The 143,858-nt window shown below is 30.8% G+C and overlaps 10 protein-coding genes, 2 long non-coding RNA genes and 5 other non-coding genes across 26 annotated transcripts; 11 read left to right on the forward strand and 6 right to left on the reverse strand.

Moving 5' to 3' along the window:
• The first annotated feature begins 893 nt into the window (after positions 1 to 893).
• Positions 894 to 8,345, forward strand: LOC129909301 (actin-5C). 2 transcript variants are annotated; one of them, XM_055986382.1, is made up of 3 exons: positions 894 to 1,046; positions 4,685 to 4,882; positions 7,021 to 8,345. In XM_055986382.1, the coding sequence occupies exons 2-3, from the start codon at positions 4,693 to 4,695 to the stop codon at positions 7,959 to 7,961; spliced, it is 1,131 nt and encodes a 376-aa protein (XP_055842357.1). In that variant the 5' UTR covers positions 894 to 1,046; positions 4,685 to 4,692; the 3' UTR covers positions 7,962 to 8,345. The 2 variants fall into 2 exon arrangements, with proteins under 2 accessions (XP_055842357.1, XP_055842358.1); XM_055986383.1 differs by lacking the exon at positions 894 to 1,046 and adding an exon at positions 4,061 to 4,294.
• A 5,494-nt stretch (positions 8,346 to 13,839) lies between these two features.
• On the reverse strand, positions 13,840 to 19,569 carry LOC129909308 (uncharacterized). Its single transcript, XM_055986392.1, has 5 exons — positions 19,411 to 19,569; positions 19,180 to 19,356; positions 18,946 to 19,122; positions 14,391 to 14,672; positions 13,840 to 14,330 (listed from the first exon to the last, which is right to left on the reverse strand). Exons 1-5 carry the CDS (start codon positions 19,567 to 19,569, stop codon positions 14,256 to 14,258), a joined length of 870 nt encoding a protein of 289 aa, XP_055842367.1. The 3' UTR covers positions 13,840 to 14,255.
• On the forward strand, positions 19,004 to 19,726 carry LOC129909313 (uncharacterized). Its single transcript, XR_008771438.1, has 2 exons — positions 19,004 to 19,118; positions 19,173 to 19,726. It is a non-coding gene; the product is annotated as an uncharacterized LOC129909313 (long non-coding RNA).
• Positions 19,727 to 25,830: 6,104 nt separating this feature from the next.
• LOC129909298 (fatty acyl-CoA reductase 1-like) lies at positions 25,831 to 32,033 on the forward strand. Of its 2 annotated transcripts, none has more exons than XM_055986379.1 (11): positions 25,831 to 25,927; positions 29,244 to 29,666; positions 29,747 to 29,897; positions 30,064 to 30,149; positions 30,209 to 30,318; positions 30,877 to 30,960; positions 31,026 to 31,140; positions 31,215 to 31,383; positions 31,448 to 31,518; positions 31,579 to 31,704; positions 31,774 to 32,033. In XM_055986379.1, exons 2-11 carry the CDS (start codon positions 29,314 to 29,316, stop codon positions 32,012 to 32,014), a joined length of 1,506 nt encoding a protein of 501 aa, XP_055842354.1. In that variant the 5' UTR covers positions 25,831 to 25,927; positions 29,244 to 29,313; the 3' UTR covers positions 32,015 to 32,033. The 2 variants fall into 2 exon arrangements, with proteins under 2 accessions (XP_055842354.1, XP_055842355.1); XM_055986380.1 differs by lacking the exon at positions 25,831 to 25,927 and adding an exon at positions 28,367 to 28,499.
• Positions 32,034 to 37,134: 5,101 nt separating this feature from the next.
• On the forward strand, positions 37,135 to 48,863 carry LOC129909296 (nudC domain-containing protein 1). The gene is made up of 3 exons (XM_055986375.1): positions 37,135 to 38,213; positions 38,272 to 38,473; positions 48,346 to 48,863. The coding sequence occupies exons 1-3, from the start codon at positions 37,230 to 37,232 to the stop codon at positions 48,828 to 48,830; spliced, it is 1,671 nt and encodes a 556-aa protein (XP_055842350.1). The 5' UTR covers positions 37,135 to 37,229; the 3' UTR covers positions 48,831 to 48,863.
• Positions 48,864 to 52,342: 3,479 nt separating this feature from the next.
• Positions 52,343 to 71,540, forward strand: LOC129909294 (glutamate--cysteine ligase). 3 transcript variants are annotated; one of them, XM_055986370.1, is made up of 7 exons: positions 52,343 to 52,647; positions 66,288 to 66,445; positions 67,185 to 67,659; positions 67,726 to 68,107; positions 68,177 to 68,717; positions 68,783 to 68,964; positions 70,937 to 71,540. In XM_055986370.1, exons 2-7 carry the CDS (start codon positions 66,296 to 66,298, stop codon positions 71,112 to 71,114), a joined length of 1,908 nt encoding a protein of 635 aa, XP_055842345.1. In that variant the 5' UTR covers positions 52,343 to 52,647; positions 66,288 to 66,295; the 3' UTR covers positions 71,115 to 71,540. The 3 variants fall into 3 exon arrangements, with proteins under 3 accessions (XP_055842345.1, XP_055842346.1, XP_055842347.1); XM_055986371.1 differs by lacking the exon at positions 52,343 to 52,647 and adding an exon at positions 65,240 to 65,373; XM_055986372.1 differs by lacking the exon at positions 52,343 to 52,647 and adding an exon at positions 66,036 to 66,145.
• On the forward strand, positions 61,644 to 63,298 carry LOC129909300 (FAD-dependent oxidoreductase domain-containing protein 1). Its single transcript, XM_055986381.1, has one exon. The coding sequence runs from the start codon at positions 61,871 to 61,873 to the stop codon at positions 63,254 to 63,256; it is 1,386 nt and encodes a 461-aa protein (XP_055842356.1). The 5' UTR covers positions 61,644 to 61,870; the 3' UTR covers positions 63,257 to 63,298.
• A 2,620-nt stretch (positions 71,541 to 74,160) lies between the features above and the next one.
• LOC129909306 (epimerase family protein SDR39U1) lies at positions 74,161 to 85,808 on the reverse strand. Its single transcript, XM_055986391.1, has 5 exons — positions 85,722 to 85,808; positions 85,452 to 85,656; positions 85,142 to 85,376; positions 74,520 to 74,753; positions 74,161 to 74,450 (listed from the first exon to the last, which is right to left on the reverse strand). The coding sequence occupies exons 1-5, from the start codon at positions 85,744 to 85,746 to the stop codon at positions 74,253 to 74,255; spliced, it is 897 nt and encodes a 298-aa protein (XP_055842366.1). The 5' UTR covers positions 85,747 to 85,808; the 3' UTR covers positions 74,161 to 74,252.
• On the reverse strand, positions 77,447 to 78,749 carry LOC129909312 (uncharacterized). 5 transcript variants are annotated; one of them, XR_008771434.1, is made up of 4 exons: positions 78,426 to 78,749; positions 78,318 to 78,351; positions 77,874 to 78,225; positions 77,447 to 77,813 (listed from the first exon to the last, which is right to left on the reverse strand). It is a non-coding gene; the product is annotated as an uncharacterized LOC129909312 (long non-coding RNA). The 5 variants fall into 5 exon arrangements; XR_008771435.1 differs by lacking the exon at positions 78,318 to 78,351; XR_008771433.1 differs by lacking the exon at positions 78,318 to 78,351 and having other exon boundaries at positions 78,402 to 78,749.
• A 2,926-nt stretch (positions 85,809 to 88,734) lies between the features above and the next one.
• On the reverse strand, positions 88,735 to 92,693 carry LOC129909302 (tumor protein p63-regulated gene 1-like protein). Of its 2 annotated transcripts, none has more exons than XM_055986386.1 (6): positions 92,202 to 92,693; positions 91,943 to 92,138; positions 91,708 to 91,884; positions 91,470 to 91,628; positions 89,237 to 89,370; positions 88,735 to 89,172 (listed from the first exon to the last, which is right to left on the reverse strand). In XM_055986386.1, the coding sequence occupies exons 1-6, from the start codon at positions 92,413 to 92,415 to the stop codon at positions 88,928 to 88,930; spliced, it is 1,125 nt and encodes a 374-aa protein (XP_055842361.1). In that variant the 5' UTR covers positions 92,416 to 92,693; the 3' UTR covers positions 88,735 to 88,927. The 2 variants fall into 2 exon arrangements, with proteins under 2 accessions (XP_055842361.1, XP_055842360.1); XM_055986385.1 differs by having other exon boundaries at positions 92,199 to 92,689.
• Positions 92,694 to 97,111: 4,418 nt separating this feature from the next.
• LOC129909311 (uncharacterized) lies at positions 97,112 to 98,273 on the forward strand. Its single transcript, XM_055986397.1, has 4 exons — positions 97,112 to 97,264; positions 97,360 to 97,519; positions 97,675 to 97,729; positions 97,867 to 98,273. The coding sequence occupies exons 2-4, from the start codon at positions 97,469 to 97,471 to the stop codon at positions 98,094 to 98,096; spliced, it is 336 nt and encodes a 111-aa protein (XP_055842372.1). The 5' UTR covers positions 97,112 to 97,264; positions 97,360 to 97,468; the 3' UTR covers positions 98,097 to 98,273.
• Trnam-cau (transfer RNA methionine (anticodon CAU)) lies at positions 98,120 to 98,192 on the forward strand. Its single transcript has one exon. It is a non-coding gene; the product is annotated as a tRNA-Met (tRNA).
• Positions 98,274 to 103,298: 5,025 nt separating the features above from the next.
• On the forward strand, positions 103,299 to 103,371 carry Trnam-cau (transfer RNA methionine (anticodon CAU)). Its single transcript has one exon. It is a non-coding gene; the product is annotated as a tRNA-Met (tRNA).
• Positions 103,372 to 104,431: 1,060 nt separating this feature from the next.
• Trnam-cau (transfer RNA methionine (anticodon CAU)) lies at positions 104,432 to 104,504 on the reverse strand. The gene has a single exon. It is a non-coding gene; the product is annotated as a tRNA-Met (tRNA).
• A 794-nt stretch (positions 104,505 to 105,298) lies between these two features.
• LOC129909303 (protein trapped in endoderm-1) lies at positions 105,299 to 111,884 on the reverse strand. The gene is made up of 7 exons (XM_055986387.1): positions 111,752 to 111,884; positions 111,508 to 111,653; positions 111,255 to 111,355; positions 106,531 to 106,633; positions 106,273 to 106,475; positions 105,960 to 106,208; positions 105,299 to 105,897 (listed from the first exon to the last, which is right to left on the reverse strand). Exons 1-7 carry the CDS (start codon positions 111,834 to 111,836, stop codon positions 105,705 to 105,707), a joined length of 1,080 nt encoding a protein of 359 aa, XP_055842362.1. The 5' UTR covers positions 111,837 to 111,884; the 3' UTR covers positions 105,299 to 105,704.
• On the forward strand, positions 110,808 to 110,880 carry Trnam-cau (transfer RNA methionine (anticodon CAU)). The gene has a single exon. It is a non-coding gene; the product is annotated as a tRNA-Met (tRNA).
• Positions 111,885 to 118,446: 6,562 nt separating the features above from the next.
• Positions 118,447 to 118,520, forward strand: Trnae-cuc (transfer RNA glutamic acid (anticodon CUC)). Its single transcript has one exon. It is a non-coding gene; the product is annotated as a tRNA-Glu (tRNA).
• Positions 118,521 to 143,858: the final 25,338 nt, after the last annotated feature.

Consider the following 143,858-nt stretch of genomic DNA (forward strand, 5'->3'; position numbering starts at 1 on the left):
TAAACCATTGACAGTGACAGCCGGTTTGTTTTTTCAAATTATGTACCTGAAAGGAAAAACTTCTTTTTTTGTCCAATATAAAATACAAAAAAAAAACAACAACTTAAAACAACATTATTTCAAAGCCAGACTTTTCTATATTTTTCATGCTAGACTTTTTTAACTAAAGACTTTAAGGAATATAATTATTGTATGTGTTAGCCACACACACACACATACCAATATATAATTTTATTTATTATAAAAATAAAATTCGAGAAAAAATGTTTCCAAAAACTTTTGCAAACTGACATTCCACACCATTTTAGTCACATGTGTATCTTTAAAATTGTGTGCGTATAAGATAGATTCACCATAATCAGCAATGACTCATTCACACAGTTATCCACCAAAAAAAGCATGGATACTGTGATACTGATACTGTGCATGTGTCAATAAACATAAACCAAAACCCCAGTCAACTCAACATCAACACTCACTTCTGTACAAAAGATTACCAGGCAAAAAAAAAAACCTTAAACCTTTCCCCCGTTTTCTACAAAAGTAGGTATGTCTTTTGTATGTATTAGAGAGTTGAGTTGAATTGCTAGCTTGAAATAAACAACTCAACGAAAAACCCAAAGTGGCAGACGATGAAAAAAGACGATAAAGAAAAACATACAAAATAGAAAATAAAGCAAAAAATCTCTACATACACACACACACACAGTTAAAAATGTAGTGTATTAAGGCAACGGTTACTTTTATTCACAATCCCAACAAGGGGAAACGAACGACGAAATTTTTTGTCGAAGGCAAATGCGGCAACATGGCTGATTGTGCATCCATTCCCATATATGGTAAAATGTCAGAAATGGAAACCAAATTATTTGATAAGAGGGGATGCCTTTATAAACACCATCAACGACCAGTTTCAAATCATAACATTTCACGTTGTTGTGCTGTGAGGAACGACATCTCACGTATATACATAAAAGTCAATCAAATCCTTAAATTAGGATTAAAAAATTTTAGTAATTTATTTAATTTAATAAAACAAACCAAATGTAAGTAACATTTATAATTGGTTATTATGAAAAAAATTCAAATCTCAACGGTTTTTTTCGGGGCATATGTACACCGGATATTACTATAGCTCAAAGTGAACCAAAAAATGGATTAAATTTGAAAAATGAAAAAAATTGAAGAAAAAAAAATGGATAACAAATCATGGGACTAATTAAAAACCAAAAGTGTTATAAAATGATAAGTGATAAGTGAAAAAAATGAGGTCTTCTGATAGTGACAGTTATTATACCTATATCGCCTTAGAAACAGTACAAAAGTACTCATAAAAATTAATTACCTCATTTAAGAGGTATCTATAAATAGAAAAAAGACGGAAAAACCTTGCTAATTATTGCCCCGGCTTTTACTGACATTCAATTTATTTTTGTATTTTCGATTATGTAATAATAGATGACGTGTGCATAAAATATTTTTAAATTCTATATACCACCCAACACAACCACCACCCAAAATATACATATTTGCCACTTGTATCAACATAAAACACTTAACAAAAAAAAATGAATAACTAAATAGGTTTACGTGGAAGTCTTACTTAAATTTTAATCTCTTTTCTGTGCGTGAAGAGATTTTTGCCTATGTGAAAGTGCAAAATTTCTAAAAAAATTCACTTCTCTAATTGAGAGTTGATTGATCTGTTATACTTTCGAAGTTATACCAAAAGTGTTATATAAAATTCAAATCTTGTTATCTATCGACATAGATGAGTTTCATTGGGCCTTGTAACGTACCTAACACATTTTCAATAATTTTGACTGCATTCAACGATTTTTGAAGTTGTTGAATGCAGTCAGTAGGCCTATTTCTTAATTTCAAGTTCAATGTCTTCTTGAAATTTAAATTTTCTCTAAAAAGTGACAGACATAACTGAAACCACATTTTCGTACTTTGCTTTAATTTGCAAATGAAAAATTTCTACAAACAGACTGACCTAGTCTATCACTTTATTGTTAAGTCGATTAACCTATTAATTTCGGTACTAATTTACTTGCATATTCGAAAAAAAAAGTAAAGTTAATTAATTTTTCGAACATACTTTTCTATAAAAGAAAAAAATTTTTATTCACATAGTTTCCCATGAAAAGCAATGAATTATTATAATTTCAAGGTTTTTATAAATTTGTATAGTTGTACGGCCTTGTTTAGTTCAAGGTCACAGACAGCAAAAACTGTTCATCAACAAGTTTTCAATGTGATCTGTCAGATTTTCGAACTCGAAAATTTTTTTCGAACATGGCATCTACTTTCGTGTCAAAAAAAAATAACAGTCTTTAATTTTTACAAAAAGGTTGTTGTTTTAATGGTTTTTTTTTTTTTTTTTTTTGTTAATATTTTTTATGAAACATAAAACAAGTTTCATTGAGTATAAACTAAGCACATGTAAATGTTTAGTTAAAGCATTTAAATATTCCTTGTAGTCAAAACAAATAATTTGAACTTTAGTTTAGATTTTAAAAGGCTGTCATTTGTCTGCTGTCATAAAAATAAAGATGGCTTCTAACTTTTTTATGACAGCTGATCAATCAGAGAGCATTTTAAATAAATTCTGACAAGTTCAGATGTTTGTTTTGAACCTCGGGCATTGACATATCTGGTCAACAAGGAAATGAATTTACCAAGAGAACTGTCATCTTGACAGTTTTCATATATCTGTTCTCAGCTGTTTTGACTCAAAAAACAAAGTTCCGAACAATTTTGGATCAGAAAAAAAAAAACATGAAGTTGCATTTTTCTGATTCAAACAGTTCAAAGCAACGACATTGAAATTTTGACCTCGACTGAAACATGTTTTTTTTTCTGACAACCTTGTCAACAACTGTTCTCTAATAAATTGCAAATCTTCTAATTTTAACTGTTTTTTTTACACACGCATCTGTCTGTCATCTTTGAAAGCATCCAATAACCTTTCCCAGTTGGAATCTATACCAACTAAATGATATGCATTTAGCTCATCAAAAGTACCGGTTACTATCCCATATCGCTATCTATACGGTATCTAAAATCTGCTAAAGAAAACACAGATGGCACTAATTAATCCAACTGGTCTTTCTCTATTTATTTTTTTTTTTTTTTCTTTTTCATTCAACTTTCCACTTGAGAAGAGAAAATCCAACAAAAAAAATACCTACAACATAGTTGGATTATACCGCTTCAAAATTTCTTCTAGAAAGTTGATTTTTCTAGTAAATGCCCATTTTAAGCCGGCAAAGTAAATTTAATAGATACACAACCCCTCTCTGCCCACCCTCTTCATTCACACATATTCATAAATTAAAGTGCCTACAATCGCACAAACAAAACGAACGAAGGAAATGGCACGTGAACTTGACTTAATTTTTTTTTCTTTTTTGCCTTTTTTCTCATTTTATTTTCTTTCGTATTTTTTATTATTTTCAAACCAAGTTCGGTTTTTGGGTGTATTGTATTTTATAAAGCCAACAACAACGATCAAGATGACGACGGGAAGTCATCATTTTTAAGGGGAAATTTTGTTTCCAAACAGCACAAAACATTACCATATATGGTCAGAGAAACGTTCGATTCACGATTTTGACTGAGTCTCAGTTTGAATTCCCCTACACATTTACCGGCCGGGTGTTAATAAACACAAACACATACATCCACACGCAGATAACTTTTAACTTTATTTGTACAACAACGAAACAATACAAAAAAAAAAAAGTTATCGGCTTTTTTAACTCTTGGGTGTGGTTGTGTGTTGGGTTTTTATCTCATATCTACTCTGCGCAATGTGGCATTGGAGAAATTGCGCGATTTTATTTCTCTCTCCTCTCTCTACCCCGCAAATGACGCACCCACTTGCCGTTGCCACTTCATATATGATGAGATTGTATTAGTTAACGATGACTAAACACGGTTAGATTATACACAAACAGGGGTAACACAGCCTGGGGTAAATAAAATAGCAGTTGAGAAAAGCGGAGGATTTTTGAATTTTTTTAACTGTAGCGTCACTTGTCATTTAATTGTCGAAGTGGTTGCGTCGCACTTTGAGCTCTCCTCTTCTGTGTGTAAAAAATACATAATATATAAAAAAAATCCTACTTTGCTAAGCTCTCCTTCAGCAAAAAGATTTTTGCTTTTTTGTATAAAAAAATTTTTTGTGAAATTCGAAATTTTTGATTTTCAAGTCAAAAATTTTGTTGAGAAAATAAAGAAATTTTCATTGAAATTTTGTGCAGTTTTTAAATAAAACAAAAAAAAGGTAATTTTTCTTTGAAATCACTTTTAAAAATCCTCTTACCACCGGGAACCGGGTTTTTTTTTATAAATTTGTGTGGGTTCATGAGTTGGTGGTTGTTTTTTTTTTTTTGTGTTCGTTTGAAAATGCAAAGAAAGAAAATCAACCACCTTCCTACTTGGTATAGTGGGTCTTTTTAGCTGTGTGCTATACCAAGGGCGTTGCCCTTTTGCAAAGTGTCCTTTTTCAAGTTTTTCTTTTTTTTTTTTCATTTTTGATTCACAAAGAAAGTCTCTTTATGGTTCACTTTGAAAAGAGTACATATTCGTCTCGAGATTTGAAAAAAAATTAATGTTGAAAGTTTTTTTGAATCTTAATTAACTTTTTTCGTCTTGTTTTTTCTTATTCATATAGAAATCAACATGTGCGACGAAGAAGTAGCTGCATTGGTTGTCGATAATGGATCCGGTATGTGCAAAGCCGGTTTCGCTGGAGATGATGCTCCACGAGCTGTATTCCCATCCATTGTTGGACGTCCAAGACATCAAGGTGTCATGGTCGGTATGGGACAAAAGGATTCCTATGTTGGTGATGAAGCTCAAAGCAAAAGAGGTAAGTTATATCTTATATTAAATTTTCTTTTTTTTGTTTAAATTTTTAAATTCCTCAGAAAATTTGAAAAAATCTAAAAAAAAAATTAGGGTGTGTCCTACTAAAGTGCCTTTTTTGTGCCTTAAATAGACTTAAGGAGTGTCTTGTACACCCTACCTACATAACTTGTTCAAATATTAATTAAATAATTTTCAATTTAAAAAAAAATTTGACCAAATTTGTTAAAAGTAGTCATAATTTTCCAATAAGATTAACTTTATTGACGTCATTTAGTTGTTATTAAATGTTTTTATAATTTGATTATGTAGGTATTCTTCACAAAGTTGCTACTAAGTAGGTATGTACCTACTTTAAAGTATAATATGCATACCTACAAGAATGGTCGTATGCCTTTGTCTTGTGTTTGTCTTGATTTGTGTATACATACATATCTATAATAACTTGAATACCTACTTATATTCATATTTTGTACCTATTGCCAATGAATCTGGAATATTGTTAATTTGAATGTTTGTTTAAACTAAATAAGGTAGCTAAACTACTGCCTACATTATTGTTTGCTTTTAAAGATACCTTTTTTGAATAGAAAAATGGTAATGGCAAATAAATTAATTCCAAATTCTATAACGAAGCCAAATTGGGAAGGTAGCTCCTAATAGAGCTGTGAAATTTGCCATATTTTACCATATTTGTAATTTTTGATAATTTAATTTGCGAATTATAGAGATCGGAAGTAAAAACAAAAAATATAGACTTAAATATTGGTAATCTAAGGGCCTAATTTATAGTCGTCACCCAAAATAAAGATTTTCCTCACTTGAACCTTTGTGTGCAAGGGTGACGCACGTTACTTGTTACAATCGAACATTGATATTACCTTATTTGTAGTTGTTGACTGTATTCATTAAATACCATTTTATTAAATCAATTTATATGCTACCAATATTCGATTGTATCAAGTTACGTGCTGGGGCCTCAGGCCCAAGATGAGAAAATTCTGAAGTGAATTTTTGACCATTCACTCCCAAAATTCTGAGAGGACTATGAATTACACTCTAAACCCCTTAATATACCTAGTTTTCTTCAAGGACAGGACAGAACAATTTTGTGAGCAACGCCAGGAAATAAAACAACAACAAAAATTTCACAGTTCTCACGAATCTGTTCTTACATATTCTGTTTAAAAAGCAAGAACAGAAAATTATGTTCGAAACTGTTCCACACAGCGTCAATAAATGGCAAACTAGAACAGTGCAGACCAGAAAAACCTAAATAAACGGCAAAAAGCTGTATTTTTTTGTTCGGAACAGTTCAGAACAACCTCATTTAACACCTATTACAATGGTCTTGCTTTAGCTTGTAGCACAAGTTGAAGATCTGTCAACTTTAACTTTTACTTAAGCTACAAGCTACATTTCTAGCTCTTTTGTTGTGCTCTCGCAGTACTCTATTCTATTCAACCAGTAAGGACAGAATTCTAAGTCTTCGCTCAACTGAATGTTGGAGCAAGTTTTTGTCTGGACATTCACTCACAAACTAAATTACACCCTAAATGATTCCATTCTAACAGAGTACAAAAGTCTTACATTTTTTGTTCAACAAACAAAAGTTCAACCCCCAAAATTGTTTCCTTGGGAAATATTTTGGTACAATTTGACAAAATATCGAACATGGAAACACTGCATCTGTATCATGTCACCGATCCTTCGGCTATTCTAAGCTTAACGTTTGTTTTCAAAACTTTGAATTAACTAATCACTTTCACTAGTCCAATGAACTTGTTTCAATTCACGTGGTTCGGCGCCAAAATAGTCAAACTAGCAATAATTTCGAACTAGCACTTAAATGTTGGCACTATGCAGTAGGTTTTGCATCTGTCTTGCATCACTTGGTTTTAAAACTTTTAAACAGTCCGAAGAACTCCATTACATAATGCTTCCAATTTAAAACAAATATAGTCGAAGTCAAAATTCGACATTCAAATTTCGAACAAGGTGAATATTTTCCACGAACTTTGTATTCGTCATAACTTCAAATTTTACTGAGGAATGATCACAAATTTACAACTAATAATATTTTTCATAAAAAATGAAACAACATTACTAACTAAACATTCTTTCTTCTTTTTATCATTTTAGGTATCCTTACCTTGAAATACCCAATTGAGCACGGTATTGTCACAAACTGGGATGATATGGAAAAAATCTGGCATCACACTTTCTACAATGAATTGCGTGTCGCACCCGAGGAACACCCTGTCCTCTTGACTGAAGCCCCATTAAATCCAAAGGCCAATCGCGAGAAAATGACTCAAATTATGTTTGAGACATTCAACACACCCGCTATGTATGTTGCCATCCAGGCTGTATTATCACTCTATGCCTCTGGTCGTACCACCGGTATTGTGTTAGATTCTGGTGATGGTGTCTCACACACTGTACCAATCTATGAAGGTTATGCCCTGCCCCATGCCATTCTCCGTTTGGATTTGGCTGGTCGTGATTTAACAGATTATCTGATGAAAATCTTGACTGAACGTGGTTATTCATTCACCACAACAGCTGAGCGTGAAATCGTACGTGACATCAAGGAGAAGCTCTGCTATGTTGCTCTCGATTTTGAGCAAGAAATGGCAACAGCTGCATCATCTAGCTCCTTGGAAAAGAGCTACGAATTGCCCGATGGACAAGTTATTACCATTGGTAATGAACGTTTCCGTTGCCCAGAAGCCCTATTCCAACCATCATTCTTGGGTATGGAAGCATGCGGTATTCATGAAACCACATACAATTCCATCATGAAGTGCGATGTCGATATCCGTAAGGACTTGTATGCCAACACAGTATTGTCTGGTGGTACTACCATGTATCCAGGTATTGCTGATCGTATGCAAAAGGAAATTACCGCATTGGCTCCATCCACAATGAAAATTAAGATCATTGCCCCACCAGAGAGGAAATACTCCGTATGGATCGGTGGATCTATTTTGGCATCACTTTCCACTTTCCAACAGATGTGGATCTCGAAACAGGAATACGACGAGTCTGGCCCATCAATTGTCCACAGGAAGTGCTTCTAAGCGTAGTAGTAGTTCTCGCAAAACACAACCGTATTATGTATTGCTAATTTTTATTTTTTAATTATTATTATTATATAATTATTATATGAAAAACAAAGAAAGCGAGAGAAAAGAAAATTGAAGAGAGAGGGAGAGGAGTGTGAGAAGATATATAAACAGAATTTAACACCTTTTCTGTAATTTTTTTTTAAATACAACACATTTCTCTCCCCCATCCAACAACAGCAACAACAACAGCCAGCAAAGAGCGACAGAACAACATCAAAAGCCGCCAAATTTATAAACAAATTAAATTTAAAAAAAGAAATGAAAATGAAGAGAAATTTTGCATAAACAAAGAAAAAAACATGTTCTTTTTTTTATTAAACTAGAAATACAAAGGCATTTCCTCTTCTTAGTTATTATTTAAAAAAAAATACTACCATTCACACTATAAAAAACAAAAAACAACACCATTACGCGACACAAAACAAAAAATACATTCTTTTTTCATTATTTATAGTCTTATATTATAATTAATAATAATAATTATTTTACAATTTAATAATTATGAAGATGATTTGCATTCCTTTTTTTATGTATGTACTGTACAATTGTTTATCATTTTTCTTTTTAATTTTTTGTTTTTCAAAAAACCTAAAAAATACTTAAAAAAACCCCATATAAATGAAAAGACTTACACGTTCAGAATGAAAACAAAAAAAAGACATTTTTTGATGAGAAAATTGTAATAAAAAAAAACAGAAAAGAAAACATTTTTTGATTTATTATTTTCTAATATACAACATTTTTTTCGTTCCACTACTAAAATAACAAACATTCCAAAAAACAAACAACAGAAAGTAGGTGGTGAGAAGAAGTTGGTCCACTCCTTTGAATGATGGCATTTTTTTATATTCTATTTGAATGGAATTTATTTAACAATGCATATTATTGAAGTGTTTCTTCTTTATAATTTTCATTGTTTTCTTTTCTAGTTTTTTTTTTTCAATTTGAATTTTTTGTTTTGCATTCATTTTTTTTGCTAAGCTTGAATGGATGGATGGTGTTTGTGTTTCTTTCTTAAAATCAGAAAGGAAATTAGTTTATTAATTTTGTTTTTTTAAAGAGAAAGGAAATGCTTTATTTTGATCTACATGCATCTTTAAAGAAGAAGAAAACAAAAAAATAATAGAAAGCGAACTCTGCTGCATAATCCATATGTGTGTGGAAGATAAAAAGTTGAAAGTTAAGAAATGATAGATAAATCACACTATATAGATACCTAAACTTCTTGACCGTTGGCTTTTTGTTTCCACAAAATTTTTTTACCACTTAAAAAAAACTAAAAGAAATACAAAAAATATGTAAAATTGAATAAATGTTTGGTGGTTTATTCATTTTGGATGAGGAATGTAGTATATGGATGGATTTGCAGTTGAATTTTTGTTACAATCATGTGATTCTGCGCTGGGGATTTTGTAACGATAGATATTGGAGAAATGGAGTTGAACCAAAAAATATTTTTAAATCTTGTGGTTGATTATTAGGCTAGGGAATTGAGGTTACAAACATACTTAAGTGACCAGCGCATTAGGGCGGCTGCTCTACAATCCATTGTGGATTTGGGCCTCATTCAAGAAGCTTCTTCAGCCACCTCTATCCTTTATCCTTAGCTACCTGCTTCAAGTTTTGCACGGCTAGTTGATTGAGGTCCCTTCCCACTTGGTTGCGCCACCTCAGACGAGGTCTTCCTCTACTGTACCGTCCCTCTGGGTTAGAGTCGAAAACTTTTCGGGCCGGTGATTGTTTTTCCATGCGCTCCACTAGAATTGGGGGTAGTGGGAGTTTTTTTTTTAGATGCAGCCCTATCGAGTTATAGTTCAAAGACTAGAAATTAAAGAATTTAGAAATTAAAGAGGTTTTGGTAGGTCCTTCAATAAGTTGAAAAATGATGCCGGATAATTATACGTAACCCTCTGTTGCTAAAAAACTTGATATACTGTATCGTTTCATATTAAAATAAATTCCCAATACTATCCCTTCTCTGAACGATATCCTGCATTAGTTTCAAAAGACGCTGTTGTTTCTTTTTTTTTTTTTCTTGGCGTCTAGCAAGCAATTTGATGATTTTGGAATTTATCTAATTTGGTTAAATCAAATACATTCAATATATAAGATTTTAAGTTATGCTTTTCGCGGGTATCAATCATTTTAAGTTTAATTAAATTTTACGAAACTCACCGCGTATTTATAAGAAATATTTAATTTTATTTCTTCGCCCCAACGTTTCGAAGAACTTTCAAACTTCGTGGTCACGGGATTACAATGGGTTTGATGGATGTTGTTAATTGTTGTTGTTTGTTCTCGATCGCACACGCAAGTTGTACCTGTGCGTAGTTGTTGGTGCATTTTCTATTGCAGTGGGTGATGACGGGTTTGGTTCTTCTTGGATTGAACTTGTGTAGTCTTGTGTACACACAACGCTCACGACGTCAGCTACTTCTGTGTTCATTCTTGTTGGTTTAAGCTTGCTTATCAGTGGGTCCCATGTTGTTGATAGTTTGAAGCTAGAATCGCGGTTGAAATTCTTGTGTTTTTTTATTTCTATAGCTTCTCTTACTATCCTGGGTACATGAAACCTTTCTGCGGCAATCGATTTAGCTTTATCAAACCTAATAAAATGTTCATCGTTATAAGCAATGTGTTCACATATTGCAGATTTTGTGACAGCATTATTTTGAATTGATTTTAATGTTCATTTAATCTTGTTTTGATCGCTCTTTTTGTTTCTCCGACATATGCTGAACTACAGCTACAAGAAACCAAATAAACTCCTGGATTTTGGAGGGGAATTGTGTCCTTTGGTGTTCTTAAGAACTGTCGAACTTTGGCTGGTGGTTTAAATATGGTTTTCCATAAAGACCAATCGATTGAACTAAATAGTAAATAGTGATTAAATTTATTTATTTAGATACAAAATATTTTTATTTTTTTACCGACTTCCAACTATTCCACTATTCAATTCGTCGGTATTTTTTTTTTTTTTTTATGTTTGTTACCACATAACTTTGGACTGAGTGAACCAATTTTTGCAGGCTGGGCCTGCAGTGTGGTCCCATTTCAATTTCGTTCAGTTTTGGCTATATAAACTATGAGAAAAACCATAAAACTCAGTTTTGATCAATGGAAGTCGGTTTTGTTTTTTGTTAAAAATGATTATTTTATTTATTAACACGCACTTAAAAGTGTTGTGTTAGACATTAATCTATTATGTCTCACACTAACCATAACCCTCCACAATAATTTAATTCATTAATTCAAGGGCACCAAGAGTAATTCGCTTTGTAAACAAAACAAACGAATTACTCAAATTAATTGGGCCAATAATAATTGTAAACACCTGGCCAATGATTCAACTTCAATAATAAGTTGAAGCGACGGCAGGTCGACGATCCGGTGACAAAACATACTGGATCGTCACAATTAAAATAAACAAAAGAAAACTGCTGATGGGTCATATTGGAAATTGAGTGTTGATGGCTCAAATTGCGTCACCAAGAAATTGAGGATGACGCAAAGTAAGGTAAAAGAAATTAAGTAGGTATAATTTAAATATAGGTTAATAAACAATAAGGTTAATAAATAATTAGCAACAAAATAAAGTATTACCCAAGATTGCAATGTAAGCAATCTTAGTTTTGTAATTGGGTAATACTTTATATCGTAAACTTTGGTCTTGTTAGTATTAGTGTTTGGTAGTGGAATTGAATTGTATAAATAGTTTAAGAATTACTAAGAAAAGCGAGAGTAGTAAGAATTACACTGAGGAGTAAGAATTACATCTGAGCTGAGGATTATACGCTAGGAGAATTACTTAACGGATAAATATAACGAATAAATGTAAGAACAACAACAAAAACAAAGTAACTAATCTTTTATTTTCTCTCTTTCAGGAAGTGGGCCTTAGTTGCCTCTACCATAACTGGCCCCCAGTGTGCCTAACAACTGGACCATAGGGAAATTAGGGAAATTGCTTTAAAAGGGGGAAGAACCCACTTGTCGGGTTCACATCCCCTGCCTTTACGGCCAACCCTTTTTATTAATATTCGTTACGTATGAAAGATTACGTAACAAAAGTAACCAGCTAATACATAGTGTAAAGAGCCTATTAGCTCTGTGTTTTACAATTAATTCAAATTTTAATATTTAGGTTTGATATGAGATCGTTTATAATTTCAATATTTGTATGATTTGGAGTTGTAAGCAGATCATATACATTATTGTTTTTAAAAAACTTGTTCGATGTTATGCAATTTTTTAATACATGATCTAAATTTAAAGTTACGTTGCAGGTGGTGCATTTGGGCGGGTTTTGTTTGGTGAGAAGGTTTTCGTGTTCGTGTGTGACGGCTGTGTGTCCAAATATAGTCGAATATAATTTCTGATTTTATATTTTGGTAGATCCGGGTATTGAGGATATGTTTTGTCGCGGTTAATTTCCTTGTAGTAGTGATGGTATTGGCTCCAATCATTCAGCTGCTTCTTTCTTAGAGATTTTTGTATGAAGTTGTTCATATCTTTTTTTTGTAAAAATGTTGAAGGAGTAAACGGGTGCTTCTTTCGTCGAACTGGCAGTTCGATCTGCTTCTTCGTTTCCACATATGCCAGTATGGCCGGAAACCCACATAAGTTTGATTTTATTTTGCAGTTTGAAAAGCTGATTTCGTATTTCGGTTACTAGTTCTACATTGTTGTTTGGGTTTATAGTAGCTTTTAACACAGTTATACTGTCAGAGCAGATTATAGTTCTACTACGATGTTTAGCTACTGTGTTAATTGTTTGTAAAATATCAAAAGCTTCAGCTGTGAAAATGGATGTGAAACCCGGCAAAATGCCAATGTTCATTATTTGACCATTCTCTTGTGTTACTGCGTATGATGTGTTGTCTGGGATCTTAGAACCATCGCTGAAGAGGAAATTCCATCCTTTGGTACGAAGTTCCGATGCGATGCTTGAAAAAAAGAGCTCGGTAAATGATGTGACTGGTGTCATTTTTAATATATTGAGCTAGGTCCATGATAAGTAATTCGGGATTGATCTGCCAAGAAGGAACTTACGGCTTGAAGTTGTACCCTAGTTTCATCGGAAGTTGAAACTGGTTAGCTTTGACTAAGGCTAGATTTAGAGTTGATGGGATTCTCTTCATAGACTTTTGGTTCATTGCAAAATATTATATTCTTAACCTATTAACAATTTTTCATTCAATTAAATTTTTCAACAATATTTTTAGATTGTCTGAATTATTATTAAAATTTAGGTAGGTTTCATAAACGGTTGTACTTAACTGGATTTCACAGATATTCGTTGGTTTTTATGACAAGGACTAAGGAATACTTTAAAAATATATTTCAAATGGATGTTGGAGGATCAAATATACATATTTTTGTATTCGATGTAAGTAGTTCGTTCTACCTCAAAAAACAAGTACAAACCTATTCTCGAATTTAAAATGTTTGACACATTTACACTCATCAAAAACATATTTTAATGTTATTTTTGTTTCTTTTTTTTTTAATGAGCAATTTGACTTTAGTTTTCATCGTCCCTCATATTTGGTTTACAAAATTTTCCAATTTCAATTTTTAATATAACTTGTATTTTATTTTTGAACTAAATTTAAACAATAGCATTTTTCAACTGTATTTAAAGTACACAGAGTCTTAATAGGTTCATGTTTACAATTAAAAAACACTTTGAATTTGTTTTGTCTCCTTTTTCAATGTTTGATTTCAAAAGGAAAGAGTTTTGGTATATTATTTTTCCCAAAAATGTAATAAGAAAATATATATAATTATGGACAATTCCATTAGAGATTTCTATAGAAGTAATTGAAATTGAATCGTTAAGAGTATATTTTCAATTTCCTTCTAAAATAAACTAAATAGAGGATTCTGCAGAGTTGAATACTTAAAGTAATTTTTTTTAATCACAACATTGGATCATATGCAAAAAGACTTTTTCTTGGGATCTATCTTAGAAAAATGAGATAGATCTCATGAAAATGTACTGAAAAGATTAGAGCTTAAGGACCCATTAAGACAACCAATTTGTAAGTGTTTTTAAAATTTGACTCGAATGGCGGTTTGTACTTTTCATCTACTTTTCGGCTTAATTACAATACAAGAAAGTGCGAAGATTATAAAAATTAGTTTATAACAGTAGTTTCAACAAGACAAATTTAATTGAATTAACACAAAAACATAATAATGGAAATACTTAGTATGTATATTAATTTTGTGGAATGAATTGGTTCAATGACCCCCATCAATTGTTTTTAACTTATCATCGAGCAGTGCAACAATGTTATACGTAATAGTTTCTTTAATCTGAAAATATAAAACACATATTAAATTGAATATTTCTAGGTGTTTAAGGACATAACTCACCATCATAATAAGATCATAATTTGTATTCGTTGCATTAAAAGACAAAATAATATTTTGATTGATTTTCTGAGCCCAATCTCTAAGTGAATGAATATCACTCAAGTCGTATTTAAAATATTCAGCATATCCTGCTTTTTTAAGTTCTTCATTCGATCTAGAAATTATACTACTAACTAGAATCGACATCAATTGGAAAAGAAAATAAGCTTTGGCAGATGTTTCCTTTCTATTTAACATCTGATTGATATCAGCATCGGCAACAAGTTCTTGGATATAAGACAACTTAGAAAGAGATATTATTATATATTATTATTCAATCAAAAAAAAGGGGTGAATCTCAGAATGAATACTAATAGAATATTTTTTTTTTTGCTCAATATCTTCGTTTTGGCATTCTATAACTTATCAAGTCAAGATTTTCTAGGTCAAATCGCAAAATTTAGATTTTCGAAATAAGGAATACCTAATAGACAATGATATTATATTCATATAATGATACATGATTTCAAGGTATTTTTTAATTCTGATTCCAAAAAAAATTAATTTCAAGGCAAACTGACGTCTCTGAAAAAAGTTATACCTCTTTTTCATCTGTAAACCCATTTTAACAGTTGCAAACTTACTACCGAAAAAACCTTTAAAAGTTATAGTATATGAACCAAATTTTGCATGAAGGTTTTCATATTCATTATCATTAAGAATCAAAACAATGCAATGGAAACAACATCTATGAAAAAATTATATTTTTTGAAAAAAGGGGAATTTTAGAATATTCACTAAAGACACCCTTTTACAGTCTTGGAATTTTTTGGAATCAGCATTAAAAAATTCCTTGAAATCATTTATCATTTATATGAATATAATACCATGTTATGGTAGAGTTGCCTAATTCTGGCCGTCTCCAGTAGCCGTCTGAAAAATCGTTATAACTAGATTTATTCCAAATTTTTGCTTTTTGCTTTTAAATGTCTCCTAATGTTACAATATATTTTTACTTGCGATATAGGTACTATAGGGAAAGTTTAGGATTCGTAAAAAAAATCGAACTCGAGATAACAATTTTACATGACATTACGATGATGGAGAATGCCAAAAAAGTGGGTCCGGCAATTCTGTCTGTCTGTCTGCCTGTGTGTCTGTCTCTATCTGGAGCTGCAGCCTAAACAAGTGAAGTGATTTTCTTCAAACTTGGTAGTTAGCAGTTTTTGGTGATTCCCTAGAGGGGAAATTGAAATTTTTTTTTTATGACCAAAACTAACGGTACTTGCCATATAACGGAAATAGAAAAGTTAATTTTTTTCAAAAACGGCTCTAACGATTTTGATTTAAATTTTTGTGTGTAGTACTACACATAAGAGCCAACTTTTAAAATAAAAAAAATATTTTTTGTACCGTTATTAATGGTACCTGTCATAGAACGGTTTTTTTCGTTTCTGAATATCTCGTACAACATTAACCCGATTTAAATGAAAATTTTTATACAAACGTGTGTAAGTAAAGATAATATTAAGAATTTAGAAAATTTTCAAAAAACGCATTTTTGGATTTTTAAAAAATATTTCAAAATTTTTTTTTGAAAAATCAATTTTTTGAAAACGGATCAATGAAAAATTTTGAAATTTAGTTTTTATGTGTAAATTAATTATTTCTTCAAAATGGCATACCAACTTTTTTTTTGAAAAATGTTAAAAAATTTTTATACATAAAAAATAATTTTTTTAAAAAACGGCTCCTACAATTTTCGAGATTTTTTTTCTAAAGATACCTTCTTATACAAGAAATAAAATGGCATATTTGTTTTTTTTTTTTTAAGATAATTTAAAATGGAGTTTAATTAATTATAAAAACAGATTTAATTTTTTTATACTACTTATGAAATTTCTTCAAAATATCAAATTTTAAATTTCTTGAATAAAAAGCTTTAACATTATAGTTACTTTAAGCATAAGAGCAAGTACGTGCGACCCCAGTCGTGCAATTTATTTATTCTTGTTAGTCAGTCTTCTTCAAAAAAAATAACTTTTTGTGACGTGATCCAATCGGGTAAGGTTGTTTTATAATTTTAGTGACGAAACCTACCATCGTAATTATAAGTGTTTTGTGTAAACAATTTCCGAATTAATGTTTTGAAATGTTGTTTTTCTTATTAAATATATATTAATCTTTATTTAAAATAGGTTTTTAAATAGAAAAAATATGTAAATTTGGTTTATTTTGAGGGGGCCGGAGATAGAAACCAAGGAAAAAGCTTTGAAATTCAAGGGTTTCCTGTATTCGGCCCACTTTTATTGATAAAAGTTTAAAAAATGTAAAAAAAAAATAAATACATTTTTGAATTATTTGATGTTATTACTTATTAATATTCAAAATTGTTTCTAAACTCTTAAATAACAAACATTTAAATAAAAACTTTACAATTTATTTAAGCTTGACCTCATAAGGTTAGTGGCCGGAGATGGGACACTAGATAGCCGAACAAAGGCCGGATTTAGGAGAATCGGACTTTTTTACAAAAACTTAAATAAATTATTTTTGGGAACAATTATTTACTTTTTTTTTATTTCACCGAAAAAGAAATAAATAAAGTACATTTTACTTCAAGAAACATTCGAAAATGTTGATATTTGACGTTTTTGTGCTTTATTTTATGAGAAAAAATCCTTAAGAGGCCGGCTACTATGGTCGTTTCAAATCAAAAGTCCCATGGAAAATTGAGCAAAAATAAAAAAAACTCATTCGCTTACTGGAAGGAAGCATTTATGAGGCAGCTGAACTTTTTCTAAAATTACTATAAAATAATGAAGAACAGTTCTTGATATCCCTATTTTAATTAATTAATCCGTCTGTGAGATTCACTGGGTTAGCCTCAGAAAGCGGAGGAAAGTCTACCCCGGCTTGCATCACTCCATATCCGCGGACAATACAAAAAACATAAAATTATTTTATTATTTATCATTTGAAGGCAGTTGGGATAACTTTGCCGAAGATATTGTTATAGGACTAGGTGAAGATGGACCAGAAATGTGCAGTTTATATGATAGCAATTCATAACTTAAAATTCTATTCACATCTTTTTATTTGTATAATTGGGCAGTAAATATCTTATTTTTATTTTTCAGTTATTTTGGAGTCGTCACCATAGAAATCATTAATAAACAAATTCAGATTTTTCATTTGCTTATTTTTTTCTCTAGCATTTCTTTCATTTAAACAAGCATGATTTGTTGTTATTTTTGAGTTGATTTGTCGCAAAGAGCCAATAAAATTGAGTTTTTTGTTTATTTGTTCTCAATTTTATTGGAAGGGAGAAAATAAACTCTGAGTCAGGACAGAAATGAAAGAAATGCCAGAGAAAAAAATCAACAAACGAAAAATCTGAATTTGTTTATTAATGATTTCTATGGTGACGACTCCAAAATAATTGAAAAATAAAAATAAGATATTTACTGCCCAATTATACAAATGAAAAGATGTGAATAGAATTTTATGTTATGAATTGCTATCATACAAACTGGACATTTCTGGTCCATCTTCACCTAGTCCTATACTAATATCTTCGGCAATGTTATTCCAACTGCCTTCAAATGATAAATAATTAAATAATTGTATGTTTTTTTGTATTGTCCGCGGATATCGAGTGATGCAAGCCCGGGAGACTTGCCTCCGCTTTCTGAGGCTAACCCACTGAATCTCACAGACGGATCTATTAATTAAAATAGGGATATCAAGAACTGTTCTTCATTATTTTATCGTAATTTTAGAAAAAGTTCAGCTGCCTCATAAATGTTTTCTTCCAGTAAGCGAATGAGTTTTTTTTATTTTTGCTCAATTTTCCATGGGACTTTTGATTTGAAACGACCTATAGCAACTCTACCCTATTGCTTATTTCTTAAATCTAATGTCGTTTTCGATTGGTTTCACTCGAGGATTCACTCGTTCTGAAATCCAATAAAACGGTTTGAAACGCTTCCACTCAATTCTGTTTTATTGCGTTTGTGTAAAATTTTAAATGTCAAAAATTTTAATTAATTTTTTTTTTCTGGCAAACTAATGACATGGTATTAAAGTTGTAAAACTATAATTATGAGGACGACGACGAAGGAGATGATGGTAATAAATTATTCCAACGCTTTAATGCATTCATTTCTATTTTTTAATGAATTTCAATTTCAGAAAATAATTAATTCTTGAATTAAAAAAAAAACACACTGATTGAGTTTTTTTTTTGCATTTGAATATTTATGTATTAGTACTTTTTGAGTGGATTCTGATTTGAAATCGAGAAGAGAATTTCTCTTTTCAGAATCGTTCTAGCTGTCATTTTTATGCCAATAAAATGGTTTCAGAAGGCTTCTGAATGCTTCCGGACGCTACTGGACGTCCAATCGAAAACGACATAAATTTCGTGGTTCGACCTTGAAAATCCCGACCTAAGGACATGAGATTTTTGGTAAGTTGTAGGATGCCAAAACGAAAATATTGAACAAAAATTATTTCTATTACCATTCATTCGAGGGTTAAACCCTTATTTGTCAGGGTTATATAACATTCTTACCGGATGGAAGCAATACATTTCGATTTCTTTGTCAAGGGTTTCCAAGAACATGGCCCAAACAAGACACATTGAAATCGCATTTCCTGTGTCACTCGTGAAGCAAATATTTTTACAAAGAAACAAGAGATTGGACTTGGAGTTAATGTTCGAGTGCAAACTTTTAGCTGCAATATGTAACTGAAAGGAATTTGTTTATTTAAGTAAATTCTAATTAAATCTTTTTAAAGAACTCACATGGAGTGGATCCAAGCTATTTGAATAGCGAAATGTTTTATGTAGAAGCTCAGTACGACTTTCAAAGTCTTGGAAACTTCTAGACAATAAATACGTAATGCTACTAGCTACAAAAAGCCCAGTTAATTGATCATAAGTTAGATCTTCCAAAAGTAATTTTTCAAGACTCTGGCAAATCTATAAAATTTGTTTCAATTATTTGAATAGATTAAAATAATGATAACTACAAACATGAGTTATTTCCTTAGATGTGAGCTCTTCTGTAGTAGGATTATTTAGGTCTAATTTGTACATATTTGTAAGAGGTGAATCTTGGAGGTAGTTGATTAAATTTGATAGTTTGAGGGTCGATTCCTCAACTATTTCAAAACCATCAGCAGGAGCGATCATTTTGAGAATTTGATTTGTACTTTATTGAGTATTTTTTTCTTAATACTATATTTTTTCGGGTTAAATCTTTGAATAAAAAAGTTTTGATTCAAAGGGTTTTGTGTTTTGTTTGTTGTGCATAAAAATTCAAAATTACGACCAAAACAAAACAAGTAAATGACAGTTGGTTGTTAGGGAAAGTGGATGTGTTCAGAAATACAACTTGAATCATTTTTTCAGATATGGGTTTACATTTGAAAGTCTGTATTTAATGGAGTGTTTTTTGCAAAATCTAAGGCTGCGTCCACATTATGTTGATCTATTGATCATTGCTATTGCGCCACTCAACTTTTGTAGACCCGAACGCAACCCGATTGAAATCGGTAAAATCAAAGAATGTTGCCGATTTTCTAGCTTGTTGACAGTGAAAGTGCAGTTGAATTCAAAAATGACGTTTCACTGACATTTAACATGAAAAATAATGTCGTTTTCTATTGACTTTTGAGATTTTTGTGTAAAAATCTCAGATTTTCCACTGAAAATAGAATATGAAATCTAGTTTTGTTATTGTGTACGAAATAAAATATAAAAAAATAAAACAACAACAAATGTTCAGACAAATGTCAAACAGAGGCATGGTATAAAAAGACAAGGTATGATCATTAGAGCCGCCATCTTACAAAATGGGGTAATAAGGTTTTGACGTTTGGCATTTGGCAAAGTCAAAAGCAACAACAATTTCCAAGACAAATTTGTTTACAACAACAATTTCAATGGGCTGGGCTGTCAACCTTAAGGGCCAGTTGTACAAATATTTAATCCGTGGTTCAGTAACTTTTATCTTCTGAATTCGGTGGTAAAATTGATTTTTAGCAGTGGTTCTAGGTTCATATAGGTTGAAATAGCTAAATCCATCCTTGAACCAAAGTTGATCCACTGCTAATCCACCGAAATCGGCGAGTTAAATTTCTGATCCGAGGCTGAACCACGTTTGTACAACTGGCCCTAAAGTAGCCATAAGTTTTGACAGTTCTCGATACTGAGTTTTTTCTAATGAAATGATCATACCTTCTCTTTTTATACCATGAAACAGAGGAGTGTGTGTGAAAGTGCGTGTGTTTGCATGCGTGAATCTCGATAAAAATCCAGATTCAGATTTCTGATTCTCAGATTCATTTTTTTGTCATTTTTTTGAATCTCAAGACGCAAATAGATCATGAAATCTGAGATTTTTCCACTATTTCCCCTCTTCACCCCCCCCTTTCAGCTGTCAGAATCACAAATCTCATTCTGAGATTCGTCAATAGATTACGACATAACACGTCCACACTTAACTGATGGTGTTTAACTGATCGTGTTTTCTGTCAAAAAACTGTTGTTGCGACTACTTCATTGTAGTTGAACAGATTAAAAATTGTTTTTTTTTTTTTTTGACAGATTTAGATCAAAAAATAAATTAATTTTTTTACCAAACGAAAACGCCATTAGAGTGTGGACGAGTAGCATGCTGGTCAACAATTTAAAAATCAGTGTTGATCGACATAATATGGATGCAGCTTAAAATGAGGGGTGTTATTGAAAGTTTCAGTAAGTTTTAGGTTTTTCAAAAAAATTACGCGACTTTAAGGGCCAGTTGTACAAATATTTAATCCGAGAATCAGCAACTTTTATCTTCTGAAATCGGTAGCAGGGCTGAAGTTTAGCTCTGGTTCAAGGTTCCTATATGTAGAAATAGCCACATCCATGCTTGAACCGAAGTTGACACGCAGATCCGCCGAAATCGGAGGGTTAAATTCGTGAACCAAGGCTGATCCACCTTTGTACAACTGGCACTAATACCTTCAAAATGTTAAGGCACAATTCTAGATTTGATTTTAATGACAAAATACACATCAAGTTATGCAAATTATATGCAAAATAAAAAAATATTTATAATTGCTGCGATTTTTAAAGGTTTGGATCTATAAATTTTTTTTTATAAAAATATACTTCAGTATACACAGGGTGCCCCCAAAGTAATAAAGTAATGGTCGAAACAAAATATGCTCAAAAACCAACTAATGCGCTCTTATAATTTTTTAACTTGTATCCCGAATTCTTACGGTTCTCGGTCAAATTCAGTCCTGGTTAAAGCCTAGTACGCTGCTAAAGCGAAAAGAAATTTTGCATAAAAAATTTCGCTAACGAAATCCTGAACGGAAAATTTCGTTTTGCTTTTCGTTTTTCAGTACGCAGCTCTAGCGAAAAATTGGAGAGTTTTCACTCATTTGTCACTTAAGCCTAGTACGCAGATCGGGAAAAATTTTATTTCTGATACAAATTTTTTCTCGGGACAAATTTTGTCTTGAATAATTATCAATTTCAATTCAATTTAGTTTATTGAACTTGTTATTTACAATTGACTTAAAATTAACTTATTTCTAAGATACATTGGTTGATATAAAATTTTGTTGGCACAGAAGGGGCCTAACCTTATACAATGACTAAGTTATAAAATATAAATAAATATTATACATGGATAAACTTAATTTAAAAAGTCTGCTGACTAGGTTGTCCTCGGGGTGTTCAGACCCGGATGTCCAGTTGTGGGGTTGGTTGAGTTGGGTTGGTTTGATTGGCGTTTAGCCACGATAGTATGCCGACTGGGTGTCGGCGTAAAAGTTAACTGCTTCTTCGTTGTCCATTGAAATTATGTGCTCATCCAGTATATCCAAAGCGCAAAGGTACCTAGGTTCCGGATGTCGTTGTTGGGCTATCATTCTTCTCATCAGCTGATTGGGGTGGTTGGCGATATTTCCTACAAGTATCTTCGCCGATCGCAGTAGATACTTGTCCAGTGGTATGATTTTTGCTTCCTCGTAGAGTCGCTTGTTGCTGTAGTATTTTTGTCGCTGTCGATCGAAGTAAAGTCCGGTGCACATCCTCAGTATTTTTCTCTCGAACATTTGTAGTTCCTTCATGGCTGTCTTGGAGATGGTATACCATACCGGAAAGCTGTAGGCAATGACAGGTCGCAGAAGCTGCTTGTAGATCAAGAGTTTCGTTGGTTGACTTAATCCTGTTCTTTTTTTCATCAGAGGGTGAAGGCGATGGAAGGCAAAGTTGGCTTTTTTGAGGACCAAACGGGAGTGATTGTTGAATCTGAGGAGCTCGTTAAAGTTGATTCCTAAGTACTTGGCGCTGCGTTTGGCTGGCAATCTAGTTCCATCTGGAAGTGTCAATGTGATGCTTCTGCAGCTTCCAGCCGATCGACTGCCTCTTCCTCCTGATCGGCTAAGGCACAATAATTCCGACTTGGATGAGTTGATCCGGATACCCCATTTACTGTAGAACTCATACAGTTTCCGAATGTGAGCTTCGACTTTCCTGGCAGCTATGTTTGGCGAGATGGACTTGCAGTATGTGAGTGAATCGTCCGCGTAAAGCAGGTTCTCGCACTCACTTGCAGGCGGTTGGTCTGATGTCAGGATGCTGTATAGAAAGGGGCCAAGTTTGGATCCTTGAGCAACTCCAGCTCGAATGACTTTCATTGGTGATTTCCGATCCTCCACTTGCACAAAAAAGTTTCTGGAAGAGAGAAAAGAAAAAATAATTTTAATTAGTGCCAAAGGAAAGCTTAGTAAATGAAGTTTATGGATAAGGGCATCGATCCATACGCTGTCAAATGCTTTCTCGACATCCAGAAAGCATGCGACGGTAACTTGATTTTTGTTTAAAGCTGAGGTGATGTCTTGGTGGAACTTCATGAGCGGATGCAGTGTGGAGTGCTTCTCCCGAAAACCGAACTGCATGTCTGGGATGATGTTGTTATCGCTGCAAAACTTCTTCAGCTTCCTGAGTGTCAGCTCTTCCAAGAGCTTACTAAGATTGTTGAGAAGAGAGATTGGTCTGTAATTGGAGATGATGTTCCTAGCACCTTTCTTAGGAATCGCCACAATTCTTGCAGTTTTCCATTTCTGTGGGAAGTAGCAGTTGTTTATGCAGTTGTTGAGGATGATAGCCAAGAAGATTATCACTATTTGCGGGAGCCTCTTTATGATGAAGTTGGAGATGCCATCCGGTCCAGCAGATTTTTTCGGTTTGGATAGGTTAATTATTTCGGCAATCTCTTCTGGGGTAGTCAGGTTTGGGATGTCAGTAGGATCACTTGCAGGATTTGTGTCGCTGAATATCACTTTATCCGGGTTAGGTAGCAGAGTCCTTTGGATGGATGCCTCGACTTCCTCTATAAAGTCTGTGTCTTGAATAATTATCCAAGCAGTACGCAGTTCACGCGGAAAATTTAAATATTTGGAACCGCTGTAAAGAAAAAGTCTCCACTTAGTTTTGCGCGGACAAATAATGTTCGAAACAATATTCTGCCGCCAAAAATTGTGACAAGGAAAAAAAAATAAAACAAAATTGAAAAAATTCAAACAAAATTAAGGCAGACTCTTTAATAGCTGCGTTCCTTTGGGAATATTTATCTACTGCTTAGTACTTAAAACTTTGAACTACTTTTGCTATATTGAAAAAGTATTTCAAAGCAGCATTAAGTACTAAGCAGTAGATAAATATTTTCAAAGGAACGCAGCTAATAAAATACATGGAAAGTGAAGACGAAGCAAATACAACTCAGAATCAAATCAAAAACAAAAAAAATTAATTTAATTTGAAAGAAGAAAAAAAGTATTGATAGTCAGCTATTAAATGAAGCCTCAAGAGGCGCGCCTCTTTTCAAAACTAATGAATGCAAAAGAGAAAGAAGATAAAACAAAAAATTATCCGACCGGAGAGTCGTGGGCCAAAATTCTGAGACTCTTTTTTGACGTTTCTTTTTCCACTCTTTCTTTTTTCAACATTCAATTTCATTTCTTTTTGCTTCTTGGTGGAATACAACAACAAAAATACTTAAATCAAAAGAGAAATGTCAAATTTGAGTCTTTGACTCAAGAGGCATCGTGTAATAGTACGCGCCTCACAGAATGATTATCAATAGAAAATTCGAAAAAAGAGTCAAGCCTCTTGAGGCTTCATGTAATAGCTGACATAGAAATTACTTAGGGTAAACTGCCCTTTTGTTGCCACTCCCCATGTGATTGGCACCTTGAGTTTAAAAACCATTTACAGCTTCTATTTTTATTTTTTGTTTAAAAATTCACTTTTCTCGCCTTTTTTGGCATATTCTTAGCAAACGAGATATTGATAATTACAAAAAAAAGTATTAATAGTAGTTTTATGTTATACGGAAAAAACTGCGAACTAAAGTTGGTGCGACATTCGCTTAAGGTGCCAATGATTGGGCAGTTTACCCTAGGTAATTTCTCCAACTTCAAAATTTTGCGCAGGATTATAAAATGTTTTGTAGAGATTAAAATTGTAGAGATAAAATTTGATTTTTTTCCCGATCTGCGTACTAGGCTTTACTTTTTACTGTCCCGTACATTTTTCTTGACTCGAAGAGCAGTGTTGACGGTTTTTTCACTTTTAATTCATTTACCTACTTCTTGCTTTAAAAATTATTTTCTGTTGATTTTTCTTGATTTTAAATTAATTTTGAATTTTTTTCATTTTGATGTTGACAGAATAGCTATTCGATGATATTTTTTCGTTAGCATTTTCGTTGTCGACTTTGGAGGCTTTTACATTTTTCGTTTCACTTCAGCTGCGTGCTAGGCTTTAAATAGCGCTAAGCAACCAAAATCGATTGATAGTAACCAATCGATGATTAACGATGATACAAAAAAAGAATAGTTTACAAAAACATTCAAAGATTTAAAATTTAGGATAATCATAGCTTAAAGATGACCAGCAGCTGTAAAAAAAACCACCCCTTAACCTAAAACTTGACTATGAATATGAAAATTTGCAAGTTTTAGGTAAAATAAAACTTATTTAACTTCCAAAACCTAACCTATATTTTGTTTTTACTAATAAGAGAATCAGTATTAGAATTGACCTAAAGATAGCCAAAACGAATAATATTTTTTCTAGGTTAATTAAACAAAAAAAAAAACAACTTTGGTTTAAGTTCGTCTTGGTTAAATGTTTAAGTAAAAGCTTATTGCACCAAAATAAAACAACTAATAAAATTCATATTATATTTAAATATCTTTAAAATCTAATACCAAAAAAGTATCACAAATTTAAAGAATAATGTGTATTTACATATAAGCATTATGGAGCGCGCATGCAGCTTTTTACAATTACCTATGCACATAATTTAAAAAAGTTGAAGGAACTCTAATATATTCAACAAATCAATTGACTTTAAATTGTTGAAGCTCTAAAATTTTGTTTGACTAAAGTTAATTTGGTGCAAATCAAATTTTAGTTATAATTCTAATACTGAACAAGACGGATTGCGTGCAATAAAATTTCTTAGTGAAACCTTGAAAAAGTAATATCACAATTTTTTAATTCAACTTTTAAGAATTGAATAATATTTTTTGAACGTGCATGGTTTGGTTGCGTTTTAAAGCCTATTGCAACAACTATAATTTACATTTTTACACCAGAAATTTTTACTCATTTTTATAATTTTGTGAACAAGTGCTTGTAAACTGTAACTTACATATAAGCTGGTGGAACAGGCTACTAACTGATGAAATATTTCTTTAAATGACTTTTTAATTAGTAACATGCAGAAAAATTGAGTGCATATATCAATCATTTTTAATTTGTCAACGAATATTTTGAATTGTTTTTAAACCATTCAAAACAATTCAATTTAACCCCTTAGGCGGCTAAATCTCATTAAACTCGAACTGAGAATAATTATTCAAAGGAATTTTTTTTCTATTTACGTCAGTGATTTTTTTTAGTTTCATGTCTGATACGACAATGCAAGTTGCATGACAAATAATCGGGTTTCAAAATTCTGTTTTTCACAATTCTGCTTTTCATAATTCTGCTTTTCAAAATCTGTAAAATCATCTTTTTGAAAAATTATCTGCTTATTTGATTACTTACCTACATAATTTGTCATTTTTTAAATGCGAATTAATTTTTGTTTTATAAATGAATAAATTTGAAAATATTAAAAAAAGGTTTTTAATATTAAACATTTCCGAAAATAACTAAAAATTTATTAATTTATCAAATAAAGATGAATATTCAAAAATTTGAATAAGAAAAGCAATATAAAACATCGGTTCCAATTAGTATACATATTTTATTTGAAAGAAAGTCGGTATATGCATTTCAAAAAATATTTGCGACACTTAAATAAAAAAAATTAGGAAAGTACCAATGTTGAATTACATTAATGAGGTGTATTTTTTTTTAGCCAGCGCATATGCTATAAAAAAAAAACAGAATTAGCAGAATTTTTTTGTTCAAATATAATGCTGGCAGAATTTTGAAAAGCAGAATTTTAAAAAGCAGAATTTTGAAAAACAGAATAGAAAAAAAGCAGAATTTTGAAAAACAGAATTTTCGCTGAAAAAGCAGAATTTTGAAAAGCAGAATTTTGAAGCCAGAATTTTGACCCGATCCCCAAATAATCAAATCATAGAAAATACTGACTTGATGACCAAAGTCAAGTCATTGACTAGTTTACATTTTAAGAATTCAGGGAAGAGATTCTGTATGATGAATGAGAAGAAAAATGTATTCGTTTATGCAAAAGGCTTGCATCTCTCTTTGTCGAAGATTTTCTTTCGTTTTTGAAAAGAAAATGATAGTTTTCCTTTTTTTTAATAGAATCTTGCATCAGGATAACCACTTAAACTTCCCAAGAGTTCTTTACTATCGATTTTCAATGAAACGCATTCTCAACGGAATCAATGCAGTAGAACACGATCCTATAGTAAATATGTTAGATCACCTACTTATCAGTAGTTTACTCCAATTACTAAATTTTAGCTCCCATACAAAATTCTCTTTGCACCAGACGTCTAGGGTTTGAATCCTTTTTTAAATCATTTTGTTTATCTAAAGCACATAACCTGTATTCTTATGACGTTATCAAGTACAATTAAAGTCCGTAAACTAACTTCACGGAAAACGAAATTGAATTCTTATTCGTTTAGTGTCCTTTCTTGTTAACTCCAGTCGTTTGGAGGTAGTAGACTACTCATGAGTTGAAATCTTTTACAACCTGAGTAGTTTCCCACCACCAAAGGAACACATATATTGTAGACCACAGTGAAATTATAAAAAAAAAAACTTTGGTCCTTTAAGGTGGTAAACTAGGCGTAGTAATTTCATCTGCATATACTCTTCTCTGCCTGAGTAGATGGGAATATGCAGCTCGTAGTACTAGATTATCTGCAAATGAGTAATCTTCCACCTCCAAAGGAACGCGACTGGTGATGTGGCTTATTATTGCTTTTGAATTTAAATACCTGATATTGAAAACTTATATTTCATAATACAAATTTGTAGCACAATACATCTCAACTATTCTTGAGTGCGTCTTATTAATTTGGAACACGGCTAAGTAACGATGCACTTTTTCATGACAATATGATAATCTTGGAATGTTTGTCTATTCCTGCCAAGAGGCTCTAACTCGGAAAAAAAAAAAATGTCTTAGGTTGTGTACGCTGGGATACGAATAAGGGCTCTGGCGTTATAGTCCTTCGCACTTAACATCACTTATTTATTTCACTTTACATATAAATATTTGCACAACATTTTGTTGTGTTGATAATGATAGTGACCCTAATTCAAAGTGTTCAAATTTTTTAAGATAACTTGAAGAAATTCCAGCACAGTGTTATATAAATTTACATACTTATATTAATCTTTATATACCTTTACCTACTTCCTATACAAAAAAATTAAAGCAGAAAGTGAATGTCGTATATGCAAATAAGGACCAAACGAAAAGAAAAGTAAACTTTCTTTTAAAATTGAATTAAGATATGCAAATATGTTTCATGACACAGCGCATGGGTTTTAACCTTGAATAAATCAATTTGGTTGTGTCAATTATGGTTGCAATTGTTAGCTGTTCAAAAGAATACGTAAGTTTTATTTTTTAAAATTCAAATTACTTTGTATTTTGTGAACTTTGGCATAATGTCATTTGCATTTATATTTACCACTTTTCTGTGGGCTTTTTGTCAATTTTCTGTGGATGCTATCTGTCAATAAATTGGACTTAATTTTTTTTTAATGCTAAATTTTCCAGATACTCTCTGCTTCAATGTCATCCTTTTTTCTATACGATAGTATTAGCGTTATCTGTCAATAAATTGCAATTAAATTTTCCAGATACCTACTCTCTGTTTCAATTTCAGTCTTTTTTCCTTACATACTTTATTTATGTTGATTGGATCTTTATTAAAGCTTAAAGCTTTTGTTTCAAGCTTTACAATGGTACCATTAACATTCATGTAATGTCAATTACTTCCTGATCAATTTAATCGTTTTTACACAACGCAAAGTTTAATTCCATTTTTTGCTTCTAAGTGTATAACGCTGAAAAGTCCACAAGGACTTCTTATATACAATTTTAACTGACCGCAATATAATGTCATTGGTTAGAATATTATCCACAAAAGTCAACTCGTTCCATTATAAGTTCACACAAACAAAATGTCATAACGAACAAAAAAAAAAAAGTTACGCATACACCATAGTGTAGTTTTAAAAATTTAAACCAATTAGATTTTGTTGAATGTATGAGTTGTATTATAATATTCAAAATATTAAATCTTAATTTTTTTTTTGTTTTATTAAATTGAAAAATACAATTCTATTTTCAGTTATTTGTTGCGCCTCTATTAATATGCAGTAAATTGAAAAAATAAAAACAAGCAAACATAACAAGTAAAAATGAATGACAGAACTTCAATACCAGAATTTTTCACTGGCCGTGATATATTCATAACAGGAGGTTCAGGATTTTTAGGAAAAGCTTTAATTGAAAAACTTTTGCGTTCTTGTTCGAATCTAAACAGAATTTATGTTTTAATTCGTGGGAAAAAAGGAAAAACAGCCGAAGCACGTTTAAAGGAAATGTTCAATTCAGAGTTTTTTAACAAGGTTCGAGAAAAGAATGATTTGTTAATAAACAAAGTCACAGCAATCGATGGTGATGTTATGCTTCCGGGCTTAGGAATAAGTGCTTCAAATGTACAAATGTTAAAGAATGTATCGATTGTTATTCATTCAGCTGCTAGTGTAAAGTAAGTTTGTCTTCTGTTCAAAAATTTGTTTTTGTAAGGTCTTTTGTTAATCTAAATTTTTGAACTTTATTTTCTTATAGGTTTGATGATCCGTTAAAGGAGGCAATTTTAATGAATGCTCGAGGCACATTGGAAACTCTTAAATTAGCTGAAGGTTTTCCAAATATAAAAGCATTTGTCCATATATCCACAACTTACTCAAATCCAGACAAACACGTAGTAGAAGAAGAGGTGGGTTGAACTTTAATGCAATTTTGTTGGTTTTGACTTCTTTTTTGAACAATGAAATTTTTAAACAATTCATTATAGAAAAAGATTGTTTCAGAGAAAAAAATATGTCTCTGGAAATATAAAGAGTTTTTTTTTGTAAAGAACATTATGTTTCTTTTGATTTCAGCTCTATCCAGCAAAAGTAGATTGGAGAACGGCAATTAAGCTAGCTGAAAACTACAGCACAGAAATGCTTAATATATTTAACCTAAAGTCAGTTTTTTTTTCAAGATTAATATGGGACTCAGTATTTAATTTATCTCTTTCTATAGGTACAGCGAATTTCAGCCTAATACCTATACTTTTACAAAAGGTTTAGCGGAGCAAATAGCTAACGATTACAAACAAAAATTACCTGTTTTCATTTATAGACCGTCTATTGGTGAGTTTCATTTCAAAATTCAAATACATGACTAATTTTCTTTATCAAGCAAAACTCTGATTCTTATTTGTTCTCCCGAAATTCACTTTATGACTGCCATCTTGCATATTAGTTTTTGTCAAATGTCTCGGGTATTTAATTTTGTATTACTTCATAAGATTAGGGGTTAAAATTTAGTGTCAAATGAAAGAATAGTTTATACTGAAAATAAAAAAATAGGGTTTCCACTTTTAAAATGGGAAACTCTATGCATGCGAACCCTATTTCAAAGAAAAGATTGTCAGAAATAACAGTCAACCTTTATTATCAATTGGTTTCTCTCTGGGAGTTACCCACATTACTTTAAATAGGTTTCGGTTAAGGTTCGAGATTTATTTTTTTTTTTATAATTTTTTTTTAAATAAAGGTTATTTTATGACCTTTATTGGAAATAGCAGCAAATAAGAGTTAATAAAGAACCTTTCAAACGGTTGAGTTTTATTTCTGATCTCTGATTCTACTTACATTAATAAATGTTTTATGGAACCCAAAAATGTAATTATTTCTTCCTTTTTGCAGTGGTCTCATCAATAGAAGAACCAGTGCCAGGATGGATAGATAACTTTAACGGCCCAGTTGGAATGTTTGTCGCCAGTGGCATTGGTAAAGTTTTTCATCAACAAAAATTATTTTATTGAAAATAAATTGACAATAGATTTATTTTAAAGGAATTCTCCGTACAGCACATGGAGATCCGGATGTTTGCCTCGACTACATGCCAGTTGATATTGCTGTTAAAGGATTAATAGTAGCCGTTTATAAGAAATGCCTTGAAAATCATAGGTAAAGAAAAACAAATATTTTAGAATGAAATAAAACAAATATTAATTATTTTGAACAAATTTATTAATTTAAAGTCCAGAGGAATTGATTGTCTACAATTGCTCAACAGCAACAGTCCGTCCAGTTTCTACTGGTGACGTCATAGAAATGGCTAAAGTTTTAATCAAAGATAATCCAATGGAGCAAACATTTTGGGTGCCTGGAGGAGGCATAACAAGATATAAATATTGGTACTATTTGCGGGTAAAAATAATATTGTAAAATATTTTGATGCACACAAAATTAATTTTTATTTTTTACTTTTTAGTTTATGACTTTGCATGTTCTTTTCGCAATTTTGGCAGACACAATACTTCGCATCTCAAATAATAAGCCATTGTGAGTTATTATTTCTTAAACTTTTTTCCAAAGTAGTTACTTATTGAATCAATCTTTTAGTTTTCTTAAACTTCAACGGAAAATATATGCTGCCAATAATGCACTGCACTATTTTAATATAACGCAATGGTCCTTCCAAAATGATAAGTTTTATGAAATGGATAAATTCATAATGCCTTGTGATAAGTAAGCAGTTGCTAAATCATGAATGTTTTGAGTTATTTGTAATTTTATTTTTCTCTTTATTTTTTTTAGAAAAGAGTTTGCATTTGAGCACTATACAAATATTGATATACATGAATTTTTCAAAAATGCTCTTGTTGGAGCTAAGTATTGGCTGCTAAAAATGCCTTTAAAATCTTCAAAATGGGCAAAAATAAAATTCCGTATTCTTACCGTTGTGAATTTTTCAATTCAACTAACAATTGGAATAATTATTTTAAGAATGGGAGTTTTATATGTTTATCGCAATTATTTTACAACAAATTCCACCTAGAATAAATCTTTTATAAAAAAATGGTTTTTAATTACTTTCAGAAAATTATTACAGTCAAAACATTTACATAGAACTAGCTTTGCAAATGTGGTTCAGCCTTGTTTGCAGTTTTAAACACATTAGGGGCATATTCTTTAGTCGTTTTTAGACTGGGGTTTATTCAATGTTATTTGAATAAACTCCAGTTTTTCTTCATAGACACAGTCTAATGAATATGGCCCATTGATTTTGTTGGATTGGCTATATTTAAACACTGGTTAGAAACGTGTTGGTCTGGAAGGACTTTAATACTATAGCTGTGTTGTAGTGAGACTTCAAAATTCAGTCAGAAGAAATCCAACAAGCCGTCAAACAACAAAAACTTACTGGGAATTACTTTAACTTTTTTTTGCAGTAAAAAAAAAAAAATAAAATGAGGCGTACTATGTAAGAAAGTTCAAAAGAAAAAATATTTTTTTCTCACAAGCGCAGTTTGTTTGTAAAAATTAAATGGCAAATTATTTTTGAAACCAAAAATTAAGCTTTCTACATCACCTCTTTAAGTTTTCCAGCCTGAAAAACTATCAAAAAGAAAGTTTGAAAATTTTTACTTTTGTATTTTTGTCACATTTTGAGCCAATGTAGTTAAGGTTACAATTTTGATGATGAATGCGGGCTTCATGTCAAAATGAAAGAAGTATTAATTGTTAATTAGGTTTCGTCCATGTCTATGGACATTATCAGATGAATGATTTTTATACGTAATAAACCTTAACTACATTTTGGCCACTTTTTGCAAAAGTACAAAAGTGAAAATTTTTTTTTCTTGCCAGCGGAAATTGTTAGAAAAAATTAGTGTACAATTTATATTTTTGACTAAAAAGAAAGCTTTCAGAGAAACTTTACAAAAATGCGTTTGAAAATTTTCGATTTTGTACTTTTTCACTTTGAGCCAATGTAGTTAAGGCTTTAGCCTTAACTACAATGACCTAATAATCATTTTTAGCAAAAAAAACAAAACCGACTTCAATAGATCAAAACTGGGTTTTATGGTTTTTAAAATAGTTCCTATGGCTAAAAGTGAACTTAATTGAAATGGGACCACACTGCAGCCACCAGCTTTCCAATACAAAAAGAATTATCAAAATTGGTTCACTCAGTCCAAAGTTATGCGGTAACAAACATAAAAAAAAAAAATACAGTCGAATTGAATACCTCCTCCTTTTTGGAAGTCGGTAAAAAGTGAAAAAGCGGGACATTTACAAAAGTAAAAATTTTGTATTTCTTTCTTGCGCTATTTATTTTTGGAAAAAACTACAAAAATTACAATGAGGCGTACTATTTAAGAAAGTTCCAAAGGAAAAATATTTTTTTCTCACAAGCGCAGTTTGTTTGTAAAAAAGAGGTGGCAAATTATTTTTGAAACCAAAAATTAAGCTTTCTACATCACCTCTTTAAGTTTTCCAGCCTGAAAAACTATCAAAAAGAAAGTTTGAAAATTTTTACTTTTGTATTTTTGTCACATTTTGAGCCAATGTAGTTAAGGTTACAATTTTGATGATGAATGCGGGCTTCATGTCAAAATGAAAGAAGTATTAATTGTTAATTAGGTTTCGTCCATGTCTATGGACATTATTAGATGAATGATTTTTATACGTAATAAACCTTAACTACATTTTGGCCACTTTTTGCAAAAGTACAAAAGTGAAAATTTTTTTTCTTGCCAGCGGAAATTGTTAGAAAAAATTAGTGTACAATTTATATTTTTGACTAAAAAGAAAGCTTTCAGAGAAACTTTACAAAAATGCGTTTGAAAATTTTCGATTTTGTACTTTTTCACTTTGAGCCAATGTAGTTAAGGCTTTAGCCTTAACTACAATGACCTAATAATCATTTTTAGCAAAAAAACAAAACCGACTTCAATAGATCAAAACTGGGTTTTATGGTTTTTAAAATAGTTCCTATGGCTAAAAGTGAACTTAATTGAAATGGGACCACACTGCAGCCACCAGCTTTCCAATACAAAAAGAATTATCAAAATTGGTTCACTCAGTCCAAAGTTATGCGGTAACAAACATAAAAAAAAAAAAAAATACAGTCGAATTGAATACCTCCTCTTTTTTGGAAGTCGGTAAAAAGTGAAAAAGCGGGACATTTACAAAAGTAAAAATTTTGTATTTCTTTCTTGCGCTATTTATTTTTGGAAAAAACTACAAAAATTGTTTTTTTTTTCTTAAATCAAAAAATAAGCTTACTGCATAATTGTTTCTAATTTTGTTGTCGGAAAAAAAATGAGTTTTAAGAATTTTAGCTTTTGGAGTATCCTACTCCATTAATTACTATATCATTCTGTCACTCAATATAGCTTTTTTAACAGCTATTGGCCCTTATTTATAACTATAAGGTTTTCTGCAACTTTTCTTGAGAAGCTCCAGAAGTGCCATGGCATTGTTGTTGTAATTTTTTTATCAAGCGACGTACATCCTCCTATGACCTTTCTGCCACACGATCGGTGAGCGGTAGAGATGAGCAAAAAATCACGACCTGTGATTTTTAACCTGTGATTGACAAATCACAATCACTACCTGTGAACAGTCTTCAAATAACCTGTGATTACCTTAACCGTGAATTGGAAATTCACATTTTACTTTACAGTTAGCACTTAGCACAAATAGAGCATTTTCTCTGGATGTCATTTTCGACAAGTTTGTTTAGGTTATAGCGTGATTTCTCTCACATAGATCAATCATAAAAAGATCTCTTTGTTTGAACTTTACACTAGAAGTGAGGCAAAATTTTTTGTCAAAAGTAAATTAAAGTGCATTTGCGGGTTCAGGTAAAAAGTTATTTTTTTCAAAATCACAGGTCAAGTCATTTTCAATGCGTTTTCGTGAATTCCGCGTAAAATAATTCACGTTACACAAGTGCATTAGAAATTCAAATTATAACCTGCTATTTTTCAAAACAGCTTTTGCAACAGTTCTTTATTAAACGTGAATTGCCACGCAATTGCTTTGGAATTTTTTTAACCCGTGATTTTTCCCAAAACAACTTTTTAACAGTTCTTGTTTAAACGTTTATTGGTTTGACTGCAATTCACGCAAATGCTTTTGAATTTTTTAACCTGTTATTTTTCACAACTTTTGCAACAGTTCTTTTGTAAACGTGAATTGTACTGACGGAATTTACGCAAATGCCTTGGATTTTTTTTTGACCTGTGATTTTTCCCAAAACAACTTTTTAACAGTTCTTTATTAAACGTGATTTGACTGGAACTCACTCATTTGCTTTCCAATTTTTTTTAACCTGTGATTTTTCCCAAAACAACTTTTGCAATAATTCTTTTGTAAACGTGAATTGTTTTGACCGGGATTCACGCAAATGTTAAGGATTTTTTTTAAACCCGTGATTTTGTTCAAAATAACTTTGCACCAATTCTTATGGAAACGTAAATTTAAAGCTAAATTCATTAAAATGCATTGAAAATTACTTTTGACCTTGGAAATAAATAGCTTTTGCAACAGTTCCTGTGTAAACGTGAATTGTTTTTATCGGAATTTACACAAGTGCAATGGAAATTATAAGCTGTGATTTTTCCCAAAACAACTTTTCAACAGTTCTTGTGTAAATGTGAATTGTTTTTACCGGAATTCACGCACGTTCGGTAAAATTAATGTTTTGTTTACCCCTTACAATCACATATGGCTCCAGAAGAATCACGGTTTGCCCGCGAATATTTGCTGTGAAATCGCAGGTTGCCCTGATTAAAATAAGGGTTTTCAACGTTACTTTTCCCGTGAAATTATAAATTTCTCCCGTAAAATCAAGAGTCGCTTAGACAAAATAATGTTTTCCCCAGTATAATCACGGATGGCTTTGGTAAATCGCGGATTTGTTTGCTTAAAATAGGAGTTTTCCTCGTAAAATCAGCTCCATTGTTTCAAATACAATCTTGTTAGAGCTTCTTTAGTACTTCCTACGTGAAAAATAGTAAAGAAATGTGTATATTGGAAAATACAAACGTTAATAATGCTACGCGTAATTTTTTTTGTTTTTTTTGGGATTTTCATAAAAAAAAATTGAAATCACGATTAAAAATCACAGGTTACAATCACTGTGAATTCAAAATCACAGTCACAGGTATACCTGTGATTGAAAAATCACGACTTAGCTCATCTCTAGTGAGCGGTGAGGCGGTGACAGATTGAAACTCATTCAACAAGGTAGTATTAAAAACATTCACAATACATAAGAGTTACCATTGGAAAACTTCCTGCATAAAATACTCCCTTTTTCTATTGTTTTTGTGAAAGAGCTTAAAGGATTAATGCTTTTTTTTAAGCTTTTAAAACGTAAAAAAGACGTAAGTGTTGTCGTGTGGTTGGTGGCTATCTGTTTTTCGTTTGTTTGGAAAACAATTAATGTTAACATTTGAACATGCGCCGCAATGGACTTTCATGGAAAATCTTTAGGCGGACGTGTTGCGTCGGAATGTTTCTTGAATAAGTAAATTGTAAAAAGTTACTTTATTACATGGTTTAAAAAGAGAAGGTATGATCATTAGAAAAAAAAGTCTGTATCGAGAACTGTCAAAACTTAAGAATGGCTTCTTAAGTTTTTGACAGCTGCCTATTGAAATTGTTGTTGTAAACAAATTTGTCTTGGGAATTATTGTTGCTTTTGACTTTGGTAAATTAAACGTAAAAACCTTATTACTCCATTTTGTAAAATTGCGACTCTAATGATCATACCTTTTGTCTTCTTATACCATGACTTTATTACACCTTGGTGGTGTGGAAAATGAATTCTACCAACAAAGGGGTAACGCTGGTACTTTTTCGATCAAACTTGAAACATTTTTATGCAAAGTGCGGCATCGCTGTGAAACATGATGCAGAGTGAGATGCAAACGTCCTATCGTACCTGTACTGACAATTTTTGTTGGACAGAGTATTGTAAACTACTAGTAGTACTCTGCCACCTCCCGAAGGAACAAAGCAAACATAACGGTTTATTAAAATTTTGCCGATGTAAACGTATCATTACTTTTTGTATAAAACATATTACAAAGCACTGGATGCATTCACTATTATACAAAAAAAATATAACAAAAAACGTCAAAACTTCAAACGTCATGTTTTGTTGACAATTTGACTTTGGCAACTCACAAAACACCGCTTCTTCCACAAAACACCAAACGTTTCTCAAAAAAATTTTTTTAAATATATCAAAAACCATGCCAAAATTAGTAGATTTACGACAAGATCGCAATTTAATTCGCAATAATTTCGATGGCTATAAACTATCCCTCGATAGTATTCCAATTATACGTCAAGATTTAATAGTTCCTCCTCTGCGAGCAACTCCCTCCGATGATCAATATTCGTATCTTCATGCCGAATTGTTTTCCTTGCAAAATCTTCTAATTTCTGATCCATGGGATCGTGTATCTTCTTATTATGTTAACCATCATCATGAAATTATTAAATGTTCATATGATGAAAATAATGGTAGACCAAAATCATTGGTACCAGTTTTTCGTATTCCAATTGTTCATCAACGTGTTGGTGGAGATTACAATTGTTCTATTAAACTTATATCAGAAAAATTCGCTGTATTATGCGATGGTGTACAGGAATTGTATATAATTGACACTGGCGATCGCCAAAAATCAGCTGAATGGAAGAAAATAGCTTCCTTCACTATTTCTAGTGGGGAACGAAACTTTGCTCTCTTTGATAGTCGATTGGATATGGTCAATGGGAAGAAAGTCATCAGTTGTGCCTTGGTACGCATTGCTAAAGATGAATTTTCCCATTGTTTGAATATGCACTGGGCTACTCTCGAGCAGCACGAAAAAGATCCGTGGACTTTTGAGATCCACGATATTGTAGAAGGCAAAGGGTCACTTTACTATTGTGCTTTTGAGCCAAAAGCCGAGTGTATAGTCATGTCATCTAATAGACCTTTGAAATTCAAATCAGAAACTGGGTCTGTTGTCGATGTGGAGTCGAGTCCTAAAGAACAAAACGGGGATTGTACTTACACTTGGACTCAAACCGATGATGACATTACAGTCAATTTTAGGTCTGAAAGTGAAGACCCAGATTATAAAATAAAATCGTCAAAAAATAGTCTGAAAGTCGAATGCAATGGAAATTGTTTGCTGGACCAAACTTTGTTTTCCATGGTTGATGAGTCTCTTACAACTTGGACAACGGTAAATGCAAACACTTTGCCATTCGTATTCCAATTTTTAATTTGCCTTATTTTTCTAGAAAGATAAAATTCTCCAAATCACTTTAGTTAAAGAAGATTCGTCTACAGTTTGGCCTTATTTGGTTGAAGGAGGACCACCAGAAGCCTTGGAAAGCAATGAAACAAACATTCCTTTAGAAAACCAACCAATTCCAAATCTAGAAGCACCAATTGAGGATTGTGATTTTCCAATGGGAACACAGGACAATGAAATTAAAATTGGTAATTTTTTTGATTTGATTCTTTATTTAGCTTTATAGGCCAGTCATTATATACATTTGGAAATGCAAAATGAGCGAGGAAGCTAAATTTTGGATATGTTGTAGAGGATGCTTAAAAAAGCTTAACTTGAAGTTTTCGACCAAGATTTCCTATGAGCTTTTTCCGCCATTTTGAAAAAAAGGATAAAATTGGTTTTTTGACAATAACTCGGCTATCTGACGAGATGCGAAAATTTTACAAGGAGCTTTTTTGTAGCTTTTAACGAGTTCTACAATTCATGCATACACATTTTTTGTCTATCATGAACCGTTTTCGAGATATCGATTAAAAAAGTCAAAAATTTAGGACATGCCATTTGTTTTTTGACATTATCTATTTTTTGGTGGTGAATATCGAAAAAATTATTAACATAAAATTTGTAGACCTTATTCAGACCTACAATTTCGTGCTTTTATTTTTTTTTTTGGACAAAAATTACGAACTCCAGCGGGAATTTATTAAATGAATTTTTTTTTTTTTACTCAAGAAAACGAAGGGTGGACGTTTTTTCATTTTTTTTGTCGCTTTGATGGTCCCGGTTGAAGATCTTTGTTGTCCGTACACTCCTCAACTTGTGAAATAGGTTGAATCATTGGAAATGATGCTGATATGTACGAAGCATAGTCATCATCATCTCTGTCATCGTCGTCATCAAACGAAATGTCGACTCTGGTGACGTTATTGCATGATTGCCCACTACAATGCAGACAAATAACTGAGCAACTAATTCCTGCTTTCCTACACCCACAAGAAGCCCCACAATTCCCTTTGCATTTGCACGAAATAAGTTTTAAAAGTTCAGGAGGTGCGGGTTCGGCTGTGCTGGTAATTGGTTCAAGTCCGTGATTAGTTTGTCGCCAACCCCATTCCTGAGGATCTTTAAAAAACCCGAGCCAGGTTTGCACCTGCAGATATGTTCGGAATATGTGCTGGCGGACAGCGCTGCTCGTTGGTGGGAGTAGTGTTAGGTGATTCGTTTTATTTATATGCATTGATTTTGCGAAACGATGGAATCGCAAAATATTTATTGATTTTTCTTGCTTATCACCGCCATATAGGGCAATTAGGAATTGCTCTCCTGCGCAAGTTAAGGCATCCGGATCGACCTTTTTTTGTTTGAATAGTTCTATCGATGACCTTAGTTCCGGATGCTTCTCGAGAGTGTTAATAAATTTAAGTTTTCCCATGTTGTAAAACGACGATGTCGTATCGCAACCGCTAAAAGCGTGAATAAAAAGAATATTCTCAAGAACTGACTTACCGTGCTTGAAACTGCTCTGGGAGTACAGCTTTGATGGCGTATTTCCTTTTGCTGGTTTGCGGAAAAATATATTTTTTTTATCCTGTGCAAGTCCAGTAAGTAAAACCAGAAGATCGATATCTTCGCCAACTATTTCCACTGAGTCATGATTTGACGCTTTTTCAATTGCCGTGGTCACAATGATTGTATCTGCGTCTTCAAAAGCTTGCTCTACTTTTATTCCGGTATTCGTAAAATAACGGGAAAGCATTTGTATCAATTTGTTTTTGTTTTGATCCCTTGCAAGAAACTTCTCCTGGCTAACTTTTGGAGTAGTTGATTCATCAAATATGAACTCTGGCGATTGGTTTTTTCTAGAACGTCGCATTCTTTCCGAAGTTTTGGTTCCGGAGAGTCTCATATCAGTCGGATAACCGTCAAATATAATCGTTACATTTTCTCCGAAGTTCTGTTGTACATATCTGACGTATTTTTTGCATATGAGGTCAAATGTTTCGATTCGACCCCAAACGACTTTATGGAGAAGGAATCCACCGTCGATTATGTGGTGATGTCTATCACCAAGTTGTACTATTTCTGTCAAAGGTTCGAAAGCATTGTATAGTATTGACTTTGTTCCTTTCCTCATTCCTTCTTCGGTGAACAACGATAACGGGAACGGAGCAAGCTCGTATGCCAGAAAATGTTTAAGGTCAGTCTCGGAATTTTTCGCGATGCACATTCTTTGAAAAAGTAATAGTGGATTGATCGGAACTGGAGATTCGTCGATTTGAATGCTTGTAGTTACTGCCGATATAGGAATCACTTTATCCTTCCTCTTAAATGATAACGACGCGTAATCTACTCCTATAATTTTAGTTATCATGTCACAACCAACTTCATATGCAAGATGGCAATTAATGTCTTTGTTTGCAATAACCCCTGTCCCAATTGACATCAATTCTTTTTTTTGAGGAAAAGGGTTGTGACCTGCCAGCCACATGTCCAGTTTCTCAGTGTCAGAATTGTCTCGAGAAATCCGCGAAGGTCTCATGTCTATGTGCTGTTCAACTGTGGAACAAGATACTCCGGAAAAGTTTTCAATTTGCTCACAAATGTTTTGAAGCTGAACCATGCCCAAAGTCCAAGATGCTATTGTGCTGTCCGTAATTCCCCGTCCTTGAGTTAGTCCACCTGTTGTTTTCATGGATCGCATAAGCGTCTGCTCTATCGTCATGTCTGACATAATTCCAGACCAAAATTTGTCCGTGCGACGAATCGTAAAGTATCCACGTCTAGTGAACTTTAAGTAATCTTGTTTGGGTATTTTTTCATGCAATGCTCGCATGTCCTGCAAGTATAAATGAGAAGACTTCGCATACAAGAAGTGACCGCTTGCGTGAAAAAACGGAAGCATTTTTTGTATGGTTACGAGATGAAGTTCCCAATTACCGGATCTTTCTGCCTCCAGGAAGTTTTTCATCAGAGAAACCATTCGGTGGTACTGTACCCAAAGCTTTGCTGTCGGACCTTGGTTTTCAATGTCAATCAATGCTTTTTTAAATTTTTCGTATACGTTTTTCACTTCGTTGTTTTCTGCGGCAGTCATGACAGTCGGCCGATTGAAAACATCTTCGCAGTAGTTATCGAGTTCATCACGTTCCCTTTCGTCGAATTCCAACGAATCCAGCACAATTTTTGACAAAGCTGCGTGAGCCAAAATGTGCGCGCGGACAGCTCGTGCATATGCATGACCGGAAAGTATTTTTTCGACACAATTTTCGGCATAGATCAACTTGAGAAGCTCTTCGATCCCACTTCCCGCCATGATCGCACCAATCGTTCCCATAAACGACATCAATAGATGAAATCCACCGAGTCTTACTACGACGTTTCTTAATTCCGATGTTGGACTAGCAGCCCCCACGATATCGCGAGCTTTCCAGTATAAGGGCTGATCAAATGTGACGAAGGTGGTTTTTTGTTTACAGCGTTTACTGTTTTGGATAGCTTCGAGAAGCGATGTGAAGATCGTATCGTAATCCGATGGCGGCGCGTTTATAAATGGAAGGCATATAACTTTTGAGCGATCGTATTGCATATTTGCTGTAACACTTTCCATAAATCCATTCCATCCTGGAATTCTAGGGGAGCAACTCCATTTTCCGTACAGCCAAATTAAATCTGGTAACGTTGGTAAAATGTCGATCAAAAGTTGGCGGAGGTCTTCCGTGACAGTTACAGACTGTAAGCCTGCCAATTTGTGTTTACTGTAACATAGTACAGGAATCATGCCCAATTGTGAAACTTCTGAGGCAGATTTAATCTCAACAATACGCGGAATTTCTTTCTCACGTTGAATAGCCGTGAAGGGAGTCACGCAATGTATTCCTCCCATTGCATGAAACGTTCCATGGCCGTCAAGGGTGTTAATATTGAAATCTGCATTGTCAAATACAAATTGACTAAACGAATTCTCCAGAATTTGGCATTCAGCTCGATGAATACACGAATTTTCAAAAATCGTTATTTCTCGATATGATGCACAGAACCCCATTGCCGATAATATGTTGATGAGACTCTTGGAACCGAATTTCTTATACAGAAAAGTTCCAACACCGATCAGCAGCGGAGAGAAAAAAGATCGAGGACGCACAGCCGAAATTATTGCGTGAGCTATCGATGTGCATTTTTTATTCCACGATTCCAGTACACCACGTTTATCTTTCGTTATTATTGTTGATAGAAAAACCTTTAAAGATTCCGGAACAGCGGCTTCTACATTTCTTACAAACGCATCCGAGGGAGGGTAATTGTTTTTATCGTAAACGACACCTCTTATGTCCTCTCGGACTATCGCAGCGGCTTCGCGAATAACTCGGAGTCTTTCATCGCGAGAGTCCTTCTTTTTTTCCTCGTACCATTTCTCTGAAAGAATTTTGAATCCGGTGTTTCGGAAACAAACGACACAATCTCGCCCTTGTTTTTCGTTAATCAGAATTTCTTCTCCATATTTAGCAAGTAAATGTGTTTTAACTGTTCTGATGTCCGGAACAAAATTTCCGCTTATTTGACTCATTAATTCATTCATAGAAAACTGACATTCGTCCGAATTTTCTTTCAGGAACGAGTAAATCCCCTTCATTGCCTCTTCTACTTTGTTACCTTTTTTAGCCTCATCCTCAGGTAGCGAGTGGTACACAGAAAAAATGCATTCTTGATGGTAGCGAGCTCCCTCTGCTACTAGATCAGGTACTGAGCAAACACGCTCGACAATTAAAGCGGCAAATTTATCATCACGCCTATTCAGATATTGTAGAACTTTATCTTTCATAGATTTTTCTCGAACCGCATGAATTGTTTTCCGTCTATTCAGCGGTTTTTTTTTTTGATCGGAAATCGCTACTCCACAAAACAAGCATTTACTTTTAAAATCAAAACGATTTTCGATATGCTGTTGTTGTTCGGGTTCGGGGATAGATTCAGATTGAGGTTCTTGCGAAATTGATTTGCTTCGACGAGAAGCAAACGACGCGAGTCTTTCGTTAGCATATTTCTTATAACACGCACTATGTACACTCACAGAATCAACAGTTTGTAGCATGAGCTTATGGTCCAAACACCCTCTTTTCTCACTCAACGCTAAAAGAGTTCGAACAGCTTTTTTTTTAGCTACATAAACATCGTCAATTAACAGTTTCGTACAAATAAAGCAACTTTGATTTTCGGAAAATGTCTCAAACTCTATTTGTAAAGGCGTGATACTAAATAGATACTTTTCGTTTGTACATAAAGATGTCTTAATCGCTTTAACAAGATTTTGAATACTTTGAAACCTACAAAGAATAGCTACACCATTTTGAACTAAGTTAAGATTATCATCTCTACTGTGAGGATCAAACAACCAAAATACATTGTCTTTCCTACCAATTGCAACCGATAAATTAGAAACTGTCAAAACACCAAACACCTCAACGGAAAAAAAGCGATCTAATTCATTATAAAACCAGTCTGTTTCATCAATATACCCATGAAAAGGATCCAATTTATATTCGACGTGAAATTTTGTATTTTCCACAGAAAAATGCTGAAGGACTTCATCTGCCGCTAAATAAAAAGATGATGGTGGCTCATTGCCAAAACGTTCGGAGAAAGTGGAAACAGATTGAATATGCAGATTGTGCCCATTTCTAAGAACTTTATTTATAATATCAGTGTTCCAGGCCGTTACGGATATAAGCTTAGACATACATAATGCCATTACAGAGTTACTCGTGCATTGTGTATTCTTATAAATTCCTTTAAAAATATCACTGTTTTGACAAAAAGCTCCTACAATGCAACTACTACTGATATCAACTTTTCTTTTAAAACCTTCTTCATTTCGAGCCCTGTTAAAATCTTCATCAAGCTGACTAGATACATTCTTCCTTCCCTTGCCTTTATTTTGAGTTTTTGAAAAATTGCTATCCATTTCAAGTTATATTCAAGATTTTTATCTTAATATTAATAATAATCAAAATATATAACTAAAGAAAAAAATATTGTAAGAAATATATTTGTAAAAATTATTTATTTAAAAACAAATAACTTACCAAACAGACACAGTAAAAAAATTATCCAGTTCTGCTTTTGATGATGAGTTTTTATTCACAACATGCACATTCACAACAAATAAATTCTTAAAATAGCTTTTTTTAATTCTTAAAATCACTTTATTTTATCCTTAAAATCACTTTTTTTTATTTTTGAAATCACTTTTTTTATTCTTAAAATCACTTTATTTTATTCTTAAAATCACTTTTTTTTGTTATGAAATCACTTTATTCTTAAAATCACTTTTTTTTTATTCTTAAAATCACTTTATTTTATTTTTAAAATCACTCTTTTTTATTTATCATCACTTTTTTTATTCTAAATCACTTTTTTTAATTCTCAAAATCACTTTATTTTATTCTTAAAATCACTTTTTTTTTATTCTAAAAATCACTTTTTTTATTCTTAAAATCACAGTCCATATATTTTTCTGAAAATTTCGCTCCTTAAGTGTAACACAGCACTATTTTTTTCGTAAGTTCAACTTTCTTACAAAACTCACTTTCTCAATATTTTGCATTAAAAAATGCAGTTGTCACAATATTTGTATATTTATTTTTAAAAACTTTTTATAAAATTACTCTTTTTTTTCAACTGTACACTTCTTTCCACTATCGGCCACAAACTATTATTGATGAAGACATTGATTTTTCAAAACAAAAAAACCTAAGTTTTCTTATAAAAATAGCTTAAAATTTAGCTTCAACTCCATTCAGAAAACCACAGGTATAAGTACATACTTTATATATTTAAATTTTTATTGCGGGGAGGTACGATTACATGCTAATCTGACCTGCACAATTTTTATGATATTCCCAAAAAATGGTGATAAGAAAGGGTTGAGTAATTTCAAAAATTAAAAACGCATGAATGAAACAATAAGACAATCATTAAGTAGCATGGGATTTTCCCACAGCTAATTGATACCTGCTTCTAAAACAATGCTCCTTAATAGAGCAATAAAATTCTGTATATCTTTCTAATCACCCACCCCTAATAAAGAGGCATCTTCTTCACATACCTAAATGCTCATACATACAAATCTTGGATATGTAAAGTTATGATTTTTTTCAAAAAAGTTTAATGAGTTGCGGTTTGCAATTTTGATAAATAAAATAATATAGAGATTGAAGCAAATTGCAAACACAAAGAGCCGGTATACTGTATTTACAAAATTTGGGTTAATAAAACTGGGGTTAAAAAAACCATTACCATTTTCTTCTCATTATGTATTTACTAAATAAATACATACATTTATGTATGTATGTATGTGTTACTGATATAATAATATAAACATTTAAAAAAAAAATGAATAATTTTTTTTTTACAACCGAACGAGCGGTTTGCTTGGCGACTTTGCGGCCAGCTGGAGGTCGTAATTTTTGTCCAAAAAAAAAAATAAAAGTACGAAATTGTAGGTCTGAATAAGGTCTACAAATTTTATGTTAATAATTTTTTCGATATTCATCACCAAAAAATAGATAATGTCAAAAAACAAATGGCATGTCCTAAATTTTTGACTTTTTTAATCGATATCTCGAAAACGGTTTATGATAGACAAAAAATGTGTATGCATGAATTGTAGAACTCGTTAAAAGCTACAAAAAAGCTCCTTGTAAAATTTTCGCATCTCGTCAGATAGCCGAGTTATTGTCAAAAAACCAATTTTATCCTTTTTTCAAAATGGCGGAAAAAGCTCATAGGAAATCTTGGTTAAGCTTTTTTAAGCATCCTCTACAACATATCCAAAATTTAGCTTCCTCGCTCATTTTGCATTTCTAAGCCGTTTTTTCCGACATAATGACTGGCCTATTAGCTATTATTTACAATATTTTATTTAAAAAAACTTATGTAAGGAAAAAACTTAAAGACTAATAACACTGGTCGGCAACGAAAATGGAGCTTGAACCAAACCATACTTTTCTATAGGACTTTTGTATGCTGATTCCGAATCTGAAGTCAAAATTTCACTGGCACGTCAAGTTTTCGAAATATTTAAATATTAACAGGTCAAAAACGCGTTTTTGTGGTACTTTTGGCGTTGAATTTCATCACCGTTAAATTTTTTTTTGCAGATTTGAAGTAAATTTCTGTTTTCGACTATATATAATAATATATATAATAATATTTTTAGATCAAATGTCAAATGTCACATTTCATTTAAAATTAGTTTTTGGGACTTTATAGCTAAAATTGTGATGAGCATGGCTCGAAAACTAGACGTGATGAAAAAAAATCTGTAAACTGTTTTGAATTCAGCACACTCAAGTTTATTAAAATCACCTTACAGAGTTCTTGCTCCCGACTTTTTTTGTTTTTTTGCCGACCAGTGTAATTAACTATGATTAGATTTTAATAATCTCCTACGTGGGCTTGAGGTTAATTTTGTTACTTATATATCTTAAGCTTTCCTCGACGTTTCGGTTGTGATTACAACCTTCTTCAGGACTAATGTTTGAGCGTAAAAAATTTTAGGAGGTTTCTTAAGAATTTAATTGCAGATTGATGTTCTTTTTATTTTTATAATATTTAAAAATTCAATTATTGAAGTCTTAAAAAAGACGTTTCAATCGAACATTAGTCCTGAAGAAGGTTGTAATCACAACCGAAACGTCGACTAAAGCTTAAGATACATAAGTAACAAAATTGACCTCAAGCCCACGTAGGAGATTTTAAATTTATAACAAAAAAGGTCACGAAGAAAGAAATCATTTATAATTAGATTTTACATATGCGATTAATGTCGGATTCCTTATAACCACTTGCACTCGCTACTAAAATCGCTACTAAAGTCGATAATTTTTGGCTGTTTAGGAAATTAAAAAAAGGTAGCGATCTCTTTTTATGATTGTATTTGTGTCCAAGTGACCAATAAAAAACAAAACAATATATGCAAAACTTCATATTAAGAACAAAACAAGGTAAAATTTGTATATTTTGTTCACTAAAATTGATTTACATATATTTCACAAATATGCAAAAATTGGCTCAGGTTCTTCATTTCTTTACAAAATTTTAGTTTTGTTTGAAGTTTTTCATTTGGCAAAATTGTAGTGTGTGTAAATATCTGTGTAAATCCGTTTCAAAAAAGAGATTTAAAAATTATCGATTCTTCGGAAAAAAGTAGCGAATTTTTTTCATTGGAATTCATTTAAGGAAAAAGTTACGACTGCAAGTCGACTGCAGGTTGAATTTTTGGTTCATTGGAATTCGACATAAATTTTTTTTTTTAAATATTGGCTGTGTTTTATTTTCCTCGTGATCACTATAAATTTGTATTGTACAACTTGGCCATAATCTATTTCTAATTCTTTGGATCATTGATGTAAATGATGAAAAGAAGCGTTCCCAGAACTGCACCTTGAGGTACTCCCAGTCTCACTTCTATACTTTCAGAAATTTCGTTCGCTACTTTTCTATTTTGAGTTCTTTTTGATAGGTAACTCCTAAACCATTCGAGTTCTACTCCTGCAATACCATATCTTCTCAGTTTCTGAAATAGTATGTCTCGGTCAATGGTCTCGAATACTCTTTGAAGGTCCAAATAAACCGCAACTACATAAAATTCATATACTTCGGTTTCCAACTGTGTCCCAACCAGATTTAAAAGCGACTCGCAGCTGTGTTGTTTTTGAAATCCTCACTGGTAGTCACTCAAGCAGTTGTTGGATTCCAAAAAGCTTTATGATGGTTTATGAAAAATTGTTTCCAACATTTTACTTTCTGTCTTAAGCATGTTTACCGGGCGAAATTCTGCTGGATTTACCGTATTCTTCACATTTCCTATCGGCACAACTGTATACTTCTTCCAAGGCCCCACAATGTCCATAGCACTCAATAACATCCTAGTTGACAAACTGTTGTAGTATTTTTTACTGTTTATATTTTTCATAATATATTTTTTAACTTACTCATATTTATTAATTTGAATTTAAATAAGCAACACAGATCTCTTAAAATCCCGTTAAAATCAATTCTTTGTTCCATTTCTTTCCAGAACGTCTTCATCTAGGATCAAAAACTGCAACACATCAAATTCTCCTCGACAACAGCCCACCGCTATTCTCAACCAACCTTAGACCTGGTTTTCCATTAGCTTTAGCTACTCGGCAAGATGTAGACACTTGCTTGTGGTTGCAGCAATACAATCCCAATAAAACCTCCGAATGGGGTTTCAGGCATGAAGGTAATTTACATGCTTTTGGCTATGTCCAAGCATCAAAGCAACAAAAAAAATTCATGGATTGTGCTCCGGATTTGAGTTATGCAGTTATTTGTGAATCACATCGTCATGTTTTTCTATACAAATCAAATAATGATACTGCTGATGGTCTGAGAAATCGTTGTGGTTCACAAGTGAGTTTGGGAAAACAACATTTGATAACGTTGGAGGATACTGGTGAGGTTTTGGGTATTTCGACGCATAGTTGTGTTATTACATTATTGACAGAGAAATGTGTTCTATTTTTGCAAATAAACTGAAGCCTTGTTTGTTTGGTTTTGTTAACAATCGAAGCATACATTTTACTTTAATAGAAACTAGTCCAGTAACCTTGTCGATTTTGTGAAAAAAAATTTAAAAGATATGGAAATTTTGGTCTTTTCAATGTTGGAACAAGCTAAGAGACTAGTCAGTATTTGTAAAATAAATAAACCTCCTCGATTTCATAAAAACAAAACTGCAGCAGTACTACAAAATAAAACTTCCATTTATTGAGCCAAGTATAGTTACTTAAAAATCTTTAGCGCAAAATTTTAAACGATTTAGTAATTTATGCCAAAACATTTTTAGTAATTTACTAAGCCAAAAGCAAACTGATTTTTGGCTAAGCAGACTGATATTTACTAAAATGGCTTTAGCATTTTACTAAATTGTTATCGAGGTGTTAGCTCCCGTTTTTCTCCACGAAACGAGCCGCAGGTAAAATATAATGAAGTAAACGATAGTCACGACAAAGAGCGAATATGCAAAACGAGAAAGTCGTTTGGCCAAACTAAACCGAAAATAATATTTTTTTGAGGCTCACATGCATTCTAACGGCAGACGCAACAATATTATTAAACCTAAACGAAAACAAAATTCAAACGATTCAAATGATAGTCGTAAAGATTAACGAAAATCGTTGAAACAAAACGTTTATCGCAGCGTTTGAACGATAACGAAGTAGTTTAAAGGATAACCGTTTTATAAAATAGGGCCACTGTAGACCGGTTAACTGTAGAAACATATAAAGTTCTACATGTCTGAATTTTTTGATACTGATACTATAACGGTCATACTCAATAGATGCATCTTACTTCAAATTTTCTAGTTAAGGGTTTTTAGTGACTCCCTAGAGGAAAATTGGAAATTTTGTTTAGGAACAAAATTAACGATACATATGTAGGTACTTGCCATAAGACAAAAATGGAAAAAGTTTTTTTTTTTTTTTATCGGATCTAACGATTTTGATTTAAAATATACATGACTGTGACAAAAAAGTTCCACCCAGGAACGTTTACGTGTCAGTTTTTTTCATAAAATTACACGAACCGCTAGCGCATACCTTTCCAGGTGGTCTTGCTTTTAGATATTTGAATTTAACGAAATTCTATTAGCCCTGGGGTCGAACTACAGCATACAATTGCGATCATTCGTCAACGTTTTTACTATTTGTGTCTCTATTTAATTAGTAGACAAAGATAGGGACACATACCAACCTTACGTTAACGAACGTATGCCGTAATTCGACCCCTGATTTTTCAATCGCCAGTTATGGGGTTTTCGTTTGGTAAAAAAATCAATTCATTTTTTGATTTAGATCTGCCAAAAAACTGATTTTGATTATTTTTGCTTTCGTTTGGCCAAACAAAATTGATTTATTTTTTAATCTTAGATCAATTTTATAGATCTGGATTTTTCGGCAGATTTACCCCTCTCTTACTAACACCACTATGCATCATAATTGAATCATTTATTTTCAAAACATGATAAGTCCATGATTTTAAATTTTACAGGAGAAGAAAAAAACGCTCTATTTTCTTTTGATGTTGGTAGCAAAATTTATAAAAAATATATTCTGTAGAACTTTTGCCTAGGTATAAATTACCGTTCCGTTTTTAATTTTTGGAGCGATAGTTCAAAAGATAAAAAATAAAAACGCTTTTGGACTTATCATACTTTGAAAATAAACGGATGTGAAATTAGTTTTAAAATGGGTACAGAACTTTGCTTTCATCCCCAGTCTATCACAAAATTGTATTTGAGATTAAAATATAATGTCCGGAGTGCTTCTTTAACTTTAAAGACGCTTCAAACATAAGATTTTCAGCCAGTAGCTTAATATAGCATTAACACATAAAAAAGCCGTTGTTTATTTTCAAAAGATGATAAGTCCGGGACTTATCCTGTTTTTGATACTAAAAAAATATTTCGTTTAGCTGTAAAATTGGATATAGATGGAGTAGATACTTCATTATTTTGAAGATAGACGTGGTTATCTCTAGAGTAACAATTTAGTCAAAAAAACGAATTTTGAAAAAAGTGGACTTATCATGTTTTGAAAATAAATGATTCAATTGGCATCCATATCCATCGGTTTGACAAGTTTTTGTTTGATAATATATGCTTCGGTTTTTAAACAGAATTAAAATATTCTTGAATTCAAATGGATGCAGTTTTCAGATTGATTTTTATTTGTATTATATAGTATTAGTGTGTATGTGAACCAAGCAGCGATCGCAGTTGTCAAATATTGATTCGACCGTTGATTTTTTTTATCAAAAAGATGAGCTGGACGAATAAATTAATTCACTTCCATTTGAATTCGAAACGATTTTAATTCTTTCTTGAAACCAAAACAAATTATTATCAAATAAAAACTTTTCAAACTCATGTCAAATAATGATGTATATAGTGGTGTTAGTAAGAGGGATAAATCTGCCGAAAAATCCAGAACCAGAAAATTGATCTTAGATTAGGGTTTCCAGAACATCTCTTTTAAAGAGAACATATGTTCTCTTTTTCAACTCAGATCTTTTTTACACTCTCTTTTTTCATAAAATTCTTTTTTTGTTCTCTATTTTTCAAATGTCCTCTTTTAAGTATCTTTTTTTATTTTAGTCTATATTTTTTTTAAGATTGTTACGATTATCTGTCTCCTACCTTAACAATTTGTTTCAACTCTGCCCACTCTCAGTTAAAGTGTTCATCGCATTGAAATTTAAAAAAGATGTTCTGTTTTTCGTTTTCACATATTTTATAATTCGTTTTTCTACACGGATCTCAGTTTGTTCTTATTGTCTTTAAGCTCGATTTTTTTTATTTCAATTTCTTTATCTAGGTACTTTTCATTTTCAACAATTTAAATAAATTGTGGCTCGTTTAAAAGCTGATAGACAACTTTGAATATATTTATGCAAATACATACTAATTACTCACGACTAGATATTGCGTGGATGCGAGGTTTGGGTTTATGTTAGGTAAGTTTTTTTTTTGTTAACCAAATATTCCAAAAAAAATAAATTGATTTTTGTACCAAACGAAAACATTAATCGGTATTATCACGAATTCCATTCGTATCAGAAATTTTCTACGATTCCCGAAAGAAACAATCACAAAATCCGATCGTAGTTAGTGACGATTTGTATGTAATTTTTTCACTACGAACGGATTCCGTGATTATTTTGTCGGGAATAGTAGCAAATTTCCGATACTAATTGAGTTCGTGATATATGCCAATTACCTTATTTTTCATATTATTTTTTATACCTCTATTTGAAGAGAATAAATTTAATTTTCCATAAATTGACCGTTACTTCTGTAGTTTACAGTTAAAACGCATTCAAAACTAATGAAAACATTTGTATCTAGCTCTGAATAGTTTCATTTTATTGTTCCTTATTTCACCACTAGACAGCGCTTCCATTCCACGACACAAAACTATCACTCTATTTCTCTCATGCAACATCCTACCTCAACTGTCATTAAATTATTTTTTTTCCACCAATTTTTCTGAATAAAAACTCTCGTTTACTTGCTGCAAAGCGGTTGTGTGACTCGCGATACCGCCTTTTCTGTGTGCTTGAAAACTGAAAAAAATTTATCTATCTTATTTTTTTCTAATTTCCTATCCCATAAATAAAAATTCTTTGCAATTTCTCATTTTTTTTGGAGAATCATAAAGAGTGGAAGAATTCTAATTCGAATTCAATTTATCGGCATTCGACTTGGCAGTGTGCAAAACACAACAAAAAAGTATAGTGAACAAGTGCAAAAAATCTAAATCCAATAAGAAAAACAACAAAAACAAGAAAAAAGGTATGAGAATAAATTAAAATTGATTACTTTTTTTTAAAGTTGTTTCTCCTATCTTTTATTTGTTTAGAAAAAAAAATATGATAATTTAGTGTGAATTATCTTTTATCGAGATTTTTCCAAAGTGCTTGAATGATTTTGCACTTTTTTAAGTTTTTTTTTACATTTCCTTTGCTTTGCTATTGCTTTGAATGGCATTATGATGAAATACCCATTTTTATAGTGGCATTAGATTGTACTTACAAAGTGTACATAGTTTTTTTTTCTTGCTCTTGCCCTGCTTTTTTCGCTAGAATTCAGTCCAGTTCTTTATGGTCAATGCTTTTGTGGATGACTAAGAACCATTTATGCATGTGAAAACATGTTCACAAGCCTCAAGAGGCTTGAGGAAACAACTCCACTTTGTTTAAGGTGAAGTTGAAGATGAACAAACTTATGTAAGAGATGTTTTCTTTATTTTGTCTGATTGGGATAATAAGCATCCAATCGGAGTCTGTCTTCCTTTCTTGCTCTATTGACTTCAAACGTACTTATCAAATAGCTTGACAGTTTTAAATTACGATTCCCAGCAGATTCAAGGGCAGTAACAAATAAATGGCACAACTGTGTGTCGCACGTACTTGCTCTTAGAATTCAAATTATGCTAAAATTGTTTAGACTTTTTGTTTATACAAATTTGGTAAATGTATATCAAGATCACGACTGTTCTGATTTCCATTCGAATTCTATTTTCTATCGTTTTCGAATCTAAGCTAAACACATTTTGGGCGTTCATAGGTGTTTTGAAAAAAGATCGGATCCATAATCTGAAATTATTTTTGCTGTTTTCAATCCGGATAGCAATTTGCTTCCGGAAAACAATATTCTCCAACAAAAAAGTCTAATAGAAATCAGAACAACAGTTTTCAATCCGTACGGATTCAATTTTCGTGTTCGTTTTCATAAAATTTGTTATTCAAATGAAAAAAGAGAAAACAACATCTAAAATCAAATTGAACTCAAAAAAAGTATGCAATTTAATTTCTTTTCTTACAGAGGTAAATTTTTAGTAAAAAAATTTTCAAAATCGTTAGAGCCGTTTTTTTAGAAAAAAATATTTTTTATAAATAATTTTTTGAAAAAAGTTAAAATAAAATTGGTAGATGCAATTTTTTGAAAATTTATAAAACCAAAATTTCAAAAAAAATTCAATGTCCCGTTTTCGAAAATTCGATTTATATTTTTAAAAATAGTAAAAATTTTCGCTAAAAATAAGCAAACAGGGGGTCAATTCCCAATCTGTGAAAATGTGAAGTGATAAGTTTTATCACGTTTTCATAATAAATTCGATTCTTGATTGGTGAAAGAAATAAAACAAATGTCTAAGAGCGGAATTCAGAGTCGTTACTCAAGTAAAAATTTTACTCAAGTGAGCATTTGGTCTTGCGTTTGGTCCACTTCAGCTACTAATTACGTTAAGAAAACCTAGGGGTGTCTTTACTTTAGCTAATGAATTCCAACAGCTATTTTTCTCAAAAATGAAAGTTTTTTTTCATTTAGTACTTTTTAGTACACATTGAGTTTGAGAATCGCATGAAGGGTTTTTTCCCACAAAGTCCTTTTTTCGGAAAAAAACTATAAACAACATTTTTAAAGCCAAGATCTAAGATTTCTGTATCATAAAAAGAGTTTAAAAATTTTCACTTTTAGAATTTTTGCAAAACGCAGCCTATGATTTTTTATTAATACTATTTTATAAAATAAACTCAAAATGATTTGTTTTATTCGTAAAAATCGTAAGAGCTGTTTTTGGGAAAATTAAACTTTTCAAAAATTGGTACATGACAGGTACCGTTATCTTTGGTCCAAAAAAATTAATTTCGAAAACTGATACATACCAAATTGAATTCTGCCCATCCGTTAAGGCTGTAGCTACTTATACAGTACAGACGGACAGACATCCTGACTGAATGACAGGCAGACGGGCGTTCGAGACCCACTTTTTTCGCATTCTCTATCATCGTAATGTCATGTTTGATTGTTATCTCAACTTTTTTTTTACGAATGCATAACTTGATCGTAAGTAATAATTACTGAGCATGATGAATCATTTCCATAAATACGATTTGTTGAGCATGACTTGTGTTCAGAACACTTTATGGTCTGGAATTGAATTAGAAAAAACGAAGAAGGAAGAAAGAAAAAAAAAAATAAATATAAAATTTAAATTCATCATATCCCAATGAGATAGATAATGGATATATACAAAAAAACCCCAAGATTTTGTCTTGGAATTTTTGCATGCGGCAACGGCAACAGTTGTTGTGTGTTTTCATCATCACTCATAGCAACGTTGTGGTCGGTCGGTAGGTCGTCGCCGGCTGTCGGTCGTGTGTAGGACGTAAATGTAGATAAAAGGGTAGGTATATTCATTTGACTGCATAATTATCTTCCTGTTTCCCATCGTATCTACAATGTAGACTGTCTACTTTGTCTACTTGCAAATGAAAAAACAATTTGGACTCTTTTGATGAATGTGCGCAGCTAATTATTATTTCTTAAGTTTTTGCCTCCAATAATTGTTCAATTTTCTCATGAAATTTCGATGTTTATTTTGAGTTTTTGAGGCTATTAATAAAAATAGTTTATGTTCAAATAAAGATGTTTTTTTGTTTTCGAGGGAATTTGTTGATTTTTTTGGCGCGGATATAGAAAACAATGTCATTACATGGCAATTGTTTAGAACCAATTGAATCAAACATTTTTTTTTTTTTCTTCCTAATTTAAATGTTTGGGTAGATATGTAATATTGACTGTGTTCTTATTGATTTTTCTTCAGAGAAATTAGCCAGTTGTTGATTGGTGCCAAGAAAAAGATGGATTAACTCTTTACTTTGTAGAAATTTGAGGGTGCCTGTTTACTTGCCAAATTTTACCTATATTTTGTAAAAAAGGAAACCCATTTTTTTATGTTATACAACAGTCGGAAAAAGTATTTTGACAAAATAAACATCTTTCTAACTGATGAGAATAATCTGTAACGGTTAAACATAAAATAAGGAAGTTGACGGTTATTTATTAAGTATATTATGGTGAATCTCATGATGGTCAATGTCAGTTGGTATTATGCTTCTAGGCTGCATTTTTTGTATAAAAAGTATTAATTTTTGAGGGAAAAAAGTATTTTGACAAACGTTCTTTTTCAACGTTGGTAAGGTAAGGTAATGCATTTTACGTGTTTTAAGCACGTATACAACTGACAGACTTGTTACGGCCCCAATTTGTAAAAAATTGTGCAAAACGGCGGAACTTAATATTGAAATCAGTGCATCTTCTGTTGCAAGTCATAATTTCTGTGTGTCTGTTAAAAAATCTGTCTAGAACTGAATTTATCGCAGGAAACTAAAAATTACCAAATATACAAACACAAAAATATAATTATACTATTCAAAATTTACCACAAACGGACAAAAAATGAAAAAAATGCACTTACAAAAATTGAAGCATTTTGAAGAATTCACTTTATCGCGGATTGAATCCAAAAAGTCTGAATTTGGAAATGCCATTCTTTCATCAAAAACTTTGTTAGCAAAAGTACCCTTTGCATTGAGCTCAAAGAAGACAATTTTACCATGTTTATGGGAAGATAATACAGTATTTATCTCATAAAACAAAAATCGAAAAAAAATTGAATTCTCAAAGGGACATGTTGTTGTGCTTTTCACTTCTGGAATAAACTTGACCAAATTTTTACGGAGCTTCAACAGTTCCTTTTCGTTTCCCGGATCATTGAGATAGAAATTTGTGAGAATGTGGTCCATAAAACTTTGTTTTTTGAATGAAAGAAGTATACCAATATGTTCCTTTGAGAATTCAGTTTTTTTCAATTCTTGTTTTATGACCAAAATGACCAAAATAAATTAAAATAAACAACTAGGTCATGTTCTAGCTCCAATAGTTAAAGTTGGGTAAAGATTTCATTTACATAATGTATGTACAATGTACATTGTACATGTAAAAATCGAATTTCTTTCAACCACATGCAGTCGCTACTAAAATTTGATACCTACATACTTTGTGGCTGTTTATGAAATTAAAAAAAGGTTGCAATCTCTTTTTGTGAATGCATGTGTATCCAAGTGGCATAAGAAAAACAAAAAAATATACATAACTTCATAGTAAGAACAAAACAACGTAAAATTTGCTTATTTTGTTTTTCCTCAAAATGATATATTTCACAAATAAACAAAAAATGGCTATGGTTCTTCATTTCTTTACAAAATTTTAGTTTGGTTTGATGTTTTGCATTTGTCCAAATTTTAGTATGTTAAAATCCGTCTCAAAAAAGAGATTTTTTAAGGATCTATTCTTCGCGAAAAAGTAGCGAATTTTTTTTCACTGGAATTCATTTGTAAAAAAATATGAATGAATTTTCCTCATGACTTGGAGTTGGAGCAGAAAGAATAGTTGCTCAATCCAAAATGTTCTCTGCAACACATACTCTTTCACTGATTTCTTATCGCTTAAAAACAAATAGGAAATTATGTTCAACTTAAATTATTTAAGCTTTGTTTCAGTGAGTAGGTAGGCCCTTAGCCACAATCATGTTTTACTTCAAATTAATTGAAAAGAATAAGAACGATATCAGTTGTTTTGTTTATTATTTTAAACCGAGTTGTTAATTCTATTTTATATTCTATTCTGCATGTCATTTCCTGTAGTGAGTATGACTTTTTGATTTTCATTATTTCAGACGCGTCATTTCCTTAAGACACTTATGGAGTGTGATAATAACGAACAAGTTATTTTCATACACACTAAATCATCATCTAGATATCGAGCAATTAAACAAATCAGGAATCAAAAATAGTTGAATTAGGTTTTTTTATTGATTGCATTAATTTCTAAAAGATCATTAAGGACGAATATTAAATTTATATCATTCAAAAATAGTTGTTTTTTGTTCACACTTAATAATCCTTTACAGACCGATAATATGATTGAAAAAATAATCGTTGTTATAATTTTATATGAAAAACAATCTCTTCAGTACTATTTAGTGTACAAAAAACTCAACTAGCATTTTCCATACATTTTCAATTTTTATAATCTATGTAGTTAAAAATCTAGATTTTGACTAAATCACGTCAAAATCTACTTGGTTTTGTTAGTAGAATAAAGGCAACAAATTCCACATTAAGTATATAAAAAAAAATTAAAAAAAAAAAATTATAGTCATTAGCGTGAAAACCGAAATCAACAAATGCTTATTTTTATGAGAAGTACCTCTTAAAATGGCTTTCACAATTGTTAGTTTCAAAGACTACACCTCCCCGACAATAACATTCACACTGCTAAACCCATCAAATAATCAATTTTTTTTTATTGACACACAATTGACGCTTTTACAACTTGAATTCAAAATAAAAAAAAAAAAAATTGGTGAATTACTTTCAACACGACGTTTTATGACAAAAGAAGTGTCATTAGAAATTTATTGTTAATAATAAGCTCAACAAAATCTATTAATGTACATTTACTTGTAGTAGTGTAATATTAAAATTTAATGTTTTATTATTTAAGTATTATTAGGGTGCGCCATTATCAACATTACAATAAAAATTAAACATGAGATTATTTTAAGCTTATTAGAATTGACTTCATTTGACACATTAGATAGCCATTAACGTTCATTTACGAATTAAGCTTAAATTTATCATTATTTTAGTACAAATGTTCATTACAATTGCGCATTGTTAAATACTAGAATTAACTAGTTTAAGGATTTTTTTTAACTGTACGTTCATAAATAAATACTAAATATGCTGTATATTGATTTTATTTACTTAGTATACAAGTTAATTTCTTAATAGAAATTAAGCTACTTATCAGCAACTGATTTAGATATAGGGTGTTTTATCGAAAAAGTGTCAAATAAAACACTTTAGTGCGAAGTCAGTGAGCGCCAATCGACCCCAGTGCAAACATTGAACAGAGGTCTAATGAGTTTGATATTCAAATAGTGTTTCCTTATGTATCTCAGTTTAATTTTTATCTGAACTCTAGTTTCTAGTTAAATCTACGTATAGAATTAATTGCATTGCGGAATTGATTTTTGAAACAAATATTTGAGCTTTTGGTTAGAGTATTAATAGGTAACTGTTATCAAAAAATATATTTTTCAATAACTTTACCATCTTATTTAAAAAAAATATAGTTCGAAGACATAATAATTTCTCCTCAAGAAAAAAAAAATTGTTAAATTTATTTTGATTACATGATCAGAAAAGCGTCTGTCATAATAACGGGTACATATTACGTTAATAAACAAAAGCCGAAATCACGTTTTTTATCACACGTCCTAGGATAAAACTCAAAACAAAAACAAATCAGAATCTTTTTTCTTTTTTCTGAAAAACGTCAAAGTAATATTTTTATTTTTAAGACAACCTAAGTCCTAAGACAACACTTTAATATTAATACAGAAATTATGATTAAAAAAAAACTATTATTAAATGGGTTGTTTGCGTTTTAATTTTTATATAACAGATGGTATTTGCATTAATGTATCTTTGTTTATTTTTCCTAATTCTAACGAGATTTGACAAAAAAAACACTGGCATATAGATAAGACAAAAGATAAGACATGCACGCGAAATAAACAGTTATTTACTTATAAAAATGTGTCAATTGTTTGGTTTTGCCGCTATTCATGTGCGGTTCGGCTTTGCACATCTTTTGAGTGCGATCGAAATATTTCTTAAATGAAAATTGATTTTCAATAAAAAGAGGAAACCCGCAAAGTTTTCAAAGAAAATAATACATAAACAATTTATCTAGTGATAGAAACTAGCTATTTTGCATAAACATTCCTTTTGCTTATACACATTTATGTTAAGTTATTCAAAAAGAACACCTTGATAACTCAATGCTAAAAGGCATAGAAAGGTAAAACTTTAAACGTGATTATTTCACATGTTCAATTGTACGTTGTACGTGCAATGTGTTTATTAGAAATAAGGTCTTCATATCCTTTCTTTAATCTTAATTAATTTAACCCTCTGTAGGCACACCTGTTTTTTGCGAATTTGGTTCATACTTTTTCATGTCGCTAGAACTTTTTTCGGTCTCATTATTTTATAGAGAATCATATATGAAATTAATGTAGAATATTCCAAGGAATTCGAATATTGTATTCACAATTCAAAAGAAATGTATTTTCACCCTTATAAAGACACTTTTTTGTGATCACTTTTAGTTTTTGTAATGTCAAATTCGCACCCGTGTGCCGACAGACGGTTAATGAAAGTTAACCTTTGTTTTAAATTCATCTTAATTCTCTCAATAACAAAACAAAATAAGCCTTGAAATTCAAAGGTGTAAACGTGCTCATTTTTATATTAATTAACTATTAACCAACATCTTTAAATTTAAAGGTGACCATAAATTCAAGGGACATTGGAAAAGCGTGCAGTAAAACTGAGTTTGTAAAACAATAGAGTTTTATTAAAATCGTTTGTGGGAGTGTTTACCCCATAAAAATAAAATGCACGACGGTATCGCACTTTTTTGTTCTTGAATCATTAAGCTGTTTATCAAAATTAATATACACAACTGGTTCGCTTATACTTGCTTTAATAGAAAAAGTTAAGAATGTTAAAGCTCTTGTAGCATTCATAAAAGAATGAGTTTAACTTTATTTATATGCCATTTGGTTTCTTATTTGGATTGAATGCCTTTTTAAATTGCTGAAACCGTTAAACAAATGTTCACTTATGAACATTTTCAAACATGTGTGCTGTTTCAATTTCAAGAAATTTAATTGATCCATTTTGAAAAAAAACTTTTTTTTTTTCAAAATAAAAAAACTATTTAAAAAAAAAAAATTGAAAACTGATAATTTAAAAAATCTTATTTTTTCAAACCAAAATTACTTAAATTCTTTTTTTTTTTTCAATTTTCATTTAAAGAGCCCTCGCACACTACAAACTTTCTATCGGCCGACAGTTTAGTCGGTCTCATAATCAGTATTGAAATGTATGAAAGTGCGTAAGTGCCTTCAAACTAAAATACTTCCTACAGAGCCGACTATTTAGTCGGCTGCCTTTGCGCACACTAGGAGCCCAACCCGACTAAACTATCGGCCGATAGAAAGTCTGCAGTGTGCGGGGACGCTAAAAGTAGACACTTACCTATTCTTAAAAACACACGTATTTTTTTAATCAAAAACGTTAAAGCCGTTTTTGAGAGAAACAACCTTTTACATTTTTGTCATACCTCTATCTAGGGAATCATCCATAATTCCTAAATCGTTTAAGTGGCCACCAAAGTCACTACTCTTTGTTAACTGAGCAAGTTTCTTTTGATACAAATTTGGAACACATTTGTTTTTGGCATAGAATCTACCAACTCCTGGCACTTTTCTTGAAAAGTTTAATACCAAAGAATTATTTTTGCAAATTTCGATCATTATCAAATTTTTAATCCCCTTAATATTTTGGACAAAAGAAAACAAAACTATTTGCTAAGTCGGTACTGTTTCCATGTTCAAGTTCGAAATTTAATTTTTTTTTTTTTCAAAACCATACATTACCATTAACTGTCATTTAATAATATTCCTAAATATAAGCATTTAAACTCTCAAATGAAGGAAGTACAAAATCAAATGATAAAGAAAAAAAAAACAATATTATATCACTTTAAATGATAAGACAGTGAATACAATGTTTATGTATTTCCTAGGTAGGTTCTACAATTTACATGTAGCATGTTTGTAAGATAATATTATACAACAAAGTATTAAAAGTTTGCATAATGTATTAGATAAAATTTGTCTGAAAAAAAACTTAAAAATTATACACCATTGTTCGTTAAAGAGGAGACAAATTGAAATAGGGAAGCCTAAACTTTTTTTTAACGCAAACATTTTCGCTATCACACTACCTACTCAAAAATTCATAAAATAGATATGAGCTGATTTCAAACTTATTATAATTCGCAGATGACAAATAAACATTTTTACTAATCTAATAAATTTTCAAGAGTGTTTTTGCTATTCTCGTGCCTCACTGAATAAGCAAACAAAAGATTAGTAAAGTATAGCAGCTTTATCAGTGAATACAATATTAATAAAAGACGATTACCCAAGTAATGTGATAACTTTATAACTGTAGTCTCAGTAAATAATGTCAGTAAGAATCGGTCTTTTAAACCACGCACTAACCAGAGCTCAGGAAAATTGACAAAAATGTTCAAATTTGTAACATTCGTTCGGTCGGTGCCTCGAAGTCAGTTTGAGTTATTGAAAACTACTACTTCGACTAATGCAACTCAAAAGTATTCTTTCTCAAAAACTGCAAACTGTTTATCAGTAAACACTGCCATCAAATCCTCATCAGAGCTACCAAAGAAATGTGATGTTTTAATTATAGGCGGTGGAGGATTTGGATCCTCGAGTGCATATTGGCTAAAGAAAAAGGCTGGAAATGACTTAAATGTTGTTGTCATCGAAAAAGATTGTACTTATACAAAAGCATCGACGCCACTATCAGTCGGTGGATTGCGACAACAATTTTCATTTCCCGAAAACATTCAAATGTCTTTGTATGGTGCAGAGTTTTTTGAAATTGTGAAAGACCATTTGGGTGATTGTGAATTGAATTTCAAGCCAAATGGATATCTGATATTAGCTTCTGACAGTGGTGCAACTAATTTGCTGAGCAATGCAAAGACTCAAAAGGAATTGGGTGCTCAAAATGTGGTTCTAACTCCGGAAAAGCTGAAGGAGATATTTCCTTGGATTAATACCGAAGGAGTAGCACTTGGATGTTATGGACTTGAGAAGGAAGGCTGGTTTGATCCTTGGGCTCTCCTCATGGGTTTCAAAAATACTGCTCGTGAACATGGAGCCAATTACGTTGACGGTGAGGTTGTAGAATTTGGTTTCGAAGCAAAGCCAGAAGGACAGCAAATGAAAAAAGCTGTTGTAAAACTCACGAATGGTGAAAAGCAATCAATCGATTTTGAAAAGTGTGTAATTGCTGCTGGAGCTTGCTCAGGAGACGTGGGTAAACTGGCTGGCCTAGGAAATGGAGAAGGACTTCTTAGCTTTGCGTTACCCGTTGAACCACGAAAACGTTTTGTTTACGTGTTTGATTGTCAAGGGGAAAATGCACCTGGATTGAAAACACCACTTACCATCGATCCTAATGGAACGTATTTTAGACGTGATGGTGAAGGTGGTAATTATTTATGTGGCAGAAGTCCAGAATGTACATGCGAACCATCGGTCGATGATCTCGAAGTTGATTTTAGCTTTTTCGAAGAAGAAATTTGGCCAACATTAGCACATCGTGTTAAAGCATTCGAATCGATTAAAATTCGTAGTAGTTGGGCTGGATTTTACGAATATAATACATTCGATGAAAATGGTATTATTGGCAGACATCCATACTATCAAAATTTGTACATTGCAACTGGATTTAGTGGTCATGGAATTCAACAAACCCCAGCTGTAGGAAGGGCGATTTCTGAACTTATTTTAGATGGACGTTTTACTACTATTGATCTCACTCGTCTAGGATTCGATAGGATTGTTAATAATAAACCTATGCCAGAAGTTCATATTTTTTAGTTAGTAACAAATTTGATAGTAGTTTTTTTTTTAGTTTTTAAAATTTTTAATTTTTATATAATTATTATTATTTAAAAAAATAAATAAATAAATTTATAAGAATAAAAGAATTGTAAGAAACTCGAATTTTTTGTCTGTATTCCTGGCTATAAAATAACTTTTGTTCTAAAATGAATGCAACCAAAACAGGTAACCCATATGAAATAAACCCATTCAAGAACTTTTATCTTGAGTAACACAATTTAATACTGAAATAAACTGCTCTAATAGATCGAGCTCATTTTATTAGAAATGTTTAATCATGTATGCATTTTCTAGTTTTCTAGTATTATACAACTCGTAGTCGTCGAATTTTGACTTTTCTGATAATTTGACGATCAGTAAATGGATTTGTATTTCGTAATTGGCTTTCTGCGTCACTGCTCAAAAGTAATTGATGAGTATAGCAAAAATATTCTATTCGCTCAGTGCTTTATTTTGTCCGATACTGTAGATACTATTGAGCAAGTTTAGGATCCTTTAAAAAATAATGAAACTCGATATAACAATCAGACATGGCATAAGGATGGAAGAGAATGCCAAAAAAAGTTGGTCTCGTAATTCTGTGTGTCTGTCGGCCCGTCTCTATCTTGAGCTGCAGCCCAAACATTAAACTTAGTTAATAAGGGGTTTGGGTGATTTCCTTTCCTCCTTAGAGGAAAAATTTAATTTATTAATGACCACAACTAAGGGTAGTTGACATAAATAGAAAAAGTTGTTTTCTCAAAAAAAAAAAAAAAAAAAAAAACAGATGAAGGATTTGGATACAAAAAATCGTTTCAATAAGGTCCCACTTTTCACATAAAAAATATTAAATCGTTATAACGGTACCTGCCATATAACCAGTTTCTTGATTTCTGACTTTCTCTTACACCACTGAACCGATATTAACGAGCTTTTTGTACAAAAACGTTTAAGTAATCTCAATGCCAAAACTAGAAAAAAAAAAAATTTATAATTGTTAAAAAACAATGGTTATAAAATCAACTAATGTATTTTTTTTTTAATTCAATTTTACAAATATGCTTCAATTTTGTGTTTTTATTAAATTTATTTGTTTCCAGTAAAAAAAATGAGTTATTCTGCCTTAGAATTTTGTTTGTAATTCTGCATTCAAAAACATATTTTGTCAAAAAGTGAAGGTATCTGCCTCTTATCTGGGATGCCTCAATTTTTGAAGTTTAAAATTAATTATAAATATTCGTCACAAAAGTAAATATATGCTAGCAATTAAAATGCTTTAAAATCGATACACCTAGCGATTAAAAACTGTTCACAGAATAAAACCCATTCGAATTAAAAATCGCTTGAAATTGCTTAGTGAAATTCCCTATCATCGAAACTGTAGTCCTATAAACCTACTAAATTGATGACGTTGTAGTTTTCCATAATGTTAACGTTACTTTGCTATGGATTAAATAAACCCCGAGCTAAAAGACCCTGTGTTACCCCTTAAAGACGATCCGAAAAATATTCTTTATAAAGGCCTCGAATCAATGGTTACCCAATTGATTTAAGATTATTATTAATTACTTGTTATTTTTATTTTTAAAATTGAAACCGAGTAACCACATCTTGATATCGGCACGAAAAAGCCCCAATACCTGCGTTCTATAACCATCACATTGGCGATAAGCGTTTGTATCTCAAAAAAAATATCTATATCAGTTCAAAAATGTTTATTTCCAGTGCCCAGAGATAAATCACCTGAGGTGATTCGTTTCAATATTCTCAGCGTGAATACAATGGTCCGCTAGTAAAAATATTTTTTTTTTTTTTAAATTTCAAAAGCATCATCAAACTCTTGACAAACACTGCTAAACTCAAGAAGTTAAGACTTTTTAATTGAGATAAGAGACTTAAAGTTAGTATATTAGCAATAGCAGTGATTTGCTGTCTTGGTCATTATTACGAACATGAGCTTACTTACAGACCCTGTTTTTCTTTTCTTCACTATACGGCAAAGTTAGTCTTATTTTATACTTTGTCGTAGACTGACGCGACGCCTTGCAGTTCTTTAGCTAATTTGTTCATTTTAATTATTACGAATATAATTTAGTGCATTGCAGTAACTTCAAGTACGTTCCTGGTTTTAAGTTAGGCAATTATCTTCATTTGCTCTAGTTGTTTTTTTTTTTTTGGTTATAAAATTTAATCAAGAATTTGAAAAAAAAAGTAGAGAAAGACAATCCTCATTCTTCTAATTTTATCAAGCATTGAATCCGATTATTTTTTTTTTTTATAATTATCACACCGTCACAGTATGATAGATACTCCGTACTCGTAATGTACAAGTCCCCCAAACAGTAAACGACGACGACAGCTGGAATAAATTAAAGTCTACATTAATCTTTAATCTTTTATTATTTCTGTTTACTGATTAATAACTATTTGCTTCCATCTCGTTTCTCGTGTTAGAATAACAAATACTTATTTGTAATTAATTCAACGGCAATGTACGATATTTAAAAAGGTCAAGGCTTTCTCAATTATTCACATGGGAAACTATTCAAATGTCGCATTCAAATCGCGTGAGCCTAAAAAAAGTTTGAATTCAAATAAATCCCACTTGATAATAATAAATGAAAATATTAGAGTACGATGTAATTATGTTTGAAAAAAAAAGATACAAAGTTAATATTGACAGTATTTTTTTAAGAACGCAATAAGTTACATTTATTTATTTAGCTTATCTAATAACTTTTACTGTCGCCTTTAAAAAAAAAATCAAACTAACTCGTTTCTATCATTTTGATTGATGGTTTGTTTTGAAATTGATAAAAAAAGATTCCACAAATAATTTTTCGTAGGAATTATAATTTATACCTGAGAGTCATTTATTCACTCAAGGTAATCAACTCTAATAACTTGTTTGCATAACTCGTGAAAAAATAGCTTTTAAAGTGTAAAAATATAATAAATCTTTTGTATTAGCTGATTTCCTATCTTGGTTAAAATTACTGATTTATCGTCACATCTCTATTTTTTACAGCCGCTGACATGGGATTGTTGAGCGAAGGAAGTCCCCTATCGTGGGAGGAAACAAAAAAACTAGCCAGCCATGTGAGGCAACATGGCATTGAGCAATTTATAAATTTATACCACAGATTAAAGGATCGCCAAGGAGACATTTTGAAATGGGGAGATGAGGTAAAAATGATTTTTTTAAATTTTTTTTAAATAGTCTTTTTAATAGACCGGAGCTCCAGAGCAAAACTGGAACAAATTCGTTCAAGGGTTTTTATTGCTGAGTATGATTCTTTGGCATAAAAGTAAACTTCAGCCAAAAATCTTACTTGGTGCATTTTTGAGAAAACGGCAAAACTGGTCGGTTTTCAGTTTTTTTTTTTGTATTAAACTCGAAAACCAAGTCTAACTTTAAAATGGTTCAAAGACTCTTTTCATAGGTACATATCTGTTGTTTCTTAACAAAAAAAAAAGTAAAAGATGTACATTATCAAAGGATTTTTCTTCTACTTTATTTTATTACAAAAAAAATTGGACGTACCAAATGCGATCTGATTTAATAAAAAAATAAAATCCTCAATTTTTTAACTTTTTTTTCATTAATTTTGGGTTATAATTTTAGTCAAAACTAATTTTTAAAATTTTTTACCCACCTTATCTTTATAGAAAATTTAATTTGCTATTGAAAGTGTCTTTGAACCATTTTAAAGTTAGGCTTGTTTTTCGAGTTAAATCAAAAAAACTGAAAACCGACCAGTGTTGTCGTTTTCTCAGAAATACACCAATGGATTTAGTAGCATTTTTGGTTGAAGTTTACTTTTATGCCAAAGAATCATATTCAGCAATAAAAACTCTTGAACGAATTTGTTCCATTAAAAAGGAACTATCAATTAAATAATCCATAATTAACTCTTTCCTTCAGGTTGAATACATAATTGTAAAATTTGATGAACAAAACAAAGTGGCCAGAGTCTCCCTAAGATCTCAAGAACTCCTCGAGATTCTAAATGAAAAAGAACTTGCCGATCCAAATGGTGTAAAATCACTATGGCGACCTGAATATGGAGCTTATATGATTGAAGGTACTCCTGGCAAACCATTTGGTGGTTTATTGGCTCACTTTAATCTTGTCGAGGCTAATATGAAAAATCGTCGTGAAGAAGTTACTGAATTACTTAAACCCGATGAATGTGTTATGTCGATTACAAATTTTCCTCGCCTTGGTTGTCCATCGTTTACAGATCCTATTTTTAAGCCAAATCCTGATAATGTTAAAGGTGCGGCTAGATCTTTATACTTTCCAGATGAGGCTATATTTCCGGGACATCCTCGGTTTAAGACGCTAACACGAAATATTCGTATGCGTCGTGGAGAGAAGGTAGATATTAGGTTAAAAGGTAGTTTGCTTCATTTTGTATATAATAAAATTTGAATCTAACAATCTTCTTTTTTTTTGTATTTAGTATTCAAGGATGAGAGCACAAAAATTCCAGTTCCTGGTAGTCCAGCTGATGAACCAGATGTAGTACATTTGGATGCAATGGGCTTTGGTATGGGTTGTTGTTGTTTGCAAGTTACTTTCCAAGCTTGTAATATTGTAGAAGCAAGAACTTTATACGACCAATTGACACCATTGTGTCCGATAATGCTGGCCCTAACTGCCGCTTCACCAATATATCGAGGCTATCTGACAGAATCTGATTGTCGTTGGAATGTTATAAGTGCGTCGGTTGATTGTCGTACCGACGAAGAACGCGGTTTGAAGCCTTTGAAGGATAATAAATTTAGAATTCTAAAGTCGAGATATGATTCCATTGATTCGTTCCTATCGCCAGAAGGTGAAAGGTATTATAACTTTGAATTATTTTCCAAATCGACATTTTAAAAATATATATTTTTTGTTTTTTTTTTTAGATACAACGATGTGCCTTTAGTTTATGATGAAGCTGACTACCAACGCTTGCGTAAAGGAGGAATTGATCATCTATTAGCACAACACATTGCCCATCTATTCATTCGTGATACAGTATCTTTGTTTAGTGAGAAAGTCGATCAGAATGACGAAGAAGATACAGATCATTTTGAGAATATTCAATCGACCAATTGGCAAACAATGCGTTTCAAGCCACCACCACCTAACTCACCGATTGGTTGGCGTGTTGAATTCCGACCATGTGAGGCTCAAATGACGGATTTTGAAAATGCTGCTTTTGTGTGCTTTGTTGTTCTTCTAACTCGTGTCATTCTATCCTATCAATTGGATTTTCTAATACCAATTAGTAAAGTTGATGAAAATATGCAAACAGCTCAAAAACGTGATGCCTGCCGAAAGGAGAAATTCTGGTTTAGAAAATCAATTCAGAAGACCAAACCATGTGGGGAACAAGTTAATGGAAATGGTTGCTGTCCAGATGAATATGATCGATTGTCGATTGATGAAATTATTAATGGAAAGGTTGGTTGTTATAATTCTTCTAATTTATTAGTATTTTTTGTATTATGATTTTTTTTATTCATTAGACAGATGGATTTCCAGGACTCATTCCACTTATTAGAAGTTACTTACAATCAATGGAAGTCGATGCTGATACCCATTGTACAATTGAGCAGTACTTACGTTTAATACAAAAACGAGCATCTGGAGAATTTACAACAACTGCCACATGGATGAGAGAAGAAGTTCTTAATCATCCAGAGTACAAGTAAGTTTTGAACAAATATTAGAAATAAAAAAATATAAAAAACATTTATGCCATACAATTTTGTGATTCACCATGAAAACAAAAAAAAAACATTATCGCAACTCTTAACTTGCGGTTTGCGGTTGATATCCCATTTGAAATCAGCTCAAAAAAATGCTTAGTTGATGTCAGCTATCAGAATTTTAATTAGAGCATTTAAAATTCCACTTATTGCGGCTAGCGGTAGACTGTTTGATCTTATGATTTCTATATGCTGTCGCAGGGAAACCCAATCTTTAAAGTATCGTATTCGGAAAAAAATCTTAAGCGAGATATCAGTCAGGCATGAAATTATAATGATAGAAAATGTGAGAAATGTGGTTTCCAGAATTCTGTATACGTACTTGTCTCTTTGTATTTGTATGATCATTTACACACAGGTTAAACCGCTCAAGCAATTTGTTCTAACTTGGTATGTAGTTAAAAATCTTATTGCCACAACAATCCTTAAGGCTTAGAATTAATCAAATTTTAACAGACGTTCTGCGTTATGGATTTCCAAATTCCACAGTTTTTTCGTACAACCAATTAATGTTTTTGATTTTTTAAAAGCTAATTGTGCATTGAAAACGCTGGCATTAATTCTTAAATAGCTTAATATTCGAATCAACGTTTATCAATCTAAATACACGAATGTGGAATTGCTTACCCAAGATATCGCATTTCAATATCCAGATATTTCGACATCGTTATCTTCTGCTCGATCCTATTTCTATTTCCTACACACATACTTACTTCCGATATAAAGGGTAGTCATAAGTCAAACAAAAATTAATTTTCTGCTTATCAATTTTATGTACTCAACCAGCCGTGTAGTATACAGCTATGGACAGAGAAATAGCGCAATATGAAAAAAATCATGCGATTTAAAATTTAAGTTATGTGGGATGCTTTTAATAATTTTTTTTTTTTTTTTTGATATACATATTGGCAAATAAACGGATCGAAATAAAGGCTTTAAAAGTATTTTTATATTGTTCGCGTAAATGGTTTATAACGCAATTTATTTATTAACAGCTTTGCAAATAAAATGTGTAGGGCTCCTTCTCACATAAATTTGATACGTGCGATCAAAACGAAACGCAAATGAGTCTTTTAAGTCATCTCTCACATTTGTATTGTAAAATTTTGAACAAAATTAAATTTTCCTGTGGTTTTTTGTTGTTTTATCAATTGATTCTAGTTTGCTTTTTTTTTTTAAGTTGAAAATTGCATTGTTTAGTGGCTAAACGTTCGGGTACCTTGAGTTTTTTCAAAATTTATATTTCAACTCTCAAGAGGTGAACTCTTCAAAACAAATAAACGTTGAGATAAGTTTCAGTATTATTTTGCCAGAAGGAAAAAAAAATTGTACTCGTAATTGCATTATATGTACATATGTATTAATAAACTCCTGAGCTGATATGTATTAATAGTTATAACTCATTTGTCAGTAAAAATAAAAAAAAATTGAATTAATGTTAACTAGGAAATGAAATCATCTCGCTGAAAACATGTTTCAATATTCCATAGATAGCAAACAATTGCAATCATTTTTTTTCATTGTATTTTTTAGCTTTAAACTCAAGGCTTTCTTGAAAAATTTAGAATACCGTAGCAATAATTTCTTTTTTTGAGTCAATTGAGCAATAATTCCCTCCCTGGGTACCTTATAATGAAATATATTGTTGTTTTCGTCCAATCTTCATGAACTTGGTTTTAAGTTAGAAATCAAATCTCATTGAAAGATTGTTTTCACATTATTTTCATAAGAATACCACAAAAACGCACAAATTTATAATTTGAATCAATCTGTTATTTCATTAATTTTTTACTTGATGGTACCATGAGTCATGTTTCTAAAGTTTTTCGATATGCCATATTTGTTAAAAATTTTTAAAACAAGAATAATCTAAAATATCTTTTATTAAATCTTTTTATCTTTTATTTACAGAAAAGATTCTATTGTCAGTGATCGGATCAACTTTGATCTAATGATGAAGATTAAACAAATACAAGAAGGAAAACTTCTAGTGCCATCGCTGCTTGGCCAGGGTAATAATTCCAAAACGAAAGATACCATTCCACAGGCATTGCAAAAGCATTTAGCCAAGGGTAGTTGTAATAAATGACCAGCGACGCAATCATCATCATCATTTACAACAACACTTCTTCATCACCATTGTAATACCAAAATTTTTACAACACAAGAAGCACTTTCAACTTAAAATTAAAATAATATTAATATTTCAAATAAATATGAATATTTACATACAAATAAAAAATGCTCTACAGAAACTGAGCGCTAGTTGTGCATTTACAGAGATTCGTCAAAGCGTGTGTAAAAATGATAGAAGATGGGTATGAAATTCTGTAAAACAGAATTTGAACAAATAATACGGTGCATTAGATGATTTATAGTAACGCGGTTTTGTATTTAATTGATTCGAGAGTCGGTTTATAAGATTACATACATAAATATATATATATTTCACATTTTATGTTAAAACAAAGAAATAAACAAAATAATATAGCTTAAAGCTGATGTTGTTCACAAATGAGACTATCGAATTTACTATTTTGAAATATATAGTTTTGGATCTTTTTCCAAGAAAAAGAATAAAGTCGTTTTTAATTGGCAAATAATCTTTCCTCAAACTGAAAACACCCATACTAGTGCACACATAAGATTGGAGTATTGATATAAAATCAAAACAAGAATATTTATTTAAGATCTTCGTTTGAAAATATGAATTGAACAACCTAGGACGAGATTGATAGTTCTTTGACGAGACAGATGGATAGTCTTGGTCCAGGCGGGCTGGTCTGACAAAAACAAAAGTACCACATTTGGTAACGTTACACTATTAAAAATTTAACTTTTAAAAGAAAAAAAAACATGAGGATTGACTTTTTAAATGGGATCAATATGTTGTTTTCATTTAATTTGGACTTAATAAATTAATGAGAAAAGAACTACATACTTTAATAAGGTAGTTTGAAAAATATGAAATACCGTTTTGAAACGTCACTTCTTATTTTTTGTTTTTAAGGTTCGAGTTGATCTTTTAAAAGTAGTTGAACTTTTTTCTTTCAGCTAGGCTAGACATGGCCATGAAAATACTTTATCAATTAAATAATAACAGAAGGCGTATGTGTATAATTTTTTTTTACGAAAAAAAAAGTCAATAATCGGCCCTAGAGAAGTGTCCGTCGGAGCGGAAAATTCTCCGATTTCACACGAATCATGCATCATTCGTATGAAATCGGACAAATTTCCAGCATTTTTGGATTTTTTTTTTAATAATTCCTTAAGAATGACATTCCACTTTTTTGAAAAAAAATATTTAAAAATTTGTTAAAGTAAAAATTAGTTAACAAAATGATTACATTGATTTTCAAAGAGTCCAATCAGCATTTTTGTTTACTATCACAATTAAAAAATAAGTTTTAAAAATTGGACTATCATTTTTTTGACGTAATAAATAATGGATACAAATTTTCAAACAACTAAACAGACAAAAAATCTACAAAAAATTGGAAACATAATTATATGTATTTAAAAAATTATTTTTTGAAACCGACAAGTATTGGTTTCGTGTCAAAAAAAAATTCGAGGTTTTAATCAAAACATTACGATGATGGGGAAGTTATGTCGAATTCCTTTCAATTGAAAAATCGAATTTTCGGCGATCTCGAAGCGAATTCTTTCTGAAAATCATGTTCCATAGAAAAAAATTCGCCTCAAACGAAGCAGAATTCGAATTTTTTTTAATCCCTCTTTTTTGAGAGATTTACACGGATTTGCACACACACTTGGAACATTTGACATTTCTCAAACGTCAGGCTGAAAGTTTTCTTCCTGTTGTTTGTTTATTTGAGAACACCAACTTCAAATAAAGAGTAAATTTTAATTGAATATCGTATTTTTATTGCGGAAAAATATGAAATAAATAAAAAAAAGCAATGTGCGATCAAAATATATTTTTTCCCGGCATAGTTCTTGTGAAAAAGTCAAATTACTGTGACTTTTCTTCTCGTAATTGTCGTCAGAAAATTTTTTCTCTGTAAAACCACAGCATACGGCCAAAATAATAACCTTCTACTTCATCTTCACTCAGATCTTAATAATAACTGCAATTTCCCTTTGATTCTGATTAAAATAAATCTATATTACTGAAGAAAATAAACAAAATTATTGATCGAAGGAATCCCTGGTTTTATTTTGCAGAAACTGTTTTGGTTTCAGCTTGACGTTCGTGTAAAAATTGTTGTCAAATGACACACTTACAATCGCAAAAAGAATTCGGTCTGTTTTCATGTTCCTTTTTAACACCAAAAATTCGATTTTTTTGAGGCGATTCAAGAAATTGAAAGGAATTCGACATTAAAAAAAAGTGGGTTTCGTCGTGACGCGTCGGTCGGTGCGTCTGCGCGTCCATATGTACATAAAAGGATTTTCTTGAAATTTGTTGCAGATGATTTCTTCGTAATTTCCAAGGTTGTTTTTTAATATCTCACCTAGAACTTGTACCTCCCAAACGATTAATTGTATAGTTCTCAAAAAAGGCTTTAACGATTTGGATTAAATTTGGTCTAAGTAATGGTTTAAGCTATTCTAAAAAAACTGCATTTTTAGTTTTTTCTCAAAAAATTCGGATGACAAAGCCATTTTTTTTGCGAAAATTGATATTTTGGTTATTTACGTATATTTCGTTTAAGGCTGAACCAATTTTATTTAAACTTAACAGATAAATATTTTTGTTCATTCTACATGATTTTGTGTATTAAAATTTTCAAAAAAACCAAATCGTTGAGTTTCCAACGTTTAGCTAATATTTATCGAAATGAAATGCACTCTTCCATATTTTAAATTTTAAGCATATTTGTTTTTTAAATTTTTTGTATCTTGTTGACCGCAAACCAGATACATAAAAGTATATTTTAAATAACAGGCGCTATTATGTTGTGGGTCCAACATAACCTTCTAAACTTGTAACCAACTAACATCTTTCACGTTGAATTGATTAAACTTTTCTCAAATCAAAAGATAAGGTAATCATTCTTTATTCATTTGATCTAATTTACGCTAGGCACTAATAAGTTATCATGGATATAACTCCAAATACTTGCATAGGTTCCTTAAAGTATTAACATTAAAAATCGAACGCACTAGAATACATATTTTAATAAGCTTTTAATAATTTTAAAATTTAGCAATACATAAATAAAATTATAAACATATTCTTCTTAACAATTGTTTTGGTTATTCACTTTTTCTCAACAACCTCTTGGCAGGCTAGTTTTGTTGTTGGATATTTATACTCAAAACCCAATTCCAATGTTCTCTTGGGTTCAACTTTTGCTCCACTCAACAATAAGGCGCACCTATCTTTACCAAATATCATATTGACTACAAATTCAGGAACTGGAAAGAATGCTGGTCTATAAAGTGCGCTTGCGAAGGTCTATATAAAAAGATAATATTACTTTCAATCTTTAAAGAAATCAATTTTTCAAAAATTATAAATCCTCACCTTACTGAATTCCCCGTTGGTGCACAATTCAGGTGCAACTCCATTCACAACCCCAGTAACTTTTTCATTTTCTATTGAGTATTGTATCAGACGACAGAGATCATCAATATGAATCCAAGGAAGAGGTTGCTTTCCACTACCCAAGGGTCCACCCAAACCAAGTTGAAATGGAAGCATTAAAGATTGAATCATCCCGCCTCCACGGCCTATCACGACTCCAGTTCGAATTTTAACCTTAAGAAGTCATCTTATTAGAATTATAGTACAAGTTAGTAAAATAGTACATAAAATCAACAAATAAAAAAAATTGTTACAAAAAGTTTGTTTTTGGGATAAGTACCAAGGATCAAAAAAGGCTATTAAAAAAATTGGGTGGAAGGATGTTTTTACGCTGACATAAGGGAGGGGGTGAAGGTCAAAAACATTATGAACAAAATTGTTTATGGAATATTTTCGAAGAGAGAGTAAACTCTGAAATTGGTTTCGATTTCGATGACAAATTGAACGTTTTTACTTAAGTTCTTAGACGACTCACACGAATCATTTGCTGTTTGTGAACAATTTCTGATTTTACTGTCCCTTTCACCTAATTTTTTCTTATGAAAACTCTTTATTTTTCCTTTATATCCCAAATTCAATATTTTTACCAAATTTCATTAGGATGGCCCGTCATTTTTATTTTCACTCAAAAAAACACCCTTTTAATCATGATTTAAAAGTTAGGGTGTTTTTTTTTTTAAACACGTCAAAAAGTGATTTTCTTATTTTTGTCATATCTCTTTTACTTGAGCGTTTTTAAAAAAATTTGTTCGTTGTAAAAGTTGTAGATCTTTTAATTACCTTCATTTGTTACAATATTGGTTTTTCGATTTGACACACCGTTTTCGATCTGTAGGCAAAAAACTTCAAAAAATTGCAATTTTTTGTATAGGGACAAACGGATTTTTTCCCAGACCCCCATGCCCCATATAGCAAAATCTAACTTTCCCGTACTATTGAGATACCTTTTAGGGCGTCTGGCAGAGGGTAGGCTCAAACAAAACTGGCTTAAGCTTACATTTTCTAAATCAGGAAAAGGCAGAGAATGTTAATATTTGGCCATCATATGGTTACTCTAAACAAAAAATATTATTTCAATTTTATAAGAAAAAAACAGAAACTAGGTGTTTTTTCTATGGAAAAACCTGTTTGGGAAACCTTTAAGGGAGTCTGGCAGAGGGAAGGCTGAAAAATATCTGGCTTAAACTCATATTTTCTAAACCAGGAATAGACATAAAATTTTAATTTGTTACCATCATACGGTTATACCCAACAGAAAATAAGCTATTAGGTTTTTTATTAGAAAAATGCATTTCAAAATGCTTCAAAGCGGTCTGGCGGGCCGAAAGCTGAAACAAAACTTCTGGTACCCATATTTTTGAAATCAGGGGATTTTTTATGATTTTTTCGTGTATCATTTATTCGGTTAATACCTAGGAAAACGCCAAAAGTTGATTTTTGACTGCATTTTGGATGCGTCTGGCAGAGGGAAGGCTGAAAAATAGCTGGCTAAAAATTATATTTTCTAGTACTGGAATAGACATAGAATATTAATTTGTTACCATCATACGGTTATACCTAACAGAAAATAAGTAATAAGGTTTTTTATTAGAAAAATGCACTTAAAAATGCTTTAAAGCGGTCTGGCGGGGGGAAAGCTGAAAAAGAAACTTGCGGTACCCACAGATTCGAAATCAGGGGATTTTTTATGATTTTTTGGTGTATCATTTATTCGGTTATACCAAAACGCCAAAAATTGATTTTTTGCTGCACTTTGGATGCGTCTGGCAAGGGAAAGCTGAAAAAGATCACTGCCAGACTTGTTCCGTTGATATACTGTGGTGCATATCTAGATATGTGCACACTCGAATTTCGGTTATATCAAAACTGCCAAAATATGCTGCCGGCTCTTAGACTATATAGAGACACTTTAGATTCTCAAAAGTAGCATAATTGCTGAATTTTAATAAGGTATCACTATTATTACTTACTCCCGATACCCGACTTCCAATTCGGGTTCCGCAGAGGACACTCCACCCTCCATGCGCTAACCAAATTTCAAAACGATATCATCTTAAATCTGAGAGAAAAAAGATGCACAGTCGCCTGCTCTCTCGATGTTGAAAAAGCCTTCGATAGCGTATGGAGGGTGGGGCTTATCTCTAAACTCGTATCAATTAATCTTCCTAGTTACATCTACAATATTCTGCACAGCTTTCTATCTAATAGAACTTTCTTCGTACAAATTCAAGGGACAAAGTCGAACCCCCGAAGCTGCGACAGTGGCGTCCCGCAAGGGTCAATATTGGGCCCACACCTATACAACATCTTTGTGCACGACTTCCCCCATACATGGTCAGAAAATAATTTGGTCTCAACCGGTCTCCTTTACGCCGACGACACCATCGCGTACTCCAACCACGAATATCCACTAGTAGCTCTACACCACCTCGAAAAACACATCGGGGTTATAAACGACTATTACAACACATGGGGTATCAAGCTGAATGTCCCAAAATCAGAACTGATTTGCATCAGAAACGCGAGTGGTAAAGGTCCAATTGGAGTAGTAAGGGAAAGCAAACATCTCACACTAAACGTCAACGGTTGCCCAATCCAAGTTCAAAACAAGTTGAAATATTTAGGAATCAACTTCAACAATCTATTTAAATTTAATTATCATGCTAAACTCACCATTGAAAAGACCAGAAAAGTCTCTAACATGCTGATGCCCTTTTTCAGGCACAGAGCCTTAAACAAAAAATCCAAACTACTGTTTTATAAAACATTAGTTAGACCAGTAATGACATACGGGTTTCCAATATGGTTTACCATCTCTCCCTCGGTAGCCCAAAATATGGAAATCCTTGAAAGAAAACTTCTTAGGCTCTGTGCTGGTAAAAACTTTGAGACCCGGACCAAAAGATTCTCAAATAACTTTATTTACAGCGACACAAATACTGTCCCGCTGATGAGATACGTCTCGCTTCTCATGAAAAAAACAATTTCAAACTTTGAACAATCCGAAAACGACTTAATAATACATTCCTTAGCATCCCAGACTGGGTCCTCTTGGGACGGCGTTGGTTATCTGTCACCACTCGGAATACTCTCAGTGGATCTTGACGCTCCAGTGTTAGAACCTTTAGAGTTCTATAACAGGGCCATCCCAAATCAAAATCGCGGATAATTATCCATTCGCCACTTGCGTCCCGCGATTCACTACAGTGTACGTTGGGGGAACCCCTTTTCTACCTATAAAATTATTAAAAATAAGTTACCAAAATTCTCTAAAGATTGGCCGACAGTACTTACTTAAAAATACTAGAATAAGTATCATTTAGTTATCTTCTAATTGAAATAAAATACAATTCAAGTATTTATCAAACAATATATAACAGGTATTATTATAAAATAAATAATTACAAATTCACCAATGTAAAAGACAATTAAATGAACAACAAATCAAAAGTAAAAATATTTTATAAAACAAATAATTGTAATAATCAATGTTATCTGTCATTCATTATCTTCATTAATGAAGTTTCTTTTTTTTTCTTTTGTAACACCCTCTGTGTATCTATGTTTATCTCGTCTCGTACACAACAATCGAAGTATAAATGTGTTCCCCGATAAATGCCTTTTTCCTCCATGTTAATAATATTCACTAAAAAGGGAAAAAAAAAAAAAAAAAAACAAATAAATAATGAATCTAAGGGCGTACTCGCTCTTATAAACGAAAATGTTAACCTAACATACAATGTATTCACAAGAATCTGACTGAGCTCTCGCTCTAACAAAAAAAAAAAAAAAAGAAAATGTATATTTGTATTCCGTACATACTATGTATATTCGTATCTCACAAACCTAACAAATGTTCAAGGCATTCTATCGTAGGGTTAGTTTGTAAGGTATCTGTAGTTTTTTTATTGTATATATGTATCCTAGTTTATAAGAGGGTGACAAAACGTCACACAGTTAACGTAAACAAAACTCTCTGTCATGAGCAAGAGTAGAAAAAAAGAAAAACATTTTACTGACCGCCATGAGGCAAACATTGTATTCATTTTCATTACAAAGCAACTGAAAGAGCAGGCAATACATTATAGCCGCCAGTTTAACTTAAGTAAAGTAGTAAAGAATTGTTATTTTTAGACTAAGACAGCAACTGTAACCTAAAAGACTCAATAAAGAAATTCAAAAAAAAAAAAAAAAATTATTACTTACTTTTTCCAATATACCCACATTTTCTCTTAATCTAAAAAAACACCATTTCACATAAAAAAAATGTATAGACTTATCTTATAGGTAGTTCCCATGGGAAAGACAATATTTTAAATAAATTTCGTAAGGGAACCTTTTATAATGGGAACTATCGAATGATTTGAACTATCGAATAGTTCATTCATTCATTTGAATAAAAACTATCGAATAAACTATCATATAAAAAAACTATTGGAATGAACAAACTATCGTATAAAAAAACTGTTCGAATAAAAAAACTATCGAATAATAAAAATATTCGAATGAAAAAACTATCGAATAAAAAAAAATATTCGAATGAAAAAACTATCGAATAAAAAAAATATTCGAGTGAAAAAACTATCGAATACAAAAATTTCGAATGAAAATAGTAACTAAATGAATGAATGATTTAAAACTATCGAATGAATGAATATTTTATAACTATCGATAGTTTGATAGTTTTTATTCGATAATTCCCATCACTAATACCTTTTATACCATTGTTTTTATCGGACTTATCGTAGATTTTCCTTATTTCCAAAAAAAAAACAACCTTTCACCTAAAATATTTTCATAAACCACTTAGATTTTTGGTTTCTGGTTTAAATGAAACATTTATAACTATTTTCATTGGTGGAACATTTTTGTCCCAGTCTTTGTTCGACATTTCATCATTGCTTAAAAGAAACACCCTTTCACTCATTATAGTTTTGTAGACTATTTAGATTCTTAGTTCTTATAACAAACAAAAATTTTTCACCAAGTTTGAAAAATTAACAAATTGTATTTCAGCTGTTATGATATTTTTCTCACATATAACTCAACCCATCAAAAAAAAAAAAAACCCTTTCACAAAAAATATTTCTAAGAATCCTTTGTCACTGCTTTATCTAAAACCTTTATCCCGAATTTCATCATTGTAGCATGTTTTTCACATCGGTTTCGGTTATATCGTCGGCACAAAGCCAATATGCATTTTTGGACATTTTCACTTTAATGCATTATTTGACTTGTTATCGGTCCCTCTATTCACTACATTGACCCAAGTCCTCTATCTGTTGCCCACCAGCCTAAACTATCAATTTTGGTTGCATGAGTTTTCAAAACTTTGAAGCCGTTTTTCTCAAAACTACAATTTTGCAGATTCGTGGTTTTGATTAGATTCAGCATCAAAAAATAATCTTAAAAACATGTGTCATATGATTACACAGGTCAACACGAAATTTGTGCTTGGGTTGTGACTATGAAATTATGATAGATATATTGATACTCATCTGGAAAATATTTTTTTTTTAATTTGCTTTTGAGGTCAGCAGAGCAATTTCCGGTTTTCAAGTAAATCTGTCTTTTACAAAAATTGTCGTGCGTAATTTTGGCAAAAACTCGAGAACGTCTTAACCGATTTGGCTGATTTTTGTTTTTTTTTTCTTCATTTTAATGCTGTTTTCATATTCATATTCAGAAAAATAAAATAAAATAAAATGCACGACTGGGGTCGCACGTACTTGCTCTTGCAGTTCAAAGCACTTTTATGTTAGTCTACTTGTAGATTATAAGAGCTGCCTCTATATATCTATCAGCCCTATTCTGCTATTCGATTCACGTGAATCGAAGGATTTAATTCATTAACCACGTCGAATTGTCTTCGATAAACTTATGTCTTACGATAGTAAGACGTTGATTCTGCTTGTTTTAGTAATCCTCAGACAAATTTTTTTGTGAAAATTTAATTTTAGCCGCCATTTAAACGCATGTTATTTTAGACTTTCACGTGAATCGAATAGCAGAATAGGGCTGTATATTTTTAAGGGTTTATGTAGAGGAAGAGCCGACATTGAAACTAAAATTTGTTAAATAAAATTTTTTTTTTTGTTATTTGACTTTTTTAAGAAAAACAAAAAATGCAGTTTTATTGCAATTGCTTTCAATATTACGTATGCGTAAATTAATCAAAATCGTTAGAGCCGTTTTCGAGAAAATTGCAATAACTAATTAAAGATTAAAGGGAAGAGCCGACATTAGTGATTAAAAAAAAAGGATATACCATATTTCTATTATCCGTATTTTAAGAGAAAAACTAAAAACGCAGTTTTGTTGGAACTTTGTACAGCAATATGTGTGTTAAATTTAATCAAAATCGTTAGAGCCGTTTTCGAGAAAAGTGCAATAACTCAAAAATTTTGTATGGGAGATATATGTACGTTCTAAGCGAGATATTAAAAAACAAAAAAAAAACAACTTTGGAAATTACGAAAAAAACATCTATACCAAATTTCAAGAAAATTCGTTCACCCGTTTAGGCTGTAGCTACTTGTACAGATGGACGCACCGACGCACAGACCGACGGACGTCATGACGAAACCCAATTTTTTGGACTTCTCCATCATCGTAATGTTAGTTTTGATTAAAACCTCGAAATTTTTTTTTGACACGAAACCAATACTTGCCCTATTGAGCAAGTAAAAAAAGGAAATTTAAGAAGAAAAAAGAAAAATGAAATCGAAATTTTCGTTTTGTTCGAATTTTTATCAAATGGGAGCTTGAGGCATCATTTGATACCTTCTATTTTCAATATTTATGGTAAAAGTAATTCACTCTGATGGTATTTTTACTATACAAAAATAACTGCCTACACAAATAACTGTATCCAAACTAGTTCATATTGAGATTCTTTATTTATTGAGAAGTTAAATTAATTTGTTTACATAGTTTTTTTTTTATTATTTTGTTGCATATACAGCAGGGTGCTTCTTATATGGTCGAAAAAAAAATCTTTTTTTCGATTTTTTAATGGGACACCACTGCATTATGTTCTACCATATAAGCATAGTATATGGTATTTTTTTTCCGAATTTAATATTAAAATTTAGGGGTCGCTAACATTCACTAAAGATTTAAGTAAAAAAAAAAAGATCAATTTCAACAAAATTTTTTTTGTTACAGTACAAAGTACGCTTAAGACCCGATTTTTCAATCTTCTAATAAACAGTCAGTTAACTGTCTGTCGAATAAAGATATTAGGCTCATAAACAATCAGATAAAATCATTTAATTTTTCAATTAAGAAAGATCACTCAGTTAGCTATTTTACAGAATAACAAAAAAAAAAAATGTCAAATTCAAAAATATTCAAAATTAAACTTTATTTTTATTCCGCTGGATTTTTATCAAAATTTCTTTCAAAACAGTTACAGATTTAATATAAAGTACTTAATTCTGATTACAAATTTTAAAATTTTCTGAGAAAAAAAAAACAGAATTTGGTGTGTTTTTCAAAACTTTGAATTGTGGTAGCGACCCCTACCACCAAATTTTAACCAATTTATATTTAAGGCAGGAAGAACAAAATGAAAGGGTGTCCCATTAAAATTTCGAAAATTGATTTTTAAGAAGCACCCTAATATACAGGGTGTCTAAAAAGTAATGGATTAAACAAAATGGGCTGATAGGCTAACTTAAGAGCTCTCAGAATTTGGTAACTTGTTCATCCCAAATACTTACAGTTCTTGTGAAATTTCGAAAAATCCCTACTTTGCAACAGTATTTTATTTCTCCTGCCCATAATTAATTTTTGTTTTTTACAATTCTTTCACTAAAACATTGCCTAACAATAAGAAACAATAAAGTAATAAAAATATTTTTTTTTTCACACGTCATTTTTCTGCAAATTAATTAACATTTCCGAGTTTAATAAAAACTCAATTTCTTATTTTTATTTCAGAGCAACAAGACGACAGAAATTTGTATTGTGTGACTCTGGTTTATTATTTTTAAAACTTGCCCCGGTATTGCAGTTTTAAAAAAAGTATAAAAGTTTCCAAAGTTGAAGTTAGATAAAAAAAATATTACAGTTTGAACTCAAATAAACAGGGTTTTTCGGAGCAAATAACCCTTGTATTCATCATAACTTTTTTCTTATAGTTTAAATCGAATAAAGTGCTTTGGCAAAAAAGTATAGAGCTTTAAATTATCTACATTTTACAATTTTTTTTGTACAATGCACGGTTCTTGCACTATAGCTCATAAGACTCGAGTTAGGCTCACAGGGTATGAAAATTGTATTTTTGCTCCCAACAGTACAAAAGCAAATCTTAGGAGGGGAAAGGGTGATTATCTATTGTTTTGGTTTACCATGAACCCAAAAAGTGCAAATTAAACCCAAGCACAAAAAATATTTTTATTTTTGGCGACCTGTGTTATATTCCACAAACAATTTATTTTTACTATATTTTTACCTTCACCCCGTCCCTCTTGTCCGCGAAAAAACACCCTTTTATCCAATTGTTTTTTAAAAGACTTTTTTATCCTTGGTTCTTATCCCAAAACCAAACATTTTGCCATGTTTCATGGGTGTAACAATTTTTTTTTTTTAAATGCATATTTTACCTGTACTATAATAATATCTTATTTAGAGCCAATTTTTCAATCTTCTAATAAACAGTCAGTTAACTGTTCGACGAATATAGTTATTAGGATCATAAACAATCAGATAAAAACATTGAATTTTTAAATCAAGAATAATTTCGTCGCTATGCTGCCAAAACGCACTAAGTCATATTTTAAGGATTTTTAGATTTAAATGCAAAACGGTTCAGAATGATGATATCGATCTAGTAAAATACCACACTAAGAAATATTTGGCGTACTTTATGAATTATTTGAGGTATATTTTTGCACGAAGTCAGAAAAAATAACTTTAATACAGGCACAACGCACTAAGTTGACTTAGTGCTTTTTACCTGTAACGCAAAAAAAATTAAATCAGTACCAGTTTATAGCAAGAGAAAGTATTAATGAGACTTAGTGCATTTTTCCTGTCTTCAAAACAACATTTTTAAATTTGAAAAATGACTTACAAAGTATCTTGTGAGGTAAATGTAAGAAAAAAGCGGTCAAATGTAAATAGATTAATACAAATTATAAGTTTATCAGCGAGTAAAGACGACTTGAATTTTCTATATGAATCTTAATAACCTTTTAAAAATGAATTAGAATTCTCGTTCTTAACTGGCTTCAAATTAAATGTTTTCGATACGAAAAAAATAAACCGGGAATACTTCAAACTTAATATGAATTTGACCACAATTTTCGAAACTTGAACGTTTTTAAGAATTTTCGAAGAGGGAGAAATACTGTTCCTAATTATCTGCCGGTAAAAAAATGGCCAAGACTGTACAGGGTGCACCGAACCTCTTAAATTAGCACAACTAGGAGAAAGACCTGATTGATATATGAGGTGTTCAGAGTAATAATGGGTTAAGTCCATTTGAAATTTGTGCATTATTTTGAACTTTGAAAAGCCTTTTCTCAAGAACTAAAGGAACTTTTGAAATAAAGGTTTCACAGATTTCTTTCTTGTATATTATTTTATATAGAACAAAACCCTTAATTTTAAAGACCTTTAAAAATCCGACTTATGTATAGAGAAGTGGACTTCACCCTTTATTATTCTGAACGCCTCATTTGTAAGAAAGGTGTTATTCCTGAAATTTTTCATTCTTGGTTTTCATCATTACCATCAAAATGTTAGACAAAAGATTTCCTTCCAGAAATAGATGTATTAGATGGAAGAGATTATTTTAAATTGCTTCCATTTTTAAAGCCTTCTTTTAATAGTTACTTGTTTTTAATTCTTCTACGTTGTAAAATTTCTGATTTAACTAGGTATAATTGAGATTTTGTCTTTACTTTTGTGCTATAATGTTGTTTCCTTTAACTTCATATGCCAGAAAAGTATTCATTACGAACAAATAATTGCAAATCATTACAGGTAAAAGGCACTAAGTCATGGCTTTTTCTACTTTTGTTCACATAATTATCATTTTTGTTATTCAAACACCAAAAAAGTTTTTGGAAACTAATGTCAAAATGTTGAGTTTGTGTTTAAAGTGATTATCTGACAAATAACAGTTAACATTGAATTTTCACAAGAGAAATAATCTTAAAAATCGATTTACTCAAAACTATGTTTTTTGACTTAGTGCGTTTTGGCAGCATAGCGACGATTTATTCTACAGAATAACAAAAAAAAATTGTCAAATTCAAAAATATTTAAAATTAAACGTCATTTTTATACATGATTGTTTTTGTTTTCTTGTTTTCCACTGTATTTTTTTCAAAATTCTTTCAAAACAGCTTTGACAACTGACACAATATTTTTATTGAAATTATTCCTTAGAATAATTTTATTCGCCTCTGAAAGAAGCAGATAGATTTATTCTTAGGAATAAGCTATATCTGCCTGTTGAAAAATTGATTTTTTCTCTATCCTTAGGAATAAGTACTAACTGACTGTTTAACTGACTATTGAAAAATTGGCCCTTAAAGAAAAGAACTTACAGATCGACAGTTTACACCCTCAGGAATAGTTGCAGCTTTTTCCCATTCCAAGCAGAGGCGAGACATAAAATCAAACGCCTCGACTGGATCATTTTCCGAGTATACTCGCCCATCAGTCTTATAATGACTCACCCCGGAAATATTGACGAAGGATTTAACATCCGGAGAGCTTTGTATAGCCTTGACCAAAGCTGCACTTGTATTTATCCTCGAGTTCCAAACATTTTGCTTGAAACTTAAACAATGTCAAGGTTTATGCAATAATTGTTGTCAAATTCAAACTAATAACAAAATATTGTGTAATTCTTACCCCGGAGTCCATCGACGAGTTGGATCCAAGACATTTTGTCCCGACAAATTTACAACGGCTGTAATATCTTTTGGAACACCATTCTTTTCGAGTTCATGCCAAGTGATACGTTTCAAACCCGGCATTCGAGAGACCACAGTGACTTTGTAGCCATTCGAGATGAGATGTTTGTTCAAGTAATTGCCAATGAAGCCAGTTCCACCACCTGTGATTGTTTTGATTTATTTTCAAAATTACAAATGTTATATAATAATTAAATGAAATAATTACCGATAAGTGCATGCTTTGCAAGCATAGTTTTTATTTTTATTTTTTATATACACTTGGTTGGTTTTTTTGAAAACAAAAGAAATCTTTTTTTGTTTCAAAATTTCGTTCTTTTCTTTTGACGTTTTGATGTCAGCTGACTTGGTGGGTTTACAAGTTAAAGTAAAACATGGTTGCCTGCCATCGTTTACACGTGTGCTTGGCTGCCAATTTTTTCGGTGATGATTTTTAACAACAGTCGTAGCCTTTGCTGGTGGTAGGGTAAAAAATTGTTTAAAAAAAAATGAATTTGGAATTTAAAAAATATTTATTGCAAATCAAAATATTTTGCATTAAAAAAAAAAATGTTATTGCAAATCAAAAAATGCACGACTTGCACGTACTTGCTCTTGTAGTTCAAAGAATCTTTATCTTAAATAATTGGGCCTATTCGGCGGGATCTTTTATTTATTTATATTGTTGTTGCTTTTGGCTTTGCCAAATTAAACGTTAAAAACTTATTACTCCATTTTGTAAAATGGCGACTCTACCTTCTCTTCTTATACCATGGATTTTTGTTGCTTTTATCATAAAAGATTTCATGAAAGTAGCAAATTTTCAATAAAAGTAGGTGTTTTTTTTATATTTAGCTTTGTTTTATAAATAACTGAGACGGAGGTAAGTTTTTTTTATTCATATTATACCATCTTTTGGAAATTTAAGATTTTGTTTAGTGCCGACAAAAAAAAAATCAAAAAAAAAAAATCAAAAAAAAAAAAAAAATCGAAAGTTAAAAAATTAAATTTAAAAATAATTTGTTTCAAAAATGTTTTTAAATTTTTTTTTCCATGAACACTTCCAAATGTTGTCTGTAAATTTTGAATAAAATTGACTCATGTTTTGATGAAATATATGTATGAACTTAAGAAATATGTCAATTTTTGAAAAACGACAACCCCATATTTCCGTTCTCCGCATTTTTTTTTTTGAGAAAAACTAAAAACTCAGTTTTGTTAGAATCAATAAGAACACCAAATTTAATCAAAATCATTAGAGCCGTTTTCGAGGTCTATGTTTAATGAAAAAAAGTTTTTTTTTTCAAAAATCCTTATTACGGTAGGTACCTTGCATAAAATCATTCCAAATAACTAGTTCATTTTTATAATTTTATGAATCAAAAACAAATTTTGAAAAAATAATTTTTGAATTTTTTTGAAAAATCAAATTTTCGAAAATGTGACATTGAATTTTTTTGAAATTTTCGTTTAACATGTTGATTAAAAGTTTCTACGAAATGGCATACCAAATTTATTTTTAATTTTTTTTTTCAAAAAAATTACTTAAAAAATGTTTTTTTTTTCTAAAAATGCATCTTATAAAAGAAATTAAAACTGCATACTTTTCTTGGAGCTCAATTTCATTTAAAGAGTTGTTTTTAACATTTGAAGAACGAATTTTTTTTATACATTTACCAAATTTGTACCTTTATAAAAAGTTTTTAGTTCTAAGAGCAAGTTTGTGCGACCCAGTCGTGCATTTTATTTTTGAAAGCAAATATTTTTCAGTTACAACATTTTTTTGTTTATCTGCAATAAGTGTTTTGTTTTAATTTGTAATGGTTAACAATTGCATTAAAAAATGATTTTTTACAACTCTGCTCCGGAGTAATTTTAATACAACGGAGTACCCCGGATTTATTCCGGGCAGATCGCCAGATCTACAAATATTTGCACATGGACATTGAATAAGAAGTACAGGAAGAGGTGTATTTTCATACCTACAGTGTTAACGAGTGAAGCCCTGAAAAATTAAAAAAAAATTAAAATCTGTCAAAATTTTTTATTATTTTTTTTAAATTTTTATTTGCGTTTTTTTAACTGAATGCATAATATCATTCATTTGAAGTTGATTGGAGGATATGATCATTTAATTTTGAGTTAATTGGAGGATATATGAACTTTTTTAAAAAATAATAATATATGAAAATTAGTAAATGGTCAGCAAAATGTTTCCGTATTAAGTCAGCGATTTATTTGTTTTTATTGCTTCCCTAAGTGGGTCATTGAGGTGTATGTGGAACTTTTTTTCTTTTTTTTCATTTACAAATTTCAATCGTCAATGTAAATTGTTTTGATCTACAGTAATCAATCAGACTAGTTGGTCTTTGTAAACACGCCTCTGTCCTTTAAAATGCTAAATTTTTAATGCGAGGTTGTCCTTATGAAATAGACTACTAGACGGTGAGTTTAAAGTTCTTTCAGCTAGCGAAAAGCGAAACGGATTTTAATGTTTATGTTGAATCGGGCTTTTTTTCGACCCCTGTTCTTTTTTATTCCATTTTTTATAGCTTTGCAAGATAAAATGAGTATCGATTGAGTGCGTTACGTCTTGCATCCCATTGGTGTACCATTAAGTTACCAATATCATTGGAAATATTGTGACGGTGTAATATACTTTGGGCATTTGTAAGTAAAATGAAATAAGTAAAATCAAATAAAAAAAAAAATATTTGTATAAAAAAGGTGATGAAGTTCGAATTTTTTTTTTTAAGTGTTGCATTAAATATATGAGTTATAATTATGGCCCAATTTATTCACTCTACTCCATTATTTTTAAAGTCCCTATTTAGAACTACACATATGTCAAACCGCACACCGGCCTAAATCTGTATTCATTCTTTTTTAGTTTTTTTTTTTTTATAATTTCTTTTATCTTTTATGAACTTAAGTAAAACCCTCGCAGAATGTTAGCTTAGAAGTGCTTTATAATTCCTTAGTTTAGTAATCCTGTGCTTCTTGTCCGAGGGTTAAGTTGCAAAAAACTGCATTTTGCAAAAGAACTTGATAACGGTTCTTTCCAAAATTTTTTAGGTTTGATGAATGAAATATTTACCTATTCATAAGTTTCTGCCTCAAAAAATAAATATGTAGTAAAACGAGGTTGAAAACTTCGTTTTGTTTGATAAAAAATAAGTAAAATTTGTATATATTTTAAGTAAAACAATTTTTATTTTTTTTATTTTTATTTTTTTTAGGTATAGGACAATTATATTTTATTTAAATCACATTGGATAGAGTTAGGTATAAGTTTAATAAATTATAATGCTAATGAGTGTAACAAATTTCTAATATGATATAGGAGAATTCGTTGGTTATTTAATTTTTACAACAGCAAAGTTTAATTCAACTACAAATTTGACCATATTATAAAGAAAAAGAAGAAAGTTCTTCTTAAAAACTAAACTTTCCTCGAACTTTAAAAAATCCAAAATTATGTTTATTGTGTATAACAGCTCCCACTCCAACATAATTTTCCATTAAAATTGGACCTTCTTTGAAATCACAATTAAAATCAACTCCATCTGGATTGGCATTTGAGAATATTGAACGAAGAGTTTGTGAAAATGATTCAGCTGAATAAATATGTTTCTTGCTATCGAACTCTTCCCTTTCGTGCAAGGATAAAGTATCATTGCCTAATAAAGATAATATTATGCATTTTAAACTTCAATGAATTTGAAAATCAAAATTAACAATTACTTTTGGCTCGTAAAATTGGATGATCTTTAACTGTTCTCCATGGAATGTCCTCTGCAAATGGATTCCAAGATGTGAGAAGTGATATTGGTCGACCTCTGTTCCACATTATACGCATTCCTAAATCACTTTTCTCACTGAAATAATATTATAACAAATTAAATCAAAAACTATTAGTAAAAATGTTTCCATTTTTCATATGGAGAAAAATATAATAAACTTGTTTTTTAAGGTAATTACGAAAAAACTGTTAAATATATGCTGCAAAAATGACACCAGAACTTTAAACAGGGCTATAATAACAAAAGATGTACCTAAGTTAACTTCCAGCTTGTATTTCTAAGTGAAAGAGTTGCTCTTAAGCTATAGCGATAGAACCAAACTTAAAATTAAAAAACTGACATAAGTTGAATTACAATTCGAAAATTGATTTTTTTGACTTGAACCTTGGAACCTGGGAACAGAAAAGGAAATTTGCTATTAGTTTAAGAACTCCTGGTTTTAAAGGTTTTAAAATCTAAGGGTTTCATCTTAATCTCGAAAACATACTTATAAAGGACCCCTCACATTTTGTATGGGAAGTGGCCCTCGGTGAAATTGTCTGAAATTTAAGTATGTTGTAGTCTTCAAGCCATTGATCAAAACATTAACATTTTTTTAGGTTATCTTGAAAACCTGACGTGATGGGGCAAAATGGACTTCGGATTTGGTTTAAGCGACCCTAAAAACCTATGGATTCCACTAAAAAATAGTGCAAAACACAATATAGAGAGTTACTATCTCTTCAAAAAGGTAGTCATCGAAAAAAAACCGTTATTTTAAAAACTGTCCATTTTTCGACTTTCTGCCCATATCGACTTTTGATCAATGGCTTGAAGAGAACAACATACTAAATTTTCGGCCAATTTCACAGAGGGCCACTTCCCATACAAAATGTGCGGGGTCCTTTCCTTAATTTTGTCGGTCATTTTGTCAAGTTTTATAATAATCCACCACTTGTACTGATATCGAATTGGGGAAAATTTGCCTGAAAATCCTGCGACTTGACCTGCTATTAGATTCTTGTAGAACTCAACATTTTAAGACAAAATGAAGGATTTATTTTCAATATTTCACTTCATTTTCGAGACATAAAAAAACTAAGAAAAATCTATGAGATTCTCATACATAAATAGTACAAAAATGGAAAACTTGATAAAATGTAAAAAGGATTTTTATTTATCTAATGAATTTATTGAGAATCTTAAATCTATAATTTTTTCAATATAGGTAAAGTTATTTATGCACCAACAAATTTTCATAAGGGCTATCAAATAAAAAGATTTTGAAAATAAGAATAAGGCTTCATGTTTTTGATAACATTTAATATAATTTAATAGGTACCTAAAGAAAATTATTATGATAACGAAGAAAAAAATAACTTGAACTTATAAATTGAGCAAATTATTAGTATCGAGTCTTTCCCGCCAATTTATCATAAGTACAAAAAAATCAATAATGGACTAAATTCAACTGTCCGATACTGAAGATAATGAAATACAACGTCTTTTCTTAATTTTATAAAAAAAAAAAATTCTCAAGGAAACCAAACCAAATCGTCTCCAATCAGGCTTAGACCAAAAATACATAGCGATTTTCTTTAAACTCTTTAGTTACTCTACTAAAAGTGATAATTTTGGATTTCAGATATGAATAGAGCTTAAAGAGATCTTCCTTGTGCCATTTGAATTTTTCCACTGCAAATAACTCAGCAACTCCAAGAAACTATTGGTTTTCAATTTTGAATAGATATCAAAAAGACGTTTCTTTTGATGTCCAATTGATTGAGAGAAAACAAAAATTTTCTTTCCCCGAAGCTCCGACAACTCAACTTACGCCTCAGGTAACAAACCTCCTCAATTTTTGAAGTCGGTCAAAAGTAAATCGCTAGTTTAAATATACCTGCATAAAATTTGGTAACAGATACACAAAACTTTATATGACAATTTTTTGTAACCTTAGCTACAAATTTGTAGAACCTAATTTTTGTCTAAAACCTACCGTTTTAAAAATAAAAAATGTTGTGACCTTTGACCTTTTATAATGGGACTAGCGGACAGAGGAAACTTCAGGACTTTTCACATTGTAAACCACCCTTACACCAAGCTGTATACCATAAATCAGCCTGTTACAAATTTTTTCCTTGAAATTATTTTTCCTGGGCTAATAGGTACAATCGAAAGATTTATTAACTTACACTGGTTTGAAACAAGAAAAATCATATCGTGTTGCCACCGTAAGTGGATGATTTTGCTGGACAGGTACTGCAGCATTTGGCCTTTCTGGTTGTCTACTTTGACAAAACAACTTTCCACATATAATTGACGTCAATCCATTTGCAATTCCTTCAATTCTTCTAAAAAAAAAAACATAAAAAGTATCCATCTGTAAAAATTTTGTAGTTAAAAATTTTGATAACCGAAATTGATACTTACGGAACTAAAGATGCTTGTGGATAAGTTAATTTCCCTTCGATAATTGTATCAATTTGATTTAGACGAATTTTATTTGATTGAAGGATTTTTAATGCAATAAAATCATATTTAACATCTAATAGTGTTTTTGATGTTAAAATAAATATACGTTCCCTTTCATGGTCCCAATGGCTTATACTGAAAAAAGGGTTTATTTGTTATCAGATGATAATCAAAAAAGTAATATGACACCTACTCAGTTAGAAGCCAGCTTCCAACAACATTGGCATCATTAGCAGGTCTCAGCAAAATATTTACACAATCAGCGACAGCCTTTTCAAATTGACCAGGTCTAAAGCAAAAGAATTCATCTGTCACAGGGATATCATCAGTTTTTTGAGCATCCCTGATACCTGGACCACACATATAGGAACCATCATCAATTGGTGTATCTATCAGTAAAATCAGGACATTAAGATTTGTTTCAAAATTAAGGTGTTTTAATTTCGTACTACTTTTAATTTCCTTATATGCACTTGTAACATGAATTGGAGAAGTCACATCTGATCCGGTTAGAATTGCACTCTTTTCCATGTCTGATATGTTGGTTCTGTGACGCAGTAGATTTTGTGTTGCTTCATCATCGGAAATTGTTAAGGTTGCACCCGAAAAATTATACTGCTCTTCAGTGTCATCGTCACGCAAAAGGAAGGAATTGGATGAATTCATTTTAATTTGATAGTAAAATTTCAGCAAAAATAAATTCCGAAAAGGTTTAAATCATTAATTTTTTGGTAAAAGAAAATTTTCTCACTTCAATTTAATTGACAAGAATTAGAATTTTAGGTTAAACCAGAAATTGTTGTAGGTGTAGGTACATATAGGTAGAGGTATAAGCTCAAGCTTAGTTCAAAACTGCAAACGCGCATGGCTGGGGGAAAATAATCTGTTATCACGAGGAGCTTTTTGGGTTTGTTTACATCCTATAAATTGACATTTTTGTTATTGTTTTTATTTATTTATTTATTTAAAGGAGTCATGTACAAGTATTCGATATCCATAAATGGGAAGAAAAACATCGTAATTTTTTAACTGTAACAAATTAAATGAAGCGATTAACAGACTAAAATTTATTCAAAGCTTATTCCCAGAAGTTTGTTTTAATTTTTTTTTTCAATTGGTTGAACCATTAATAAGATGTACCTACGCAAATAACAAAAATACCATGTGTTCGTTGTTAAATTTTTATGAGCATTACCAAACACGGGGTTATATTAAAATCACTTTGAGTAAGCATAACAATTTCATAGAAACTCATTAGAGCCGTTTTAAAAAAAAATTTATTAAGAAACTTTTTTAAAACTGGTTTGCATCCGCCTAAAAGGTAATATTAAAAAGAAATAAATTGCACGACTGGGGTCGCACGTACTTGCTCTTATGCTTAAAGTAACTATAATGTTAAAGCTTTTTATTCAAGAAATTTAAAATTTGATATTTTGAAGAAATTTTATAAGTAGGTAGTATAAAAAAATTAAATCTGTTTTATAATTAATTAAACTCCGTTTTAAATTATCTTAAAACAAAAAACAAATATGCCATTTTATTTCTTGTATAAAAAGGTATTTTTAGAAAAAAATTTTCGAAAATTGTAGGAGCCGTTTTTTAAAAAAATAATTTTTTATGTATAAAATTTTTTTAACATTTTTCAAAAAAAAAGTTGGTATGCCATTTTGAAGAAATAAATACTTTACACATAAAAACTAAATTTCAAAATTTTTCATTAATCCGTTTTCAAAAAATTGATTTTTCAAAAAAAAATTTTTAAATATTTTTTAAAAATCCAAAAATGCGTTTTTTGAAAATTTTCTAAATTTTTAATATTATCTTTACTTACACACGTTTGTATAAAAATTTTCATTTAAATCGGGTTAATGTTGTACGAGATATTCAGAAATGAAAAAACCCGTTCTATAACAGGTACCGTTAATAACGGTACAAAAAATATTTTTTTTATTTAAAAAGTTGGCTCTTATGTGTAGTACTACACACAAAAATTTTAATCAAAATCGTTAGAGCCGTTTTTGAAAAAAATTAACTTTTCTATTTCCGTTATATGGCAGGTAGCGTTAGTTTTGGTCATAAAAAAAAAATTTCAATTTCCCCTCTAGGGAATCACCAAAAACTGCTAAACACCAAGTTTGAAGAAAATCACTTCACTCGTTTAGGCTGCAGCTCCAGATAGAGACAGACACACAGACAGACAGACAGACACACAGACAGACAGACAGACACACAGACAGACAGAATTGCCGGACCCACTTTTTTGGCATTCTCCATCATCGTAATGTCATGTAAAATTGTTATCTCGAGTTCGATTTTTTTTACGAATCCTAAACTTGCCCTATAGTACCTATATCGCAAGTAAAAAGTACAAAAACATGATCTACATAATTAACTTATATCTTTTCCAAGGCTCCAACGGTCATCCGACAAACCAATGATATACCAAAAACCACGTTTTATTAATAAAATCCTAGATCTTTTTTTACACGAAACCACCATTAATTGTCCCTAAGGTGACAATTTCTTTTTTTAGTGAGAAAAAAATAATGTTAAAAGTAAAAATAATGATTAAAGTAAAAATAATTTTGAAAATGCTAGTATATTTACTATCCTCTTAGATGAAAAAAAAAAAAAACAAATTAAAATGAACATAAAAACTAAAAATAGTAGGTACTGTCTTCTTAAAACGAAGATTTGGGGCATTTTACAAATATTTAACTATCTTTTCTTGCTCCTTCATCAAAATTTTAGTTTAGTTTATTTAGATTAAAAATTTTTGAAAAATACATATTTTATGGAATTAAAATAAAAAAAAGTACGCATACACCACAGTGCACATATTTTTTTTTTGCGTATTTAAAAGGTGAAAACAAACAATAGATAGATTTAACAAATTAATTTAAGTGTTCAGAAATATAATAATGAACTGTGCAATGGCATAAGGTACCACAAAAAAGGGGATATATACCTACCTACCTATGTAATTTGTTATCGAAAGTCATTATTATCAATGCCATAGAATACATAGTTTTTTTTTTATGTCAATTCCTTTCAACAAAACATTACATACAAAAGCAATCATACAGTTTTAAAATATGAGTTCAAAGTGGTATAAGCCACATTTTTGCATTCCTTTAAAAAATTATCAATGTATTCAAAGTGGAGTAACTTTCACATGTATTGCCTCATTGCCTGCAAAATTTCGTTTAGTAAAGAGATTCCTTTTTATTGCGGCTAATTTAAATGTCAACTTAATTGTTTTTTTTTTTACATGGACTTACTTATACCAATTTTAAATATAACACCTCAATACAGGGTGTCCCAAAAGTTAACGTCGAAACGAAAACGGTAGATAGGGTAGGTGGTGACAGTTATCAGAAAAAATAATAAAAAAAATCGCAGCCATATATTTTGGGAGTTATGGGCATTTGAAAAAAAGTCGAAAAAATGGTCACCCTGTGACGGTTTTTCATTTGCCGTGATTTGTAGTCAAATTCCAGTTTTCGAAAGTTTAATTTACCTAAAAAAAAACAAATTTTCATTTAAAAACTCAAAAATTAATCTTTTCAAAATTCTATTTTTAATATACAGGGTGTCCCAAATGTTAACGCCGAAACGAAAACGAAATAACCGAGATAAAATTTTTTTTCTTAAGAAATCCGACTTTTTTATGTAATTTTTCCATATTATTGAAGTTTTTGTATTCTTAAAGGTTCTGAAAGGGTACAAAACTTGAATAATATGGAAAAATTACCTCATAAAAAAGTCGGATTTCTTAAGAAAAAAAAATGTATCTCGGTTATTTATGGAATATTCCCAACAATGTTGTACCATTTTGAAAAGAGAATTGAACAAACCAACTTTTAAGGCAACTTGCCGAAACATCGTAGTGCATTTTTTTTTACACTACGGCTCATTGAATTAGAATCATGTAAAATTTTTTAGTACTAAGTTGGGTAAAAAAAGTAATATTTTCTTTAAAACTGATGCAGCTGAGTTAAAATTTTTGAATGCATTTGATAGCAGGGTTATTCAAGGTTCCGTAACAAAAGAAAAAAATTAGAAAAATTAAGATTTGTAGTCACGGCAAATGAAAAACCGTCACAGGGTGACCATTTTTTCGACTTTTTTTCAAATGCCCATAACTCCCAAAATATATGGCTGCGATTTTTTTTATTATTTTTCTGATAACTGTCACCACCTACTCTATCTACCGTTTTCGTTTTGGCGTTAACTTTTGGGACACCCTGTATATTAAAAATAGAATTTTGAAAAGATTAATTTTTGAGTTTTTAAATGAAAATTTGATTTTTGTTTAGGTAAATTAAACTTTCGAAAACTGGAATTTGAAATTTTGAAAAATTAATTTAAGATGTAATTGCTACAAAATGATCTACCAACTTAAAAAAAAAAGTTTAACATTTACAAAAAAATAAGTTTTTTTATAAAATGGCTCAAACGAAATAATTTTTCTGAGAATGCATCTTAATTAAAGAATCAAATGTTTTTTTTTTTGGAACTCAAATCAATTCAAGCTGTTTTTTTTTTTACTTGCAATAGTACCTTCTTCAGGGCAAGTTTAGGATTCGTAGAAAAAAACGAACCCGAGATAACAATGAAGAATGAAGGATGACATTACGAAGATGGAGAATGCTAAAAAAGTGAGTGAGTGTTTTTGGTGATTCCCTAGATGGTAAATTAAATTTTAGGACCAATATTAACGGTAGGTACTTGTCATATGCCCAAAATGGAAATATGTAGGTAATGCGGCAAAAAAGTCATAGGTAGGTATAGGTACCTACCTACTTTTAAAATGAAAAAAAAAAAATTATATTTTCTGGACCGTTGTTAACGGTACTTTTCATAGAACCGTTTTCTTCATACCTGACTGTCTCCTAGGCGACAAGGCTGATTTCCATCCATTCTAATTGTGGCTTGCAAATTAATAAACATTTTATTCATTCAAACATTTGCTGAATATCATTACAGAAACATTAAAAGAACAAAACGAGTACAAGGTTTGTTTCTTGATAAGAAATGCATATTTTTCTGATATCAGAGAAGACTCAAAAATTACAAAAAACAAAAAATGATAACTCATCAGTCATCGCCGATCCAACTGTATATCGATAAGAATGATGCTTTTTGTTTTTGCCATATGGCTAAACGACAGATACGCAGCATTCCGGTCACTGATCGTGAAAATTTCGAGAACAAGATGACAGAGAGCAACTCTGGAAAATTATAATACTATCACTTCATTTGTGTGTTATCGCATACTGCATTCGATAATATTTACATTTTTTTTTTGTTTCTCTCTCAGCGTCGGCGGGCGGCAGCATCTGATGTGAAAATATCACCAAAACCAAAAAAAAAATAAGGAACAAATAATTAAAACAAGAGCCAGTCAATTCTTTTTACAACGCAGACGCTTCGTACTCTCTTGACGGTATTGAGTTGAGTCTTTAGTCTCGAAGTCGACTATACGGAGATGACAAATACCCTACAGAATTGGGTTGGTTGTATATTGTTTAGTATATTTGCTTCTCCTCACGCGATAGAACGAATTCTGTTTTTGTTTAATAAAATTTTTCATTTATTGTTTGTTAGTTTTTTGTTTATAGATAATTAAATACTCTCTCCCGCCACTTCACCAACTCAAACTTTAGAGCAATTAACTGGGTATTGTGATTTTTATTTTTACAAACTTTACTCAGTTATGCATTGGATATTCTTCCATCAGCCCGTAATCACTCAGGATGTAGACGAGGTTTGTTTAAAGCTAAATAAGTTAAAACAAAATTATAATTAGTGCGCTTTGTCTGAGTGGGGGAAAAAAATAACCCGAAAGTCATCGAAATGCTTTTGTCATCGAATTTTAGCGTTTCGATATCGGAAATTCCTTATAATTCTTCTGAATTTCAGGAAATTTCATCAAATGATTCTGAGGTTTTTAAAAATTTATCACGCACCAAAAATCGTAAGTATAATTTTTAATTAATATTATTAAACAATTAATCTTATTAAGAACAACGCACATTTTTGTTTTTCTTTTTGTTTAAAAAATACAAAAGATTCTCAAGTTCTAAAAATAGCTCTTATTTATGCTCTTTATAGGTTTACTCAAATCTATCTCGCCGTACAAACTCAATGACGAGGACTTTGTCGAATTGGCTCCGCTCTTGCCGTTCTTAGTGATCTTGACCATACTCTTTCTTCTTCTCTTGGCTGTCAGTTTTCAACGTTGGCCTGGTCTTGTGGCGGGTATTATAGCCGGTTGTTTAACATCGACAACAATTTACTTAATAATGAGTACACTTTCTGGTGATATTCCACTGTACGAGTAGGAGGACTTGATGGCTTGACCATAGCCTCGGTGGCGCAGTAGGCAGCGCGTAAGTCTCATAATCTTAAGGTCGTGAGTTCGAGCCTCACCCGGGGCATTATTATTTTGTTTGTATTATAATTAGTTTTGACTTATTAGTTAGTTTTTAGAAATAGTTTAATTTAAGTTTAATAATTTTGTTTATAGAAAGTAAAAAAGAAAAGAATTAATTTTATTATAGATAAGACTGCTAAATTTGTATGTTGATTATTTTTTAAAATAAAAAAAAAAAACTGTTACTGAAATACTTTAACTTAGTCATTGAAATATTCTGAGAATTGATGATGATGAGTTTCAGTTTTTAATTTTTTTTAAGGCCAAACGAATGATTTTATTTAGTAGGTAAATTTTTTTATTTATCTCATTTTGGAGTCAAAAAGTATGAAAATACTTTTGTGATATCTTTTATGTATATGTTTTTACTTCCCCAACTTTTGTTTACATTTGAATTTTATCTAATGTTAATATTTAAAAAGATATTAACACCTTTGAATTTTGTGATTTGTGGTTTGTTTTTAAAATGCAAACGAAATGGGTGTAAAAATTACAAAACAAAAAATTATTATTGACGGCACTTATTTTTCATTGTATTTGCCCTCGAAGTGGTATGTATTTACAAACGAAAACGGAATTTACAAAATGTTGTATTTCCTATTGTTTCTTTTTGTATTTTAACATAATTTTGGATCAATACAGGGTGCCCCACAGTCACCGCCCCAAATGAAAACCATGGATTCCTGAGGTCATTTTAGGTCGAAAAACTTAAGAGGTAATTTTCTCGTTTTCGTCCCGTTTTCGAGTTACCACGGTTTTTATGATTTTTGCTCTCTTGCCCTTTAACTGGCCTTATCTTTGCCAAACTAAGTTTGATTTGAAAGATTTTTGTTCATTTAAATTAATTTTTATTTCAAAATTGTTTTTTTTTTTTTAATTCACTAAGGCCCAATTTATTGACTCTCCATTAAACTTAAATCGCCATTAAAAAAGGGAATTTTAAAATTAAAAACCAATTTCGTTTAATTCAGTCTCTTTAAAGGATTTTTTTGAAGTTTGGCATCATTAACTAATTGAGCATTAAATTTAAAAGTAGTTTTAGTTAAAACACCAAATTCGACCTTTTAAGAGGGATTTTTAGAGCTAATGGAGGTTTTAAACAGAATTTCTATTTATTCACTCTCCATTAGTGTCAAATGTCATTTCATTTATTTTTTTTATTTGAATTATTATTTTATTTGAAAAATGTCAAATGAGCTAAAGAATAATTAAAAAAACATCACAATTATGAAAAAAGTCCAGACTAGAATTTTTTGTAGGTATACACACATGCATTTGTACCATAGAAAAGAACAAAATTCAAAGAAATTAATGCATTTCTTGTCTACTTCGCACAGATAATACTAGATCTACTAGATTATATTCTCCACTTCAAAACTAATCATTTTTGAGATGCTGCATAATACATACATAACATACATTACATTGCAATTGAAGCCATGAGAAGAAGAGATATAAAGCTTACTTCTAAACCCATGACACGAGATGAATGCCGATAACACTTAAATTTAAGTTGTTATATTGACACCGATGGAAAAATTAAAAATTTCACTTAACTCCTTCTTCTTCTCATGGTTTCAATTGTAGGTTGTAGCATTCTTTGGTTACCACTGGTATATCGTTAATCTCTTGCATTTTCTGTCGTTTTCAGCTGCAAAATACTTACGGGTCATAGTTTTTTGGTTTTTCTTCCAATTCAAATCTATTTGATTTGACAAAATTGTAGCTTTTGACAGATTATTTTTCAAACAAAATAAAAAATCCCTAGGATATTTTTAACAGAGTTTTAAATTTAAAGTTTCCATTAAAAGTAATAACTTTAACTAAAGAAGAGTATACTTAAAGGCGACAATAGTTTAACGAGGCCGTTAACTAAAGCGATAAATTTCAAAATTTAATGGAGGCTCAATAAATTGACCCTAAGTTAGTTTATTTTTTTTAATTACTTTCAGTAGCCTTTTTTATGAAATAAAACTTTTTTTTTTTTATGAAAATAAACTGGGCTTTAATAAGAAGGACAAAAAATTAATACTCATTAACGTGTTTTTTTGACTTAAATGATATGAAAGTGTAAAAAACAACTTAAAAAACGAAGAAAATTGTGTTTGATGCAAAATTGTGGAAAAACGGTTGTCCGCAGAAAATAAACTGTAATTAATTCTTGATTGGTTGTAAAAAAAATCTTTCAAATCAAACTTAGTTTGGCAAAGATAAGGCCAGTTAAAGGACAAGAGAGCAAAAATCATAAAAACCGTGGTAACTCGAAAACGGGACGAAAACGAGAAAATTACCTCTTAAGTTTTTCGACCTAAAATGACCTCAGGAATCCATGGTTTTCATTTGGGGCGGTGACTGTGGGACACCCTGTATAACGATATACTTGGCTATTTATTTCGTTAAATTTTGTTTTGTGGTTATAATTGTCGTTGACATTATAGCCTTATATTCACAAATTTAACGTATGAGGAAAATGGGGTAAAATAAGCCCTAAAAGCTATAAAATATAAAAGAGTTATCAAACAAAACACTAAAACAAGAGTCAAATTGAAACTGGAGTGCTTAAAATCTATTTTGGAATTTTTCCCTAAAAATTTTGTTGTGTGATAGACTCAGTTTTATTAACTAACGTATTCAACAAATAGACGAATATTTATGTATATTTCACCACATTTTAAATATTGAGCTATAAAATCTATTATTTACTTTTACAAGTTTGAAACCCAAATTTGGATTGAATTGTTTACAAATCACGGTAACATTGTGGTTTATCTTGGTAACGCAGTGGTATTTAAAGTTTTAAAGCTGATTTTTGGTAATAAACTATTAAGAATATTTAATTGAAATTAATTTTTCTGTGATTTAACTTTATAGGAGACTTACGTTGTTCCTATAGTTTCAAATAGGAATATCAGAGAGCTTAATTATGTGATTTTACAAATAAAACTGAAATTTGCAGTAAAATAACGCAGTTGTTTGGTTTTGATCACTTTCTGTTTAAACTGTCATAAATATAGAAATATTATTCCAAACATATCGGTGCAAATGTTATTTTATAAAAGATTAAAGATTAACCATTCTTTGTCAACTAAAATATATGAAAAAACATTGGTATATACAGGGTGCCCCAAAAGTTAACGTCGAAACGAAAACGGTAGATAGGGTAGGTGGTGACAGTTATCAGAAAAATTATAAAAAAATCGCAGCCATATATTTTGTGAGTTATGGGCATTTGAAGAAAAGTCGAAAAAATGGTCACCCTGTGACGGGTTTTTATGTGCCGTGACTACAAATCTTCTCATTTTTTTCTTTTGTTACGGAACCCTGAATAACCCTGCTACCAAATGCATTCAAAATATTTAACTCAGCTGCATCAGTTTTAAAGCAAACAATACTTTTTTGCCCAACTAAGTACTAAAAAATTTTACATGACTCTAATTCAATGGACCGTAGTGTAGAAAAAATGCACTACGATGTTTCGGCAAGTTACCTAAAAAGTTGGTGTGTTCAATTCTCTTTTCAAAATGGTATAACATTGTTGAGAATATTCCACAAATAACCGACATAAAATTTTTTTTCTTAAGAAATCCGTCTTTTTTATTACGTAATTTGTCCATATTATTTAAGTTTTTGTATTCTGAAGGATTCTGAGAAAAATTAAGATTTGTAGTCACAGCACATAAAAACCCGTCACAGGGTGACCATTTTTTCGACTTTTTTTCAAATGCCCATAACTCACAAAGGCTGCGATTTTTTTAATAATTTTTCTAATAACTGTCACCACCTACCCTATCTACCGTTTTCGTTTCGACGTTAACTTTTGGGACACCCTGTATAGTATTTTGGCCCATGCAAAAATCTATTTGTTTAACGAGTCACATCAAGTTGGTTATCACTCTATCAGCAGTGAAATGAGGAAGTTGTACAGATTCGTCATTTATACCGTTAACAACAGCAAGTTGCTAACATGATCCACCGATCCGTGGACCATGTAGTTAAACGAAGGCTTAAACCATTTGCATTATTAATTTTACTTAAATAGAAAATATCCATTTTTTTGTCATTTCCCCCGGAGGGAAATTTTTTGTTCAGGAGCAAAATTAACGGTATCTGCCATATAACCAAAAAATAAAATTTTTCAAAAACAACTCTGAGGATTTTGATTAAAATGTTTGTATGTTATTTTTCTAATAATTTGTTACTTTTCTGATAAAAAAAGGTATCTTTTAGCTCCATTTATTGATTCTTTAAGGTCTGGTTACTGAGATATTTGCACTAAAAATATTTTTCTTTTCTTACATTCTGAATCAGGATGAGTTCACATTGCAGACCATCATATTTTTAAGTGGTAAATTTTAGCTTAGATATAGGTACCATGTAAATAAATTCTATTTGCTTTTATTGCTTGCCACTTAACATCATTTCGTTCATTTGCTCATTCGTTAGTCGCTTTCATGTGCGAAGAGCTTAAGTCAATGTGAAATTTGTGCTGACCTTAAAACATGCAACTTGTGAAGAAGTGGGCTTGACTCACTATTATTTTGAACGCCTCACTATTTCGCTATAAGCGAGTATCTTCACGTCGCAATTAACGAGTTAAGGTTTAAAAGGATCGTTGGTGTGATGTTATCGAGTCTTTGTTTTTTTTTTTATTTATTGTCATGTCTACAACGTGCATTGATTGAAAGTGAATGTCTTGCTACGATAACGATTAATAAATTTTAAAACAAATTGACCTCTTTGATAAGGCAAGTAATATAAAAGACTCAACACCCACTCAATTTGAAAAGTTCGAAACATCATTAAAGAATGTGTAACTACTTTAAAGATGTGTAGGTTCTCATTTTGAGTTCGGTTGAACAAACAAAATAAAATTTCTTAACAACTAGCATAGAAAAGTGTTGTCATAAATATATTGTAAAATTATAAACGAAATATTAAACATATCTATGTACATCTTTTATTCTAATTTCAAAACGAAATAATGTAGGTACATACATATTTGTTTTTATAGAATATAAAAATGTTCTTACTCTGCTACCAAAAAAATATTTTTTTCAATTTTCAAGCTAATTTTTTACGAATCATGTTAATCCTGCAAAATACATAAGGAGCCTCGGTGGCGCAGTTGGCAGCGCGTAAGTCTCATAATCTTAAGGTCGTGAGTTCAAGCCTCACCCGGGGCATTCCAGTTTTTTAAGTAATTTTATAAACATTATTGCAACATCAAAATCTGAAGAAATCCTTAAGTTATTCGGCCTCATCACGAAATCCATTCGTATTGGAAAATTGCTACGAATCTAAAAAAAAAAAAACAATCACTAAGGCCCATTTGCTGAAACGAGTCTTAAATATTTAAGTAAATCATAAAGGCCTAAGTTTCACATACCGGTTTGCACGAACTTAAAAGTAACCCCTAAATCTGACTAAGTTTAACATTATTTAGGATGAGGAAATAGTAGATCATAAGGGTTTTATGTTCTTCTTAAGCAATTTTAACTGCGAAAAAAAGAAAAAAACACCCCTTAAAAATGATTTTGGGTGTAAAGTGAACAAAAATTATAAGTTTAAGAACGGTTAACTTACTTTATACGTGTTAACTAGTAGCAGATGGTACGTATACATTTTTTATCATTTTGCTGTCAAAATTTTCACACACAATACAAACAAACACAATGACACACAAATACATACACAAAAATAAATCTTTCAAATTAATAATTTGTTTTTTATTGAATTAAACACCATTTATTTTACCACTTTCACTAATATTCATTTTTTCTTCAATAAACATAGACAGAATAACAAAATTTCTTGAATTATTTTCCGTAAATTGTTCAAAAACAATTTAAATTAACTGACGTTTGTGTCGATTTGACAATTTGATTTGAAGCTCTCAGCGATTTCTCGCATGAAAGTAAATCATTGCTAGGATTAACATAAATATTTTTTAGCAACTTGGAATAAACTAAGTAAAACAGAAGTGCTATGTTCGACCTAGCTAAGATCTAAATTTATGATCCGTATGAGCAAATGGGCCTAAATCCTTCTTTAATGGAAAATTTCATACAAATTGTTATTACGGAATGATTTTATGATTGTTTTTTTTTTTCCAATAGAATGGAACTCATGTTAAACCCGATTATCAATTTATATGAAAATGTGTACAACAAGTTTTAAAAAATTGCAAATTTTAGCGTGTTTTTTTAAATTATAACAAATTGAATCAATTGACAAAAAACTGAATGCCCCGGGTGAGGCTTGAACTCACGACCTTAAGATTATGAGACTTACGCGCTGCCAACTGCGCCACCGAGGCTCTTATCGTTCAAACAAAACCAAAAAAATGCAATTTTCAAAGAATTGATTGAGAATTTTTCAATGCGATACTTTTGACCGTCTTTACTACAGCCAAGCATATGAATTATGCTGCAATTTTGCATAAGTGGACGAACTCCAATTATGAATTCTTTGAACTTTTAGAATATGAGTAATAATTTTGTTTCCTTTTTTTTAAATATTTCTATCATCCTTTACTTACAAACTTCCAAATTAAGAACTAACATTTTTCCTAGTCCAAAATATTTTCTAAACACCAAAAATTAGAACCTTAACCCCCTTTTCTTTTGGGTGTGTTAGGACTTTAAGTATATTATAGCTAGAGATCAACCCTGAAATTAAAGACAAAAATTCAGACTATACGATATTTTGCACTAATTAATTAATGAAGACAACGAATCATCTCCAAAAAATAAATTTTGGTGTTCATCACTTCAGTTCCATTTCATTCTTTGATCGAATTTAAACCAATCAATGGACAGCTCAAGCTATTACATATATTAAGAAGATTTCGAAAATGAAAGAATTGTAGAATCTGCCACATAGTTTCGATCGAAATGCAGAACATAGGCGTTACTTAGCAATAACTTTGAAAATGCCCCTAAAAGTTGATAACAAAATATTTTTATGATTATTTTTTTCCAAAACATATCCAAAGGCTGAACTTTTAAAGGAGAAATTTGAATAAAAAAATACATCGCAAGTAAAAATGAGTGTGTTAATTTCAAAATCATTCCCAATTGCATACATATTTTTAAATCAAAACAAAATTAATTTGTGTCTTATAATAAAAATAATTTAATTTATTTTGTCTTTTACATAAAGGAATTCAACTTAATTCTAATAATATTCTTAATAAAAAGGCTTCATCTGACTTAAATGCTAATTTGGCTTGTTTTTTTGTTCAACGGTTCTTTCGTTTTATCTTTTTTGCTTTTCTTTGGAAGAAAATTTTTATATTAATGTAATTCTTTGATAACACAACAACTGAATGGCACTCATACGCATTCTTAACCATTATTTTCGAAATAATAATATTCGAGAGCTATGACTTGTATAATATAGATTATCTACTATTACAATAGTAGTAAAAGCTTAATTTCTTTTTTAGATATACGATTATACATTATGTATGTGTAAGATAAAGGAAGGTACATTATATTTATATACTTTGTACAACTCATATTGAGTTCGGTTGGCATAATTGGTTATTATCACTGTTGTTCGTTTGAACTTCATGGAATAGTGGCGTGCTTCGCATACCGCCAGATGCATCTCGAGATATTTTACTTGGTTGATAGGATTTACTTGGCATCGGCGATAATGGCTCACCCCAGAATTTAAGCAAAGCAAACACTTTGAAATAAGCAACTCTGAAAAAAGAAGACAATATAGATGAGATTGTGTACAAAATATATCAACTAATAAAACTTACCTGTAATTTCTATTGCTCGCTGCATATATAAATGGATTTATTACACTGGAAGCCCAAGCCATTACTGAGGCAATTATATGCAGCCATGGATAAGATTTATTATGTTCATCGATGACATTGGCCAGCATGAGTGGCAAGAAACATGCTAAAAAGCAGACGAATATCGTCACCATCATCACAGACAGTCTATTGTCATCGCGACTTTTACGTGCCGTTGATATTGATTCTTTTGATGGCTTTTGGAATGATCTGGAATTTTAAAGTTTAAGGTGAATCAATTTATTCTATTTGATTGAAATAGTTATAAAATTACCTATGAGCTTTCATTTTTTGTTTCTGTTTGCGAACTTTGAAATAAATGCATAAATAAGAGACAGTGATGATAATACATGGAAGTAAAATTCCAAACAGGAAAAGCGTTTTCTTTATGGATTTTCCATTTTTCTTTAAAATTGTGCAGGAGAATGTGGCTTCGTCAAGACCCATTTCACCCCATATTCCCAGCAATGGTGGCAGCTATAATGAAGAAATTATTAGTTGGTTTTTCAGTTTGAGTGTTTATTTCACTTACCAGCATGAGAAAAGAAAATGCCCAAACAAACAGTAGTTGTAAAACTATAAATGTTGGTCTGTAGATTTGAGAATATAATCTGTGGCATGCTATTAGGATGTATCTGAAGTGAAAAAAAAAATTAATCATTTTATAATTTTCAAAATTCAAAACAGCATCACAAAAGAACTACTCAACATGGATTGTAAAAAAAGAAGCATCACAAAATTTTCAAAGTTCCCAAATTCACTATTTTCAATACATTCCTCAATGATCAAAGGTCTCTAGTCTGCCTCAAAAGCTGCTATAATATTCTTTTTTTGATTGAAATAAAGATTGAGAAAAATTTCTATCTTCGTGAACTTTTCCTTAAAGCATTAAATCCTAAGCGGGATTGAGATACATATATAAATAACATTATATCAAAAACTATTCTTTGGAAAAAGAAAAAAAAAATACTTTTCGTAGTAAGCAAAATTTTACAATCATTTAAATGATATCTTTTTTCAAAATTAGTTAAAATGTCATTTTATTCCAAATTGGTTTTTGTTTTCTAAATTAATTTTGATGTCGATTGTCAACAAGTTATGAAAATTGATTAAAAGATTGGAAAATGGTCATACAAACTCAAATACGTAAGATCATCTGGTTAGCGACATACTTACATAAGTATAATATTAACTAGTTTTTAAAATCCTAGAAAAAAATGTTACGCATACACCACAGTGACCCGAAAATATTTTTATTTTTTGTTTGAATGATCTGCGTAGGCAAATATATATGTACCTTTATCTGTTCAAAATGCAAATCAGCTTCGTTGACTGGTTTGATAAAGGTAAATATTAAAGTGATATACTGATGTAGTTTTCTTTTTTCTTAGTTTAAGGTTTTACATTTGTGGATGTGGGATTTTTGAGTTAACCTCAAAAAGCGTCGTTTTGAATTATTGTTACCTTAATTTATTTTTGCTGGCTCAACTAAATTTTGCTGAAACGTCTTATGGAGAAGTTGCTTTGAATTAGCCAAGGTCGTCAAATAAGCCAGAAATTTACAAGTATTTTTGTAATTTCTATAATACTGACTGCGGTAAGCGATTAAGTGTTGCCCTATAACTTAGAATTGTGAAATGTTGTTAGGGCCTTAACGAGATTATGGGCAGCACAGTATGACTGTTTTTTTTTTTTTTTTGTTTAATAATTTAGGGTCAGAAATGCTTCAAACTATCTAATAGATAAATAAATAAAAACAATTTTCGTTTGCGATGAAAAATATACTTTTCTGAAGATTTTGCAGTGCTCAACATAAATTATTTTAATCTTTAGATGAAGTAAGTGTGTTTGGCTTAGTAGACATATCATAAAGAAGTTAATTTAAGTTCAGGTCTTGAAAGAAGGGAAACAGTTCTTATAGAAACCCTGACGATTTGTATTTAACAATCTTCCTTACAAACGAAAATAGCCTCCGAATTAGTCAAAAAACGTTTTTTTTTTTGCTTTTTCCAACGGTAATATTTCAAAAACGGATTCAAGTTAAGCACACTGAACACATTAGGAAAAGTATAGTTTAGTCTCGGCAACAAAAAAAGTTTAATTTTCTTAACCAGTGTTATTTAACTTAGATAAACTTAATTTATATTTTTTAATAAAGTAAACTATGGGTTGGGGTCGAAATTCTGTTTGTGCCAAAATTCGGATTCCAAAATTCTGTATACCAAAATTGTGTATTTTAAAATGCTGCAAATTCAAAATTCTGTATTTTAAAATTCCGTAAATTAAAAAATCTGCATCTAAAATTCTGTAAATACAAAATTCTGGATTTCAAAATTCTGTACCTATTCCTTAACTCTGAATTTGAATGCCATACCTTGAATACCAAAATACTAGTAATATTTAGCCAAGAATCTTCTTACATATTTAACCATTTTGTTTTTTTTGTTATTTTTTATTTGTTTTTGTATTTTTTTGTAAATTCTGAAACCAAACATAAATATTTATGTATTTAGAACATAATCTCTTATTCCCTAATTTTTTCTCTGCGAAAACTGTCACATGAGGTTTTATGTAGAACATAAATTCTTAACTTGCGTTTTACCAAACGGCTTTTATACCACAGTGAGCCTGAACAAGTTTAAGGTTGACCTAAAATGACGACAAAAACTAACTGAAGGCCTCAGCAATAATAATCCGTTTTTCCCAAAATCGGATTAGCTTCCTTTTTCGAGATACCTCCCGTAAACGTGTTTTTATCGAAAAAAATTCATATCAACGCAAGGCTCGAGTACTCGATAACTTAGGCGCCGAGAATTGAAAACGGTTTTTAGTAGAGGTATTCAATACAATCATTTTTGGTTTTGGGAGGGAGGGTCTATGTCCCCCCTCTTAGGCGGGAGGGGCAGTTTTCTAAAAAATCAAACAAAAAATTATTAAAAAAACAATGGCAACACTTACAGTTATGAATGATACCTTTTTCAAAAGTTAGAATTGAACACTTAATTAAAGTTTTTAGACCAAGGTATTTTAAACAGTTGTTTTCGAAATAATCGATTTCAAAGTCAACAATTGTGAAAAAGAAGTTTAAAAAAATACATTGAATACTATTTTTGTCAAGACTTAGGGTTTCATTACGGGATAAATTGAGAAAGTAAACTACCTCAATAATATCCTTATCAAATACTGAAAACCACATGTTTCTATGCCTTCTAGTTTTTGAGAAAATTGAAAAATAGGAAAACTACTTTCTTTATCTTAATTTTATTTTCTTGGCTATTTTGCTTTGCCAATATCAAAAATCAAAAATTAAAAAGTACTGTGCTTAATCTACTTCGATTCCATGAATTTGTTTTATTTCCATTTAAAAATGGATCTTAAAAATAAAATTTCTTAGTACCAGTGTGGTACCAGAACGCTCATTAGTGAGCCTGATAAAGAAAGTAGTTTTCCTATTTTTCAATTTTCTCAAAAACTAGAAGGCATAGAAACATGTGGTTTTCAGTATTTGATAAGGAATTTATTGAGGTAGTTTACTTTATCAATTTATCCCGTAATGAAACCCAAAGTCTTGACAAAAATAGTATTCAATGTATTTTTTTAAACTTCTTTTTCACAATTGTTAAATTTGAAATCGATTATTTCGAAAACAACTGTTTAAAATAACTTGGTTTAAAAACTATAGTTAAGCGTACAATTCTAGCTTTTGAAAAAAGTATCATTCATAACTGTTAGTGTTGCCATTGTTTTTTTTTAAATAATTTTTTATTTGATTTTTTAGAAAATTACCCCTCCCGCCTAAAGGGGGGGACATAGACCCTCCCTCCGAAAACAAAAAATGATTGTATTGAATACCCTAACTCCGAAAACAAAAAATGATTGTATTGAATACCTCTACTAAAAACCGTTTTAAATTGTCGGCGCCTTAGTTATCGTACTCGAGCCTTGCGTTGATATGAATTTTTCTCGAAAAAAACACGTTTACGGGGGGTATCTCAAAAAAGGAAGCTAATCCGATTTTGGGAAAAACGGATTATTATTGCTGAGGCCTTCAGGAACAAAGCCTCATCTTTAGTTTTTGTCGTCATTTTAGGTCAACCTTGAACTTGTTCAGGCTCACTGTATATACACTGTTATACTTAATTTGTTAATTGAATACAAATTGTTTAACAGGAAAGACAAAAAGGTAAAGGTGTGGAATATACAGAATTCCAAAAAGCAGAATAATGGATTTCCAGAATTTTTAAAACAGAATTTTGGCTTTACAGAATTTTGAAATACAGAATAAAAGAAAAGCAGAATAATGGAATACAGAATTATGCACATACAGAATTTTGGTCATACAGAATTTAGGAATACAGAATAACGACCCGTTCCCGTAAATCATATTACATATATGTATTTTGGGCTAAAAGAGCAATTACGTGTAACCCAGTTAAGCATTTTATTGTTAATTGCTCTTTCTTCCACCTTGATTAATTTAAAGTCAATGGCTTGCTGTGATAATGATGACCGATTTTTTGATAAGAAAAATAATATATTTAAATTTCAAAAGGCAAACCCACCCAATCTCTTTCAAAAATTTCGCAACAATGAAGAACGTATCGGAGATATCTACAAAATTGGTAGCAAAAATGTTCTCTAAAGCCAATTGAGGCAGCTTTCATGATGTGTATTGCGTATGTAGACCATATGAAACAGAAATCTATCTGAATGAAATATCTTCTACTCTCGTTTGAATAGAAAATATATGTGTTTTCTTCTTCAAATTCATTCCCACTCAACGTGATAACACAGAAAAATGCATCTTAAGCCTCGGTGGCGCAGTTGGCAGCGCGTAAGTCTCATAATCTTAAGGTCGTGAGTTCAAGCCTCACCCGGGGCATTTAAGTTTTTTTTGTTACTACGAAAATTGGACAAATAAAAAAAAATCGATCAAACATAAAAAAAAAACATAAAAGTGGTGGTACTAATTATGATTCTCAAAACATATTTATTTTTGGTCCTTGCATATCAAAGAAAAAATTGATTTTTTGCCATTGTTTTTCTATATGCGGCAAATCGAACCTACAATTTAATTTTTGACGAAGAAACATCAATTAAGCTACTCCGTTTACATTGAGGATGTTTTAGAAAAGGTGAAATCGTTAAATTTTCACTATGCACAAATAGCTATTTGTGTTCCAAAAATTATAGTATTTTCTTCAGTCAAATAATTAACACTTTACTTAATCAAAATAATCACAAATTTCGTCTTACCGATTTAATGTGATTCCAACCATACTCAGTAACGATACTGCAACATTGCCATAAAATATCACCGGAAATATCTTACAAAGTGTGTCGCCAAGTGTCCATGCCTTATTGCAAAAAAGAAAAACAAAACAAACAAAAAACACACAAACAAACAAAAATTAAAACAATCACAATAAAATCCAATAATAATAAAAAAATAAGAAAACGAAAAAGGTTCCTCAAAAAAAATCCATTTCCTTTTTACAAACATACATACCTCTTGAAAATACCGCACAGCGGTTAGTGGCAAACTAAAGGAACAAAAGAGTAAATCCGATATGCAAAGTGAAAGGACAAAGGCTGTCGTTGCATGACCTCGCATTTTGGGGCATTTCAGTAATGCTAGTATTGTTATCAGGTTGCCTGTGTTTTTTTTTATAAATTTGTTAAAAAAAATATTATAAGAATGATTCAACTTGATAAAAGATATGACAAAAAAAAAATAAAAATGTTTAACATACCAAGAACTCCAATCACGACAAAGATACACGCACATATCGCTGCAAATAACGTTGCCGAATGTGGAAACACCACATCTCGTTCCATGATATTTTTTGTATTCTGAAAAATAAAAAGATATTTTTTTAAATAAATAAAAGTAAATTATACAGAGCAAAAACAAGGCTTGGTTTGATAAGAATTTATTTCGTCAAATAATGCAAGTTTAATAAACTTAGCTACACAACATAACCATCCACTTCCAAGTATTTTTATTTTTATTTTTGTTTGTAGATATTGAAGAAAGTTAAGGTTGAGGCGATACACCTCAACAAATCATATATTTTTTTCTTCTAACACAATTAAATCCATTTTTTTTTATATGAAACCTAAATAAATTTTATACCATCTGAAAGCATATTGTTTCAGCTCAAAATATTCATATCGACGATGTCTGTCCGACATCTACAAAAAGAGCTAGAATCTTTTGAACTCAATCAATTTTCATAAAAAAAAGCAAAAAATCAATCTTTTGTATCTTCCCAAACCATTAAATCCATTTTTTTCTATGACAACTTATAATAAATTTTATATCATGTGAAAGCTTATTATTTTACCTTTTATATGACGCTTCAATCATATTTCGACGAGGCCTACAAAAAAAAAATTAGAATTTTTTAAAGCCAACCATGTCGAAAGGACCCCGCACTATATGCATGAAAAAGTGGTTTCAACAGAAGAAAACATAACGAGACCGCAATACATTCAAGGGGCAAAACAATAAAATAATCTTTGAATTGCAAATTGTGCCAAGGCTTATAAAATGGTAACTAAAATTTACTAGAAGAGTGATCGTAAAAGATTTTGAAGAAAGAAAATAAGGGTGCCATTTGCGAAGAACCCTTCCGATTTTTTGCGATGAACCGCTTGAAAATCGCGGAGCGATGAGGAACTTTCACTGGAAAGTTACCTACAACTTAGGTAACTTCGTGACAGATAAATTGGTAAATATTTTCCATAGAACTTAATTTTAATTAAAATAAATAGTAAGCATGTTTTTAAAACAATATAAGAAACTAACTGGCCCAGCAGACGTTGTTCAGTGGCGTATCCAGAAAAAAATTTGGAGGCGACTGGAAAATTTTTCAAACATTTTTAGGAGGGTAAATGTACCTACGAAAATTGTTTCTTTCTTTTTCATTCATCTTTGATCGAGAGTGAAGCGCTGTTCTGCGGTACTCAGTTTTAGTTTTTTTAGTTTTTATTTCGATCAAATGCTTACACATTAAGACTTAAATTATCTTATAGCAAGTGAAGCTTAAAAATTTGATTGAGTTGAGCTACAGAACATATATATGTTTATGACAATATAACAGTATACAAATATAATAAATTAAAAATTACAAAAATTAAAAACAAAATTGAAAAAATATTAAACAATTATAATTTATAACAATAATAATAACAATTTTCAAAAATGTATAAGTTTTTAAACATTAGTTTTTAAACATACATCTCCATTTATGTTTTTTAATATAAGAAATAAGAAAGAAGAAAGAAAAAATATATTAATTAGAGTAGTGAGCTTTAAGTTCATTCCTGAATCTCTCAGTCCCGCCGCACCTCCGTATTTGCCCTGGTAGAGAATTCCATAGGCGAATAGAGCTAACTAGGAATTGTCGCTCAGATGTTAAACATGTAAATCGTGGATAAATGAGTTGATGAGATCTGCTAGAGGATCCAAAGCGTAGCTTATCAAACAAATAACTAGGTTGACGAGTTTCAATCACATTCGAAAGTAAAACCAATGCCCTATAGGCAAGGAGGTGATCAAATGGCATATTTAAAAATAACTTCGAATAGTTTGAAACACGATCAAATCGTCTCAGATTAAACACATAACGCACGGTATTATTGAACGCAACATTAAGTTTTCTCTTGCTAGATGCATCGCAATTTCTAAAAATTTCACAACCGTAAGAAAGAATGGGAAGTATGAGCGTTTTTGCCAGCAACATACGTATTTTTTGTGGAGTGTAATTATGAGACATCCAAAGTTTCCTTAAAACACCATAAACTTTGCCAATTGTAGCATTAATGTGGTCATTCCATGTAAGGGTTCTATTAAACACTATTCCTAAATTTTTTGCTTTTTCAACATAGTTTATTTTTGAACCTTTAAGATTAATGTCAGGAAAGTAGGAAAGATCCAACACCTTTTTGCTAATAACCAAGCATTTTGTTTTTAAAGGGTTCAAAAACAATCCATTTTCTTCAGACCAGGTTGAAATTCTATCCAAATCGTTATTTATTGCATGCGCACCATCTTCAATCATACCCAGAGGACAACTTTTATAAAGTTGGACATCGTCAGCATACATGTGGACAGAAGATAACACTTTAGAGGGAAGTTCATTCACATACATCGAGAATAAAATTGGCCCCAGAATTGAACCCTGGGGGACTCCTCTAGTGGTGCAAAGAAAATCAGATGTACTGTTCTTCACTGTAACCGCTTGCTTTCGATGATTTAGATAAGATGACATAAGAGTTACAGCTGAATTCGAGAAACTAAACAGAGATGATAGTTTGTTACACATCTTAGTATGGTCAACAGTGTCAAATGCTTTTGAGAAGTCGAGAAGAACCAAAAATGTTACCTTATCTTCATCCATCGACTCTCTTATGTCGTCTACTACACTGATTGTAGTAGTTATACAACTGTGGAGTTTACGAAACCCAGATTGCATTGGAGTCAACAAACAGTTTGAACGCAGATGTGAATTTATTTGCCTCTGCAATATTCGCTCAAAAACCTTTGAAAGAAAGGGCAGAATTGAAACCGGTCTGTAATCATTACTATTATGTTTCTTAAAAGGTAGTATCTTAGCGATTTTCCATTGGGACGGGTAGCAGCTAGATGTTATTATATTATTGAAAACATGAACTAAAAATGGAAGAATGACTGGTAAAATTATTTTTACAAATTTAGGATGAACTTCATCAAAGCCTACTGCATTTGATTTAATAGATATCAAAGAAGAAACAATTTCAACATCATCTACACATTCAAATTCAAATCTTGGAACAGCGGAGTTAACTAGAAGCATGTCTGTCGTATCTACACTTACAGTAGGTAAAGCAGAATTAGTAAATTTTTGATTGAGTGCATTTAAGTCCAGGTTTTCATCGGAGATAGAATTTTGTTTTCCAATTCCTATATCATTTAAGTTTTTCCAGAGCTGACGACCTTGAAGCGATGGACTTAACTTGTTGCTATAAAATATTTTTTTAGATGTTTTTATTTTTTGTACCACATTATTACGTAAAGATCGAAACAACTGTAAGTGACTGTCTAGCCGATACCGCTTCCAAAGTTTATAGGCTTTATTACGTTGCTCCATAAGAAGTCGAATTTCGGTTGTAAACCATGGGTGAAGTCCATATTTTATAATTTTAGTTTTAATTGGTACATGTGCATTAAAAAGAGAACGTATATTCGTGTTGAGGAAGTTTACTTGATCATTAGTCGATGACATGTATAACACGCGATCCCATTCGACATTTCGAGTATCTATTTCCAATTGACTGTAATCAATTGCATTAAAATTTCTAAATTGGAAACTTGGAACTGAATAGTTTACCGAGAAATTGTATGTCAGGAAAAGAAGATCATGTTTAGAAAAACCGGGAGCTGTTAATTGATTATAAAAAAGTACGTCGTTGCAGTTACTAACAAAAAAGACATCTAATAGAGTACTTGAATCGGCAGTAAAATGAGTAGGGCTGGAAACATTGACCGGGGTCAGATTAAGTGTACTCATGTTATCAATTATACTTCTCTCTACTAGAAGGTTACTATTTAAATCACCACCTATAATGATATTAGGACACGACAATGAAATTGATTCTAAAAGTTCGAAAACTGGATTTGGGTCGATATTCCTGTTGGGTCTGTAAACAGATCCGATAAGAAGATCTCCAAGTATTGATTTGATCTCGACAAAAACATAATCTATTAAATCACCTACTGTGGATGCACATTTAAAACGACATTTTATTCCCTCTTTCACATAAATTGCAGCACCACCACCCACTCTTCCCACTCTGTCTCCACGAAAAATTCTATAACCTTGAACCTTGTACAACACATCTTCAATTTGGTTAGAAAACCAAGTTTCTGATACGCAAATTATGTCTACTTTAGAGCCTTCGAACAAATATTTGAACTCATCTAATTTGGGAGCTAAACTTTGAGTATTTAAGTGACATACCCTTAGTCCATTCTTTTGTTTGCTAAAAACATCTAACATCGAACGCATGATTCCGTGATTAGATCCACTCGCTGAAATTCCTCTTTCATAAGTTGACTGCATTTTTGTTGTAAATCAATAAAAATAAAGGAAAAGACATAACATGAAGGGAAAGCGCCGATAAAAGGCTCAGAAAAGAACTCATCAAACTCAAACTCATAAAGGACAGTGAATATAAAAACTGTAAATAAAAAAAGTAAAGTATAAAATGGAGATGTATTAAAATAAAAATAAAATTGTTTTTTAAAACCATTTTGGTTAAAGAATAATTTTTAGCAAATATAAATTTAAAAAATAAAAAAATATAATATAATATAAAAAAAGAGATTAAACAATATTTTAAATGAATTATATGAAATTAAAATGAAATTAATATAAAAGAGAAAAAAATATAATATAAAAAAAGAGATTCAACAATATTTTAAATGAATTATATGAAATTAAAATGAAATTAATATAAAAGAGAAAAAAAAAAAGCATTAAAATTAATTAATAGAAAAAGTTTGAGAACAACTGGATTAAAATTTAAAATAAAAATAATACTGCAAAATTCATGATTGTAGGCTGGCAATGTCGTTAAGTTTGGCGATGTTTTCGATTTTAATTTCATCTTCGTTTTGGTGACGTTTGACAAATACATTACCACGCATAGTAAACACAGAAAAAAGTGACTTCTGTTTTTTAAGCTGAAGTGCCGTATGCAAAATATTGTTATTGTTTTTTGTTAGACACTCGCGCAAGTAAATATTCGAGTTTGAATCCAATCCAGCATCACTTAGTTTTAATTGTCTATTTTGATCTTTACGGAACTTTGCAATCGATGCTAAGACATAATTACGATCGTATGCAGATTGGAATTTAATGATGATGGTGGTGGAGGTGTTGCTGTTCGGGTGCGGGCGTGTACGGAAGATGTCTTTTAAAGTTGGTGGTTGTATACTTATAACTTGGCAGATGTGTTCAAAGTATGAATTTATGTTTTCATTTGTGATATTGGGTATTCCAAATAAAATGGCATCGCGTGAAACATTTTTGTTTTCCATTTCTTCTTGTTTTAGTGTGAATGTGTTAATTTGAGAGTTCAAATCCAAGATTTGAGATTGTGCGTCGGCCAGCGCTTTGTGTACATTAGATAGAGAGGTGTTGATTTCGTTAATATCGGTTTTGACGGTCTTATGTTGACTATTTAAAGTAGATGCATTATTTTCAAGCTGATTTACTCTTGCATTAATGTCAGAAATCGACTCCTTTAATTCGGCAAATTGTGTTACCATTTGTGATTTTAAGATTTCATTATTCTCCTTCAATTTATTTGTTATGAGTGAAATTATGAGGTCACTTTGACGTTTGAGTTTCTCGTCCATTATTGTTCCCAATATGTTTTCGTCTATTGCAACTTTTTTGGAATTTTGTTGCAATGAAGTTGGTGATGTTGCAGGTGACTTGAGGTTCGACGGGGAGTTAGATCTAGACCGTTTTGTGTGAGACATGTTTTTAAGGTATGAGCGAGAGAAAAAAGAACAGTAAGGAAACCACGGGAATTTAGCAAAATTATTTCAATAAAAATTAATTTAAAGTGGATTTAAACAACTTTATTTAGTGTCACTGTCACTGATTTTATTTGTTTAGATAGAAAACTGATTCAGATAGTTAATATGGTTCAATCGAGTAGAATCGAATATAAAACGAGTTGATTAATTTGATTACTTTGCCAGCCGATAAATAACACGTCTACTCTGTAGCTCGATACATTATGTGGTATAGTAGCATTTTAATGCTCTCGATCGACATTTTCGTACTTCTGCCTCCTCCTTTAACATTCAAAGTAGTGTTTTTTCAAAGTTCTGTTTCACAAACAGCAAGGTGTTGAGTGATTAAAAAAAAAAACACTTTTTTTCGTTCGAACTTTGCCATGTGCTGAATTCAAAACAGTTTACAGATTTATTCCTATGACGTCTAGTTTTTTAATTTAAACTCATAACCATATAAAAAATTTTCAAAATTTTTTATAAATAATTTTTTGAAAAAAAAAGTTTAAAAATAAAATTGGTATGCCATTTTGTAGAAATAACTAATCAACATCTAAAAAATTCAAATGTTATTTTTTAAACAAGGTCTATCTTTTGAAGAAAAAAAAATTATTAACGGTACCTGCCATAGGACCGCTTTTTTCAAATCGGATTTTCTGCAAAACTACTTATTGTATTTCAACGAAATTTTTTATACAAAAGCATTTATATAATTTAAATATAAGCCAAAACTTAATCCTTTTCCCAAAATAAAAGATTTGGCATAAACGCACCATATTAAAGGAAGAAGATCAGAATTGACACAAAGAAATTTCTTATTTTATAACATAATCCTGGACTATTGAATAACATCAAAAGTTTGATGTTAATTGCTTATCCCATATTGTCTAGTGGTTAGGATATCTGGCTCTCACCCAGAAGGCCCGGGTTCGATTCCCGGTATATGGGAATATTTTTTTTACATACCGCTCGCCAATATTTGAAAAGCAAAATGGAACAATAGAATTAGTTGGTTTGATTTAAATTCGAATAATTTCTGTGATTTCTTAAAATAAGTTTAGTGTTATTAATTCTTGATTCTCCAAAACTTTGAAAAAAATTTATCTAAAATAAAATCGGTTTAAAATGCAACATTAAAAATCCAAGTCAATTACATAACGATAAGAAACACCCAATACTTTTCAATGAATAAACCTTCGATAATATCACTAAAGTGCTTCTAATGTGATAATAATAATAATTATTATTTACCAAAACAATCATTATCTGAAGGAGCAAGAAATATTTAAAGGCGACCAAGTGCTTCGTCTTGTTCGTAATCAATTCTAAGCGGTGTGGTGTTGTAGTGGTGCGTGGCGTTGCAACCGAACCGTCACGATGGCTACCCACTTACACGGGACATGAATTAATATTCGTGCAACGGATGTACAAATGCACATAGAAGAGAGACAACAGTGGAAGGTGATTTATGTTAATTAGGGTGGGTATGTCGACAATGTGAGTTATTTATATGGTTCCGATTATACTGGATGTTTGGATTCAAGCCTCTCTATCGAACTTCCTTTTTCTATGTCACATAATTAACGTATATTTTTTTTGTTGTTGTTGTTGTTTTTCCCTACTAAGTTGTTATTAGAATAATGAATCATGAGTAAAATATCATAAAACCTACTGTACTCTGATCCTTCTATCTGGAGAACATTTTTTTTTTCTCTATAAACAAATAAATAAAAAGTGATTAATTGCATTTTGATAACTTACACATGGAACCTATTCTTTTCATTCTTATTTTAGTTTTTTTTTTGTTTTTAATATTTTCCAATATCATACGTGAATAACCATGAACACAAATCTATGGCCTGGTTAGTTTGATAATCATAAAACACCTTGATTGTTATTTTTATGACAGGTTGAAATTAATTTAAACTGTCATACCTTACTCAAAAACAAAAAATGATAATAATGCATCAATAAAATAAGAAAATAAAATAATATAGGTAAGTCGATGTTGAGAGAATATCAATGAGTATAAGCGTATTTTAGTTTTTGTTTTTGTTATAAATCAATCATAACTTCATAACCCTGTTACACTTATGTTATGATGAAATTTCGATTGCGTTATGAATCTTAAAATAAAATCGGAGATATAATGGGATATAAATTATTAAACAGTAAGGTGAGCAAAAAATAAATTACCTAAAATGGTAAATCCAAAATAGATTTTTTAAACAATAACGAAAATTATATCAAAATTTGGCAATTCATACAGCTTCTATGAATTTTCATAATAAATTAACTAAATAATTTTTAACATCGAAAAATAAAAAAAAATTACTATCTAAAATAATAATTAATTATAAACAAAAATAATAAAAAAAAAAACTGTTTGGCAAAAGACCAAATTCATCATCAATTAGTATTATATTTAAAAAATTGATTTAATAAAATAAGTAAGTTGCACTTAGAGTTTTGCTAAACATCTGTTGTGTTGAGAATTTTCTATTTACTTTAAATACAATATAATTAATTATACCATTTTGAAATTAGCTTTGAACACGCATTATGTTGAAATAGTTAGTCATTTCACCCGAGAAGTTTAACTCGGCGAGCTTACAGGTGGGCCCATATCAACGTTTTGAAAACTTATTTTTTAAAACATTTCATCATTTTGTATTTTGTTGTTTATATTAAAAAAAAAATTGTATATAATTTTGTTAGTTTTATTTTATCTAAAATTTTGCAAATATTAGTCATATAATGAAATAATAATTTCACTTTATTTTTAAAATAATAATATTTTTTTAAAAATATGAAATACACTGGTGTTCAAAATTAGCGGAACGATGTCTAAAAGTGAAATAGGGCCAATTTTTCAATAGTTAGATAAACCTCAGATAGAGCTTATTCCTATGAATATCTATATTTTTTTTATATTGACTTTATTCGTTTTGATAGTCTACTGATGATTGAAAAATAAGTGCTTAAAAAAATTTCATTATGTAACTTTTTTTCCTAGGAGAAAAATCATACCTAAAGATAAAAAAAACTGTGCTTTAGCTTTGATTACTGGCTTACAATTATGTTATAGTTAAATTTTAATTTTACCTCAAGGCCACATAGATATACGATTTTTAACAATTGCTTAATTTTTATGTCAAGTTCCTTCAGTTTTGTAAATGCACTATAGCTTTTAATGCAAAGAAACAGTTGTTCCAACACAGTAAAAAGCGTTTCGCACTCGCTTTAAAAGTCTTGAATCAAGAGATCCAATTTTACACTCTATAGTGTCATTCAATATTTTAATTCCACCACAAGAAATCTGTACAAATAAATACACATTCTCTTAGTAATTATTCTTATCAATTCTCAGAACTGATTATAAAAAAAAAAAGAAAATCACACTCATGCACTACATAGAGTAGTTAAACATAGGTATAAGAAATAAAATAATTATACCTATTTATAAAATGCACACCCTTTAAAGCCGTTTATTTTTAAGGCAAGCTTCTTAAAAAGTCTGCTTAAATTTAAATATACCTATTAAAATAAACTCCCTTTTCAATTCTCCACAGTTTGTCTTTTTTTTACACCAGCCGACAAATATTTCTCCAAACAAGCCATCACACAAAAACATCGTTAAAAATCCATTTAAAGCAAATAAAACATCGATCAGACTATGTCTATTGGGAATGTATTCACTTTTGTTGTTGTTTTTTTTTTTTTACTAAAAATGTCAATCACATGAATAATTCATTATAAACTCAAAATAATTACAATCATGATCGGACAAAATGTGCCAATTGTGACGCAGTTTAATCGGAGAAAAAAAAATGAGTAATTTTCTATAATTGTAGTTGGTTTGCGCATCGTTTTGCAATTGTAAATCGATAAAAATGCAATATCGAAATAGCAGTTGTTGTACCTATTTCCTCATTGTTTAACAAGACAGGAGAAAAAATTAATGTATTCTAGTTATTTACTTGTCAGTTGAAATTAAAATGAAGATTAGGTTTGAATGTTAGGCATTGTATTATAATTTTAAAACCAGAAACAATCGCTTATAAAAATGGCACGATAAGACAATTCTGACTTTTATATTAAACTAAACTATTGAGCTAATTTTTCTAAGTTTAATTAGTTTATGAGCTTAAATAATGAAATAAAAGTTGTTTTTTTAAATTCTAACTTGAACCAATTGAAACCAAACAAATGGGTCATTATTTAATATCCGAGAAACTATTTAATTTGATAAAAAAACAACAAAAGTAGAATGAAAATTGCAAACTTTTCAAGATTATTTTCTTATCACTAACGCATACATTAACGGCGCACAAAGAAAAATGTAACTCGTATTTAGAAGTTAATTAATATTTTTATATAACTTTAGTATTTAAGATAAAATCAGTTGTTGACAGTTTTTATAGTACCTATTTGAATTTGGTAATTGTTGGGAAAGAAAATGGTTAACCCTGAATTTTATATTCTGGTCACTAATTACTCTACTTATTCTTATTGCATATTTTAATGTTTACATTTATTTGTGTGAACACACATACCCTGAAAAGATACACAACAAAAAATATTTCCACAACAAGTTAGTTGTACACGCAATGTTTTGGTGTTAATCAAACAAAGGTGTTCAAATAATTCAAAAAAAGAGAAGAAATAGATTGTTTGTCCAAAAGAAAATAAGCGGAAGGAAGGCAAAATAAGAAAAGATAACATTATTGTACAAACATTCTTATGTGTAGAGTGTAGGTATTCAAAAAAGGTTGCATCATACAAACAATAATAAAAAAAAAATCATTTGGAGTCAAACTTCTCTTATCAATTTTTTTTTTTTTAGGTTAAGTTTTTAAGAAAAAATTCAAACATGACATATGTAGGTACATAAATATTTATCAACTCTCAATCATTAAACGAAATTAAATATTATGTAGGTATGAAAAATGAATCACTCACGCAAAATTGCATATAACAAAAAGGTACAGTTGAGGTACAAAAATCAGTTTAAATGTTTTCTTTTTCAAGTATTTGGGAGTCGATCACTATTACACTCGACATAAAGATTGCATTTTAGCTAGCGTCTCTTTACTGAGCAATTAAGGATGCTAAATATTGGTATACATGGCATTATAACAAATATTGGAAATTTAAATTTTCGCTCGTATAAAATTTAGTAAAAAAAATTTACATTTTCAAAATGCTTCTGAGTGTTTTCAGTTGTTTTGTGTTGAACTTTTAAAAAAAAAATTCAAAACAAATAGAGACTGCTTCAGAAGTGAAACCAATAAGTCAATGCTGGCAAATCTTTGCTGATGGTTCGAAAGTATGTTGGCCTGCACTCAACAATGCATATAATATTACAATGCACAACTGGGTCGCGAGAACTTGCTTTTAGAGTTCAACTTGCTAATAATTTAAAACATTTTATGTAAAAGTTAAAGCAAATAAAAAAATTCACGATTAAAAAAAAAAAATTGCTGGGTGAAATCGGAAAAAGTTTTTTTTGGAGAATTTTAAAATTGATTAAAAAAAATCAAAATTTTTTAAATCGGAAAAAGTATTTTTGGAGAATTTTTATTTTGATTTATATTTAGGCTATATCTAATATATAAAAATCTCTTGTCGCAGTGTTTGTTGTCAAACTCCTCCGAAACGGCTGGACCGATTTATATAAAATTCACTATTGAAAAATACATACCTATAATTCTAAATTTTAAACATTCTAAACCATAACCAATGTTTTTTAATCGCAATTTTTTGTTGAAAATCAAAGTGTTTTATTATTGTGAAACATTTTTTATATGTTTTTTTTTTGTTTTTTTCTGTCGAAAAATATGAATGTTTGATCGTTGTGATGTCAAATAAATCACATTTAGTTAAAAAAGGGGAAGGGTATAGCCCGGCTCAAGACAACATGACTTTGTACAGCCCGTATCAGGCAAACTCAATACTCAAGTAGGAGCGTATTTTTTCGGGTTCAATTTGACAAATGTTGCTATTTTTTGGTGGTTGATTTGGTCAGTTTTGTTAATTGGAATTTTTTGGTATCAAATGGGAAAGCGAATGTGAAAGTGATCTTTGGTATCTTTGGCAAAAACAATATAGTCTAAGAGCCCAGAGCAAATTTTTAGGAGTGGATGTATAACAGAAATGTGAGTATGCAGTTTTATAGCCTTATGGGCTTTATTAACGAATTCAAAAGTCTGGCAGCTTTAAATTGCGGATGTATATGGTTTTCGGGGGGTTAAATCAATCAATCAAGGTGAATAGGCTAAATTAACACAAATTCACTTTCTGAATATAAGCACTTAGGCTCTGTCATTTATCCTCAGCGATCGATAGAACTCAATATATAAGCTGTTTAATAGCCTGTTTTCACTAGAGTGAAAATGCGAATGTCGCATAGACAAGAATGAATTATTCAGACTTTGGGGAGATGACAAAAATTGGAAATAAATACTAGAAAAGGTGGAACGAAATTGAAATTGAAATGAATTGAAAATTGAATTGAATTGGGAAATAGACAGAAATTAAAAAAAAAAAAAACGTAAAAAATGATTTTTCAAGAAAAAAAATTTCATGTCTTAAACTATGAATTATTGAACTTTTTGATCAAAATCGTAAAAACCGTTTTCAAACAAAAATAAACTTGTGTAAAAATCTGATAAGTGCCACTTAGCACTACCATTTTTTACCTCATGGTAAATTTTTAAATTTCTTGCGCGGCGTCTTAAGTTCAAGAAATCAAACACTGGACACCCAAAATTTTTCGGTCACTGAAATCCCTTAACCTTTCTTTCTTTGAACGTACCAGCTTCCCCAACTGAAACGTGAAACGGTCTCTTTTGAACACCCTGCTACTTTTGTCATCTTCTTATTAACAAATTGGGACAAGCAGTCATTACGAAAACTAAAATAAGCATTTCTGTAATATTTGTCCGTACTAACCACATCCAAAATACTATAATTTCGATCATGAGCTGTGGTATTTTTTTAAATGAAGATCGCCAACCTTTGTTTTAGCATGGAAGTTGCTTTTACCTCGCTGAGTTTGTAGTTTACTAAATTTCATGCGGTTTCTTTGGGTATTTATAATTTATTTTCGCAACTCTAAATTTAATGCTTTTCGAAAAGCTTCGTTTTACGACATATCCAATTTGGCTTTTACCATTTAGTTGATTACAAGTTTATTTACACTTGAAAGCCGTACACACAGAATACTAATCAAATAAATTGAAAACAAAAATAATAATTTTTTTTTAAATTCAAAAACACTTTCAATTGACGCCAATCATAAAAAAAAGGGTCAGTGCGTGAATATTATAAAAAAAAAAAAAACTAGTCCATCATCATCATAACAGGAAGTATTCATTCAACATTTACGAATCGGAAGTTTAGTTTGTAAAAAAAAAAATGTTTCTACAAATATACGCTAGGAAAAGAGCGTACAGTTTGTTTAAATCCCTTTATGTAGTATAATTTGTATTAAAAAATTAAATTGCAACCGATCTGGCATCATTTTTCAAATGCACTCTTAAGCATTTATCATTGATTTTATTTAGTAGTTTATTTTATTTTTTATTAAAAATATTGTAGAACTTAACTGAACTGAATTGTGTACCAAAGAAACTCTACAAAAAATTAATTGCGCAGAAATAATTGCAAAAAAATTGTCACTTGTTTCTATCTTCGGCGTAAAATGATTTCCCTCTTCTCCCCCATTTATAAATTTATATTTTTTAAAGGCTTATTTAGATCAAATCAATTGTACTTAAATGTTCAATTTATTCTGTATTTCTATTTTTTCTGTTATTATCGTTTTTTATTTTTATTTTTCATTACAAGTGACTGCATCGAGTCTATCCACCCTGCAAATAATAAATAATTAAGCCTCCATCATCGCTATTCTACAAAACAAACGAGAGCAAAAACTGACCTATGTCCCTGGGGAGTCTGTGTCGTAAATTAGCTCTTAATCTTACCGATTAAGACCTAAGCAAAAGCTATATTGCAGCAATATGAAAATTGAGAATTGAAAAGAAGGCCTCGATAATAATTACCCTCTTTTGTGTAGCACAGCCTCAGAGGCGCTACTGAGACCGAGACGGTTGGGTGTTGAGTTGAGACTTGTTATTGTTGAAATCTATATCATCTTTATAGATGTTTTATAGGAGTGCGCAAGGGAAACGAGGTAGCACGCGTTTCGCAGCAGCAGAAAATATTCATGCACCATGCCACATGCTAAACTTTATCGTTTAATCAAAGCCAAAGCAATGCAAAAAACGCATTGCAGTAGTAGAGAGTAGGTACACTAACCTTAATTTATTAGCTTGTTGATGGAGAATCAACTTTTTTTCAACTCAAAGAGTATGAGAAATATTTTCATTTTGTGGCGTTCTTCATTGTTAATATTTTATTGGGTGTGTTTTGTGTATAAAATGAGTGTTTCTCTGTGTGCGTGTAAACTATAATATAGAAGGCGACATATTATTCATGAATCATGACACATCAAAGCCAAACAATCTTTAGACTGCTGATGGCAATGAAGGAGTTTTGCTTTTGCTTTCTATACTACTTGGTGGCTCAGTGGCTGATGGTTTCTTTTAAACTACTTGACATTTAATGTATGTCTGCCATACAAAGATTATATTATACACAAGCCTGATGTGTGAATTGTTTTAATTGACTCTTGTAGGTGGCGTCGCGCCCTATACTCGTAATTACCTACTATGAAAATTTACTAGTTTCGGAAATGGTACCTCGTAACATTATACAATATGCATGACTCAAGCCGCAGTTGTGACTTAAGGTCGTTTTTTTTTAAATGAGTGGGTATATAGCGAAGGATTAAGTTAAAATATAAAAAAAAGAACAGAAAAGTTAATTATTTTTGTTTTTCTGATAAAAGGAATCAACATAAGCCTTTTAGTAAAAAAAGAAATGCTATAAAAAGTCATTAGTCTAAGCCAAGTTAAACCTTTTAATCCATTTCGGGTTTGGGCATCATTTTTGTATAAAACTGCGAAAATATTGAAATTTTAGCTTTATTAGAAAAGGAATAGTGTTTGAAAAAGCATGTAAATGTCGGATCAATTCTGATGCATTGTGCGTTGAGTCAAATCTCAAATAAACCATATTGTCAGCTCCTTGAAGTCAGAACCTCAGACTTGTTTAACCAAACTTTACTTTTGTCCATGTTTTTCCACCCAAAATTTTCGTTTTTATAGCCTGGTACGCTGTTCGCAATAAATTTTAGCCGAGATAAAATTCCCATACAAGTTATCGATAATTTGTATGGGATTCATTTTAGCTGAGATAAAATTTTTCGATAATTTGTATGGGAGCTAAAATTTAGCACGAGCTGCGTACCAGGCTTAAGCAAATTTTTTTATTTTTATAGGAATTCTGATTCTAATTAGCTGCGTTCCTTTGGCCTTAAGTATCTACTGCTAAGTACTTCTGTTTGTGTTCAACTCCATTTCTTCTATAGAAAAAATGTCTTTGAATGGATTCAGAAGTACTAAAAAGTACTTTGCTGAGCCCAAAGGAACACAGCCATTGTAATCGTTTGCCCAACTCGGGAAACGGATACAAACAAAAAATTATCGTTTGTCCATGTTTGGGAGATAATCAAATTACAAATTTTCAAAACTCTCAACAAAAGTTACGCATACACCACAGTGCACATATATGTATGTACTGTAATTTCAAAGTCCTCTAAGATCCCCAAAAATTACTTTTTTTTTTCAAAAATCTTCTTTCTTAAGTTCTTTACATACATTATACATATATTAAAAATCGTCGTTTCCTACGTTTAGAAGATATTAAAAAATAAGATTTTGTACTGAAAAATTCGAAGTCCTCAAAAATTATTTATTTATTAAAAAATTCAAATTTAAACATTGACTGAATAGTAAACCCATCTGAATTTTTTGACCATTTGTTGACTTAAAATTATACGGTTTTAGGCTAGGCGCACACATGCGATTTTAGTCGCGCGATTATTTAGTCGCAAAAATGGATCACACGGATTTCAATGCCGGTGAACACACATGCTTCCCGAGATTAAAAATTTGAAAATTGTGTCTATACAGTCATTAAAATTGTTGTCATCTAATTTACGACTGAATAATCGCGCGATCAAAATCGCATGTGTGCGCCTAGCCTTAAAGTCTAAATTTTGACTACACAGAGCTGTATAATTTGTTTCCGTTTTCACATTTTGAAAAAAAGTACATACATATATTTTTGTAATTAAATTTTTGGAAATTTAGCTTATGATTTATTTAAGTTACTTAAGTTAATTGTAGAAAGTACCCAAGTTGTTTGGGGGAAAATCAGGAACTAATTCAACACAATTCTTGAAGGGGTATCGGTTATAATGATTTCCAAAAAAAAACTTTTTTCGTTAGATAGACCTTGTTTTAAAAATAAATTTTTTTTTATTAAAATAGTATGAACTATTTTTGAGAAAAATAACGTTTCTAATTAATTTATATGGCAGATACCGTTTTTTTGTTTTCTAAATTAGTTCCAAAAAGCCCTCTAGAAAGATAGTATCCAAATACTATCACCTACCAAGTTCAAAACTAAAACAGAACATATAAAATTTCAAATCCGAAAAAAGATGATTTTTTGGTTTCTTAGTGTTTATGAAAATCACATTTTTTCAATAATTATGCTTAAAAAGTGAATTTCGGTAATTTGCTATACGTATTTATTAAGTAAAAAAAAATTAGACACAAAACCTCTTCAGCGAAGAGGAAATAATTTTGTATGATATTTGTATTCGTTTACGATTTAAGGTTTTTGCAACAAAAAAAAGACAAAATGAGTCGCTGTAAACAGATCTAGTTTTTTAACTCTATTCAAGTGATCAAGCTGACTTTAGCGAATTGATTAGTAAACAAAAAAATCACATCAATTCCAATGAAGTTGAAAAAAAAAACTTGCAATGATTTTTAATTAATTTGCTTTTGTGTGAAAAAATTATGAATTACTGATTTCTAATTAAAAAATCAAAAACCTACTTTTAACAGGAAATGCTCTTGAATTTAAAATGATCATTCTTAGGAAAACAAGTTAATATTAATTGGGTCGAATCTGCAAACCGGGACGATTTCTGGCCGTTTTAATATACATTAAAAAAAAATATGTTTAAACATTCTATTAGCTTTATTAAGTTAAAATTCTAAGAAGTGTTATTGATGCTTTGAAAAGCGCATTCTAATAATTTATCAAAACAAAAAAAAAATATTATCGATGCCAATTCGTTGACCTTATGTGTATGTAGAAAATAGAAATTCCTCCCCTTTTTTATCGTAAAAAAAAAACTTCACACTTTACTATCATCTTCTCAACAATATACAATGAGCAACACTTAATTCCTGGTTTTAAACATTCATATGACTCACGGACACTTGGGGGACACTTAATATTAAAAAAAAAAATAATAATAATAATACAAAAACCGGTGAGTCAAATGTCTCGCATACTAATTTCCAATGTAACATCTCCAGACCATAGCAAAACCCAGAACCACAATATAACTATAAGTAACAAAAAAAAAAAAAAAACAGACCTCCACTGTATGGCCCATTTCACACATCGCCGAGAACCGGATAAACGGCCCGGATACACGGTTGCTAGGATACACAATCTTATGGGCGCCTTCACACGTAGAAACCGAAACCGAAACCGTGTACACGGTTCGGCTGCCGAAATGAAACCAAATGCGCTTACTACAACCAGAGACAGAAGAAATATATATTTCTCTTGTCTTTGCTTCAACTTAGCTGCCGTTCTGGTTTCCTTCTCATGTGCTGTAGTCAAGAAAGGGGTTGTTTTGTTTTTTTTTTATATTTTGATGTCAGTTCGTATTGTGAGGTAAGATAGGGTTGTTTTGTGTTTTTATATTGTGAGGTAAGGAAGGGGTTGTTTTTTTTCTATTTAGGTATATCAACATCAAGTCGAAGTGAAACCTACAAGAAAAATTCTTGTTTCTTCTGCAGCTGCAACCGACCGGCTGCCGGGTGTGTGTGAAAGGATACTCATTTTTTGACAAAACCGTGTATCCGGGCCGGATAGACGGTTCTCGGCGATGTGTGAAATGGGCCTATGTGTTCACTTTAAAGTAGCTCGCAATTTTTGAATTGGCGCTTCTCCGTGCTCTAGAATAATAAGATGGAGTGCGAAAAAAAAAGTGATGAGGCTTGGGTTAAATTTATTCTAAAATTAAATACCATGCAGGGGGTTTAAATGAAATTGCAGTCTTTTTGTTCTTTTAATAACTTGTAATTTTTTTTTTCACTTGAGACGCTTACATTCTTGTATGATACATTTATAATGTGTAGGACTATCTGTTGAAATTTGAAGACATTTAAATCACTTACATGGATTTTAATTAAGAACATTTAATTTTGAATGCCATACACAGGATTTTAAAAGGGTGACACGTTTAATTAAGATTTATTTGAGTTGGCAATTTTGGTAAACAGCAAGACGGTTCGTGACTTGAGTAAGAGCGCAACATAAGAATATAAGAAAAAGGCGTTTGAATTAAATTTACGTACAACATTTGTGGAACGCGGGTAATATGGACCACTTCGGGGGAGGGCAATATGAACCATTTAAAACGTGGAAAACGGAAGACATGGACACTAGGGAATATGAAAAAAAAGATACGAATTTTACTATTCACTTCTATGCATCAACTCAAACATTTATTTAAAAAAGAATGTCATAATGCCTTAAACATAATCTTTATTGAGAAACATTTTCGTATCAAAACATTTATTTCTTTCTGTAGCGAAATTCTTATCTAACTGGTTCCTGTATTATGTAGATACAAGATAAGTTACGTATGGGTAAAGATACTTACTTATTTTTCAACAAATGTTAACTCAACGTGACTCCAAAGCAAAAGTGTGGCTTGTCAGAAAAATTGACAAAGTCTATGTGATATAAAATTATGGATTTACTGTCAAATGTAATTCCCAGAATCAACTAACTACATATTGAATAAGAACCACTGTCGATTTTGTTTAACATTTTCATCATATACGGATGATCACGTTTTCACAAATTTTATTGGTTTCCTTTTTTGAGATGTCATTAACTGATGCAATTAAATAGAAGTTCAGTATCTGTATTTAATAAGAAATTTTCAATTTTAAAGCTACAGTTCAATGAATTGAATATGGGTTTAGTGTATTAAAAAAATATAAAACCGGTTATTCCAACAATTTAGTTTATAATTATTATTTTACTGTCTGATTTTAACATTTAATGCGAAGTGACGGTTATGAAAGTAGATATCAAGCTACTGTTAACTTGGAATTTGCATGTTGTGGGATTGTCAGCAATGATTCATTGGATAGAAACTTAAAGATGAAATCAGATTGGGTTTTTATTGTGCTAAAATGCGTATACTCTTTCGATGACTCAACAACATTTCCATACAAAAAAGAATATATTCATGTCAAACTACCCACCATTAATCATTTGCTACAAACGCAAAGTCAAAATACAAGTGAGAACCAATTCCAATGGCTTATTATTCTTTTCTTTTGATGCGACGAAATAGTTCAAAAGCAAAAATAGTTTTACATCAATTCGCGACAGAAATCTAGGTCGCGAATACTCAGGTTAAATTAACTGCGAGAAAAAATAAAACTTTTTGTGTGTAACGACAATGAGAAACTATATTAATTTGCAGCTTTTTATAAAACATTTTTGACTTGAAATTTGTTGAAGCTTTTTGCTTCCTACAAAAATTTAGACTCGCAGCCTTTCCTAAAAAAAACTTCTTAACAAAATAAAATACACTCCTGCTTAAAATTAACGCACTTCTCTTTACTTTTGTAGTTAGACCCCTGAATCTTATTTTAAATCGCTTTAACAATAATTTTATTCAATGGTTGGTTGATATTGCCTCTTCTAGCGCATACGACAACTTTGAGTCGTCTACGAATTAAGTTTTGAACGTCTTGTTGTCTTGTTTTTAGCTGATCAAGATTGCAGTACCGAACGAAACCCTTTAGCATCAACTCAATTATTATCATCTCTTGGTAGGGTTGGGGTCGAAATTCTGTATGTTGCAAAATTCTGTATTCAAAATACTGTATGCCAAAATACTGTATTCAAAATTCTGTATGTGCAAAATGCTGTAGGAACAAAATTCTGAAAGTCAAAATTCTGTACAGCAAAATTCTGGTTGGTCAAAATACTGTATTTCAAAATTCTGTACATCAAAATTCTGTAAATCAAAATTCTGTAAAAATGCTGTAAAAAAATATAGTTTTGATAATGTAAAAAAGTGCGCGCGCAGTATAATGACGTACAGAATTATGGTATTACAGTATTTTGACCCCACAGAATTTTGTCGTACAGAATTTTGACAAGCAGAATTATGACCCGCTCCCCTCTTGGTACAAATCGTTTCGAATATTAAAACTACTGATGTAAAAATTCTCCAAAAAATTGAAAACCTTAGAGAAATTATGGTATAGTGTGTTGAAGATTGGTAAAAGGCGTTGGCGTTGGGCAATTGACTTGAATTTATGCGAATGGGATTGGGGTCGAAATTCTGTGTGTTGCAAAATTCTGTATTCAAAATACTGTATGCCAAAATACTGTATGTCAAAATTCTGTATGTGCAAAATGCTGTACGAACAAAATTCTGAAAGTCGAAATTCTGTATAGCAAAATTCTGGTTGGTCAAAATACTGTATTTCAAAATTCTGTACATCAAAATTCTGTATATCAAAATTCTGTAAAAATGCTGTAAATGCGCGCACTTTTTTACATTATCAAAACGATATTTTATGAATTTCTAAGAGATCAACTTAATAAAGAGGCAAGCTTCTAATGCTGATTAATCTAGGTACTTTATTAGGAGCTACGGAAAAAGGAGAGAGAAAAAAAACTACACTTATTTAAAAAAAACAATCTGAATTAAACCACGTTGCATACCTAAAACGGATTGAAAAAAAAAATTAAATTTATATTGATTTTGCCATTTTTTTTTTTTGTAAAATGTATTTAGTATGTTTAAGAAAAGTTTGGTTTGTGTTCCTAGAATTGATTTACTTTTTTACTTTAATAATTATGTTTGGTATAAAATTACAACTTTACTGTCAATAATTATATTTAAAGCTACTATTTAGTGTTTTTTTATCAAAGGAAATTTCTTTAAAAATACATACTGTATTGAAAATACAGTATTTTGCCGTACAGAATTTTACAAAACAGAATTTTGCAAGTCAGTATTTTGTTCATACAGTATTTTGACGTACAGAATTTTGTATTTACAGTATAATGACGTACAGAATTATGGTCTTTCAGTATTTTGACCCTACAGAATTTTGTCGTACAGAATTTTGACAAGCAGAATTATGACCCGCTCCCATGTAAATGTCATTTTTTATAAACGAAAATTTAGAGAAATAATTTAAAGAAATTTTTTGTTGATCAATTCTATTAAAACGGTCTGAACTGCAGCATTCAAAGACTGGAAACATAACTTAATTAAAAGTCTGGACCTACTCATTGAATCCATCTATTAATATTAGCGTATAATTTGTCTTATACATATATTTTCTTCATGCCTCAACTCATCAAGATACATCTATTAAATGCTATGTACATCTGTATGTATGAAGGTACCAATATTATGTCCAACACTCAATCAATACTTAAACCTGCTATCCTGCTTTGTGTAGTTAAACCAATTTCCTTTGCTGTAGCCACTATAATTAGAAACCAATATAATAGCTGGTAAACTGATAAATTAGTCTCTTCCGGTTTCCGTTGAAATTCTATCTTATAGGTATGCATTTGAATAGTTGTACATATTCAAGAATTAATTCATGTTCAAAGAGAGATGCTACATTGTTGTGTGGCTGTCTTCAAAATTAATTTATTTTTTCATTATTAAAAATAAAAATGTTCTTAAAATGATGAATGATCTTGTATTCCTTAATTTGGTCCATACGTATGTACATAATGTTGAAAAATATTCGCGTAAAAGGTCTTTCCCGATTTCCTTCTTCATTTTTTATATACATACACGAATCAAAATCAATTGACTGTTGATTTAACAATTAAAAAAGAGCATCAATCGAAAACACATTTAAAAAACATCCATTTGTTTGTATGATATGAATTAATAGGCGGTCACATTTTTGACACACACTCAGTACACAGAAGACAGAATACAGCCACTCTGAGTGCCAGCATCTTGAGGGCGCACTTCACCCGGTTCTTGTGTGAATCTGAATCATCATCAATAACAACAAAAAAAAAAACAACAAAGATACACAATTCAAATGCATATAGGGACGACACATTAAAGATCTTTGAACATATTTCAAAATGTATATTCTAACTGAAAGGAACATGCATCATCGTCGTTTCGTAGTTCACAGACATCATAGAACTTACACAAAGTAGCCTGGCCACATGTTGGTGCCAGCCCAGCCAGCAGCAGTGGTGGCGTCAAAAACATTTCCCCCACTTCACACCATATCGCATCTTCAATTTCATAAAATCACTTGCATTAATAATAATATTTTTGTGTGTTTTTTTTTGTTTTTTTTTTTTGTTGCCGCTTGGTTTATGTAAATTTTTTCATATGGTACAAAAATGTGACTGGAAAAGTCGAAAGAAGAGTTTCCAAATGGATGTTATTAAGAAGTTATGAAGTATTCATTTGAATACGAAGGAGTATATAATTTTATTTTTCGAGAGATACGTAATCAGTTATACTCCCCCAAATCTACACGAATATGGTTGAAAAATATCTCATATACAAAAAATCCTAATTAAAAGTGTTGGAAAAACATAAACATTAAGTGTCGCAAAACATATAAATAAAAACGCCAGTAAAGATTTGAAACTTCTAACATTCTGTCCTTTGTCTTTCAACAATGACATCTTACAACTTCGCGCCTATTAACACAATTGACAACTTCTTTTGGCAGAACTTGTGCATTTTCTGTAATACAAAACATACGTTTTTAATTGAATCGTTTATTTTCAAAACATGATAAGTCCACTTTTTTTCAAAATTCTTTTTTTTAACTGAATATGTTTTTGGGGGATAACCACATTTGCCTTCAAAATATGAAGCATCTGCTCAGTATATATTTGATTTTACAGCTAAGCGAACAAAATTTTTATTGTCAAAACATGATAAAAGTCCGGGACTTATCATATTTTGAAAATAAACAGCACCTTTTTTATGAGTAATTGACTACACATAAAGAAGCTGACTACTGACTACTGACTCAAAATCTTAAGTTGAAAGCGTCTTTCAAGTAAAATAACTACTCGAAACACTATATTCTACCTATACCCAAATGCAATTGTTTGATAGACTGAGGCTTTAAAAAGAATTGTATATTCATTTTAAAACTAATTTTTCGTTTATTTTCAAAGTATAATAAGTCCAAAATCGTTTTAATTTTTTTATCTTTTGAAATATCGGTCCAAAAAGTAAATACCAAACGATATTCTGGAGCTAGGAAAAAGTTCTACAAAATGTATTTTTTATACATTTTGCTACACTTAACAAAAGAAAATAGAACTTTTCTTCTCCTGAAAAATTTTAAATCATGGACTTATCATGTTTTGAAAATAAATGATTCAATTACAACACGAAAAAAAAATGCAAACTAAATACAAGCGGATTCCGTATGCATGTTTTTTTTATCACGATGACTTCCATCTTAAATTAATTGGACAAATTTTCTTAATTTCTTGAATGTGTTAAGAAAACCACTTAATATAAGCGGAAAATCATTTTATTTTTATATGGAAACATTTTAATTATAAAAAAAAAAACTGGTAGCCATTGGGGATCGATCCTACAAAAGTTGGGTCACTAGCCGAGTGCTTTACCACAGTGCTATCTCACTGTTGGACATAATTACGATAAACTACAACTAAGGCTGAAGTCTGACGATAATTTTTAAGTTTTTATTTTCTGTCTGTTTTTTTTTTTTAAGATTAATATTTATAAAATGAAATAAAGTTCACCTTAAATTTAACACAATTTCGGCGGATTACGCTTATTTTAAGCGGACATCTTATTTTAAGGTGAACTTTTTTTCTCCTTGGATAAAAAGTGAAATTCTGGAAAATAAAGTTATCACTCGTGGAAATGAACCCAAGTCTGAAAGTATGCTCCAAATATCATGAATTGAAATTATGGAATTTTTTTTAACAACAACTTTTATGTAAGACAAAATTTTAAGTATTGTATCAAGCATCTCTCAAATCAAAAAGTTTTTGTATCAGAGTGGAAAAAAAACTTTTGAATATGAATTGCAGGAGTAGAGGAATGGGCATTATTAGAAAAAATAAAATGCACGACTGGGTCGCACGAACTTGCTCTTGGAGTTAAAGTTGCTTAAATTTTTAAGACTTTTTATATAGAAATTTGAAAAAAAAAAAAAATTCGTTTAAAAAAAAAATAAAATAAAATCTGAAATTAAATTGCCCTCCAAAACAAGTATGCAGTTTTGATTGATATATTAACGTGTATTTTTAGAAAACAAATTTTCAAAATCGTTAGAGCCGTTTTTTAAAAAAACAATTTTTTATAAATAATTTTTTGGAAAAAAAGTTTGAAAATAATATTGGTATGCCATATTGTAGAAATCAGTAATCAACATCTAAAAACAAAATTTCAAAAAAATTCAATGTCCCGTTTTCGAAAATTTGATTTTTCAAAAAAAAATTTTCAAAATTTTTTTAAAAATCCAAAAATTCTTTTTTTGAAATTTAATTTTTGGTTTATATTTAAATTATATAAATGCTTCTTCACAAAAAGTTTCGTTGAAATCGAATAAGAAGTTTCAGAGATATTCGAATTTGAAAAAAACGGTTCTATGGCAGGTACCGTTAATAATGATTTTCAAAAAAAAATTTTTTCATTGAAATATAGACCTTAGCTTGAAACTAACATTTGAATTTTTTAAACAAAATCGTTGGAGTCGTTTTTGAGATATTTCAATTTTACTAAAATCGGTATATGACAAGTACCGTTATTTTTGGTCCAAAAAAATTAATTCCAAAAACCCCTCTGGAGAGTCGCCAAATAACGCTACATACCAAGTTTGACATTAATCGGTCCATCCGTTTAGGCTGTAGGTCCTTATACAGACAGACAGACAGACAGACAGACAGACAGACAGACAGACCGACTTCCGGGACCCACTTTTTTGGCATTGTCTACCATCGTAATGTCATGGAAAAATGTTATCGCAACTTTTTTTTTTTGTACGAATGCATAACTTGATATATAGTACCTATATCGCAAGTAAAAACATGTGACACCTCCGTTTCTTTTTATTTTATCGACTTTGATATTACTGTTTGTAAATTTAAGTGTCAGAATATTTTTCTACGGCTTGGAACCCTACTAACAATTTTGCTTCTATAATGCTTTACAGAAGCAACAATTGCATATGTAAAGCTTTATAGAACCAAAATTGTTTGTCGGGAAATTCTTGATTTTAGCTCCCGCACTCAAATCTTTGACTTATTAAAAGTCGTTTATAAAGTTCTAATTCTAAGAGAAAACGTTAAAGGGCCAAATTTGGGGTCCTCATGTAAATAGCAGCTCAATATTTCCCCGTCCTTGGTAGACTGAAAAAGTTATGATACGTACCTATTTTTGTTTTAGACATAAGGTTCAATACAACAATTTTACCTATCCGTCATTCTCAACTTCTTTTCTCTCCCTTTCTTTCTTCCTACTTCTTTCTTTTTCCTTTTTCTTTCTTCCTTCTCACTTTCTCTCTTATTTTTTCCCCTTCTTCTGTCTCCCTATCTTTCCCTTTTGCCACTCTTTTGATTTCTTCTTACTCCCTTCTCCCTCACATATTACTCCCTGTCTTTTCTTGCAAATTGTTTTCGTCAACCAAAGTCCTCCTTCTACTTTCCTGTTTATTTCTGTCATCCTCCTCTCTATTTCTCTTGCCATCACTCTTTCCCTCCCTCCTCTTCTCACGCTCTATTTGCACAATTTTAAAATCTCAAGCCCCCAATGTTTCATACAATTACGTTTTAAAACAAGCACATATGACCCGGTTGTGTGAACTTAAACTTTTGGCCTCAATGGTCTTATTTGAAAATTTCCTGCGGCAACACTGAAATGTTTATTTGATTATAAATTATTAAAGCAAAACTCTTTACTTTTTCTTTTTTTTGTTAATTCATGTGTAGCACAGAGAGCTGGGAATATTAGAACAGAGAAGAACACCCGCAACATCCCCAACATGACAATTTGATGAGTTGATGGGGGGAAAATAAAAATATCAACAACAACAACAAAAATCGCATCATAAAATGATGGGACGGGAACGCAAAAAAACACACGAAGATGAGAGAAGATCTGATGGGGTTCTGCATATTATTCCCCTATTTGTTTTTGTTTTGTATTTTTTTGAACTCCAATTGTGGCGTAATGTTATATGAAGTCAAAGTGAATTGCTGCTTGATATTATAGTTTAATGCTACATATAAGTGGAGAAGGCATAATGCCACTATAGAGAGAGCATTAGGATGCTGTGAATGGGGTTTATTGTTTTGAGGCAGTACTATTCAATTAAACCATCTGAGTTTAATTTAATTGGAAAACAGATCATGCATTTCCGTCTCGTCCGTGCGTGACAAGATAAAGGGTAGATGTAGTTGGAAGAGGGTGTCTGGTGGTAGGTGGAAATAGATCCGCATGAATATATGAAACAAAATTATAGAATTTATTTAGATGGTAGGGAAAGTCTATTACTTTATGGTAAATGGTGATGGTGCGACAATAAAATGAATGATATGTTGTTAGTTTTATTATAAGGCTAATTGTGCAAATAGGGTAATTTTGTCATATTTTGTACATAGAAAAGGAAACAAAATGTTTACATAGTTCTTTTGTCTCAAAGTTTATTTTACTAGATATAAATTTGTATGGATTCATGACACTTCACAAGTATGTATTAGGCTTTAGTACGATGGACTATCACGTCAGAGGTTCTGGGTTCAAATCAAGTCATACCTTCATAACTATTTTTGTAGATGACATTGGCTCATATACAAAAAAAATGAGCTTAAGCTCTATCTCACTTTTCAGTACTTTTTCTAGAGATCTATCTCAAGAAAATGAGATAGATCTCAAGAAAATGTACTGAAAAGTGAGATAAGAGAAGCTCATTTTTATTGCATACAATACAAAGCTTGCTGTTGCTTGCCAAAGCCTAAAAGTAAAATTTTTTCTTTTGCCAAGTAAATAGTAGGTATAATGTAAAGTTAACTATTGCTTAACATTTTAAAATAAGCTGTGCGGCGAAGCTTTTCGGCGTAAGTCAACTCGTGTAATAGTCTAGTCTCTAGTTCATATATGGGCGACCCAGCAGTTTGTACCACCCCAAATTTTTTTTTATCATTAGATAGAATTTACAAAAAAAAGTTATATGGCAGAGAATTTTAATATGAACAATCTTTTCTCGAAAGGTTTTCTCATCATTTTGATTGAAAGTGCTCAGAACTTAAAAAAAAAAATTTTTCATTTTTTTTACTTTTTTGGCTTATAACTTTTTTAATATTCAGAATATCGAAAAAGTGTTCTTAACGTAAAAGACGCAAAATTTAATTGTCTACGTCTTTTGTATTACCAACTTTTGCCTAGAATGAACAGAAGTCGAGATATTTAATAAAAATTAAACTCCAAGTTGGCGGCCAAAAGCTGAATTTCACGATTTTGAAAAATCAGAGTGAGCAAAAAAAAAAATTGGGGGTGGTACAAACTGTTGGGTCAAATTATAAATGCACTGGGCTATAAACGTAAGCCGCAGGTGACTAAAGTGACAATCCCCATAACAAAATCATAGTCGACTTTAGCCGTGCGACATATTGTACGGCTAAAATCGACTCCTGAAAAGTCGGCATAAGTATTTAAATGTTTTCATTTATTATCGTTAAAAACAAATATTTGTGATTAAAAAACAATTTTTTTTAAATCAAATTTTTGAAAAAAGTAGTTGATTTAATTTTATAAGAAATTGGAAAAAAATACTAAAAATGAATCTTTCTAGAAAGTTAAAATATTTTTTTTCTTTGAACAATGAATTTAATGTATTTTTTTTATTTTGTTAAAGTTTTAACAAATTAATTTAACTTGAGCCTTAAAAACAGTTATCTGATTTCGTTGCCCAAGTTTTATTATTATTTTTTTTTTTTAAGAAAATCAGTAAAAAGAAATATAAGAATTTTTAAGGTTTAAGAAGACTTTAAGAATCAGTTCAGGTTTGTAACTCCTTTTTTCGGGTCGCCTGTTATATACTACTTAAATCCTTCTTAAAGAAGAATGTCCAACTGTTAGAATTGAGTGCAAAAGTTTCTAGACAACTTGGCTGGACATTGCAAATTAATTCGCAGCCAGTAAGTAAGACAGTAGAATTTTTGGTAAATTAAATATTATTTATGAATTTTGTATAGCTTCAAAGTTAGAGATACAATTAATTTATGTAATTTAAAACAAAAATTCTGCATCCTTGACTGATTGCTCCACTTTCAATATTAAAGAAAAATATATTAACCCTTACAACTTCTCTTCGAAAAAACTTCATACTTGTCTTTATTGATATGTTGCATTAATTAACTATTAGTTCATTTACTCCCACAATAAGCTTGTCGTGCTATGGTGCCATTGGCATCAGCCTTGGAGATCCATTAAACATGTATTATATACAAATAAAATATACCTAGACATTATTATCATTATCCAATGCGGATTCCATGACCAATAAAAAGTAATATAGCGTTTTCTCATGAAACAAAGGTTAAAGATCTATCCATAATCAAAAGCATGTATAGAGTAGACCATATCAATTAAAAATATTAATTGCTTAACTAGTTAATAATAATAAATTGCATTAATGTATTTTTTTGCAATTTACTCTGTATAGTTTAGGTAGCAAAGAAGAAACAGATCATACTGATGACATTTATTCATAGATGTAACAAAGTAAAGGGTGTTTATTATTATGTGAAACAGCTATTGACCGTTTTGATACTTATAATTAAATATGTTGAATTTTTTTCAAAATTAAGTTCGAAAGATACAATTCTATAATTTAAGAAATGAATTTTTTTCAGAACAAGAAACAGAAAATTTACATTTTAAAAATTACACAGTATACGGGTATAATTTTTAAGTTGGTTCTAAAAAGAAATATAAAAAAACACCCTTTACTTCTTCTTTCTGCACTTGACATCACTTTGTCTGTTGACAAATTGTTTCCTTAATTACTTCACATATATCTGCATGACTGACTGGATGCTACTATATTATTATTATTACTATTCAGCTCAAATGAATGTCAAAACTCATAGTTTTTCATCCACAAGAAATGCATAGAGGCAAAATATGAAAAAAAAGGGACGATAAATTCTGCTGCAATGCATTACATGCAACAAAAACACAGGGGAACACTAAACAATGCAATGAAATAACAAAAATCTCTTATTTTTTCTTCGTCCCTAGTCACTTTTCACTTCGTTTTTTCCTCCTCTCTAATGACCCTAGCAGTGATACGATAAATAAAAAAAAGAAAACAATAATCGACAGCAGCTGCAGATGTCATTATCAAAAGGTGGTTGGTATAAAAAAAAATATCTACAATGCAACTATAAAATGCAATTCCTTCATTTCAAAACTGCCGAGAGTTTTATACTGCACACTCTTCTACTTCTTCAGATTGATCTAGAGATTATAAAGAACAAAGTTGTTTTATCAAAAAGGAACTAAAAATAAGGGCGTTTTTTTTATCTCTACCTACCTCAACCTAGAATCGTAGGATACTTGGGTACTTAACATTCAACCAACATTACGAGAACCAGCATAGGTAACTATATTTTTTTTTATAAACCAAAATTGGTTTATATGGGTCTTCAAATTGATTCATAAGAAATTAAAGCTCAGTCGACAGGTGAGAATCTAATTTTTGAAGTGTGCCATCTGGTTTACGAAGGTGTTGACAGTAGGAAATATGTTATTGTATTTCTTTCGAAAGAAATAGAGTAGTAGCTCATTATTTTATCAAGAGGTGATATCTGACATTTTACAAATAAAACAACCGGTTTGGTTGCGCGGCCTGGCTTTTATTGTAATTATGGAAGAGATTAAATATAACAATATACCTAATATGTGTAGTTTTGGAAATAAAAAATTAGGGGCTAAATGATTTGTTGAAGAGTTAGATTGAACAAAGTATTTTAGAATTTCAATGAAAAATTTTACGCTGATGCTCAGTTGCGTAACTAAATGCAATTACATTTCGATATACCAAGCTTTTAACACCACCTTCATTCCAGAACTTATGGACATTAGGCCATTAGTTCATTTTCGGACCTAGTCTGTTGGGCGCTTAGCTCCAACAACGTTTGTTCATAATGAACCAAGTCTCAATTTTCGTGATAGTTGATTTTAACAAGTAGAAGATTGAAGTATTTCTTAGGGCCTGTAAAATTTATAGGGTCTTAAGAGCTGCTGAATCGAAACTTAAGTTCAACATAAATCCTTATGTGACAGTTTACGCAGTGGAAAAAGTAGAGAATAAGAGTTTATGTCCTACATAAATAATTTAAGTTTCGATTCAACAAATGGCGATAAGTATTGTAACAATTATTTCATATAGAATTATTGCCAACCACAATACTCGATTTTTGTAAGTGGCAAGATGATCTGTTTACACGAAAAATTGATAAGTTTTAATTATAAAGAATTTGATCAATTGATTTTAAATTAATTATTAAGTATGTTAATTGGGTAAGTAAAGAGTCTGTGATATTAGTTGATAGGTTTTTGTTTTGTCTTAGTTTTTTTTTTAATTTATTTAATTGTTTAGTTTTTTCGTTCATAAATAAATAAAAAAGTGCAATATAAATGTTAAATTATTAAATTGTAAATGTCCCATAAGAATTTCATATAAAATTCAAATGTAAACAGCATAGTCCAATAAAAATAACTCTTGAAAAAATTTGAAAATAACCAACGAAACGTCGGGAAAAGTTTTAAAAATGGATTAATTTGTTTTTATTAATTGCATAACAAATAACAGATCAAAAAGCCCAATCCCCAATTAAAATACTTAGGTCCAATTTATTCACACTTAAAAATGGGAAATTTTAAAATTTGTATGTGATTTGACAGATTTTTTTATTTTTAATTCTACTTTTAAATATAAATGGAGAGTGAATAAAATGAGCCTTAATGATAAGTTTTAAACCTGATTAGCTGTATAATTAAACTCCATTGCTTCTAATTTTGTTAATAAAAATGTATTTAAAAAGCGTGTGTTTTTTTATAACTTCTTAATTAAAGACTAACCTCTTTAAAAAAAAGTTATATCAATATTCATACTCTACTATAAGTATAACTCATTAGCCTTTTATGTATGGGTCACTTTATCTATATTGTCTTTGTTTATTATTTAGGGGAGTGCTATAAATGTTATCAATTGAATTATTATTATTATTGTGAGATGTGGTTGAAGTCTAGTTTTGCATAAATTGTTTTTATTTAGATACAAATGAGCTTAAACCGCACAATGATCCAATTCATTTGAAATCTGAGTGCGGGGTAGCAATTTATAGCATCAACTAAATTAAGACAAGGCACCGCCACTCTTTTTTTTTTCTCGTTTTGCATTCGATAATTTGTAATATAATATTTCAACTGTGTTGATTGTTGTTTAAAACAACCCTCTGGGTGAAAAAATAATATAAAATAATAATTTCAAGGCGAATGCGAATTCTATGACAATTTGTTTTATCTCAAATGCTCTCAAATCAATTCAAAGTCCATACAACGATAAATATAATTTATAATTTCTATTCAACTAATATCTCCATCCGAGATTTTTGCCCACTGTTCTAATTATTAATAAGAAAAAATACTAAGTCAATCTTCTTTATAAAAAAAGCCAGAAAATTGATTTCAAACAAAGTGATTTCGGATCGTATTTTTGAGAACAGGCAAAGTAATTGATCTTTACACATTTTTATCTAATAGAACACCAATTTTATCAATTGTTAAGGTTTTGAAGAAAAACCTTTTGAATTTTTTTGTCTTTAAAGCAAATAAAAACCTATACCACAAGAAAATACGGAAAATGTTTGAAAATTATTTATTTATTTATTTATTGTCACCTGAATGAAAGAGATAAATAAATTGATTTTCGCCTACAAAATTTACCATATTTAATATGGCAACCCTATTT

This window comes from Episyrphus balteatus, chromosome 2, assembly GCF_945859705.1.
Source record: "Episyrphus balteatus chromosome 2, idEpiBalt1.1, whole genome shotgun sequence".
In the NCBI taxonomy this organism is placed as follows: domain Eukaryota; kingdom Metazoa; phylum Arthropoda; class Insecta; order Diptera; family Syrphidae; genus Episyrphus; species Episyrphus balteatus.

Bases quoted from the DNA above. Each gene is read 5' to 3' on its own strand.
- LOC129909301 (XM_055986382.1), top strand. From the start codon at position 4,693: ATGTGCGACGAAGAAGTAGCTGCATTGGTTGTCGATAATGGATCCGGT. The intron at 4,883-7,020 runs GTAAGTTATATC...TTATCATTTTAG, and splicing joins TGAAGCTCAAAGCAAAAGAG to GTATCCTTACCTTGAAATAC.
- LOC129909308 (XM_055986392.1), bottom strand. From the start codon at position 19,569: ATGATCGCTCCTGCTGATGGTTTTGAAATAGTTGAGGAATCGACCCTC. The intron at 19,357-19,410 runs GTTTGTAGTTAT...CAAATTTTATAG, and splicing joins CATCTAAGGAAATAACTCAT to ATTTGCCAGAGTCTTGAAAA. The intron at 19,123-19,179 runs GTGAGTTCTTTA...AATTCCTTTCAG, and splicing joins ATAGCTTGGATCCACTCCAT to TTACATATTGCAGCTAAAAG.
- LOC129909298 (XM_055986379.1), top strand. From the start codon at position 29,314: ATGAATGACAGAACTTCAATACCAGAATTTTTCACTGGCCGTGATATA. The intron at 29,898-30,063 runs GTGGGTTGAACT...TTTTGATTTCAG, and splicing joins AACACGTAGTAGAAGAAGAG to CTCTATCCAGCAAAAGTAGA. The intron at 30,150-30,208 runs GTCAGTTTTTTT...CTCTTTCTATAG, and splicing joins CTTAATATATTTAACCTAAA to GTACAGCGAATTTCAGCCTA.
- LOC129909296 (XM_055986375.1), top strand. From the start codon at position 37,230: ATGCCAAAATTAGTAGATTTACGACAAGATCGCAATTTAATTCGCAAT. The intron at 38,214-38,271 runs GTAAATGCAAAC...TTATTTTTCTAG, and splicing joins CTCTTACAACTTGGACAACG to AAAGATAAAATTCTCCAAAT. The intron at 38,474-48,345 runs GTAATTTTTTTG...ATTTCTTTCCAG, and splicing joins GGACAATGAAATTAAAATTG to AACGTCTTCATCTAGGATCA.
- LOC129909300 (XM_055986381.1), top strand. From the start codon at position 61,871: ATGTTCAAATTTGTAACATTCGTTCGGTCGGTGCCTCGAAGTCAGTTT.
- LOC129909294 (XM_055986370.1), top strand. From the start codon at position 66,296: ATGGGATTGTTGAGCGAAGGAAGTCCCCTATCGTGGGAGGAAACAAAA. The intron at 67,660-67,725 runs GTAGTTTGCTTC...TTTTGTATTTAG, and splicing joins GGTAGATATTAGGTTAAAAG to TATTCAAGGATGAGAGCACA. The intron at 68,965-70,936 runs GTAAGTTTTGAA...TTTTATTTACAG, and splicing joins CTTAATCATCCAGAGTACAA to AAAAGATTCTATTGTCAGTG.
- LOC129909306 (XM_055986391.1), bottom strand. From the start codon at position 85,746: ATGCTTGCAAAGCATGCACTTATCG. The intron at 85,657-85,721 runs GTAATTATTTCA...AAACAATCACAG, and splicing joins TGCAAAGCATGCACTTATCG to GTGGTGGAACTGGCTTCATT. The intron at 74,451-74,519 runs GTGAGGATTTAT...CTTTTTATATAG, and splicing joins CCAACGGGGAATTCAGTAAG to ACCTTCGCAAGCGCACTTTA.
- LOC129909302 (XM_055986385.1), bottom strand. From the start codon at position 92,415: ATGAATTCATCCAATTCCTTCCTTTTGCGTGACGATGACACTGAAGAG. The intron at 91,885-91,942 runs GTAGGTGTCATA...CCCTTTTTTCAG, and splicing joins GGAAGCTGGCTTCTAACTGA to TATAAGCCATTGGGACCATG. The intron at 89,371-91,469 runs GTAAGTTAATAA...ATATTATTTCAG, and splicing joins TTTTCTTGTTTCAAACCAGT to TGAGAAAAGTGATTTAGGAA.
- LOC129909311 (XM_055986397.1), top strand. From the start codon at position 97,469: ATGCATTGGATATTCTTCCATCAGCCCGTAATCACTCAGGATGTAGAC. The intron at 97,520-97,674 runs GTTTGTTTAAAG...TCTGAATTTCAG, and splicing joins TCACTCAGGATGTAGACGAG to GAAATTTCATCAAATGATTC. The intron at 97,730-97,866 runs GTAAGTATAATT...TGCTCTTTATAG, and splicing joins TTTATCACGCACCAAAAATC to GTTTACTCAAATCTATCTCG.
- LOC129909303 (XM_055986387.1), bottom strand. From the start codon at position 111,836: ATGGAACGAGATGTGGTGTTTCCACATTCGGCAACGTTATTTGCAGCG. The intron at 111,654-111,751 runs GTATGTTAAACA...AAAAAAACACAG, and splicing joins TGTCGTGATTGGAGTTCTTG to GCAACCTGATAACAATACTA. The intron at 111,356-111,507 runs GTATGTATGTTT...TTTTGCAATAAG, and splicing joins CTGTGCGGTATTTTCAAGAG to GCATGGACACTTGGCGACAC.